Source organism: Triturus cristatus, chromosome 2_2 (assembly GCF_964204655.1).
Source record: "Triturus cristatus chromosome 2_2, aTriCri1.1, whole genome shotgun sequence".
NCBI lineage: Eukaryota > Metazoa > Chordata > Amphibia > Caudata > Salamandridae > Triturus > Triturus cristatus.
Window position 1 is genome coordinate 328,581,401 of NC_140582.1, and position 144,179 is coordinate 328,725,579.

Genomic DNA, 144,179 nt, shown 5'->3' on the forward strand with positions numbered 1-144,179 from the left:
GCTGCTTATTCCTGGTTGTTTCTACCGCCATATTTGGATAAAGAACTTTAATGTCAAAAGTATCAGTGGCAAGCACACTTATTGTATCTACAGCTTCTCTTTTGTGAATCGGAAGTTGCACTTTTGCACCTTTTAAATCTCCGGTTGTGATGACACCCACCAACATATAAGGGACAGTTAGTAGTAGCATGCAAGCATAGTGGCCAACTATGTATGGTTGGGTTGATTCACTCGAGTTACTGAGGGAGGAAGTATTACCTTTCATGCTTCAAACATATTGCAAAGTTTGTGAGGAACAATCCATGTAAGATGATATGTTACTTAGGTCTGACAAATTGGTTCCACCACTTAAGTTGAGATGCGGCATTATCAACAATGCCCATTAGGGACACATTGGTTTAACCCTACCCAAACTGCACATTTAGCGATTCTTTCTGGTGACCCAGGATAGACATGTACATCGAAGAGGTGGTGGGAGGTTGTGGTGTATGTTCTTCAGCAGACAAAAATTTGAGAGTGGTAACCCCTCCTTTGACGTCCATTGCGGTTCCGTCGAGACCTTGGGTAAAATTAGGGATTGACATTATGGGTATCTTTGATTCTTTACCTGGAGGTACCAAATTCATTCTGGTACTGATTATTTATTGTTCCAAGTGACCAGAGTTTAAATTTGTTAAAGAGCCCCGTGCAAACTTTTCTTGTTGAGTTTCTCAGAGAGATTTTTTTGAGGGAGCGTTTTCCAGAAATTCTAATTTCTGACAATGGTACCTAATTTGTTAGCAGGGAATTTCATAACTCCTTGAATCATGTGGTATTAAACATCTCAGGAGCTCCTTATGTCATCCCCAGAGCAACTGTCTCATTGAGAGAATGAATAGGGTGGGCAAAAAGTCAAAACATGAGATTATCATATCTGTGAAAAGCATATTGTGGCTCTATAGGACTATGCCTCATTCATCAACCACAATTTCACCATTTGAGCTGTTAAGGAGTGGAAAGGCAAATACCACTTTTCATCCAGCTTGGATGTGCAAATGGTTGAACAGTGAATCTGACCTTGAAAATCTGATGCTGCTAGTCAGTCCCACTCAGAACAAGCAGAAATACTGGTACGATCAGAAGATAGTGGTGAAAAATGTGGTTGTACAGGTTGGAGGTTTTGGTGATAATTAAAGAGGCTATTCATGTACACAAAGGGAGAAACAAGTTTGATGATCCTGCAAAAGTTGAGAAAATGTGTGGTAATGTTGTCAGAGTTGCTGGAGGTCATTGGTGAAATCTCTCCAAGGTGGTGAAAGTGGGTGATAAGGTCTGTGACCAAGCTATTAGAGAATGTGGCTCCCTAAGTTCATTTGAGTGCAACTCCACTGCCAGCTACCATAGAGATGAGAAGGCAGTTCCTCCTCTGAGTAGGAATTCCCGTAAAGCCACGAAACCTCTTAGGTTCCTAACCTGATTTTTATTCTTGTGCACTTGTGTAGGTGTGTGTTGTGTTGGTGGTATGTTATTGTATGTTTTTTGGGACGTCCAGGGGGTTTAATGTATTGTTGCATGTTTTGGGTTGAGCAGACATGGTGAGTTGTTTCTTTGAGAAAGGAAGATGTTTTGAAGCCTGTCTTAGAGTTGTATTCTGTTAAGAGCCTTAGCCCAATGCCTGCAAAGGAATGTTGCTCTTACCAGATTCTAAATAGGAATGTGTTGATTTGAAGTGGGTACAGTTGTACGTTGGACATAGAGGAGCCAATAATACCTGTATGGACTACTGAGGCAGCTCCTTACATTGTATGGAATAAAGTATTTTAATAGTAAAATACCTTACCGTATCTGTAGTCGTTACTACAAAGGATCTACCATCAAGTTACAAAATGTCCTGTAAAACAAACTGTGGAATCCATTGGGAAATAGGGATTTATTCAGATGGTGGTCTGCAAGGCTTCTTCTGCAATAGGGACTTCTATTGCCTCTGTAAAGGAGAAATCTAATTCTCTCAGATTAGTTTTCTACTTGGACTTATTGGAATTCTGGCCTTAGTATAATAACTGCTAACAATCTAAAAGCATTTCTCTTTTCGAAATAACTGTAAGTCCTCGGGGTCCTTTAACTCTCAGACACATAATTGGTTAATCTAAGCCTTAAGGTTGTGAGTGAAGGTTCTATCCACTGCCTAGTTTCTCAGTGATGGTTTTTTAACCTTAATAAGATCAGGTTTCTTACTAATTATTTCCATTGTGTTTAACTGCCCTTTTATAGTGATGAGTTGCCTCAAACTTTTAAGAGAGCTTGTTTATCAACTGTTGTCTAGTATCCTGTGTTCATCAGTAAGCTGGTATTTATTGAGATTGCATAGCCTCTTGATTATCCAAAATGGATAGTAGCTTTACCCTAAAGACTGTTTGACTGCATCCCATGGCATCCCATGGCACCTCCATTATACTTAATGTTAAATTATCTCTCGATTAGCTCTTATAATTCCATTTCATGTACTGGGTTCCTCAGATTGGAGGAGTTTGTCCTAAATTGCTGGGTTTTACAACTTTAATGTAAAGATGTATGTGTGTTTGTAACAAATATAGATCATAATGCCTGAATAAGTGTGATGTACATGTGAGAAAATAAATAATTCACTTTTCTCCATTAATCCTTTAGACTCAAATTTCCAATTGCAGACTTCACTGTCCCAGAGGTAGCTCTGATAGAAGTTTACCTGCCTGATGATATGTACATGATGTCATCAATTCATATTTTTAAATTGACTATAGTTGCCTCTGGAACCTGATGTGCAAGTTGAAGAAAAATGGGGGCTGTACAGACTTGTAGTTGTTACATGAGAAGCAAATGTCTTTGTGGGTTCTCGAATTGTAATGGCTCAGTAAGTCCCAAGATGTTCCAGAGGTTTAACCAGACAGGAACATTGAAGCCTGGACGTCATGTAGGGGTCGCCAGGGGCTGTCTATAAGGGGTCATATAACCAAGCTGAATAAGGAAATACCAGTGGCGGCCGGCACGGATCGAGGGTGACGGGCGGGGGGATGTAAAAAATGAATGAAAAAAATGTACCTTATCGCCACGTTTCTCTCCGCTTTGGACTCGGGCCGGAATAGGAAGCACCCAGGTTCCCCTGAGCCAATCACACCGCTGCAATGCAGCATTGTGATTGGCCTGAGCTCCGTGGTTAGGCGCTCAGCCAGGGAATGGGGGCCTGGGTATGTTCTCCACCCAAGCTGTAATGCAACCTGGGTGGAGAGCATGCTAAGTGTGCATGACTGTTTGGCTGGCCCGAGAGGGCCGGCCAAATAGTCATGCGCACTTGGACTGGGCAAACCACTCCTCCCCCTGCTCCTGTGTGAGCAGTCCAGCCCCTCCCCGCCCACAAAGCAGTAGAAACAAATGAAATGATAAAAACATTGAGTGATTATCATTTTATTTTTCCTTTAGTTACACTGCTTAAAAGCAGTGGGGTGACGTTCCTCCGCCTTAGCGGAGGAGCCGCCACTGGGAGATACCAACCAAAAGTAATGTCTCCAGCAGCCACCTTCCAGCCAGCCCAGGAGAAGAGTGCTACAGGAAATATGCTTTACTTGGAAGATGTGTTTTACAGGAGAGGGTTGCGGTGCAGTTGAGGCGTATTTTAGGTGCTGTTTTACAGGACAGATGTACTTTGCAGCACATATGTTTTCATTGACTCTGGTCCATTACAGGAGGTGGGTGCTCTACAACAGAGCTTTGTTTTCGGAAGATTAGTGTAGAAAACATGTGCATTACCCATGACAGTGTGTGTGATTTACTGTAGGTGTACTTTACAGGTATATTACGCCTTATAGGAGTGCGGTGCAGTTGAGGAGAGGGAAGCTTCTGAAGGAATACTTTAGAGGATAGATAAACTTTAATGAGAGGGGTGCTGTAAAGAAGAGGGCTGCTTCAAGGGGACAGAGGAGTTTCAGATGAGAGGGGTACTTTAAAGAAATGGTGAACTTTATATGACAGATGTGGTTTAGAGCCTAAGGGCAGAAGTGCTCTACAGGAGCTTTGCAGCAGAATAGTGCAGAATACAGAGACCCTTTACCAGAAAAAGGTGCTTCAGCAGAGAGGGGGCTGTACAGCATAGATATGCTATGAAGAGATGGTGTACATTGAAGAAGGCCATTCTGTAAAGGGAAAGTGCTGTAAAAAACGGGTGTTTTTAAGGGAAAGGTTTGTTTTGAAAGAGGCAGGTGCTTTTAAGGGTAGGGGAGCACTGTACGAGGATGCTGTTGTGAATGAAAATTTTTATTTAAGTCCTTCACTTTAAAGGGAAGATGTGCTTTAAAGAGGAGACATACTTTAAATGACTGGCAGAGTTGCTTTAAATTAAATTACTGATGTAAAACCTAGGTACGCATATTTCACGTACCTGCAAAAGAAAGCTTAACCTCAAGATAGTAGTAACCTAACAGATAGTTGACATGTCACATTCTTCCTTTTTCCTTCCCATCATCCTTACCTTGTAGAGATCACATATATGAACACGCAAAGAATTGTATACAGGAAATGCATTAACGTTCAGGGCAGACCCGTGCTTGATCTTTCTCTACTGCTGCATTAATGCATGATGCAAATCAGGATTTAATTGCTTTCTATAGTTTACTACTGTGATTGTAGGGTGCATTGCAAATCAGATTACAAGTGCACTGTGAGAGCTCTAACGGTAATGAGTTACTTGTTATAAATGTATACTTAATCCCTTCCCATGAGGGCCACAGTAGAGGTGTCTAAAATCATCAAAAGTGAGTATTTGGGGCCATATGTACGAACACATTTTCCCATAGACACAGAATGGGTAAAACCCTTTGATACATCTGGCCCCAAGACACCAGGGGGCAATGCAAACCTGGATGAGTGCATTGCGATGCTTCTGTAGTTGTCTTGGCACCTGTGAACTGTGTCACATGTGTCAGGATTAGTGTGCATTATGAGAACTTGCTTGATTTCTCAATGGTACGGCAGGTTAAAATAGTGTTTGCATTATTGCGACTCTATGAATGTCTGGAAACTGTGAATGCAAAGCATGATGGAAGCCCAACTGGTTTTGTCTGGGCATATGACAGCTGTACCTGGGCATTTGAGGCGCTTCTGGACAATTTATGCTTTGTCTCTGCATTTGGCAATTGTAATTGGGCAACCCTGTGCGTCTCATAACATAACTGTGAATATAATAGTTAAACAAAGAGATTTGAGTTTTGCCTTGTGTATTCCGGATTCTAATTGGGAATTTAAGTTTCTGCTTGGAAATATGGTCACTTTCTATAATATTACATCTGTGGCTGGCCAGGTTATTAGTGCATTTCTACTATATCTTTGTTCCTTCCTATGTAATTTTCAAGTTGGAGCTAAATTACTGTTTTGACTGTTGTAGTGTTTCCTAATTTTCTTAATTGATCTTGCACTTATTTTAGGCTGTTGCCAGGAATGTCACTTCTGTGATGCAATCAGGGACAGCCACCATCAGATGATGAAGTAATGCTTGTGAAAGCAAGAGGTTGAAGGATGTGTGCTGTCACATCCTGTGATGTCATTGAAGTCAAAGAGCATGCGATGTCACATCTGCTACCGATGGATTTAACCCAGATCTCTTAAGTGGGGATGAATGTTTGATTTGTTCAGCATTCCGTCCACCATTTGTTTGAGCAGCATTTTTCACCCTAACTGGGATGGGTATGCCCAGATATAGGATCCTTGTTAGAGGTGCCACTGGATTCAAGCTGGCTTGGCTGGTGAGGAGGGTGATACCCTGAATCTGGTCCCAGGATGCTTTTTTCCAGTTAAGGGAGGACCTGACTTGGCAGTTCGGTCTGGACTGTTCCTATGAGGAACAGTGTCAAGACTGATTTTCATATGGCTGTGTCCACACTGGGGTGGCATGGTGAGCAAAAGAACAATGGATTTAACTCAGATCTCTTGACTGGGGTGAATGTTTCATTTGTTCTGCTTTCTGACCATCATTTGTTTGCACAGCACACTTTTGCCACTCCTGGCATTTTGCTGAATTGACTTCTATGCATTCAAGGATGGAATTCCCGTTGTCAGATCATTAAGCATCTCTTTGCTGTCACATTGTCCTTAGACAATGCACAGCTTAACGCTCTTACTGCTGAACCTCAAGCATAAAAACTTAACAAAGAAACATGGGAATTCAAATGTTGTTAATAGACTGCCCTCCACAGAAACTACTGGATTGTGAGAGTGCAGCTTAAGATGTGTCCTATTTGTCCATTGGATTGGTCTTCTATGAGCTAATGTAGTGCTCAAATGCAGTTTTCCATCAATAGACAAGTCAAATTAGCAACCTTAGAAGGCCTTGGGCTGTATTTTACCTGGAGGCAAATCTGTAAATCCAGTGCTTTGATGGTTGTAGTCTGTTCAACTGTAATCCAACACTTGTGGGCCACGTGGGAGAGTCAGGAGAAGTACAGCTTTCAGAAATTTGCACGTACATACCACCAGTGGTGGCTGCTACTTAGCAGGCGTGGCGCGAGGAGGGGTGAAATTAAGATTTTTCTTTAAATCACTTACCTGCACGCTGGCCGTTGACTCTAGGTGATCTTCGGGTCTTCGGTCGACTCCAGGGCTAAAAGGAGCAGGAAGCACACAGGCTGCCAGACTCCTCTAGCCAATCACAATGCTGCATGACAGCAGCGTTGGGACTGGTCGAGGCACCATGGTTCGGCACTCAGACAGGGACTGTGAGCCTGAGCATGTTCTCAACCCAGGCTGTACAATACAGCTGGGTGGAAAACATGCTAAGTACGCATGACTGTTTGGCCAGTCCTAGATGGCCAGCCAAACTGTCATGCGCACTTAAGAGTGTGCCCAGCCCGCCCCTAACCAGCTGAGCCAGGTAGGAAAAATAAAATGATAATAACATTGCATTATCATTTTATTTTTCCTTTTTGAACTGCTCACAGAGCTGTGGGTCAGCGCTCCTCCGCCTTAGGAGCCGCCGCTGCATACAACAGAAAGCCTGGCACTTACTAGCTCCTTTCCAGTGACTGTGCTCCCAGTGATGAATGTAGCAAGTCCTATGTATGTGTTTAAAATGTTACATTTAAAAATAATGCCTGGCTGGCTTCATGCTTACATAGTCACGATGTGTGCAAAGCGAATGAAGTGTGTGGTGTAGTGCACGGCCTAGAAAACAGGCTAGCTTGTGTTTTGGTCTGCAGCTAATAACATGTGCTATTAGATTTCCTTGTTCCTTTTTAACATTTAAACAACCAAACCTGAGAAGAAAAATGTCCATTCTCTGTAGTATGTTTGTGAATGTGGCAGCTGATATATGGCTGCTAGGGAAGATGTCCTGGTGTTTCTTCTCGTGTAAAGAAGGAATAAAAGTAGCATAGAGCATCTGCTTTCATATTGAACAAGAAGCATTGCTCAAGTAGCCTACATAATGATAGAGGAGCTGAGCATGAACCAGGCCCTCTTCTCTCTATAACACACTAGACATATGTAATGTGTATAAGGTACCAGTGTTATTGCAGTGTGGGACACTCTGACTAGTTGCTCGAGGGAATGCTGAAACATGGGGTGAAAGGATGTGGCGTAATGGTCAGACCTCCCGACTTTGGAGCTGGGGAAGCAGGTTCCAGTCTCAGCGTCTCTCAACATCCTGTGATTCTGGGCAAATCACTTAATCTTCCCATGCCTACCAAAAATGAACTGTAATGTAACTGGTGTTCATGCAAAGCACTCCAATACCTTTGGGTCATGTTTGCGCTATATAAAAGTGCCAAAAAAATGCACAAAAAAGGAGTCTCAAATTCTGGCTTAAGAGCACAATAAGGTACTGAAGTAGACTTTACATCAGGAGCGGCCTGTGCAGGTAAGAGCGATGTGGCGGTGTGTCTCGGTGAGGGGGGATTTCAATAGATGACGACGAGGGAAAATGTATTATTTCATTATTTTCCCTCATGGTTGTCTGTCGAAATCCCCCCTCACCTGGCCCCACCGCTCTTACCTGCAAGGGCTGCTCCTGCTTTACATTACTTTGCATATTTTACAGAACTAAAATAGCCATGCTTTGTAAAGATGATTGTGGTTGTTTGGTTTAAAGTAATAGGGTAGAGTTGAGTGAGGGAATATAATTGGGGCCTAGTTAACCTTTGCCCTAATTTATATAGGATCTGCTGTGTTGTGTATAATGCTTACAAACATTTTAATGTACATGGTTTACAGATGACTAGTGTATAATAAATAATAATACAGTATAAAATATCAATTACTGAGTGTGAACTAAATTTGGGATATGGGGTGGGGCTCAATACAAAAACCTACAGATGAGACAACATCCGACACGATTGTCTAACATCTAACACTCCTTATTACCAGTGGACCTCTGGGTCCTGCATCTACTTGCCTTCAAGCCGCAGACACACAATTCTAACATTTTTAAATACTGATCTATCTTCTTCAGCTCAAAAGGCTCAAGAAAGTGAATGAGAAAGTTCAGCTAAACTCATAACTACCTCACCCATCTCGTCACTTCATGGTATTATTCCATGATATTCAATGAGCAACGTGGCACAGCCAACAACGTGCATCAAGCTCTTCTACCAATTATTGGTACTGAAGATATTTCATATCCATTACTACAAGAATATTCAGTTGGAAAAAAAAACAGTGACCTCACCAACATCAACTTGGATAATCAGTGACTTTCAATTTGCAGATCTGGCAGTGGAAAAAATAAATGCATACTCTCACCAATGCCAAATATATAATTGACAATTGTTGAGAATTCTTCCAGGGATGCACTTAAGGACAGTTCCAGCTGTCATCACTCCCCTTGGAACCTAAAATTCAGCCAGTACACATTCCTTGTGACATAATATTTTGCAGTTTGCCTACTTTATTTTAATAAAAAATGACCATGTAGAAAAAAAACTGAATTGTGCGTTAAAGTCGCCTCCTGCAGTAGCTATATTTTCGCATTCAATAATTTTGTGAAGTTTTACCACGTGTGGTTTTATTATAAGGAGTTTTACAACATGCAGTGTTAACCCAGTGGTGGCTCCTCCGCAAAGGCGGAGGATCATCACCCCCCTTGCTTTTTAGCAGTGAAATAAAGGGGAAAAAAATGATAATAACTCGACGTTATGATCATTTTATTTGTTCCTGCTGCGGCAGCTTTGCAGGGCACCCTCCCAAGGTGGCCTCACCATGAGCTGCCAGGTCAACGCCATCTCTTCATCCTGCTTCCACAAGCAACACCTGCTCCAAAAGACCTTCAAATGGATCCCCACTGAGTCCAGAAAGACGGTCACCCACACACTTGCCAGCAGCAGAATCGACAACAGCTACGCACTCTACACCCGCATCACCTAGAAACTCTTCAAGAAATTGCAGAACATCCAGAATGCCTCTGCCACACTCATCCTCAACATTCCCCGCCGCAACAACATCACCAGCCACCTAAGAGTCCTCCACCGTCTCCCTGTCAACAAAAGAATCACATTCAAGCTCCTTACACACGCCTACATAGCCCTACATGGCACGGGACTTGCGTACTTCAACCACCGCCTCACATTCCACGTACCCACCAGAGACCTCAACCCCACTCAACTGCCCCTGGCTACTGTGCCACGTGTCAGCAAGACCACAGCTGCAGAAACATAATTTGCCTACCTCACAGCGAAGACCTGGAACCTGTCTCTCCACCTCTGGCAATTACCGCCACTACCTCAATGCTGGAAGGACCTCAAGACCTGGCTCTTCGACTGAAACTCAGCGCCTCGACGTACCTGCAGCTCTCCCCACCCTGAAGCGACTTGAGACCCTTACGGGTGAGTAGTCATGCATTACAAGCCTTTGATTGATTGATCCACAATCTGACAATTGATGGTTTTGTTTGATGTCATCAGCCAGAGAGACAATAACAAGAGTAGCAGATGTTGAAGGAGAGAACATCTATAACTAGGGCTCCCCACCCTCCACCATTGCTTGGTGCAGGACCAGCAAAATGGGGCATGTATCCTTCTCTCAGAAAATGGAGAGGTTGTCTCTCAGCTGCATCTGTGTGAGGATCTCTTGACTAACATCCGTGGCCACAACCTGAATTATGGTAACTATGGTGATGGTGGGTGTAGTAGGGACACTAGGCTGATTGGGAGCTCATGTGGATGTTTTTGGCATCATCCCTCTGAACTACAGATGAAATGAGAAGTGGGTCCCAGTTGCTGGAGAGCCTCAAGGGAACTCCAAAGCAGGGAATGACACCTTGCAATAACTTCATGACAACTGTAATGGCATCCACTCAGGTGCAGGGATAAGCCTCCAGCCAACTGGCTATCATGCAGACAATAACTGAGACATACAAGTAAGGCCTTCATCTGGGCATTTGGATAAAGTCCATCTGCAGGTAGATGAATGAGCCCAAAGAGGAGGGTGGGCAGAGGATGTGGTTTTAACCCCTTTTCCAACATTGTTGGCAAGATATGTAGCATATTCAGGGCAGACTTTCTATGCAAAGTAGGGGGAAGAAAGGTTCAAACCAAATGGGTAGCAGCAGCCTGTCTCATACAATCCGGGCAAAGCCATGATGTAGCCTGACGAGGACTGGGAGCATATATTTCACAGCTACCACTCGTCACTCCTTCTGGGTCCCATTTACAATTCAATTTATTCCAATTCTGTTTCTTAGCATCTGGAGCTTGTTCTTCTAACATAACTAAGTCTTTGAGATGGAGCACAGGGAAACATAAGACCTTAAAAGATACCCTCCCAATCAGGAAAAAGAGCAGCATCTTCTGTTGATTTAGTCATGATTCCTCATTGCATCCACAGCATCCAATATGATTGGCCCCTCCAAAGGTATACTTGGAGTCTGTGAATATGGGAGCAATCTTTTTCTCATTGAGAATGCATGGATAGTCTGATCCGGGCTACAAGTTCAGCTACCTGTGAGGAATAAACGTGTGGCATCACCAGCAGTTGGATTTCCAGCATTATCTCTAACACATGAACCATAAACATAGTAACCAATCTTGCTGTTCGGTATTTGTGTATCAGTGAGATCACTGCGGGCTTAGTGACAAGCTCAATGGCCACAAGAAAATTATGGATTCTCTACCTTGGGAGTTGGTCATCAAGAGACTAGGTTACTGGTGGGGCAATATACTAGAGTGATGTATGAGGAAGACAAATGGAGACTCTCATATCAGTATACTCTGGCAGCATACAAATGTTGTATTTTGGTGGTAAGGATTAGAGTTACAACTGGAGTAGGGAGAGCTACAGAAACTAGTGTAATGTTGAGAGAGGCGTCAACAATGTCGGTAGCCCCTGCAACAGATCGTGAAAATTATGTGATCCCTGCTGCTACTGGGTCGAGGATGGGCAAATAATATGCACAGATGCCTGTTTCTGATTGCTATGATCTTTCACCAGACCTCAAGAGCAATCTCACTTCTTTCATAGCAATACAACGTTGCTTGGTTTAATGTTGTTTGGGAGCCCTATTGCAGGTGCAGCAGCTAATCCCTGCTTCACCTTTGCAAAGGAGCTCTCTGACTCCTCTAACCAATGCAGGGTGTCTTTCTTTGCAGACAAATGCAATGGCAACAGCATGGCAGCAAGTTCGAAGATCCATTGTTGACAGTATCCAGCTATCACCAAGAAAGTACGTACCTAAAAGATGGTAACTTGACTGGGTAGCTTATAGATGGCTAGTATTCATTCAGACAACAGGTGGCACTAGCCAGCAGACATTTCATGACCTAGGTATCACAAAAGGGAGAGACAAAATTGTAATTTCTCTTTAGAAGTTTTATGTCCTTTGTTTGCTAATCACTTAACAAATATAAGGAATTTACCCAGCATTGATTCAGATTGACATATGCGACCAATAAATCATCAACATACTGAGCTAGATTGGAGTTTTTGGGGAAGACCAAGGTGCCCAACTATTTCTTTGAAAGCTTAGGAAAAGATAGAATGAGGCCCTGAAAATGCTTGAGGAAGTATCCGTAATGTTAATTGAAATCTGTTGAATTAGAGGCAGAAGTATCGACTCTCTCTTTGTGTACGGGGAAAACAAAGAAAGTGGAAAAAGATCCCCCCAAAAAAACCACTGGGTTGTTGCTGGGATGTAGGAAAGGTTAGTGGGGAGTTTGGGGACTAGGATAAGATGTCGCCACACTATATTGATAGTACATAGGTCTTGCACAAAACAGTACACATTGGTTTTAACTGCCCTGTTTTGGGGAGAATTGGAATGTTACAGTGGCTAACAATGTCATTAGAAATCTCTGTTTAAGGATATCAGAAATTATGGTACAAATTCCTTTTTCAGTTTCAGGACGGAAAGGGTACTGAGGGATGCGAGGTTGCTTTTTTCAAAGAGTTCACTCTACTCTTGACGGTGTCAACTGTTGAAATGTAACCAACATCATTTGCACCTGTTGATCACAACATAGAATATACCTGATCAGCAATGTATTCAGTTCATAAGAGCTACGGGAACTGCATTCAAAAGGAGACAAATTTGATTTAAAAATAATGGCCAAAACCTCCTCTTCATGATGCAACAGAGTATTCAAGAAAACACCATAACCAGTGCACAAAATAGTAGAGTTCACTTACTAGGTAAGTCTCTTCCTAAAAGGTTTGTGTGAGATATAGGGCCTAATAGGAAAATATGCCTATCTGTAATGGGACCTAGGGTAACAGGAACAGAATTTGAAATGTGGTGAGGAGCTTTCTGATTGGCAATGCCAAAGGCATCAATGGACAAGCCCAAGAGAGATAAAGAAGGAATTTCAGAGGATTTGAGGGCAGACCGACTGGCACCGGTATCAATGAGGCTTGAAGATAACTTTCCATTAAAGGTGCACTTCATGTATCGGCCATTCTGATCAACAGGGATATGAGTATTTATGTCGCAGTCACCATATTTTGGGTTGTCGTAGAAAGCTGGATACTGATTTTGGATAATCTGGACAAATTCGAGAGGGTTGGACTTCACAGGGGGGCGGGACCAGGATGTAAAAAATTCCTTACCACTGTCCCAAATGTCCACCATCAAAACGTGATCCACCTGGGGCCTTTGATCATCTCTCGAACGTCCACCACCCAAGTTAATCTGTTTCCCTCCATTTCTGGCCCTGTAACCTCCTCAATCTTATTCCTAATTGCCCTGGTGTCTTCCTCTTCCTTTAACTGTTTGCTGCATTTGTTCTAATTCTTATACTATTGTGCTGACGTTCAAAGGTTCGCTAAGGTAACCAATTCACCTAAGCTCTTGGTTTGCCATCTAATACTAATCATTTTCAACTGATCCTGCACATGCAGTGACAATACCTATACAAAAGCAGCACCTTTAGCCTCCTGGGCTTGTTCTGTGGGGAAGTACTACCAGAATAATACTCAAAGACAGCCTGGTTTTGCTTACAATTTGAAACCTTAGTCTAATCTATTTTAAATGGACACACTACCATTACTGAATTCACCAACAATTCTTTCAAATCGCTCAAAGTATCATCTTGCTGCCTGTTTCAGCCAGTTACCTTTCTCTATAAATCAAGCTTTCACTTCACTTGGAACTACCAATCACAATAGCTGATTCACATCTGCTCAGTTCAGTCAGAACACTTCAAATACAGTGTGCAATTCTGCATGGAACTTAGCAGGATTTTCACATACTTTGGTGAATTGTTTCTTAATGTTTAATAATTCCGATGGGACCATGGTACATGCATGATTATTTTTCCTTCATGCTCTGAATATTCTTTGAGGAGAAACAGATTTGGGAGGCTCTTCATCCTCAGCATTGCTAAAAGGTGAGGAGACTTAATCCATTAATTACTCTGTTTCTCTTACAATGCACACCCCTGGGCAATTCAGGCTGTATTGTGTCTCCAAGGGCTTTCGTTGCCACTCGGGTGGGAGTGTTATAGATAAGGAATGCCTGTGAGGGGAGAATTGAACTCTGGAGCAGTGGTGCGGTTGTTGGGGGCATCAGAGGCAGGCGGATCTGGAGAATATATGAGTGCATAAAGTGGGACCCTTCCACACTGCCCCGCACCGGAGACTTGCAGTGCTGAGCCCCCCCTGGGTATGAGATGGTGTTGAGGCTTTGGAGACCTCTGTGAGGGTCCTGTTTTGAGGGGAGCAGCAGCATTGGATGCCCCTCCTGGCTGGCGACTGTGTTCAAGAGACCTGGTACGGTTGGAGAGCCCCAAAGGAATGCAATGGACTGCTTGCCCGATACAGGTCTGGCAAGGAGTGTGGCCCAGTGACATTTTTGCTGACATGCGCGCTGGTAGTTGTTTGAGATTTAAGGAGGCCCCACTGCAGTGCTCTGCAGCTCACTGTGAAGGGGTGGATTGTGCTGTATTAGAGTGATCTGCTGGCTGGAGGCAATGCTCAGAGGGTGGTAAGGACAAAGAGCAGTACCGTGACGATAAGTTCAGTGGCACAGAGTGCCCAATACTGGGCGCTGAGGGGGGTCTTTGCCTTCTTGCCGCTATCTCTGCCCCCCTTTGACCCACAACCCCTTGGCCCTTTGCAGCAGGTGAACCGGGGGGGGGGGCAGTATATGTACATGGCATAACACTGGTTGCCTGAGACAATAGAGAAGACTTCCAGGAGAAAAGAAACTGATGCTGGTTGATCAACTACTAGGGACACTACTGATGTTCCACAAAAAAGAGGAGGCCCCTGCTTAGCAGCTGGGTCCCTCCAAAGACCCCACTCTGAATGATATCTTGCAGGCCTATTGAGAGGTGCTGGAATTGAAGATAGACACTTTTGACAGCGGATCTAGGGATCCTGAAAGACGATTACAGACACCTTGCGGAACAAGCAGCAACAGCGGAGGGAGGGTAAGCTGAGGTACCACCGGAAATGGTGATGCTGAAGGAGCACCTAACATCTATGGAGTCCAAACTTAAGACATTGGAGTTCAAGGTAGAGGGTGCGGAGGGCGCTGAGAACAGGTCACACCAAAACAATATCAGAGTGATTGGCCTGCCTGAACGTGTGGAAGGGGACCACATGCTGGACTACCTCAAACGTTGGCTGAGAGAGTAGATGTCAACGGAAGGAGTTCTCCCTTCCTTGCATTGAAGAGAGCGCATAGGGTCCCATCATGACCTCAGCCCCCTTGGGCACATTCTTTTTCCTGTGGTGCCCAGACATTTGCATTAAATGGACTGGGACCACATCCTGCACCAGGCCAGGTAGAGCTGAAAGTGGAGAACAGTAAAGTTTTTTTTTTTTTTTTTTTTTTTTTTTGAAACCGTTTATTGCAATCTCAAGTATATACAAGTATGGGCCTACAACCTTCCGGCCGGCCGCTAGAGTGACAGGAGCACCTGACAAACGTACAAAAAGGCACTTGGCGTTGCAGAGAAGTAAATCAGGAGGTATCAATGACGTGGGCCACATGACTCTAAGCCCACAATACGGTTTCATTTTATATAAACACAACAACACAGAAAAACCACACCCGCAAGGCAACCCGCAATCGAAAGTAACCGCACGTGCTCCTCAAATGAGGGACCCCGACCATCCACAGGGATCTAAAGAGGGGGAAGGGAAACAAATCCAGGACTGGGGGAACTCTGTGCCCGGGGCTGGGGGAGGGGGTCAACTAGGGGGACGGAGCCGGTGAGGCAGCAGGCAGCAGTGGTGGCTCGCAGATACCCCCGCAGTAGGCGTTCCAGGGGCCCCATACTTTCACCCACGCCCCAGGCTTACCCCTCGCCACATACACCACCTTTTCTCGGAACATGCACCAATCCATGTGTTCTTTCCAGGCCGACACCGCCGGGGGCCGCTGGGATCCCCACAGTTGAGCGATATCACGCTTAGCTATCATATATCCCAGAGTCACCCATCGCGTCTGCGGAACCGAGTAATCAGTTGGTTCCCACACATTCAGCAAGCATCTCCTCGCTTCAGGCAACAGCGCGACATGCGTAACCAGTCGCAGGACCTCATGCACACCACGCCAGAATCGCTCCACCTTCGGGCATTCCCACAAAATATGCAAAAAAGTCGCCAAAGCACCACACCCACGCTTACACAACCCATCCTCAGCATAACCCATACGCAGAAGCCTTGGCCCCGTCATGTAAACCCGGTGGAGTATCTTAAGCTGGACGAAGCGAAGGCGAGCCGGTATGGCCACCTCCTTCGGAGAGGCCACCGCGGAACTCCAGTCCTCGTCGTCCAACTCCAACCCGTCGGCAACCCAAGCCTCACGGAGGCCGGTCAGCAGGCCCGAGCGGTCATTAATCAATTTTTTGTAAATAAGGGAGATCGTGCTGTCCGGAACGTGGCCATCCAGCACTCTATCCTCCAGGGGGGAAGACTCCGGGATGGAGGCGACGTCTGGGAAGACGGAGCCCAGCGCGTGACGGACCTGCAAGTACCGAAAGTATTCACTGCCCTGCAGCTGAAACTCCGTCTGCAGCGTCTCGAATGTTTTAAATCCCCCTCTCGTCCAGAGGTCCCCCACTTTACTGATGCCGATCGTGTCCCACTTCTCGAAGCCCTTCGAGGTCCACAGGGAGCCCAACCGCTGAGGCGCATACAACGGCGACGCCCGGGTCAAACGGTCCTTCCACCCCATAGCTGCATTGGCCGCGTGCCACACCCGCACCATGACACGCGTGGGCCCCGTCAAGCGGGGATCCGGCGCGCCAGAGTAGAGCGCTCGATTGTAGTCGCCACCGGGCAGGAGCATCTTGTCCATTTCAAACGCCGGGTTCAAGGCGGGCCCATAGAGGCCGTGATTAATTGCAGCTAGCTGGGAGGCCCAGTAGTACCGCTTAATGTCCGGGAGGGCGATCCCCCCGTCATACCACGGGAGCGTCAACTTCGCCAGGGCTATACGCGGCCTCCCGTCCCAGAACAGGCGGCGCTGTAGACTCTCCACCTCACGGAAGTAGCGCGCCGGGACTAGGTCCATAGTGTTCTGGAGAGCGTACAGGAAGCGCGGCAACGACATCATCTTAAACAATGCCGCCCGGCCGAGCGGCGAAAGCGGCAGGCGCCGCCAGCGCGCGACGTCCTCCTTCAAGCGCTGGAGGGGGGGAAGCAAATTCCGCTCATAGCGGGCCTCCGGGTCCAGCGTGATATAGACACCCAGGTACCGAAACCCCTGCGAGGCAATCTGGATCGGACAGCCCCGCGGGAGGACGGGAGCCTCCCCGGAAAGCACATAGACACATGATTTAGCCCAGTTGATGACGAGGCCTGAGTTACGGCCAAAGGAGCGCAGGACATCAACAAGGACAATCAGTGATTTGCGCGGGGAGGCTAGGTACAAAAGGATATCGTCAGCGTAGAGGGACACGCGGTCCTCATACTCGGGGGTCCAACGGAGACCACGGATGGAAGGGTGCCACCGCAGCCACTCCGCCAGGGGTTCCAAGGCCAATGCAAACAGGAGCGGCGACAAGGGGCAACCCTGTCGCGTGCCCCGTCCCAGCGCGAATGGGGCCGAGACTCGTCCATTCACTACCACCTGCGCTAATGGGCACGAGTACAACAATTTGACCCAGCTGATGAATCCCGGTCCAAATCCAAATTTCGCCAGCATCGCCCAAATGTATGGCCATTCGAGCGTGTCAAACGCCATGGTGGAGTCTAAGGACGCCAAGATGGCCGGCTCCCGCACAAACGGAACACGCGCGAGCACCCCGTGCAAGCGCCGCAGATTGAGGGCCGTGTTGCGATGGGGAATAAAGCCGGACTGGTCCTGGTGGACCAAATCGCCCACCACGCCGACCAGCCGGTTGGCGAGCACCTTGGCAAGGATTTTGGGCTCCGCATTCAAGAGCGAGATAGGCCGATAGGAGGTAACCCGGTCTCGGGGTCTCCCCTCCTTGTGGATCACCACGATTGTAGCCAGACGTTGGTCCGGCGGGAGGGAGCCCCGCGAGTGGGCCGCCAGGAACATCGCGCGGAGGTGGGGTGCCAGTACATCCGGTCGCAGCTTATACAACTCGATAGGGATGCCGTTCGGGCCCATGGCCTTGCCAGATGCGACCGAGCGTATGGCGAGGGCAATTTCGTCCGAGGTAGGAGCAGCATCCAACGACTCCCTGTCCTCCACCGAAAGGGAGGGCAGCGCGATATCTCGAAGCAGGGCATGGGAATCCGCCTCCGAGCAGGGAGAGACCGGGGAATACACCTCGCGGAAATAATCCGCGAAGCAAGAGACAATGTCTTCTGGCTCGGTGACACGTACACCATCCATCCTCTCAATCAGCGGGACCACACGACTCGCTCTCTCCTTTTTATCCAACCACGCAATCAATTTACCAGCCTTATCACCCACATCATACAGTCGCCCCTGTTGCTCTCTACTGAGGCCCCTGGCTGCCTCCGTGACGAGGGCCCTATAGGCCGCTTGCTTAAGGTGTAGAACATGCAGTGCAGCATCCGTCACCCCACTCCCCAGATCACCCTCTAATTCAGTAATTTCGGCCTCCACCCGGGTCACCTCCTCCTGCTCGCGCCTCCGGGCATGGGATATGAAGGAGAGGGCCTCCCCCCTAAGAACTGTCTTGAAGGCCTCCCACAGGGAGATAGCCGAAGGGACAGACCCCACATTCTCCTCAAAATACCGCTGCAAGGATTTAATCAAGTCAGCACGAATGGTGGGGTCGCGCAGGTACCAGGCATTGATTGGAGCTACCCTGCCCTCCCCCCTCGGGAGGACACCAAAGTGCAACAGGAGCGGGGAGTGATCTGAAATACCCCGCGCCAGATGGCGCACCTCTCCCACCCTCCCAGCATAGGCCGCAGGGACAAGGGTAGGATCAAGCCGCGAGAGGCTACCATGGGCACCCGAATGGAAGGTATATTGCAGCTGCGTGGGATGTTTTAAGCGCCAGCAGTCCACCAATCCCAATGTGTCTAAGAGGCCGGACAGCCACGCCTGCGCCCGGGGGAGGTCCCTAGGGGGGTGACGATCCATAGTCCCAGAAACCACCGCATTGAAATCCCCCCCAACCACCAGAAGCCCCCCCGGAAGGTCAAGGAGGAGGCTCCCCAGGTCCGCAAAAGTGGTAGACTGTAGCCCCGGTGGGACGTACACTGAAACAAAGACAACCACTTTGCCCTCCATTCTCCCCACCAAGGCAGTGTAGCGTCCCCTCTCATCATGGCGCACCTCGTCTATTTCCAGCGGGAGCGAGTTCTTAACCATGATGCCCACCCCCCGCGAGCCAGACGTGAAGCCCGAGTGGGCCACCAAACGATAGCCACGCAGATTCATGGCACAAAAGGAATTACCAATAAGGTGTGTCTCCTGCAAGAAGACCACATCTGGCGAAATTCGTTTCAGATACTGCAGGACCACACCTCGCTTAATCCTATCCCCCAGTCCATTAACGTTCCAAGACAACAAAGTCAAGTCCCTACCCCCCATCACATACCGAAGCCATCATTCGTCCCCCCGAGAGCACCTCAAAAACACCAATACAGTAAAGGGTTTGCCTTGCGGTAAAAACGAACAACACCCCACCCCACCCCAACCCACCCGTCCCAACAGAACTCCCCCCTCCCTGCACCCCTGCATGAGCCCAAACAGCCCCCCCAAAGTGCAGTGTGCCTGTCGCCCCATAGATGAGAAAACTAACTAGTCCCCCAGAGGAGGGGGGAAAGCCCCCAAGGGACCCCGTACGACCTCCACGGGAGGGGAACTTACACAATCAGTCAATGATGACAATAATGTTGTCCAGAGCAAGGCCTACTATTAGTCCCTCAGTCCTGATCCGGCAAGCCCTCCCCACCAACCGCGCCCCCCCCACCCCCCCGGCCCCGATCCCCGGGCAAAGTGTCCAACCAGTCCCCGGCCGCCTCGGGACGATCAAAAAAGTGCGTGCGGCCATCCACCTCTACCCTCAACTTCGCTGGAAAAAGCATCGCATACTTGAGGTTCAGGTCCCGTAGGCGACGTTTGACTCCGAGAAAACTCAGTCTCTGCTTCTGGACCGCCGGAGTAAAATCAGGATAGAAATTTACGTCCACATTGTCGAGTCTGACCGGTCCTTGTTGCCTAGAGGTCTGCAGGATAGCGTCTCTGTCCCGAAAGTTGAAGATCTGGGCAATGAGAGGCCTCGGAGGGGCTCCGGCCTTAGGTCTTCCTCCGGGGACCCTGTGGGCACGTTCCACCGCAAAGAGTTTACTCAGCCCCCGGGGCTGGAGACGGGTGAGGATCAGGTCCTCCACAAACAGATCCGCCGCCTCCTCCTCACGTCCCTCCGGCACCCCGACAATGCGGACATTGTTCCTCCGGGCCCGACCCTCGGAATCCTCCAGTCGACGATCCATCAGGGCGCTCGCCTGGCCAAGTCGGCGCACCTCCTTTTGGAGGGCCGCCACATCCGCTGTGAGGCCCGAGGTGGTGTGGGCCAAAGAGTCGACCCGGTCATTCGTCTTGGACAGATCGGCCCTCACCAGGCCCACATCCACGAGGACCGAGTCAATCTTCTGCGCCAGAGTGTCAAAGCGCTGGTCCACCGAGGCCTTCATCTCGGCGATGGCGCCCATGACGTCTCGGAGGGTCAGATCCGCGGGCAGAGCAGGAGCATCAGTCGGGCCCACAGGGGACCTACGCGGCGCCTCTGGAGATCCCTTCTGGAGGGTGTAGCGGTCCATGCTGTTGGATTGATGGGCTGCGCCACGGCGGGTCGATTTCACCTTTGCCCGGTCGCCATCTTGCTTCGTGGACATGGCTCCAGTCCCCAAATCGTGCCAATCTCCTTGAAAGGGGCTGACAAACCAGTTCACGGGCTCCGGGGGGGGGCGACCACAGCTCCGGAGGGCGGATCACAGCTGGCAGGCCGGCAGGGCACCCCGACGAAGCCACACCACCGCACGCCGCCCCGCGACCCTACCTCGCTTGGCAGCAAGGGGGGCGCGAAAGCGAAAGTGAAAGTGCGGGGTACGCGAGTCGCCCAGCCTCGCCCGCCGCTGTTGTTCACTTTATCTCCGGATCGCCCCACAACTCCAATCCGGGGGGCCGGCGTGGAGAAGGCCGCAAACCTCAATCGATGCTCCCGCCGGTGTCCGAGGTCCGATTTGGAAACGGAAAACGGGTGGCACCTCAGCTCGGTCTCACGAACACAGTCCCCTCGTCTAGGACAGGATATGGTCAGGATTTATGCAGGAGGTCGCGGAGGTCCTCGGGAGCCTCGCACCTACGCGGCCATCTTGGTTGCGCGCTAGGCTCCTCCGAGAACAGTAAAGTTATGGTGTTCCCATATTTCACCAAGGTGGTCCAAAAGCAGCAGTCTATTTTTCTAGCAGCGAAGCGATGTCTCCAGCAACTGCCATGCTGCCATGCTGTTCCTTGCCAGGCTATGAGTGATGACGATGACTGGGAAGCGTTTTTTCTGGATCCTGCAGGTGGTATCGGAGTGGTTATGGCCAACACCCACTGCCGGAGTCTAGTTAGGGGTCTCCAAAGAGGCAGCCCCTGCAGGCTAATTCAAAGTGCAGGCCTAAGAGCTGCAGCACAGCGGCCCCCTGTAGAGTGGAAGTCAAGCAGGAGCAGTTACAGGCGGTGGAAGTGGTGGCAATGATGAGCGACAGTGTGCAAGTCCCACGTTGATGGTAGAGACGATGGAACTCAAGATCCAGACTCTGACCGTGGATCCGTCTCATCCGGAGACCTTGGTCTGGTGCTTCCCAAAGTGACACCATGAACTGCTGATGAACTCCTTTTTTTTTTGTCCTCATGTCACCACCGATTAGCACCAGTCGATGCGCCCTTCGTGATTACCCAGAATCGGCTACGGACCAATCAGCTTTACTGGGTTGTTTCGAAATTTGCACTGCCCTCTCAGTTGCTGAATTGAGAGGGTGTAATCATAGGACAGAGAGAAATTCAATATTTTAGCAAGTTCCAAAACCTGAGACTACTTTTATCCATTTCCTTGAAAAAACTCACAGAGTTCTTCCAACCCTGCCAAGAAGGGGCCTCCGATTGAGTCCAAAGTTTACAGATTTCTTTTCTTGCTAGTAGTATTAAGTAAAAAATAAAATAATGACAGTTTACTTGCAGATCGTACTTATCTTTACCCTACTGGGATATCCCGAACATAATTAACTCTGGGCTTACCTCTATCTTGACACCCACAGGGCGCGAAATGGTCTTACCCACTGCTGACCAGAATTCTCCCAATTTTGAGCAGTTGGCAAACATGTGCACATTGTCAGCATCTCTGCTGCCACATCGCTTGCACTTTGAATCTGTGCCTCCTTTTATCTTTCCCCGCTTTTGTGGGGTCCAATAGATTCTATGCAAGGCAAAAAAGTGATTTTTCTTTAAAGCAGCAGGTTTAACCACCAGGTAAAGTGTAGCGCAAGATACTTGGCATAAATATGCCAGCTCCACTTCCGGCAAGCATCCATCCCATGCACTGTGTGGTGATTTAAATTCCGCCAGTTCTGCATCCAGGAGGAATTGATACCAAAGTGCCACCTCTTTTTTCCTTGCCATTGTGATCTGAAGTTCCAGCTTGATTTGTTTGGAATCTCTGTCTAGCCTATTTTGACTCTTGAGCCTGGCATTGATTTAGTAGATTTTAAATCTAGTTATTGCCCCTTTTGTCTTGTCATGCCAATTGCTCCAAGTTAACTTGTGTCCATCATTTAGCAGGTTGACCCCACTGCCTAACATCTGGCTGTTTCAGTGGTTTTGCTAGGCTATCTGATAGACATTCCGGGGTACCTGGAGAATCCCATATGGGAGACAGTCTGCTGTAATAAGGTACACCTAGGATCGATCTTATCTCGTACCAAGTTCTTGCCACTGACTGGAGGCCTTTTATTCTGACTTTTAAAAAAGAAATTGGAGCCCCATACTTATAGGAGAAGCCCTCCTCAGGTAAGCCCACCAGCATGGTTTTTAACATAATCCCTATTAGAGATTCATCAGGTCATTTTAGAAGCATTCTATTGTTTTTAAGTTGGAACGCCCAACAATATATCTGAAGGTCAAGGAGATCCATGCCTCCCAATTCCGCTTTCCGTCTCAGCTTTTTCCATGAGAGGCGTATTCCTCTACTAGCCCATAAAAAAAAAGAAACCTTCCCCTGCAGCTTCAGGAGTGGGTTTTTTTCAAAGTGCAACAGAATATTATCAAAGAGAAAGGTGAGTTTTGTCAAGATGGACATTTTCACCAAATTAATCCAGCCGTAGATCATAAGTGGAAGGTTCTGCCATTTTTTTAATAATACTCCTATCTCCTTTCCTACTCTTTTCAAATTAACAGCTGCTATCGTCCCAAGGTCTTTAATTATTTGAATACCCAAATATCTGAATTCCTCCATGCATTTTATTTCTCCACTATCTTGGTTCCAAATCATTACCTCTGTTTTTCTTCATTTGCTGCATATCCCGCCAGTTTACCAAATCCATTCACCTCGGCCATAAGGTGTGGTAGGGTAGATACTATGTTCGAGGTATAAACCATCCTGGTGTATGCCACAATTTTAAAAGATTTAATCTCTTCATTTAACCTCAAACTATGAGCAAATGGATCTATGTAGAAATCAAATAATACAGGGTACAAAGGACAACCCTGTCTTGTACCTCTCTCAATTCGCACAGGGGGAGACAAACTATCATTAACTAGTATATTTGCTGTTGTAGCTTTATACATTTTAAAAATAGTGTCTATCATATTTTCCTTCAAACCAAAATGTTCTAATGTAGTCTTTAAATACCTCCAATTGATGCTAACAAATGCTTTTTCAGCATCTAACGTGATAATTGCGAGGGGGGCGTTCTGCGTTATGGCTAAATCTATGGAACCTATCAAGGAATAGTTAAGCTCATTCATATATCTCTCAGGGAGGAAACCTTTATGATCTTGATGGATCAGCAGCCCCATTACGTTATTCAAATGTGCAGCAAGAACCCCAGAGAAGATCTTATAATCATTGTTAAGTAATGATATTGGGTGAAATGATTGGCAGTGTGTCGGGTCCTTGCCTGGCTTCGTAATTAGGTAGAATACTGCTTTGTTCCAGGACATCGGGATTGTGCCCCCATCTATCAGGATAGAATTGAATAGTTTAACCCACACCGGGATAATCTCTTCCCATAGTACAGAATACAATTCGATGGGAATCCCGTCTGGGCCTGCAGCTTTCCCATTTTTTTGCTTTTTCAAAATGGCCAGGATTTCACTACCATCGATTTCTCATCCTAGATAGAGGGCTTGAGCTTCTGTAAGTTTAGGAAGCTTCTTACTTAAAAGCCATCCTTGTATTTCTTGCTCGGTTACCTGTAGGTCTTCTGAATATATCTCCTGAAAGAAGTTAGTAAATGCAGCGCAGATTTTTTTTACACACCTCCACTTTGACTCCTCGCCACTTCTAGAATCTTCCCTATAAAATGTTGATTCGTATCCAACCTTGATTTCCAAGCCAGAAGCTTTCCACAGCATTCCCCTTGTATAGATATCTCTGTATCTGCTTACCTCCCACTGTTGAGTTACTTTCTCCTCCAATTTAGTTCTAAACTTCAAGCGTAAACTTTCCAGCTTATCTACCCACTCCTTTCTTTCTCTTTCCAAGCCTTTTTTATCTTTTAATAGGTTCTCCACTTTGCCTATTTCCTCCTCTATTTCATTAAGGTATTTTTTTCTCTCCCCTGTCCCAGTGTACTGTTAGATTTTTTAACAATACCTCTTAACCATGCCTTATCCCATACCATGTGCACGGGGGCTGACCCCAGTCCAGGCGAAAAAATCCTCAGTATTGCAACGCACCTCCTCTATTATCTCAGGCTGTAACATAATCCTTCTATTCATTGTCTGCCTACCGATTGTATGGGTGTAACTTCTCTCAATTTTTAATAACAATGCTGCATGATCCGAAAGATGTATAAGCAAATGGTCTATCTGGACTACCAACTCCACTTCTTACTTGTCCATGAACAGGTAGTCTATTCTTGAGAAATGCCCGTTCTTCTTACCATGGAAGGAATAACCCTTGTGTTTTCCCTGCCATCATCTTAGGGGAGGTAATTTAAGTCCTAGTTGATGACCTATAGAGATCATTATTTAATAGGATATTAAAATCTCCACCAGGAATAATGGGAGATTGAAAATCAACCAAGTTAGAGAAGAGCTTGGTCAGAGGTGTTACATCGTCTATGTTTGGGCCGTAATAGCTCTCTAGTGTATGTCACCGGGGTTATTTTGATCTCGGCAATTATCCAACGCCCACCCTCATCTGCTCTGTACCTAAGTAGCTCGATCCCTGAGTTCACCTTCAGTACTATTGCTATCCCTTTAGTACAATGAGCTTGGTCAGTAGATACCTACTTTCCTATCCATCTTTGTTTAGAGAAAAATTCCTTACATTCTTGTCTCAGAAGATGCATCTCCTGAAGCATAATTATTTAGGCGTTCGGGTCTTTTAAATATTGTGTTATTATTCTCTGCCTTCTTTTAACCCACAACCCATTCACGTTCCAACAAAGAATCATCAGATCTTTCTTGTTCAACTTCCTCTTTTGATATCCCTGCAAGCCTTGTTTTTGATGATTTATAACAGGCACTCCTTCACTGACTTGAGGACAAAACAATTTGTTAAATGTTTTCCTTATGCTTCCCACCACTAGCGCACCCTCCCTTGGAAACCCTCCCAATAAAAAAATATTTTATAGGCATCCCTGCTGCCTACTGAGCTAACGCTGGAGGGAAGCCATATTACCTATATTACCATGACCTCCTCCCGCCACCTGCCTTCTATCTATTACTTGTATTCCCTAATTTCACTTCCTGAATAAATGTATCCACCTCAGCCGGGTCTGAAAAATTGTGCATTTGATTTTGCCACAGCACTTTTGGAAAAACCAGGAACCTCAATTGTACAGATGCCCCTAGTTTTTTTAACCCATCCATTCTGTTACCCAGTTCCCACTATCTGTCGGCTGTCTCCCTTGAGATATCCGACCTAACTCTGTAGGAAGCACCCATTGCACCATAGCGCTAACCCCTAGATTTTTTCTTTTACCGAGTACGAAAGAAAGTTTACCAGGATCTTTCATGTTTATATTCGACCTGGATATAGTTTGAAAGGATCTCTATGTACTCGCTGAATTTCTGCTTCTAAATTTAACGGAGGGACCTCCTGCGGGAACAAACTTTACAGCAAGTTTATCACAAATCATTTTATATCTGATCCTTCCAGCCCCTCAGCCATACCCAGGATTCTAATATTATTTCTTATGGCGTTCCTTACCAGCCTTTCAAGTCTTTCCGATAGGACTCTCTTTCTTTGTTTTAACCGCTCCACCTCTTGTATGTTAGTTTGGGCTTTAGCCTGTAGGTCTTGAACACCAAGCTCCAGCTCTTGTGTTTGTATGGCAAGACCTTCTATATTTCCTTCCAGGTTCAAGCAGGTTCCCTTGATTTCTTTCTCATTAGCCTCTGAAATATCGAAGCGTTCTTTCATTTCGAGAGAGAGGCTGCACAGCATCTCCTGCAATGCGTTCTTACTGTCTAAGCTACTGGTACTCTCACCTTCTCTCTCCGGGATAGTTAGCCCATCGGCCCTTAGATATTTTGCTGGAGAATCATCTCCTTCACCACCAACCTCAGGGGTAATCCCTCCACATTCAAAGGCGAGAATTTCTTTTCCGGTGTGACTGTTGGTTGAACTGGGGGAGTATCAAACTCACTGGTAGGAGTAGTCTTCATGTTGGACTCCTTTGCTCTATTCTCCAGTCCTTCCTGCTTGGGGGTATTTTTTTTACCATCCATACTCTCTATACCTCCCTCCGCACTTCTTTCGTCAATCCTAAGCTTGAAGTAAGATCTAATTGAGGGAGTAATTTTCTGAGGATTTGGGCCACAGCTGCTTGTTTCCCCTTCAACAGGCCTGTATTTGTAAATTTAGTAGTGGTCTTTTTAGGGAGGGCGTGCAGGTCGCTGTTGGGACCAGTGTTTGTTCTAACTTCCTACAACTGACCTGCAATTTTACTGTGGGTTGAGAGGGAGTTTTAACAGCCCCTCCACCCTCTTCTAGTACCCAAGGGGAGCAAATGTGTGATCTTAGTGTGTAGAGTATATCTGGCAGGGCCTGTAATCTAACTGTATTCTTGGGGCTGGTTTGCTTGTGTCCTACTTGCTTCTCCTGTTGTGGCTCTAACCTTAGGCCAATATGTCCATTGATGCCCACCTGCCCAGCACTATTGCTTTTCTCATCATAGTTCAGCCCTTTACCCACAGTGAATTTCAGTTCACCTACCGCCTTTTCCTTGTTTGGCTTTTCAGCCAGTGTTGCAGAATCTTTTTCTGAACACAGCCCGCTTGTGCTGACTCTGTTCTCCACCTTTCCACCTAGCTGCCGAGAAAAGCAAAGTGCCCGCAGCGCTCCTGCCGCCGCGACCCAGGGAGGAAATCCGGCACCGTATTGAGTCGGGGATTGCAGCAGTAGAACAAAAGGGAGTCAGACAAGCGGTGGTGAGTATAAATTACTCCGTGGAGCGGCTCCCCCTCGCTAAGCTCCCGACCGGCGTCTCAGCAGGCCGCAATGTTTCCCCCTGCTGATGAACTCCTATTATGCAGTTACTTTGTTGCTTTTGTTAAGATTAATATTTGCGATGTGGTTTAATAAGGGAGCTCTGAGTACTGGTGGAGGTGCATCCGGACCCCCTCGGCACCAGGTTGCTGAACATCGTACACTGCTGTGTGTTAGATTGCCTGGCGTGGGGGACTTGAACAGTCGCACCACTTGTTGAATGATTCGTGAGGGCTTGGCCGTGAGTGTTTGTGGATCGAATGCAAGTTTGGATGGGGTTGTTGCCTACTTGTCCTGGGGAGTGGGAGTTAGGCTAAATGTTGTTTGTTTGGGAGTTGGTGTTATATGAGTATCGTCCTGCTAGATTTGCCATTAAGGTGTCAGTCCGGTAACAGAGTGTTGTGCAGTAGGGGCAGAGCCAGATGGTGGCTGCCAATGGTTGCCCGCAGATACATCCAAAAGAGATCCCCATTAACAGAAAATTCATATCCTGTAACATTAGGGGGATGAGCAACATGACCAAGTGGTATAAAGTGTTTTCTTACCCCAAGAGAAAGAGGGTTCATATGGCATCATTGCAAGGAACACACCTAATGGCTAAGAAGGATTTAGCGCTGCAGAGGAGGTGGAAGGGACACCTCCTCTGTGGTGAGTAGGGAAGCCTACTACACCACATACTCTATTTATGCGCAGGGGGTACTTATGAGGGTGCGCTCAGAGGTCCCCTTCCTAAAAACTAAGGAACTTTTTGGCCTGGCAGGCAGGTTTGTGGTGGTGACAGAGCGCCTGGCTGGTTGTGACATAGCAGTGATTAATATTTATGCCCCGGATGTGGACCAGGGAGTGTTTCTAGAGGACTTGTCCAGAGTACTGGTGCCCTACTTGGTGCAATTGGTCATTATGGGGAAGACTATAACTGTGTGTCTGACCCTGCGCTTGATCGGTCCCACCCTCTGTTGAGGGACTCTCCAGTCAGAAGATTGGCTCAGTTATATGTAAATGGTAGGCTAGGAGGAAATTGGTGAATTCATGATGCCTCGAGCACCCGGGGATCAGGGATTTTTCCTTCTTTTGGCCTCCATAAGCTCCATGTGTGCTTGGAATCATTCCTCTGCCTGCACCCCCTGATATACATGGGTTGGTGCACGAGGTTGATTATCTAGCTAGAACTATATCAACTCATAACCCGGTATTCCTACATCTGTGCAGGAAGCAAATGTGGCCCTGCGTACCTACGTGGAGGTTGAAGCTGGAATCTTTGGAAGAGCCTGTCTTCCAGGTCATGATTAGGGATAATATTATACCGTATTTTGAGGACAATACTGGTACATCATCTGACTCACAGCTAAAATGGGATGCTTTTAAACAGTGATCAGGGGGAAGTGTATAGCAGAAAACGGTGGGCGTCACGTGCACCTTGCTGGGTAGTGGCCTTGAAGGCAGAACTGAGGGAGGCAGAACAACATAGGCCAGGTCACCCGGAATTGCAACAGGCTCTGCAACAGGCTCTGATGGACTCCAAGGAGCAGTTGGCGGGGCAGGTTGAGAAAGTTAGGTGCTACAATTATAGGGAGTACTTGATGAATGCATGCGGAGCGCGATAGGGCTGGCTCGCACCTGGCCTAGCCTACTTACTCATGCGGCTAAAAGAGATTCGATCATTGTAGAACTTGAAACAGACCACGGGTTCAAGCTACATAGGCAGGCTGATATTACTAATCAACATTTTAAGGGGTACTATTTTCACCTCTATGTGAGCGCTTCCGCCTACACAAGGGCACCATTACTGACTTCCTCAACCCAATACCAGCTCTCACACGAGAGGAGGCGGAGGATCTGGGGGGATACTTCAGGAAATAAGGGCAGCACTGAAGGGCATGGCGAGGAGGAGAACACCTGAAACGGATGGGTTCACCATTGAATTTTACGTCAAATATGCTGATTTATTAGCCCCCAAGTTGGTAGACTTGTACAGGGTGGCAATGGACATGGGGCATTTCTTGCAAAGCTCTAATAGTGCTGTTTGACTGCAAGGCATATAGACCAAAATCTTTAACCAGGTTTTAGCAACCAGGCTGCTACCCTATATGATAAAATTGATACACCCAGATCAGGCAGGGTTTATTCCAGGCTGTAACACAGCGCCTAATATCAGGAGGTTGTTAACATTGCTTGTAGCAGACAACTATGACCGTGAAGAAGCAGCGTTATAGAGAAAGCTTTTCACAGCTTAGAGTGGGACTTTCTCTCTAAGGTAATGGAGTGACTGTGGTTGGGGAGTAGTTTCATAAGCTCGACTAGACTCCTGTATACAGACCCTCCAGCCCAAGTAAGAATTGGGCGTGTTATGTCTGAGGGCTATGAGGTGGGCCAAGTGACCAGGCAGGGTTGCCCCTTGTCAGCGCTCCTCTTTGCACTGGCAGTGGAGCCACTGGCCAGCTGGCCAGCAGCGCTAGGTCAGGGGCCAATTACAGGGTAATAGAGGTCGGGGTCAACTGCATAACATTGTCTTATATACGGACGATTTGTTACTCTTCCTCAAAGAAAATGAAACTGACCTGGAGGGAACAATGCAGATGCTAGATAAATTCAGCTTGATATCTGGATTGGGGTAAATTAGCAGAAATCACGGTTGTTGCCAGTGGTTATGAACCTTAGGCCTCTGGAGGTGCTGAGGTTGCTGCAGTGGGAACCCTGATGTCTGCAGTATTTAGTGGTACAAATATATCATGGCCAGGCTGACTTATTGGAAGGAAATGTTGGGACAACGGTTAGATCCCTTCGAGCAAACACTGGCTTCTGAAAGACATTTCCTTTATCTGTAGCTGTCCAATTGCTCTTCTTAAAAATGCTGGCGCTCCCAGGCCCCTTAAGGCTTTGCTGGGTGCACCCCAAATCATTCTCCTCCATCTTCTGAGTTGCAGCCTACCTGTGCCCCAGATTGCAGTGAGCAGAGTCCAGGAAGTGGTAAGGAGGCAGACTAGTGCTGTCTCTTTCCTAAAAAAGTTGCATCATCTTTCATTTTTTTTATTTCTTTAACTGTCTTTGCCTGTGGTTGTTACAGCTTAAAATTTTCGTTTTAACCTGCCCGTGATTGCATAATTTATCGCCTGTTATTGTGTTTAAACTTGTGGTTTTTCCTGCCCGTGACTGCTTCCATTTAACCTGTTGAATTGTGGGATTTGCAGTCCAAACTCTGTAGTTGTTTCCTCTCATTCCCCGTGACTACCAGTTTTTCCCTCCAAATTTCTCCTTTGCTCTGTGCTAAGACCTGTATGTTAAGCAGTGCACCCCCAGCCACCATTTTGTGTTAACAAGTCAGTGGAACCAGCCCCCTCTTCCCCCACCCCCCAGCAACAGGGATATTCTACATCAGAGGGTGCTCTGAGACAGCAGTAATCTGCTGTGTGATGTTTAAACTGTATTTAATAGGGACTTTGCACTTCGTTTTTTGGCCAGGAGAGGGAGTAAAGTTTTATACAAACAGTATTGTTAGAGGACAAGTTTGTTAGGCCCTTACCTGCAGAAGTCCAAAGTGTGGATTGAGCCTGTTTGTCTCCTAGGAGATTTCTGAATAGAGCAGCTCCCCAGTCCAAGCCCCGACCCTAGGCCGGCAGACCAAGCACTGCTGATTGGTTTCCCCAGCTCCAAGCAAATCTGAGTCCTTCTCTCACACCTGCCCAGGCCCCTCAAGGCTTTGCTGGGTGCACCCCAAATGCTTCTCCTCTATCTTGTGAGTTGCAGCCTACCTGTGCCCCAGATTGTAGTGAACAGAGTCAGGGAAGTGGTAAGGAGGCAAACTAGTGCTGTCTCTTTCCTAAAAAAAGTTAAAAAATGATTTTCCCTACCTGTGATTGCATCATCTTTTCTTTTTTTTAAAAATGTCTTTAACTGTCTTTGCCTGTGGTTGTCACAGTTTAAAATTGTAGTTTTAACCTGCCCGTGATTGCATAATTTATCACCTGTTATTGTGTTTAAACTTGTGGTTTTTCCTGCCCGTGACTGCTTCCATTTAACCTGTTGAATTGTGGGATTTGCAGTCCAAACTCTGTAGTTGTTTCCTCTCATTCCCCGTGACTACCAGTTTTTCCCTCCAAATTTCTCCTTTGCTCTGTGCTAAGACCTGTATGTTAAGCAGTGCACCCCCAGCCACCATTTTGTGTTAACAAGTCAGTGAAACCAGCCCGCTCTTCCCCCACCCCCCAGCAACAGGGATATTCTACATCAGAGGGTGCTCTGAGACAGCAGTAATCTGCTGTGTGATGTTTAAACTGTATTTAATAGGGACTGTGCACTTCGTTTTTTGGCCAGGAGAGGGAGTAAAGTTTTATACAAACAGTACTGTTAGAGGACAAGTTTGTTAGGCCCTTACCTGCAGAAGTCCAAAGTGTGGATTGAGCCTGTTTGTCTCCTAGGAGATTTCTGAATAGAGCAGCTCCCCAGTCCAAGTCCCGACCCTAGGCCGGCAGACCAAGCACTGCTGATTGGTTTCCCCAGCTCCAAGCAAATCTGAGTCCTTCTCTCACACCTGCCCAGGCCCCTCAAGGCTTTGCTGGGTGCACCCCAAATGCTTCTCCTCTATCTTGTGAGTTGCAGCCTACCTGTGCCCCAGATTGTAGTGAACAGAGTCAGGGAAGTGGTAAGGAGGCAAACTAGTGCTGTCTCTTTCCTAAAAAAAGTTAAAAAATGATTTTCCCTACCTGTGATTGCATCATCTTTTCTTTTTTTTAAAAATGTCTTTAACTGTCTTTGCCTGTGGTTGTCACAGTTTAAAATTGTAGTTTTAACCTGCCCGTGATTGCATAATTTATCACCTGTTTTCGTGTTTAAACTTGTGGTTTTTCCTGCCCGTGACTGGTTCCATTTAACCTGTTGAATTGTGTGATTTGCAGTCCAAACTCTGTAGTTTTTCCCTCTCATTCCCTGTTTCCCTCCAGATTTCTCCTTTGCTCTGTGCTAAGACCTGTATGTTAAGCCGTGCACCCCCAGCCACCATTTTGTGTTAACAAGTCAGTGAAACCAAACCCACCCCTCCCCCCCAACAACAGGGATAATCTACATCAGAAGGTGCTCTGAGACAGCAGTAATCTGCTGTGTGCTGTTTAAACTGTATTTAATAGGGACTGTGCACTTTGTTTTTTGGCCAGGAGAGGGAGTAACATTTTATACAAACAGTATTGTTAGAGGACAAGTTTGTTAGGCCCTTACCTGCAGAAGTCCAAAGTGTGGATTGAGCCTGTCTGTCCCCTAGGAGATTTCTGAATAGAGGAGCCGCTTCCAACTCCCTGGCCAGCAAACCTTGTCTGAGGTAGCTGGGACCTTACATAGTCTGCTATTGTTTGGTACCTGTGTACACTGATTGGCGGTTGTATCGGGTGTTTCTATTGGATTAGGGTTAGTGTCCTCATTAGTTGGGTATTTGAGGGTTCTGATTGGTTTCTGGGTCTATGATTCAATCAATGTAGGGTTGGGACTAGGGCTAGGGTTAGGATTTCTATTGGAAGTAGGGACTAGGGCTTCCTGTATTATTTGTTGTTGGGACTAGGGTGGGACTAGGGCTAGGGTTCGGCCTTTGATTGGAAGTAGTGATTAGGGCTTCAGGTGTGATTGGTTGCTAGACTAGGCGTGGGACTAAGAATAGGGTTAGGCTTTCTATTGGAATTAGGGAATAGGGTATTCTGTGCCATTAGTTGCTTGGGTTGGGACTACTGGTAGGGCTAGGGCCTCTATTGGACGTAGAGATCAGGGTTTTTGAAACTGATTGGGTGCTTGGACTAGGGCTAAGATTGGCTGTAAGGCCCTGGTCTCCTACTGGTTCAAGATTTTAGGGGTAGTGTTGTGATTGGATAGTGTTAGGGCTAGAGTTCCCATTGGCTGAAGGGGTCACCTGATTACTAGGGCTATAAAAGGCCAAGGCTTAGGGCGTCTCTATCCGAGCGTCTCAGCTAAGGGCGGAGAGGACAAGGGCAGTTGCCTGTTTGAGCCTGGTCGGGACTAGGGCCAGAAATGCTGCCCATGTTCCCATTCAGCAATACCCACCCCACACCATCCACATCCACAAACATAGGAACACACTCACACCAAATGTACCCCACATACAACCCAATGCACAAATCAATGTACCAGCATACACTACAAAACCAACCAAACCACATCTATACACCCTTCTATCCCAACTACCACACATATCCACCATCACCTACAAACAGTACGCAACTCTATCCTATACCACTAATCAATCCACTCATCACTAACACAACACCATTCAACACCATACATAACTACATCCCATCCAGACACACGCTCCCTGCTCTAATTACTCCTAACAGACCACCTTTTATCACAAACAAACATATATTCAGCCTTCCATCATTTGTTCAACCAACACCCTCCTCTTCCTTCTACCATAATAACACTAACACACAACACATACACTGCACACCACCACACTTTTTAACTCTTGCAACAAACCAGTCTGACAAACACTCTTACCTCCACTCCATCCCCTCCTACACACAACATATACTCTACTCATAAACACATCACCACTCCCTCTACCTTGCAACCTCCTTTCACAAACAATACTATACAACCAAATCCATTGCATGAAACAAATACACCAGCACCCCTTTTCACTACTCCTCAAAAACAAAACATATCACACACCAGCACAACAAGATCCTCAAAGCGCAACGCCTCATAATACTTACCATCACAAAATACAAACATACACACACCTTTCAAACCACACAAAGGAACAAACTCCAATTCCAAGCTTTCTCTCTTCCACCACACCTAACACAGATACAGCAACACAGCAACTCTCTTCTAACTGCCTTTCATCCATTGGACAATTTAGAGCCTTACTACATGACCCGCATGCTGCACCACCACCCTTGACTCATACACCTTCTGTCCTAAACACACGCAAATAATATAAGCAACGTGCCACACCTCACAGCTTCGCTTCCCCATCTCTACTGCACACTAATGTTACACCACAAAAACAACACAGCACCCCAATTCACTCTCAAACACCATCTCCACCACTTACACACACAGACCCATCAAAATGCCTTCTTAGCATGCTGGATGAGGAACATGATACAGAACAGTTACACAATTGCTATCCTAATACAGCTAATGCCAGCACTAAAAACACACCTGCTACAAACCCACACAATACTGAGCATTCTTCTACAAAACAAAGTCTCACTACCACCAAAGGCCATTCTCTAAACTGTCTACTAATAAACGCTCAATCCCCCTCTAAAAACAAACATCACATCTACGACTTTCTCACAGATGCAAAACCAGACATACTATTCATAACTGAATCATGGTTGGGAGATGATATGGCTCCAGTCCTGCATGAAGCCATTCTTTAAGACTATCAAACGATCACCCAAAATCGTATAGGCAAAAAAGGAGGTGATCTAGGTGTTGTGTTCAGGCAAACATTACATATCACTAAAGTTCACGACATCTCTATAAAGAATTGTGAGGCTCTTCTAACAAGATGCAATTCTACACCCTCTTGCTCCTTTAACTTCCTGCTCCTTTACAGACCTCCACCTAGCAAGGCGACATTCCCAGACATACTTCTAGACACAGTTTCAAACCTGAAAACGATACACTCCAACCTATGCGTTCTGGTTGACCTCAACATTTGGTTTGACAAACCCAATATGAGCCATCCAAAAACAATAATCACTGGCCTAGACGTACTGAACCTGCATCAGATTGTCCACAAACCCACACACATCGCTGGACACATCCTAGATGTCATTTTTGCTATTACTGAACTGGTTACCTTTCAAACTATAACTCCAGTCACATGGTCAGACCACCACTTGCTTGCTTTCCAACATAAAACAACACTAAGTGACTCACCTAAAACTACCTTACATCCATCCATCTTTCGGCCGTGGAACAAACTCAATTTGGAACACTTAGAAACACAACTAACATCCAGTACAAATCTGGAAACAATAAATTCCGTTCAAAATCTATCTAAGTGGCTACAGGAAGCTTTTGACATCCTGATACCACTCAAAACCACACAACAGAACAAAAGGAAAAAAGCGCCTTGTAGAAACGTAGAAATAAAAGACATAAAACAACAAATTAGAAAGCTGCAATGTACCTGGCTCAAAACAAACATCAAACAAGACAAACTTCACCTGCAGAAAATTAACAGATTAAACAAATCAGCTATCAAATAAGGTAAGAAAAGGTACTATTCAGACAGAATTCAAAATGCTAAATGTGCAAATAAATATACATGAAGTCATTACCGGAACTGATCAATCATTTTCACCTCACGTGCTATAACTATGCAGATGACACACAAATACTCCTACAACTGGAATGCCCCAAACACATTGGAAAATCCCCAATTTTCAGTGGTCTCAGAGCCGTGGATCAGTGGATGACTTGGAGCGATCTTAAATTAAATGCTTCCAATACGGAAATACTCACGTGTGGCAATTGGAAACATTATGACCCCCTTGCCGCCTGGCATGATGAACTGGGATCACTGCCTAAAGTATCGAAGGAAGTAAAAAACCTCAGAATTACCATGGACACCAAGCTGTTGATGAATGCCCAAGTGGACAAACTAGCAAGATCAAGCTTTGTCACTATAAAAACGCTGCAACAAATTTTCCCTCATTTGGGATTTCCACACAAAGTCCAAGCTAAAATCTCCCTTGTTCTGTCCAAACTCGATTACGCCAATAGCCTCTACCACGGATCACCTTTAAAGATCATGAAAAGACTACAACGGATTCAGAACCAGGCTGCCAGACTACTCTTGCATATCAAACCGCGAGACCACATCTCACCTGCCTTGAATGCCCTACATTGGTTACCCATTGCCAGAAGATCCACGTTCAAGCTACTTTGTATCACCCACAAAGCAATACCTTGAAAGGGACCGCTCTTTATCAGGAATAAAAACCCCAAACACATTCAACAAAGGAACCTCCACTCTAAAGGGGCATCTCGCCTCAAAATCCCAAGATACAAGAAAAAAACCTTAGGTGGCACATCCTTCTCTGTTTAAGAAGCCAAACTATGGAACTTTTTACCCCCCAACATAATATCCACCGACAACCACCTTATCTTCAGAAAACTACTCAAGAATTGGCTCTTCCCCACATAAGCACCATACACAAACAGAAATGTACAGCATATCCCTCTGTATATAAGCATTTATTTTCACTATATGTGTATTGCTTTGTGTAAACATGTAGAATATTTATGTTGTATGATCTGTGTGTCTGTTACTTTTCTCCTGAAAAAGCATATCCAATGCACTACCCTATTTCTCATCCTGTACCTCTATCAATATCTTTAATCCACATATACTTACCTCCTTTATGCATCTATATACTTTAAATGTGCTTATGGATCTATATATGTATCACTTTCTTCTAATTTGGCATCTCCAATGCACTACTCTATTTCACAGCCTATACTTCTCTCAATATATCTTCTAGCCCAACTTTCTGACTCATCTCAAACTTCTTTCTACTACTCTTTCCAATACACTACCCTATCTCTCATCCTATACATCTATCAATATATCCTCTAGATCCACTCTTTCATTTGTCCCAAACCCCATACCACTACTATGATCCCCAAAATAACCCTTTCTAGACTCTCTCCTACTCTACCCCTCCTTGCATCATCTGACACCTCTTGTACTATACCGATCCCCCAAAATAAACCTCTCTCCTCTTGATGCAACACCCCACTCTCATACTCTGCCCATCTCTCAAGTTCCCTTTCCCAAGCTGTCACCTGGGGACCCCTAGTAGCCTCCCAATTCTGTATAATTTCTCACTTTGCCAAAACAAAGGTCACCAGCATGTTCCAAGATGTGCCCTTTATTTTGGCAAAGAGAGACCTTTTTGGCTCCAAATCTGGCAAACTCTTTCAGTTTCAAAATAAAAAAAGATTTTCCCCATGATCGAGTCGTCTTTGGGCCCCTTTCCTTCTGGAATCTAGGACTCTAGACTCAACCCTCTGCAGTGAGGAGGAAAGCTCAATAATGGGGAGCGTGGCTGAACCGTCTGCAAGCAGGGCTGGCTTTAGGACAGTGCGACAGGTGCGGCCGCACTGAGTGCTGACCTGTGGAGGGGGGCGCTGACCTCAGGGGGTGCGCTGTGTTGAGCAATAACTTATGATTGGAGAGATGAGGGGCACTTTTGCCCAGTGGTTGTAAGAGAATCCGAGGAGGAGGTCATGGAGTTGGGGGCGCCAAAAATGATTGTCGCACCGGGTGCCACCAGCACTAAAGCCAGCCCTGTCTGTAAGTTGGCAGCGGACTTCTAAGTCTCCTCATTGCTTCAGAGAAAATATCTTGAAACGTGACCGTAGTCGTGACCGCATGGAAAACAGGTTTTCCCGCTTTTTGGCCCTTTTTTGGCTCAGGCTCAATGTTTTTTCCCCTGCTTCACTTCTCTTACGTTTGGCAGTCGGGCCATCATTTTGTTAAAAAATACTTCAGCGACGTTCTAACATTCTCCGCACTGCCTCAACTTGCCTGTAATTGAGCCAATCACCTCAATGTACTGCTGTTTTTGCTGAAAGGTTGCTACAACTACCCGTTTTGCCTCAATTTGCCATTTATGCCTCCTAATGTCATGTGGGTGGTTTCTTAGACAGGCTAACATGAAATAAGGCTTATATACATGCCTTTTTCCAATTAACTCTCTTTTCTGCAATAATTCTTGCTCCTTCAAGTAACAACTGAGACCAAAGGTTAAAGGGTCCCACAGCAGCACTTTTCTTAGACCATTTCATTGAGAACTGTCCCGGTGGCGCTCTGATAGTCTCCGTGCTGCCTCATCCTGCTGGCAACTGTGCCTATTACCACAGAGCTCTGCGGTTCCTGTTGGAGGCTTGCCTCAAGTGCCTTCCTTGCCTTCAATTTGTTATTTACGCCTCCAAATATCGTCTGGGTGGCTGTTTAGACCAGCTTATGGACATGCCATTTCTCAATTAACACCTTCCTTTGCGCAAACTCCTGTTTGCTCAAGTAACCTCGGAATTCTAGGGTTAAAGGGCACCCTCTGTGGCGTTTCTTGTCACCTTGTGTTGTTTACAAGTGAATTTTGCCTTCCTTTGTGACTTGTACACCCTACTTTACTTGCATAAATATGGAGTCTACCCCTTCAGCCAGCCACAAGATTGTGACTTCATCGTCATCATTCCTGAAGGGGCGGAGGGTCCAGACATGCATGCCTTTCTTAAACTACGTATTACAAAGATAGTTGGGCTCAAGGAGGGAAAAAAATCTCAATATACAACGTGCTCACTAGGTAGGCCCTAAATGTTTGGCAACTTCATCATCAGGCCGTCCAAGATAATCGTTCTATTTTTGGAATATATCAAATGACTTATGGTTTTATCAGAGCCGAAGCACAGGAAACAAATTGTATGGTCCGGTCAGAAAGTCATTTTCTCTCAAAGTGTGCCTCGTGCAACAGCAGCTCGTCATAAGGAATTTCTGTCTTTCCGTCCAGCCCTACACTCCATGAACGCCCGATATGGCCTTGTACACCCATGTTTTTTCAAAGTGACTCTTAGGGATAGGACCTTCTCTTTTCACTCCCCAGATGTTTTAAGAAAATTCATATTTCAACAAAAGGGAGAAGAAATGGAACTTGTGAAACTTGAATTATTTTCTTTTCTCATGGTTATCAATATGTCTCATTTAGCATTCAATATATTCTCGTTTCTCAATGACAATATTGTTATTGTTATTGTTTTTACTCTATGAAATTTTTTACAATTACTAATATGCTTTATTCCTTTTGCAGATGTCTCATGTCTAGCCAGGTTCCTCTCCCAGATGTTTAATTCAGAGGTGTCTCCCTCCTCAGACCTATGTGTATATGTATTCTTCATTTTTAGGCAAGTGCTCTTAATCAGTTGATTTTGTTATTTTTTTTATTATGTAACTCCCCTATTTTGTAATCCTAACCTATGTTTTTAACTTCTGTCCTATTCATATGTTATTAACTAATTGTCTCTGCGGTTTTTATCACCTACCCCTGGCTCATCTACTCTGGTGTCCATCTTTATTTTCACGTTTCTCCACCACACCTCGATATTGCTGTTGTACTGGATCTATCTATGTTCAATTATGGTTGAAGTCTTTTCGCGTTGCCATCTTCTTTTTCTATCAAATTCTATTTCTCCCTCTACCTCTTCTTCTCTGTTTTCTTTTTCTTTTTCTACTATCCAAACATTATCCTACAAACACATGCTGTATTTGCATTTTGATGGAATGGTTATCTCTCATATTTAGTATTGTTTATCTGATTCAGTTGAAGATGTATATATATATTATAATATTTTTTTCACTTATTGTATGTGGTAAGTAATCTGTGTGTCATGTCCTGGAAAGTCAAAGGTCTATGCAACCCTATTAAGAAGCAGAGAGCACTTATATATTTATCTAGATTACAATGCTACACTACAAAAACTCACCTTACAGTAAAAAAAACATTGTTTTACTAAGGAGGTATTGGGTAAACCAAGTATTCTGCTCTTCTGCAAGACAGAATATAAACGGGGTGGTCATATTATTCCCAAGTTACTTTCCCTGACAACTGAGAAGGAGGAGAAAGACGAGGATGGTAGATGGCTTCTCCTTCATCTCACTATAAATAGTTATCAAATTTCCCTCCTCAACATTTACAGCCCTACCAGTTTAGACGTACAATTTTTGGGACAAAATGTCAATCATTTTACGATCATGTTCAAATATGAATTTTCTTATGGAAGGGGACTGTAACCAAATTAGGGATCACTTTAAGAACAGAAAATCTCTTGCCTGGTACGTCCCCAATAAAATGCAAAACACATTTAAAAACACTAGGCAATCCAGGGGACTGATAAATGCCTGAAGAATGTATAACCTATAGAATCTAGAATTTACTTTCAATTCCCCTACACATAAATCCAAATCTAGAATCGATTAGTTCTCTTACACCTCACTTACGCTCCACTTTAATCCATGCTGAAATTGGACCTATACTTATATAAATGAAGCACCCGTTCTCATTGAAATAAAAAGAATACCCCAAACTTCTATAACAAATAGATGGCACTTTAATAATTGCCTATTGAAAGATCCAACTTTTGTGGAAAAATGTGAAGTGTTTTTGAAGGATTATTTTGACTCTAACAGTACTCCAGACCTTCAATTCCATGTTATTTCGGACACCTTCAAGGCATCGGCTAGAGGTCATATTATTGACTATCTTGCTCCCAAAAAGAAACACATCTCTTAAGGGATCCTCGTTCTTGCTCTCATCTATCAAACAACTTGAACATGAATATTAAGAGACCTGTTGGTGAACGTGCGCTCAAAAAAATCCCCAATAACATAACATAACATAACATATTACACTTCCAACACTGAAGCCACCCTTAAACATCTTGTTCAAGCTAAGCTGGCTTTCAACAAAATGTTGTTATTGAAGACTAATTCTAAGTTCTATGGTAGGCGCAATAGAGCACAAAAGTTGCATGTGAACTACCTCAAAGTCAAATCTCAAAAGTCCAAAATAGTAAACATTACAGACGACAAAGGTATTAAACGTTTTAGGGATGGAGATATCTCACAATGCTTTACAGATTTATATCAAGATTTACACACACCAGAACACTCTCCATCAGATGCAGCCCTAGACTCTTTCTTTGATTTTGTTCCACCTCGTTCTCATCAGTCGCAGGACTTTTCCCAACTCGACAAAGACATATCCATATTGGACCTAAGGACAGCGTGCGCTAAATTACCTAAAGATAAAGCCCCAGGACCAGACAGTTTTGCAGCCAAATTTTATTGATGCTTTTCACACATTCTACTTCCCCATTTGCTCTACATATATCAACACTTCCTTCTTAACAATGAGGCTTACAGTACTATTTTGCAAGCAATGCTTTGTCTAAATAAAAAAAAAGACAAAGATCTCTCCTCATGTGCCAACTACCGACCTATTTCACTCATTAATATGGACTGCACGATCTTTGCAAAAATATTAGCCCTTCGGCTTAATCAGGTCATTCCAGATCAGACTGGTATAGAGAAAACTGGGTTCGTAAAGTGTAAGGGTACAATTGCTAACTCTAGAGTTTTCTTGATTATTCTGCATCTTGCCTCAATCAGGGTTTTTATGCCTCTAAAACTCTACTCCTGTGACCGCTATCACTCTAGATGCAGAAAAAGCATTCGACTGGGTACACTGGCACTTCATGATCTGTGCGCTCAAATGGTATGGTTTTGGACCTGGAATTTTACAATACATTGGTCCACTTTATTCTTCCCCAACCACATCAATGTTTGTCAATGGCATCCAGTCCTCCTGTTCTCTCCTCCAACATGGTACTCGACAAGGATGTCCACTATCACAGTTACTTTTTAAATTGTCTTTGAAACCTTTCCTTCACACTATGCATCATTCACCCTCCTTCCATAGCTTTACCTACAAAAATACTACAATTAAATTCACAGCCTATGCGGTTGAAATTGTCCTATATGCCTCAGATCCACAGCTTTACCTACAAAAATACTACAATTAAATTCACAGCCTATGCGGTTGAAATTGTCCTATTTGCCTCAGATCCACATTCCTGCCTTTACAGATATTTTAACCACCTATTCCAACTTATCTGGATACATATTAAACTTTACTAAATCTGAAGTCCTTTCACTGAATAAATGTTGTCTTTGAACAATGGTTTTATATTGAATTCTAATTATATTAATGTCTAGACAGCAAATACTCCTCTTCAATCAGAAAAACCTTCCAGATACACTTGAATGATGCTCTTCAAAAAATTCTTCAAATGTCAGAGAAGTGGTCACCTTTGAAGTTATCCTGGTGGGGCACGTTAGATATGATCAAGATAATGATGCTTCCTGTTATCAATTTTTATTTATTCATGCTGCCAGTGACAATTCGTTTGAAGTTCTTAAAATCTCTTAATAGCTCCTCGGAAAATTTCTATGGAACGGACGGAAAGCACGCATATCCTAATTTTTTTATGCAAACCCAAAGATATGGGCAGAGTCAATCTCCCTAATTTCCAATAATATCTTTCCTCATGGGTAATAAAGCAAGTTTTACCCCACATGGATTCAGCCACTGAGACACACTTAACGGTCTGGCGCAAACTTGAAGACTCTTTGATTTCTCCTTTCTCTTTTCAGTCTCGGGCTCATTTTTGATATCCTCAATGATCTTTTGTATCCCCCACCATTCACATTCTATGGGTGATATTCTCAAGAACGTCTGATATTCATCGCAAAACACAACTCTTCACATCGCTGTCTATCATGGGAAATTAACACCGTGGTTACGTGGTATTCAGAAGCCGGCAGTACCATGCAATAGGTTCACGATAACATGTCAAATGTCCGTGATAAAGTCAATGCGACGCCACGAAAATGCGAAACACTAACGCAAAAAAAAACTGCGATGAGGCCAATCGCGATACAAAAATCAGCGAAAACCAGCAAAAGGCCTGCAATTCCCACACGTCATGCGGGAAAATGCACTATAAAAATAGAGAAAAAAAGGGAGCAAAAAAGAAACAGTGAACCTCGTGGTCGCGGAAGGCCAAGGAGAAGAGGAAGAGGCAGACGGGGTGCAGTCCGCAGGAAAACCAGATCAGCGTCACGGAGGTGACAGAACACTACCTCCCACTGAACGTCAAAATGACAAACGGGAATGCAGTCGGAGTGTCGAGGAGGGCTATGGAGGAGGACAAGAGGTGCTGGCATGATGTGAAAAGCCAAACCAAGCACAAAACCGCTGCCAACAGGAAAGCAGCAACAGCGACAGTAGGTGGGAGGCCACAGTCATCAGGGTGGAGACGGTGCAAGGAGTGGGGAGTTCGGACACAGCTCGATAGGACCTGACACAACATCAACAGGGTGAGTAATGACCAGGGCCTGGGGGGACGGGGGGAGATGGTCACAATGTCACACATGCACAAAGATGTGTAGCACACTGCACACCCACAATGACCCTGGATCATATCCCTGATCCCCGTGGCACACTGCAGCACACACACATAGCAATAACAGCACATCCGACGACAATGTGGCACAAAGTGCAACACCGACACGGCAGAACAGAGGACACAACTGGGTCCGCTCATGCGCAGAAACAGACCAATCACATCTAACATAGCAGGAAACTGTGAGGTGAAAATGCACGTGTACAACCACACATCCGTCATGTAGTCCAAATGTCCACTGTCTCGCATCAAATATACAGCACCTCCCAAACAGTCACAATTCACATAGTCATACAGTCTGCATGTAAACTAGAACAATGCACCAACATACATGTCAACACAATGTCAACATGCATCTCCCCTTCACATTGCAGAGAGACAAACAACACCTCCAGCAGAGCAGACCAGACTACTCATCAGTGATGCTGGAGAGGACCACCGCACCTTCGACACTGACGCCCTACAACAGCCCATGGACATCTTAGGCAACCCACTCCCAGGAGCAGGGCCGCCAAGCCACACAGAGGAGACCCCAGCCCCTGCACAGACCACACAGCAGGAAGATCCCGCCACCACGGCTGGCTCCCAACACTTCACCTAGGCACACATTGCATTCCAATGACAGGTGTCTGAATGCCAAAGGAGGTGGTCGAACAGGTGCTGGTGGGTTCAGAGCTCATGGAACCTGAACTAGATCACATATATGGGTGTTCAAGTCCCATCAGGGAACACCTACACCCCACAAAGTAGACCCACACCGCCACAGATACACATGCATGTGCACATTTCCTGCAATGAACCATGCCCAGAGCCCCGGAATCATCATTCACACCCCCCACACTGGACCTCCGTATGACGGCCCAGTCCACTCCTCTTATAAATTAAGTGGGTGACGAGAAAGCTACATGTCTAAGGTCTTACCCGCTACCAGCGGCGACATGGTTGCATCTGCTGTACACAGCACAATGTAATGTTGGAAGCCCCGGGGCCCTCATGCATACATCATGACCACACGGACACACACAGATAGTTTGTGGAACTGGCTACGGGCACGTACGCCCGGCCCCTTTATTGGCAGGGTCACATGTACAGTGACGCCTGTGCTGGATGGGTGTGGGGTGAGTGTAAGCCAGCCCACACGGAGTGGTTGGTGCTGGCAACAACTTGAACAGTGAACACCATTAAAACGGAAACAGAAAACACCAGTATTACAGAGACAACTGCGGAGCACCATGGTGGTAGCCGGAGCAAGTACAGAAGTCACCCAATATGCAAACAGTGGGTCCGTGAGTAGCAGTGCACTGAGGTTGGGGCACTAGAGATGAGCGTGCTCATGTGAAAAAAAATTAGAGGATTGTGTCCCTTCGGGTTATTCCTGATGTAGCTGCAGTGGGGTGTGTTACACATGCATCATCTTCCTCATCATCGTCCCAGGTCTCCCACACTGTCTGAGGTGACATTGCTGCATGAGGTCACCACAGCACACAAGTCATTCAGAAATGGTCCATGAGTCGTGGTGCACTGAGTTAGTGGTACCTGGAGTGCTGACCAGGGTATCAGGCAGATGATAGAATCCACGACAGGTGTGACAGTCTGCCAATACGGCTGTTTCTACTCTGGCAGTTGGCGTTTGGAGGTGGTACTGGCAGTGGTGCCTCCTGCAGTGATGCGACGTCCGGGCCGGTCAGAACTTGATTTGATGTGTGAGCCCTGGTGGACCGCATTTGAGTCAGAGGCAGCGGACAGCGCAGGGCCACAGACACATGGCGTTGATGACCACAAGGCCATTGTCTCAGAGGCCATCCAATATCTCACCGGACAGGGTCCCTGACTTGAGCTGCACAGAGTTAGTGGCCCTGGATGTACTGCGGCCGGCACAGGCACACCACCACGGGACGGTGACTTGCGGTGCAGTGAGATGGGCCACGTGAACTGAGCGGGTCCTCATCGATGTCCGAGGTGAATGTGGTGGAGGGTTGCGGGGGACAGTGGAAGGTGTCCTCCAGGGCATGATGCAGAGGGTAGAAGCAATCCGGAAGTGGCAAATTGAGGAGTGGAATGCTACAGACTCGTTTTTGCCAAAAAATCAGTATCACCGACATGATGATGAAGACAACCCCCAGTCCATAGACTCAGTCGCCACCAAGGTTCAACCAGAAAGTCTCCATGGCTGTCGGGGAACAGACTTAGTGGCGCCGGAGCTGAAGGGGTATGCAGTCTGCGATGAGGCCAGTATAATGATATCAAAACTGCCATAAATAAATCAAGTTCCCAATGTGTGACCTACTCGACCGCAGTGTAGGACGGAGGCAGCGGTCAGCAGGGGCCCACAGCCATGTGTCGTTGGCTCGCGATGCACAGAGTTAGTGACACCAGAGCAGTTGTTGGCAGTGTTCGATCACCTCCGTAACAAGGATCGTTTTTTCCTCCGACTGCACCACGTCTTCCTCTGTCTCCTCTCCATGCGTTCAATGATATGAACTCTGCCATACACAAATCAAGACTCAGTTCCAACTGTGTGACCTACTCGATCGCAGTGTAGCCCGAAGGCAGTAGTCAGAAAGGGACCACAGACAGGTGTTGTGCGGATGCTATGCACAGAGTTGGTGGCACCACATCGAAGGGAGTATAGTGACATAAACTCAGCCATAAAGTGTGTACTCTGCCATTATGTAATCAAGACTCAGTTCCAAATGTGTGACCGACCTGGCAGCTGTGTAGGCCGTTGGAGTATGTCAATTAGAAAGGAGTACTGCTGGCCTGTGTCGCGGAGGCCATGATGGTCTGAGGAGGCTGCTAAGCTCGCGGGCCTCGGGGCTTGCGCCGTCACGTGGTGGGCCCTCCTTGACACACGCCAGTGTCGGCAGGTGAGCAGTGAGGCCTGGCTGTGCAGGGGCGGGCATGACGGGTCAGGGACCAGCAGCCCGGGGTGCAGCAGGCGTCGGCCACTTGGCAGGCTGGGAGGTGCTGCCGTGGCAGACACTTTGGGCATTCCAGAAAAGAACCACCCCCAGAGCTACGTGCTTTTTATTCACACCCCTACGCTGGCCTGGCATAAGCCGGGTCAGCCCACTCCGCACAAGCTCACAGGGGGGGACGTCACAAGCTACATTTCCGGGATCTTCCCCACTGGCTGGGGTGACATGGTTGTGTCCACTGTCCGCTACACTCCATACACTAGCGGTGTACGTCGACATGGATATGTCTGTGGTCTGCATACTGCAGTCTGTCCAGCATATCTCCACCACACTTGGCATTGTGTACCATCATATTCATGGGTCACTTGCCTCCGCCGTACATGCCTGGTTACCACCTCTCCCCACATTCCGCCATTGTGTGGCTGAGGTGCCATGCCATTGATGGCTCATATACATGGCTAGCCCAGGTTGCCGCAGTAAGTTATGCTGTTGTGTCTGGTGGGTGGGCATGTTGTTTGGCATGTTGAATATGAGTCTGTGACGTCTGCATTCCCAGAGTTGTGATTTGCATGATTGTGGAGTTGGGGGGTGTGGTATGTTTATTTGGTACTTGCCAACGAGCAGTGCATTTTCATGGGTGCCATCCTGTTAGCGCTGGTTGATGATGGACTGTCGGTAGAAGTAGGAATCATTCACACTGCCTGGGTAGTTGCCGACGACATTGGTGGTGATCCCCGGGTGGTCCACTGTTGCCTGCACATTGATGGAATGCGTGTGCTTTCTGTTGAGGTAATTGTGTGCAGTGTCACCAGGGAGCACAAGTAGGACATGTGTGCAGTCAATTGCCCCTGACACGTGCGGGAAGCCAGTTATGGCGTAGACGCCTTGCTTGGTCTCCAGCTGTTCATGTGCAGTGTGGGGGGAGTATGGGTACTAGAGTACCAAGCTAATGATGTCATCCAAGACAGTTGTGATGAACTTTGGTTGGGCTGGCTGTGTGACTCCTCCTACTCTGGCGGTTGTTGGTTGGAAGGTCCCAGAGGCCAACATGTGTAGCTCAGCCAGCAGTTTTGTCTGCGGAGGGATGTTGGTTGTCCGCTGTGTTGGTACCGTCGGCCTGTGGGCAATGGTGGTCAGGATGCGTAGGATGGTTGTCCTTTTGAGCCTGTAGTGGGCAATGACATTCTCTGGTGTTGGGTCTGTGAGGTTGGTCCGTTTTCTGGAGGTCCACTGTCTTGTTCTGCACTGCCTCTGTGGTGGTCCGGGGGGGGGGGGTACGGAGGGGTGGCGGTCCTGGGGGTGGTGGCAGGGGGTGTTGTGGCCCTGTTGGGGCTCCATGCTGCATGATCAGTGGCTCCATGGCATCTGTTGGTCTAAAGGTGTGGCTGTGGTATGGGCTCCCTTGTCTGGTGCCGGTTGACGTCCGTATTTGGACCAGGTCAGAGCAGGTGTTAATTTCCTGCTGCTAACGCGCCTTTAACGCATGTTTTGTGTTCTTATCGCAGATCTGACTGGTCATTGAGAATGTTGAGGTGTGGTGTTTTTTGCTCGGGAACACCGACTCTGCATCTCATTAGCAATAGTTGCCGAGGTCATCCGTGGCGATGTTTCTTGAGGATGCTATCACCGGAAAACTGGTGATATGGGCTGTTAGCACCAGCTTGTGAATGGGGCGATAAATTTATCGTGACTTTGGCTGCGATAAAGTGCCGATAACTCAGGCGATAGCTCCTTGAGAATATGCCCCTATATCTATAATGTTTCCGGTCCTTACCAGGCCTCAGTTGTCATTGCACATTTTCCTGGACTCTTCTATATGGCACAATAAACTTACTAAAATATCAAATCGCACAATTTATTGGAAAGATTGGGTTGCTAAGGAAATAATTCAGGTTAAACAGCTACTTTGAGATATGCCTTTCTGCTTCTCATCCGAAGTTCAAACCAACTATGGCCATTCCCCTGCTTACACTCTTAAATACGAATCTTTAAAAAATATTCTCACACAACACATATCCACCCTTTCACAGGCACCTTCTCTTACTACCGCTTTACTTCCGGCGCAATTAATTCTCTCCTCACCTATTAAAGCCTCCTACATATAGAAATATCTTCACTATTCACTTCCTAATCTTCCCAAATGCAAAATAGAACTTTTATGGGAATCTGATTTACAACACTCTTTTTCCTTACGAACATGGAAGTTGGAACTCGATTTGGCTAAAACTCCACCACACCTCCTGTAATGCTGGAACTACACAAACTTCATATTATTTTTATCTTAGGTTGTTTTGAACTCCAGCCTCTCTCTGTAAATAAAATCCAAGCTTACAGAACTCATGTTGGACCTGTCCAAACAAACCGAGCACATGCTGGTATTTGTTTTTTCATTGCCCACGTATTCACTCTTTCTGGAAGAGGCTATGTAAAACATTTTCATCAATATGTTCTATTAACTTTCCTTTTGAGATCAAATACATTTTTGGGAAGTTCCTCATCTATGTGGGTTGATGCCCATAAACTGGGTACGTTTGTGGACTTACTTATTGTTATTGCTTTTCAATTCATGACATCTAGATGGAAAGATGCTACCAAATTCACTTTAATGGATGGTGGAACTTGCTTTGTCATCACCATAGACTGGACAGAGTATATGCCACTTTCACACAACAACTCCTTCAGAAAGATACTTTTTGGTCACCTCTTACCATATACCTATCCAATCACTCCACTTGGATCTAGGACAGTAATTTATCTTTCATTATTTGCAGTATTAAAATGCTATTTACTTGTATTATTATTCACCTGTATTATTCTTTGACAATTACAATAATAACAGATACCTGTAAGGTTGTATAATTTTATTACTCCTTTTACTGTCTTTTTCTCCATCTTCCTTTCTCTTTCTCTTTCTTTTACCTGTTTTTTTCCCCTTCCTATAAAACACAAAATACAAATTGTGGTATCACTAAGGTACCTCTTTGCTTAGTTTTTCTTTAATGCATCATGGCTTTATAATGCAATATCTTACTGTTTGTTAATACTTCAACTGTATTTCATATTCTTGCATTAATATTTGTGTATTATCCTTTGATTTGATTACTAGACATATTTTATTAAGATGTACCTTTTTGTTGAAATCATTTCAATAAAGCTTTCTTAAACTAAAAGAAAAAAGCGTAATCATCCCACAGTAATGCAATGTTTAAAATATATATAACCATTAAATGCCAACGACATAGATTTGAGATGTGAAAAAATACTCTTTATCTCACTAAAATCCCACGCTGCACTCCTTACCTCAGTGCTCTGACTGCTAGCTGCAATGCATTCTTATCTTTACGTTCAGAGCTGGGGAGACGGCCAGGTTGCGCCAATACTGTGCTGAAACAGTAGAAGGGAGGTGCCGTCAAGTACAGAATAATGGGCGACAAGTATCAGGGACTGGGCAACTGCATAAGTAATGACCCCCAGTTGACCAAACCGTTTTGTGGTCCACTGCGTTTGTTTACTGGTGAAACCCCAAAACACTATAATGCTCATGCAATGACTGGACTACCCTTACCTCTCTCAGGACAGGACAAGTACTAGGGACATTCTTATTTATTCAGAGGACTGGTATCCAGTAGTAAGTGTTGTGGGGCCACTGGCACCCACCAGCTCAAATTCATTTCTGGATGTAGCTATTTCACAGGATCTTGATGTCTGAGTAGAGCCAGGGAATGTGGCAGAGCAATGGGCAAAGCACAGTTGAGTTCACAGATCATCTGCATACTGACAATGTGTTGAATTTTTCAGTTTTTGTAGAGTTGGTCAACTTATGAGCTCTAGAGTATATTGAAAACCTGATATGGCATACTATATTGCACTTACTTTATTGACTTTCTGTGAGCCAATGGGAAGTGTCCATGGCCTGGGTCATTAGCTTGAGAAAGGTCAGCTGTGCTAACTCGTGTTCTATATGGCATTCTCCTCCTTCTGGGGACTGATATTGTCCTTGCCACTTTGTACTCCAGATCTCACCCTCCAGCAGCACACTATGCTGTATCTGAAGTAGAATCTGAAGGTGTGCAAATAATTTTTTTCTCCCTCTTGTCATCTGCATATTGTGATGGTTCTACCTCTAGTGGTACAATTTGGGCAGTGATTATAAATAACTTATCTCTGAAAAAGGTATTTTAGGGTATTCAATCCAATTAAGGCCCTGTATCTCCAACTTGACTCTGATTGTTTTACCACAGGTATTTTTCAAAAACATATCATAGCCTCTGGCCAAAGGATGATTAATCATCGATGCAGTTTTTTTATACCAACAATGAAAAACGTGAATTGTCAACAAACCTGCTGTGGTGTGAATGCGTCAATTTTCTGGGTTTGTTTTGTCAGTGGTGACGTGGTTTCCATTGTTTCTCACTGTACACGTGCAGCAGGCTCCCTTTCTCTGCCTATCACCATGAAAAAAAAATTAACTTCGTTTCCTGTCAGAAATATATCTGAACCGTAGTCCCAGTTTTTTTTTCTACCAGAATGATGGATGAATTTTGTAATTTCAACGTCCACATTTAAGAAACCACTCACTGCTTTAAAAACATTACCTCATTTCAACTTTTTGAAGACATGTCAGTCAATGAACGGTTGAGCAATTTTACTGGAGCTGGTTTAAAGGCAGAGGTCGGTGCCAGCACTACAGACGCAGCAAATGAATCCACTGACAGTGTTAACTGGCTGTCCACAGGGTGCTTTTTCCATCTAAGCTTGACGCTGTTCTGGTAAAACTACTGACCAACTCAGCCAGCAGAACACGTTCATCAACTGTTGAAAGAAAATATATTAAATTTAATTCGCATTCGCTAACACTCGCACCTATGACTTCGTCGAATTTCGGCTTTTCGACCGCACATACCTCATTCGTTCACGAAAATCATACAATTGTGAAAAGTCTATACACGCAAATCAAAAGCAAAGCAATTGATATACATTGCTCTGCTAATGAGCAAAATAACCATCTCACAGGAAAGCCAAGTGCAACTGTCTGTGTACTAACCCTCAATTTGTTAGTAAAACATCCAGAGACCTGTTGATGCAAAACCGCCTTTCTGCATCTAGAGGAAACGAAGAAGCCAAGAAGCAGTGAACGATCTCGCAGAGGGCAAAGGCTGCCAGTCAGCATGGGATAAAGGACGGTAGTCAGCAAAATAAATGACTTGGGGAGCAAGATGTATCAACGGGTTTTGCTCATTCTGTGTCTATGAGGAAATGTGTTGATACATATGGCCCCCGGTCACTTACAGGTAATCTTCGTTATTCAGTGTCCAGGTCTCCCTCGCCACAGTCTTTATTTACATCATGAGTCTGATCTCACAAACTTTCTTTACCTAGTCCAACTAAAAATAACAGCCTGAACATGGCAGCTGTTTCCCATGACCCCCCTAAAAGAGAAAATCACTCTGTCCTCTCTAATAGCCAAGCTTAAAAAAAAGGACGGGTAGATAACGCAATCCTTTACTACTGGGGCAAATCAAAGAAGGATGGGAGGGGTTTAGGACTGTGACAAGGAAGACCTGGACTCGATGGGCCAGATTCACAGAACTAACTTAAGACAAAATCCTAAACTTACTACCATTTTGGTATTCACAGAAGGCACTTACTCATTTTGGTATTCACAGAAGGCACTTACTCATTTCGGTATTCACAGAAGTTAGGAGTCCTAAACTGAGAAAAATCCTAACTTTAAGATTTTTGGTATTCACAGAAGGCATTTAGGAGTCCTAAAGTTAGGAGTCCTAACTTTACTACTCCTAAACTGAAAAAAATCCTAACTTTAAGACTTTCGGTATTCACAGAAGGCATTTAGGAGTCCTAAAGTTAGGAGTCCTAACTTTACTACTCCTAAACTAAGAAAAATCCTAACTTTAAGACTGTCAGTATTCACAGAAGCATTTAGGAGTCCTAAAGTTAGGAGTCCTAACTTTACTGCTCCTAAACTGAGAAAAATCCTAACTTTAAGACTTTCGGCATTCACAGAAGGCATTTAGGAGTCCTAAAGTTAGGACTCCTAACTTCTGTGAATACCGAAATGAGTAAGTGCCTTCTGTGAATACCAAAATGGTAGTAAGTTTAGGATTTTATCTTAAGTTAGTTCTGTGAATCGGGACCGATGTAAATGAGATTACTGCTAAGTAACCGGGTCATTACCTCCTCGTCTGTCTTCCTTGCACAGTCCTGACACTGTGACGCACTTCTCAAGCAGAAATTCTGATTGATTTATTGGTCTATTTCCGAAAAAGAAAATAGCAACAGAAAACAATGATATACCTGTGGAATTACTATCAAAACAATAACAGAATTCATTTACATATTCATTTGATCTGGAATAATACACAATTGACAAAATATGCAGAAAAATAACCACCCAACTAAAGACAACAATGAACCATGTATGTGTGCGGAGATGAGCAGGTAGCAAAGCAACACATGTCTTTAAGAGAAGCCCACATGAAGGTTGCTCAAGAAGTAGCCATTAGCCTAGTAGATCTTCCCTGAATAGGACCTGGAAGATCTGAGCCTGACACTTTGGAGACTGCCGCTTTAAGACGACTAGAAAAGTTGGAAGTGATTCACCCTTCCGAAGGATGTTGTCATATTTAGGTAAATATAAATGGTTCCACGAACATCTAGGATGTACCAATTGACTTGATCCTCTGTTATTTGGTTCAGGGGAAAGTGGTAAAATGTTATTTTCTGAAATGAAATTTAAAAGAGACCTTGGGCAAGAAAAGGGAATTTAGTCTAAGAATTTCCTTCTCTAGAAAAAATCTTAGAAAAGGTTCTGAAAATAACAGAGCTCCAGTCTTCCCTATCCTTCTCTCAGAACAAATATCAACTAGAAAATGAAAAAAAGAAACTTCAAATCAGCAGACTCCTGTCGCTCGTTAGGAGCCATCTATAGAGTCTTTAGGACTAGAGGGATGGATGTATGTCGTTACAACGCACACTTTTACAACGCATGCACTTACAACGCATTTTTTACAACGCATAATCCATTACAACGCATGACATTACAACGCATGACACTACAACGCATTTTTAAAAACTACCTTTACAACGCATTTCCATTACAACGCATACTACCTTTGCAACGCATACCATTACAACGCATAATATTAAATTACATTTAAGGTAAGTATTAGATAGTATAGGGGTAAAAGTTACTTTTCTAACTCCAGGGGGTGCAACAGTAGGGTAAGTGTTGGATAGTATAGGGGTAAAAATTACTATTCTAACTCCAGGGGGTGCAACAGTAGGGTAAGTGTTGGATAGTATAGGGGTAAAAATTACTATTCTAACTCCAGGGGGTGCAACAGTAGGGTAAGTGTTGGATAGTATAGGGGTAAAAATTACTATTCTAACTCCAGGGGGTGCAACAGTAGGGTAAGTGTTGGATAGTATAGGGGTTAAAATTACTATTCTAACTCCGGGGGTGCAACAGTAGGATAAGTGTTGGATAGCATAGGGGTAAAAATTACTATTCTAACTCCAGGGGGTGCAACAGTAGGGTAAGTGTTGGATAGTATAGGGGTAAACATTACTATTCTAACTCCAGGGGGTGCAACAGTAGGGTAAGTTTTGGATAGTATAGGGGTAAAAATTACTATTCTAACTCCAGGGGGTGCAACAGTAGGGGAAGTGTTGGATAGTATAGGGGTAAAAATTACTATTCTAACTCCAGGGGGTGCAACAGTAGGGTAAGTGTTGGATAGTATAGGGGTAAAAATTACTATTCTAACTCCAGGGGGTGCAACAGTAGGGTAAGTGTTGGATAGTATAGGGGTAAAAATTACTATTCTAACTCCAGGGGGTGCAACAGTAGGGTAAGTGTTGGATAGTATAGGGGTAAAAATTACTATTCTAACTCCAGGGGGTGCAACAGTAGGGTAAGTGTTGGATAGTATAGGGGTAAAAATTACTATTCTAACTCCAGGGGGTGCAACAGTAGGGTAAGTGTTGGATAGAATAGGGGTAAAAATTACTATTCTAACTCCAGGGGGTGCAACAGTAGGGTAAGTGTTGGATAGTATAGGGGTAAAAATTACTATTCTAACTCCAGGGGGTGCAACAGTAGGGTAAGTGTTGGATAGTGTAGTGTAATATTATGCGTTGTAATGGTATGCGTTGTAATGGTAGTATGCGTTGTAATGGAATGCGTTGTAAAGGCAGTTTTTAAAAATGCGTTGTAGTGTCATGCGTTGTAATGTCATGCGTTGTAATGGATTATGCGTTGTAAAAAATGCGTTGTAAAGGTAGTGCGTTGTAAAAGTTGCGTTGTAAAGGTTGTTCCCCAGAGGGATACCCCATGAAGAAACTGGACAATGAATGACGGGCCTGCACAAAAAAGCCTTTTTTAGGCAGGGGCTAAGGAAAATATGGGGTGTATTTCTACCTTCTGGAAGGCCTGAATAACAACCCATTGACTCAGAATAGTCTAAACTGCTTATGCAACTAGGAACCCCGTACTCTACAAATCCAAAAACCTATTAGGCTCACAATGACCTGGAGAGATACCCCTGGTCTCACACCAAGATTCAAAGTCAGGTCAATGGCAACTGTATGGCTTCACAGTAGAGGGTGTTCTATAATGTTGGATACTTTTGGCTACTTCCAGGGAATACCCTTAAGTGCTAATATTTATCCTTTCAAGAACCATACCCCCAAATTTAAACATTTGAGGCAGGCGGGAGACAAAAAAGGAAGTCTAAAAGGAGGAAGATGGATTAGAAACTGCCAATAAAGCAAAACAGACATCTGGAGAAAAGGATACCAAGGTCTCCTGGACCAACCTGGTACCATCAAGAAAACCTCCACTTGACCTTCTTGTTTCTTTTTCACCAACATGGAGATTAACCAGAAGGGAAGGAATGCATAAATAAGATCCTAGGGCCATGGAATGGACAGAGCATCCCCCCTGCTCAAGTCCTCTGAAATGAAATCAGGCTGCAAAAGTGAGAAATAAGGGAGTATTCTGCTGTGGCAAATAGATCCAACCATTGCTGAGTGAATCACGTTGTGATCTTCCTTAAATAAGTGGACATAGGCAAGGCATCCAAGCAGGTCTGCAGGTCCATTCTCTTTCCCTGGAAAATATATGCCGAAAGAGCAAAGCAATTCTTCTCCTCCCAGGAAAGGACCTTGTTTTCCCCTATGATTGATGTACCTTCTCACAACTTGATTTTCTGTTTGGACATACACAGCTTGATGTGTTAAAAGTGAAGAGAAATGAAGGAAAACTTTCTGGACCACTGCAATCTCTTTCCAATTGAAAGAAGCCTTCCTCTTTTGTCTGCTTCAACCCTAGGCTATGTTGTCTTTCAGGATTGCCCCATCCAACCTTACTTTCGTCTTTTGTTAGAACTACACGAGGAGGAGATGCTAGCTGGAATTCCTTACTCACATTTGCTTGATTCAACCACCATTGAATATTCCAGTTGGATCTGTGAAGTAATGAGAACCAGAATGTCATTATCCTGGGCTATGGGGTGAAAATGGACAAGACCCCAGGGAAGAATGGATAGAGTGTGTGATATCTATCCTTGACTTCTCAGTCATTCCTTTGATGTCACCACAACTTTTATTACAAGATTGGACAAATAGAACATTAGCTTCCCTTTTCTCTCCTCTGGAAGAAATACTTGTCCAATCTAAATAGGTCATCTATAAGACTGTGATGGATTGAGGTGGGATTTCTTCAAGTTCAAGAAGGACCTATGGTCTTGTAAAGCCTTGCAGACTTGTTGTATTTCTTCCTTTGAGAGTGGGGAAGATGCAATTAGCCAATCAGACAAGCATGGGAAAACTTGAATTCCCTGTAGATTTTGACTCCTCACCAGTGGAGCCAGCAGTGTTGTAAAAAAACTCTTGGAGCAGAAGCTACACCAAAGAGTAAGACCCAGAACTCATAATTGTCCTTCATCTTTGACTTGATGCATGAAGATATGTGTCTAGCTTACCTATTGATGTAAAGAAGTCTCTTGCCTTGCTCAAGAAACGGTGTTTTGCAAAGATATCACCCTAAATATCTGAGGGGATTTAAACAATTTAGATGTTTGAGGTCTAAGATGGATGAAAGTTCTTAGAGGTCTTTTGAACAAGGTAGGATCCCTGGAACTTCTTTGCTAGCGATACCAGGATAATCATTTCTTTTTGTTAGCAAATCCTAAACATCCTTCAGAAGAGATTGGCATCCAGTTGCACTCAAGGAAGAGGTGCTTGGAAAAAATATTGGTGATGTGTCTCTTCAAAATGAAATTGACAGCCCCCATCTATAATTTCCAGAGCCCAGGTGTTCCAGGTTTTGGAAAAAAGCATCCCCCACTTGAACCTCTCTAACATAGTCGTGCTTTAGGTTGCACTGGAGAAGCTGTGGACAATGCTGTAGACTGGTACTAGGATTTGTCAGTAGTGGGGTCCTTTGGCCACGACCCTTCCCCCGAAATGACTGGTCTCCAGATTTAGATGTTAGTGGTATAAAAGCTCTTCTGTCACCAAATCTATGGTCTCTATGAAAACGTGTTCTTAAAACGTATCTTCTTTTAACCTTCATCAGGACTGTCTCTGAAAGGCACCGGTTTTCCATCTTTGCATCCAAATGTGTCTGCAGGCTGCTAAGGATACCCTGGAGGCTGCTGATTCTGATGCACAAAGATTGTAGAAGGAAACATCTGAAAGAAAAAGGTCCTGCTGACCTGTCATTTAGAAGGTGGAAAACAAATAGCCTCCCTCCAGCATCTGATCTGCTTTCTGCTAGTACCTGAAAGTCTTTTGAGAGGGATTGGATTGTATAGGGAGTATGAGTTGTGCTCTGGAAAGACAGCCATCCATTACATTTTCAACTATCACAGAAGCCCAGAGCTCCTTGGCAAAGTTCTCTAAAGAGTATCGTCTGGACAAAAATCTTGGAACGTATTGCTTGACTGCCTCCTTCCATTCGAGAGTTAAAATCTTCCAAACAGCCCCATGTGAGGGTAGGACATCTTTTTCTATTAGGTGATACTTTATGAAAAAATACTCATAATATCCTGCTGGAGTACAAAACCAAATTTCCCCTTGAACACAACTCTGCATCTCTATTGTGAGTTCTGCACCTCAGAATGGGGAATAAAGTGGTAATACTGTTACTTTTTGACGGTTCTAAGCTGCAAAACATGGACAGTTGTAGTGCTTCTTGGCACAAATTCTGCCCGGTCTTACCTGATAAATTTCTTACAGAGGGAAAAAGTGCTGTGCCTATTGGGGCACAAGGTCCAGCTTGCACCTGGATGGGACCGTTTTTTTTTACACTTGCCAAAAAGCAATAAAAAAATGTGAGCATAAATAATTTCTGCTAAACGATATCTTCATGCTGGGTTTGGTGTACTTCTGTCCAGCGGTTATGTCTGCAGTGGAGAGCAAACACAAAATTACCTCGAAACTTCATGACGGATTCTAGAACTTCGTCAACACCTCCAAAACTTGAATAAATCTACATGCAATGTTAACGTCTTATTCGGAGGTAGGTGTGTACACTTTTGGAATGTTTTATGCTAATTTATCAAACGTGTTCAAGTGAGCCGCATGCGGTGTGTTAGGGTTGCATAGTTCTTCGTAATTCATGAATTACCATGCATTTTAGTTTTTGAATTACAGCCAAAACGACCTTACCTACAGCTGATTAAAAAATAAACTTCTAGATTTTTGTATTATGTTGAGTTGCTACTGAACGTAGATACTCCTATTGTCTGTTAATAGAGTGTGTGTATTTCATGTAGGTGTGTATTAAAAAGCAATTGTTTCAGATAGAAATACAATAAAAATCAAGGAAATTCCAAGATTTAAATATCGTTTCCTGTCTGCTAGGATAGGTGTGCCTGTTTTTGCTCAACTAAGCAAATGATCACTGAAAACAAAAATGTGTTACGTTATGGTAAGCTCGTCACCGGTTTCTTGGCAATTTTGATGACACATAAGTACTGTCCTAAATTAGGTCAGAGACTGCACAGTTCAGTAGGCTTCTTTAAAAAGCGATGTCTTTAAGAATTTACTAAATAAACTAAATTCAGTTTCATGGCGAATATTAGCAAATAATTCCAGATTGCAAGGGCCAACGCTGCAAAGCTACATCCACCTGATCTGCATTTGTGGAACTTTGGGGCTGTGTCATCTTAAGTTGGGAGTGGGAATACACTTCTCTCCTTTTTTGGTCACAAATTTGCACGGTAGCCCATTCATGTTTTTGAAAACTGTGTAGCAAACTTTGAACTGCACAGTTCCATCATTGGAAGCAATTGGAGATTTTTTTAACAGTGGAGTAACATGGGTGTTTCTAGGAATTTGAAATACCAATCTTGCCGCCTTATTTTGATTTATGTGCAAGCCTACATAGGCAGAATTGGCATCGTCGAATCTTGGAGTGATGATGCTTGCCATCGCTATCAGTTTCCGGGACTTGAAAGATATAAGTGGTGCAATTTCCTTCAACATTTTCAGCTAAAAGGTGCACTTAGACTTGATCCTACTTGTGGTTGCGGTGTAAATTTACTATCAATAATGACACCTAAGCTCTTTGCTGAGGTTGCTGGAGTGGGCACTCGGCCAAGTTCACTGGTCAATATAGCTAGTTCCATAAGTTGGTTTTGTTATTAAGTATAACTATCTCCATCAAATTCGCATTCAGTTGTAGTTGGTTGGCACTCATCCAACCACCAAGAAATCTCATTGCATTTCTTCAAATTTTGCATAATCAAGGCGGAATAGCAGCTGTGAATCATCTGAGTAGTTTTATATTCTGCAGCCTCTAGAAACAAGTTCCACTATCAAAGGTTTAATATACAGATTCAATAAATGCAGAGATAGAGATGAGCCCTCTGGGACCCCACACTCTAACATAATTGATTTTGCTGGGAATTTCCCACGTTTTACCCCCTGAGTTCGCTCTGCTAGGAAGGACTTGATCCAACCCAGAAAAATTCCCTAAACACCTGCTTCTTTCACTCAGTCGATCAGGATCTTGTGATCGACCGTGTTGAATGCTGCTGACAGATCCAACCACACCGGGACAGACACCTGCCCGTCATCATATTCCCATCTCAGATCGTCAAAAAAAACATATAACAGATTCCGTGCTGATCAAGGGTCGAAAGCCTGGTTGGGTCAGATGGAGAAAGGGGGTGTCCTGTAGATACCTACACAAATCTTGGGGAACATGGGCCTCTAAAAATAATTCCGGGAACGGATGCAGGGATATAGTTCTATCTTTTTTCAGAACGGCGGGGTCCTCGCCTTGCTTTTTCATTAAAGGGATTACTTTCACATGTTTCAAAGCTTGCGGCACAATGCCTTGACCTAATGACTTATTAAGTAAGCTTCTCAATGGATTATCTAATACTGAGGCTGAGACCTTTTAAGACGGCAGAAGGCCAGGTGGTCCCTCGATGATCCAGATCTCACTTTAGATGTTAAATTAGAGTTAAATTCCATCTGTGTCTCCAACTTAGTGCATATTTCTACACTTCATGCGGAATATGTATACTAGGTAACAATACCACAACCCCCTCGGATTTATCTCCCAATGCTAGAAGGAATAAGCAGGAGCCCTTCAAATAACTGCTAGGTTTTGAGAAATGTACAGTGAAAGATATTCATCATGAAGTAACCATTTGTGTCTTACAGTTTCTGTTCATGACCCAGTTACTTATCAGTAATCTTCATTATTACGAGCCCCAGTCGTCCTCATCCCAGTCCTGCCCTGACCATAGACATAATTTTACCCATCCCAGTAAATCTTTAAACAAAGTAAGAAATTGTAACTTGCTCATGATGCCTAACCTCATCTCAACTACTTAAGCCAGGAGTAAAAGCTCCATCATCACCCATCTCTTCCTGTTTTTACATATAATGTAGATCCTGTGTAATTTTAACATGTAGGAGTGTGGTGAGGAAGACAAGGAACTTGGATTAATGAAGATTACTGGCAAGTATCCATGTCATTAAATCCTCGTCCATCTTTTTTGTCACAGTTCTTATATATTGAAGCTATACCCAAGGCCATTAACTCATTTTCATAGCACTTCACCAACAAAAAATGCGAAAAAGAAGTTCTCCCCACAAACAATCTTTAGTTAAGAATAGCAATGCAAATGTATTATGGGTTAACAACACTAAATAGTTCACACAAAATCTGCTGAGAAATCTCCCACCATACATGATAATGCATCATGAATATAAGGGGAGAGGACAATGTAGCTGCACTGCAGATCTTTGAGGGCTGACCCTCTGAAAGATGCAAAAAAACAGATATACTCCTTGCTAAGTACCCCTGCACCGACTAATCAGGGGGGACCTCTCGTGCCATAATTTCAGGCTCTGGCAAAAGAATCCATTTGTTTAAGTAGAAGTAGAAAGACATTTGACTTTGCCGGATAAACCACAAGTGCCAAACAAAAAAACTGTCTTCTGGAAAGAGAAAGTTCTATTTATGTAAATACACAAAGCACTGCGTAGATCAAGAAGATGTAATGGTTTCTTGTCCTCAGAATCTGGAATCGTAAAAAAGATGGCAGAACAATATCCTGTGAACAATGGAATGCTGAAGTGGTTTTCAAAAAAATACTGGAGAGGGCAGAAGAACCAACTTTTCAGAAAATAAATTAGGAATGGTTCCTCACACAATACATTTCTCAGCTCATGAACACTTTGCCTTGAATACATAGCTACTAAACAGGACTTGGGCTGATAGAAGTTTTAATTCTACAAAATCCAGTTGCTCCAATTGAGCATTTTGCAGAGCCTGAATGACGAAATACCAAATCTCATGAGGGAAAAGGGGAATAGAAAAATTATCTTGTCAAGAATAACTCTTAAGCAAATGAGACACTAGAACCAAGATAGGGGAAACATCTTTCCCTCCGAATGCCCTAATTGTTACACCATTGACTTCTTAAGGTAGAGACAGCTAATCCTAACAAAACACCTCATGTAGAAAATCTGAATTTCTCATAGGATCACGAAAGGAAGCTTGAAGATTCTTGGATGAACACCACGAAACAACATTTTTCCATTATCAACCATAGACCATCAAACTCCCAAACAGCAAACTTGGGTTTCCATTGCTTGTCCCTCAAGTTCCAGACCACCAACTACAGCCAGCTGAGAGGTTGAACAAAAAGCAGTAGGGCTTGAAGAGGAGATGGATGCAAGGAGAAAATTCAAGGTTCCAAATTTGCTAGACAGACCAAGCAGATACCAAGGGTGCCTGTCCCAATATGGTACCTCTAGTAAGACATGGCATTGTTCATCCTGAATCCTTCTCAGCACGCTCTGTATTAATGGAAAGAGAGAAAAGGTTTAGAGTAGTCCCTGAAGCCAGGTCAGGAAAAGGGCAATCCTTCCCCACACTTTCTAAAATGAAATGAGAAAACAGAATCTTGGCGAAGAGCATTTTATTCTACGGCAAAGAGGTTCAGCCACAAAAGACGAAGTGGCTCAGAAGTTTCCAAAATAGAACCGGGCATATATTCAGTCATTTTCTACATAAGCAAAGGCAGCAGGGTTAGCGGCAACTGCACTACCTCGGCTAGTCACAAACGTTTTTCACACTAGTATTGCCCACCTCAAATGGCCAGATGCCACATTACCACAGATAAATACAAGAGAAACAAGCTGATGAGAGGCAACACAAAGGAGCAACAATGGTACAATGGTTCAAGACACAGAGAGGAGAGTTCGTTTAGCAGGTGTTGTTGGTTTCCTATGCAAGTCTTTTTTTTCTAAAATCCTTTATGCATTTGTGGAAACAGCCAGCGTGTTTCACTCTTCACGATGGCTTCTTCAGGGCAAGATTAAAACGAATAGTATGCTGATGCCAGCGTAAAACATCTGAAAAGAGTGTCTTGAACCATTGTTGCTCTTCTGTGTTGCTTCTCATCAGCTTGTTTCTCATATATTCAATCATACTGATCTTGGAAACACCAGACTCAAATGGCCAGCAGGCCCATTCTCCTTCCCGGATATATATACTTGATCTCACCCTGAAAGGGCTGGTACTGGAGCCTGGAGGATGAAGTTCCAAATGTTCTCCTGGAACAACGGTCCCACCTGAAGAAACATTTGCTAGGTGTCATCAGCTTCCAATCTTCTGATGATCGTTTTGCCATCTCCTCCAACTGTGGTCCAATAAGCTTTGTCCCAGAAAAGGGTATAAGCATACACAGATTCTTTTTGTTATCTGCTCAACCACAAGTACCTGTGAGCCACCACCAATGACCCTCATGTAGCATAAAGAGGCTCAAAAGATATATCTGATAGGGGCCTTACCAGTTCTTTTATAAAGCACATCGGGGTGAAGTCCGGCCTGATAGCTGACTATTTTTTGCACAATGTAAGTGATGCTAGTGCTCGAGGAAACTGAGTAGTTTGAAGCATTATATGTCCCTTTTTGCTGTCGCTTCAACTCTATTATCCACAATAGCTGATGACGACGTTTCTTCTGAAATTATTGCTCCTTGTCAACCTCTATCACATTGGAGAACTTGTCACTAAACCCCTGCAAGGACTGTCTCTTAGGAAGAAATCTTGTAAAGACCAGATTTTACACCTCCTCCCTCGCTCTCCAAAACAATGAGTGAACCTGGTTATGAATGGGAAGCAGTTGAGGCTCTCTGTATTGGTATTGTTGTAAAAAAACATATACCATCCAGGAGCATACCCAGAAAGGCCTGATTAGTCTTATGTGAGACAAAGCGTTGTCCATATCAGTACTCTAGACATAGCATCATCTTTCATTCTTCTACTCATCTGATTCATCGTTATAATTCGTGTGCTGCCCTCAGGCTATTTAGAAGCAGTAGGTCCATATCTGGACTGCAGCACTGCAGAAACTGCACTGTTCATCAGGCCTTGTAATGGAACTATACAAGAGAACATCTCAACATAACTTCCCTCTCCTTCTTGTGCAGAAGAACTTCCATCAGAGGATCAGAGTGCCTACGAATAGTGTTACACTTCCAGGATTCCTTAATCTCAGCTGAACACCACTCTCACCATAAAACAAAGCACTTCCAGTTAGAGCGTTGCTTCAAGCAACCAAGGCAACCCGCCCCCAAAATCCTGTGCGACCGCCACCATAGAAAGGTCTTAAAGTGGTTGGTAATCTCAGGAGCCTTGGACTTTGATAACCCTTGAGCACCTATTTAGAAAGATAGAACTCAAGAGATGAGTCACGGATAAGGGTAGGAAACAGGTCGCCGCACACAGGCAGCGCTGAAAGCTGGATTAAGAGCCAGCTATAGCATGGCTGTCCTGGCGGTAAAAGAACTTTAATGAAAATACCACTAAAGCATTTCTAGCATCCACACATACCAAAAAACAATACTTAAAGAAATGCCCGTCTATGATAAGAGAAACAGAAAAAAACCAGGAAGAGGTTAGTAGTAGCAGAGCTTTGATTTTCGGTTTAAGGGGTTTAACTAAGGTTAGGCATTGTGAGCAAGTTAAAACTTCCTGTTTTAGTTAAAAGTGTATTAAGATTACTACTAATTACGAACCACCAGAAATGTTATAAAACTTTAGTAGGTTAATCATTTTCTTAGATAATGTTGCTGTTGTTTATTATATGCTTTCCCTATTGTTCTCTCCCCTTCCCTTTTTCTCTTTCTCCCACTTATCTTCTTCTTCTTCTGGCAAAAATTTAAAATGCATTTGGTATGGTAAATATTTAAATTTTTCAATTCAGGCGCTATGATAATTAAATATATTAGTGTATTTAATGTTAACTTTTTCTGGTTTCACGTTTTTTTTATTGGCTCATTTCTGTTAATGGAATTAATGACTGTTCTTTTTTAATCTTTCATTCATTTTGCCTGGATTGAACGTGCTTATTTATTTTATTTTATTGTTGTAATTTAATAATCTTAATAAAGCATTCTAAACGTAAAACTGTACTAAGATAGGTAAAACGCCATCTCGGGCCGGTGGTGGTTACCCAATACTGGAACGAGGAAGATGGACCAGAAGGCTGTGCCTGGCCTCTGATTCTGGCTGCATTCTGCTTTACGCTTTTCGCCCTAAGTGGGATGGGTATTCCCAGACGTGGGACCCGTGCTCACTACGCCACTGGAGTCAAGCTATCCTGGCTGATGACGGCTGATAGCCAGAAACCGGTCCTAGGATGCTTGATTCCGGTCCAGGGAAGACATGGCTTGGCAGTTCGGGCTGGACTGTTCCCATGAGGCACAGGGTCAAGACTGATTTGCATATGGCCATGTCTAAACTGGGGTGGTGTAGTGGGCAAAAGAATGATGGATTTAACCCAGATCTCTTGACTGGGGGAGAATGTCTGCATTGTCAGCATTCCGTCCATCAATTGTTTGTTGTAATGCATTCTGCTTTATGCCTTAACAAGGAGCCCTTGCTGAGACTCTGGGTTCAAAGCCACGCTCAGATGTACATGCTGCACCCTGTGGATGCAGGTGTCTGCTTAGTGCAAGATCCATTGCGCTTTCAATTTTATTATATCTACGTGACATCTGGTAAATTTCCTGGTGTATTAGCTTTGGTATTAAAGGCTTGAGCGCATATTATTGAAGAAGAAAAATGACTTTATATTTTTTACTGTTACGAAGACACAGATGGGACATCTGGATCTCTTTTTTTTCTTTTCATTTTTAGAGGCTAAACTCAAAGAAATGCAAGAATGAAATACATGTTTTATTAGTCATTGTTATGTTTATTTAAGGAACAAATGTAGCAATAAAGAATGCCAAGATCGTATATCAGATTCTCATACTTTAATTGAAATATAATTGTTCTGAAGAAAATTGGTGTACTTGTATCTCCTCCTGGGGGAATATGGCCTTGTTTACTGACCAGCAAGGAAATTCAAATGTATTTACTTCATGATAATCCACTTTCTTCTGTGAAGGATGCAAAAGCCATAATGCAAAGAAATAATGCTGGTTTGTTTTTCCATAAACTAAAAAAAACGCATTTTCAAAGCATAGGAAACAGCTCTAAGCAGAATATGGCGAGCACATATACCACTGTAAATAGTGCGGTCTCCGCAGTTTCATCAGGGCAAATGGAGCTTGGTCACTTTCCCCACTGTCAAATTTAGCGACTGAGTGATTACGTAAACTAATTACATGAACTGAGTTGTGTTATTGTAAAAGCCAAAGAGTCGGACCAAGAATCTGCATTCTAAATGGGCCGCCTTTGTCTCGTCCCTATTGTAGTGAGCCATCCGGCCCCTACTCGAAGACCTCTGACCCAAGCATGACAACAGATGCAACCTTTGGAGCCAGGCGCGGCCCGAGAGTATAAATAAAGAGGTGCGCAGAGACCGCTTGAGGTCAGTGACCTGTAATCCCAAGTGAAGTGTGCGTGTCCCTTCTTTCATTACTCCTTGTGGCCTGCTCCACAAGGCCTGTACACCACTGACGATGAGGATGGCGGCTCACTGTGCGACCGTCACTCACAACAACCCAGAGACCATACCGCATCAGCACACCGCTCCCTGCTCGGGAATTCACCGCCTTTGGGGCCCTTGGCAGTGGCCCGCTCAGCTAACATGCCTGGCATGAGAGCGTCTGTATCCTCACACACCCGCCTTCTACAAGTTGCTCCAGCTTTCCCTTCCAGGCTCCACCTGATGACGCTCTCCAGACCTGACCCAACAGCACGATCTCAGATCCACGGGCTCCACATTTTGGGCAAGCCTCTCTCCAGGGCCTGCTGCACCTTCAGCCTTTCACATAAGGTGGGAGTGAGCCCCCCCATCAAACTTTCCATTACCTGAGGTGCTCCAGCTTATCCCACTCTGCACCCCAGGGCCCAGGCGTGCCTTTTGCCTCTCCTCAGGGCAGTGGACTCAGTACCCATCCAGGGCTCTCTTTGAGTACCTCTTGGATCCAACACCATGCTGATGATGTCTCTCCTGCATCAAAAACCCAGCCAATGGCCCAAACATCAGGGGTCTTTCCTCATTCCCCAGTCACAGCTCTGCTACTTTTTATTGAGCTTGCTGACCCAGCGACTGCCACACCTCAATGCAAAACATGGGTGGGCCAGCAGAACAACTATTTCAGGGCTATTCACGAGACAGACAGGGTTGTGAAAAGATCCCTGCTGATCCACTATACGGGGAGCCCATTTACAAACTGTTTGAGCACCTACTGGTGACTGGTGCAGACGGCGACTGCAACGCAGCCCATTTTGACCCCCAGCTCAACCCCAAGTTTGAACGTTTCAAGCTGTGGCAGGTGCACCAACGGGAAGGAGAGGCCATCGATACATTCTCTGTATGCCTCCGCTAGCTAGCCAGCACCTGCACTGCTGATGACCAACCAAAGGAAGTTCATGCACAGCTCATCCAGGGGTGTAGATCAAAGATGCTCATAGGTCTGATTCTACGACAACCAGGTATCAGTCTGGAGCACATTCTCATCCTCGCCCGGTCCCACAACCTCTCTCCGGCATGGACAGCCTAAATGGACTAGGCGCTCTCCCATACCCCTAGCGGCGCTCAACTCCATCTGCCTGGTGTCATAAAAACAGAGACTGTAGATGCCATCAAAACACAAACAAAAGGTGGGAGAGCTCAATCAGCTGACCAGACATCCAACACTTGCTCCTGAAACTACAGAAGGGAGAAACACCCAATCAACACCTGCCCTGCAAAGGGCAAATCGTGAGGCACTTGTGGAAAACTCAACCTCTTCGCCAAGGTCTGCAGGAGTGGGCAGCGAAGCCACGTGCCCGGAGGAACAACAACTGCCAAAAGAACTGATGATGGACGGAATGTTGAATTAATTAAACATTTACCTCCAATCACAGATCTGGGCTAAATCCATTGTTTTCTTGCACGCCACGCCATTCCATTTTAGACCCAGCAATATGCAAATCAGTCTTGACCCTGTTCCTAATGGGAATAGTCCAGCCCGAACTGCTAGGCCAGGCCGTCCCTGGACCAGAAACAAGCATCCGGGGACCGGTTTTGGGGAACAACGCTCATCAGCCAGGCTAGCTTGAATCTGATGGCGTAGCAAGCATGGGACCCACGTCTAGGCATACCCTTCCCAATTAGGGTGACAAATGCAAAAAGAACAGATGATGGACGGAATGCTAAATTAATCAAACATTTACTCTCAATCTCAGATCTGGGTTAAATCCATTGTTTATTTGCATGCCACGCCATTCCAGTTTAGACCCATTCCATATGCAAATCAGTCTTGACCCTGTTACTCATGGGAACAGTTCAGCCTAAACTGCCAGGCCAAGTCCTCCCTGGCCCAGAAACAAGCACCCTGGGAGCTGTTTCAGGGTAGCGCTACTCATCAGCCAGGCTAATTTGAATCTGCTCAAGCACGGGACTCACGTCTCGGCATACCCTTCCCACTTAAGGCAACAAATGCAAAAAGAACAGATGATGAACAGATGCTGAACTAATCAAACATTCACCTCCAGTCACAGATCTGGGTTAAATCTATTGTTTTTTTTGCATGCCACGCCATTCCAGTTTAGACCCAGCTATATGCAAATCAGCCTTCACCCTGTTCCTCATGGGAACAGTCCAACCCGAACTGCCAGGCCAGGTCCTCCCTGGACCAAAAACAAGCATCCTGGGACTTGTTTCGGGGTAACACCCCTCATCACCCAGGCTTGGTTGAATCTGGTGATGTAGAGAGCACGGGACCAACGTCTGGGCATACCCTTTCCACTTTGGGCGACAAATGCAAAAAGAGCAGATGATGGATGGAATGCTGAATAAATCAAACATTCACCCCCAGTCACAGATCTGGGTTAAATCCTTTGTTCTTTGCGTGCAACGCTATTCCAGTTTAGACTCATTCATATGCAAATCAGTCTTGGCCCCATTCCTCATGGGAACAGTCTGGTCCGAACTGCCAGGCCAGAGCCTCCCTGGACCAGAAACAAGCATCCTGGGACCGGTTTCAAGGTACCACCCCTAATGAGCCAGGCTAGCTTGAATCTGCTGGCTTAGCGAGCACGGGACCCACATCTGGGCATACCCTTCCCACTTAGGACAACAAATGCAAAAAGAACCAATGATGGACAGAAAGCTGAATTAATTAAACATTCACCCCCATCATTTTTTGCACACCACGCCATTCCAGTTTAGACCCAGCCACATGCAAATCAATCTTGACCCTGATCCCAATGGGAACAGTCAAGCCTGAACTGCCAGGCCAGGTCCTCCCTGGACCAGAAAAAAGCATCCTGGGACCGGTTTCGGCATAACACACCTCATCAGCCAGGGTAGCTTGAATCTGATGGCGTAGCGAGCATGGGACCCACCTCTGAGCATTCCCTTCCCACTTAGTGCAGCAAATGCAAAAGAACAGATGATGGACTGGGGTGGGGAAGTGAGCTAAACAATGATGGATTAAACCCAGATCTGGGAGAGAGTGTCTGAAAAGTTTCAGCACTCCGCCCAGCATCTCCTTCTGTTTGCTTTGTTCGCCCTACGTTGGCAGGGTTTGCCCAGACATGGGTCCCTTGCTCTCTTTGCCACTGGATACAAGCTAGCCTGGCTGATGAGGGGTGTTACCCCGAACCCGGTCCAAGGATGCTTGTTTCTGGTCCAGGGAAAAGCTGGCTTGGCAGTTCGGCATGGACTGTTCCCATGAGGGACAGAGTCAAGACTGATTTGCATACGGCTGGGTCTGTACTGGGGTGGCAAAGTGATCTAAAGAATGATGATGGATTTAACCCAGATCTGTGACTGGGGGTGAGTGTCTGAAATGTTCCAGCCATCTGTCCATCATCTGCTTGTGTTTGCTTTGTTCGCCGTAAGTTGGCAGAATATGCCTAGACATGGGTCCCTTGCTCTCTTTGCCACTGGATTCAAGCTAGCCTGGCTGATGAGGAATGCTACCACGAAATTGTTCACAGGAGGCTTGTTTCTGGTCCAGGGAAGACCTGGCTTGGCAGTTCGGCTGGACTGTTCCCATGAGGGACAGGGTCAAGGCTGATTTGCATATGGCTGGGTCTGCACTGGGGTGGCAAAGTTAGCTAAAGAACGATAATGGATTTAACCCAGATCTGTGACTGGGAGTGAGTGTCTGAAACGTTTCAGCATTCCATCCCTCATCCCCTTGTGTTTGCTTTGTTCGCCCTAAGTTGACAGGGTATGCCCAGACGTGGGTCCTTTGCTCACTTTGCCACTGGATTCAAGCTATCCTGGCTGATGGAGGGTGTTACCCCAAAACCGGTCCCAGGATGCTTGTTTCTGGTCCGGGAAGACCTGGCTTGGCAGTTCGGGCTGGACTGTTCCCATAAGGCACAGGTTCAACACTGAATTGCATAGAGCTAGGTCTGAACTGAGGTGGCAAAGTGAGCTAAAGAACGATGATGGATTCAACCCAGATCTGTGACTGGGGGTCAGTGTCGGAAAAGTTTCAGCGCTCCATTCCTCATCTCCTTGTGTTTGCTCCATTCTACTCCACACCACTGCCCTCTACACCACTTTACTGTAAATCACTGCTCGCTCCACCAATCCACTCTATACCACTTTACTCAAAACCAATGCACTCTATGCCACTGTACTCCACGCCAACATCTATGCACCACTGCACTCTATGCCACTATACTCTACTCTACAACCCTCTACTCTACGCCACTGCACGCTATGCCACTCTACATCATTGCACTCTACGTCACTGCACTTCATGCCACTCTATTTTTCTCTGCACCACTGTACTCTACTCCACTGCTCTCTACACCACTGCACTCTACGACACTCTATTCTGCAAGACTACACTCTAAGCCACTGACCTCTCCACCACTCTACTCTGCACCACTCAACTCTATGCCACTCTGCTGTGGGACTAATCAAAAAGCCAGGTATTCAATTTCCTTTATAATTAAAAAAGTGAGGAGGAGGCTCATATGTGTAGTGGCAGGTTGTTCAATGCTTTAGGATCAATGCAGAAGGCTCAACTGCCGGATCTGATTATCCATATGAGTGAAATTTGTGCAAGTAGGAACTCGGACGAGTGGGGTTGCCTGGAAGGTTTGTTAAAGCAAATGTGATTGATGAGGTATATTGGGCCATTATAATGCAGTGCCTTGAAAGTGTGGGTGAGGAATTTGAACTGTGCTCGTTTGTGAATGGGGAGCAAGTGGAGCTCCTTCAGATGTGGTGTGATGTGAGGTGTGGAGTGGAGTGGGAGGTTGAGAGTGATTCTTTACTCCTAGTTCTGAATGGTCTGCAGCCTCTGGTGAGTTTTTTGTTGATCACAGCATAGAGTGTGCTCCAATAGTCCAGCTGGCTGGCGACTGGGGCGTGCCTTTCCAGATGCTAATTAGGAGTCATTTGAAAATCTTCCTCAGAATCCTAATGGGATCGAAGCATTATGCGAGGACTGCACTGACATGGGTGGTCATTTTGAGTTTGCTGTTGATGATGGTCCCGAGGTTCTTGGCATGGGTGGTGGTGTGGGTGTCGGTCCTAGCTCTGTTGACCACCAGGTTCAGTCCCACAGTGATGTGCTCTTCCTGAAGATCATGATATCGTTCTTGTCGATGTTCATCTTTAGACAGTTAGGGCCAGACTTATCAAGCCCATGCGTCACGCAGGGCGATGCAAGGACAACACAATCTTTAAGTCAGATTTACCAAGCAATGCAAGGCCATCTTACGTGGCCATGAGTGGCTTGGTTAATTCACAGTGACGCTAGGCAGTGCAAGTCGCTGCCTTGCATTACTCTGCATCAGGAAGGTGTTACATGAGTGGAACATGGGTGTTCCTACGCATTCACCTGTGCTTTTTTTCGCATTCCCAGACTTACCAAGAGTAATAACCTTGGGAATGCGTTTAAACTGTACTCCCTCCCAATAGAGGCACAACAAGGAGAAGTATATTATTTCTCCTCATTGTTTCCTCTTTATAACTGTGTAACACACTTAGAAAGAGTGAAGTGCCTCTAAGGATTGTTTTATGGCAGAGTGGTGTCCCTTTCAGCACGAAAACAATCTGGTCTGCAACACAGGCACCCATGTACCAATGGTGCAAGGGTGCCTGGTTGGCACAAGGCAGCACATAGTGCACCAGTGCAGGGAGAGAGTAGGGATGCGCCACATCTTGGTAGATATGGCACATTACTGTCCTCTCCATTTGACACAATGCATCAAGTTGTCTTGCTGCGTTTCACTGCGTCAACCAATGATAAATCTGCCCCAGTGGTCATCATCCAGTGTGCGATTTCAGTCAGGCATGCACTGAATTTGATCTGGGTACTGGTGTCTTTTCTGTAAGGAAGAGAATAAGTTGCTTGTCATCGGCATAGGAAAGAACATTGACATTGTGAGAGTGTATGATGCTGGCTATAGGAAACATTTATGCATTGAAGAGGGTCGACCTCTGCAGATGAGGTTGTTGGGTGTCTGAGGTGTACGTAGCCAGGCTGATTGACTGAGTCCTTCCAGTCAAGAAGGAAAAGATTAATTGGAGTGCATGTCCTTGGATTCCAATGTTATGTAGGTGTTGGATGAGGATGGGGTGGGAAACTGTTGTAAATGCTTTCTAGAGGTCCCTGAGAATGAGGGCTACTGTATCTCCTCTGGCCAGAGTCATGCGGATGTCATCCGTGGTGGCGATGAAGGCAGTTTCAGTGCTGTGGTTGGCTCTGAAACCACACTGAGTGATATCGAGGAGCTGGTAGTTGTTGAGGTATTTGGTGAGGTGTCTGTTAATGATTTTCTCTAAGACCTTAGTCAAGAATGTTAGCAGGGATATTTGTCTGTTGTTGGAAAGCATTGAAGGAACCGCAGCGGTTTTCTTTGGCACTAGGAGAACAATTGTGTGTTTCCAAGCATCTGGGAAGGTCGCGAAAGAGGTGGAGGCATTCAGTATGGTTGTGAGTTTGGTACAGTCCTCTGGAGTAGACGTGGTTGGGCAGAGGTTCTTCTGGTGGTGATGATGGGCCATGTGGTTATCATTGGTTCTTTGGATAAAATCAGGAGGTGTTTGGCGAGGTCTTTAAGGTCGAGTTGTGGGCTGAAGATGCTGTAAATTCCGGTGATTTTGTTGCTAAAGAATTGAGGGAGATTTTTACAGATGTCCTGTGAGGGTGTGATCGAATTGGAGGCGGCCGATGGTGAGGAAACATTTCATTGCTTCTGTTGGTGCTGGAATTGATGCGGTGCACCAGAGAGGCACATTTGGTGGTCTGGTTCATTTGGTGGTAGCATATTCAGGCTGATTTGAACTTGCTCCTGTCTGCAATGTCCTGGCTCATTCTCCATTTGTGCTCCAGTTGTTTGCAGTGGCATTTCATCAGTCTGACTTTCTCCGTGTGCCAACTGTCCTGGGGTCTGGATCTTGTTGTATTGCTGTGTTTGATGGGGTTCATGGAGTCAGTGTAGGAGGTTATTTAAATGCTGAAATTCTTGATGACTTTGGGGATGATGTTGCTGTGTAGGGGTCGGTAAGGGGAAACAGCCTATACCATGCACGTTTTTACCACACATATGCCTTTATAATGCATGCCTTTACCACCCAATAAGAGTTTAAGGGTGGGTAAGGTTATAGGGCGGTAAGGGTATTTTTAGGGTTTAGGGACAGGTAGGGGTGTATGGTGGTAAGGGTATTTTTAGGAGTGGGTAAGGGTATATTAATGGTTTAGGGTGGTAAGAGGGCTTTAGGGGCATGGGGTGGGTTGGAGTATAGGGCGGTAAGATTAATAAAGAGGAGGTTTCCTCCAATAAAGAAAAATGTAAATTTAAAATAATTATTGAAAAGGGGAGGTTTGGGGGCATCTCCCCCATAAAGAAAAACATTACATTCATGATAATGTAAAAAAAAGAGGGGCTTGGGGGTGTCCAATGGTTCATACTATGTCAGTAAAACTGTGTGATTAGACAACATTAGCATCAAAACTGAGCAAGATTGACTCCACACACACCATCGGGAAATGTTTACCTTAGTCCTGGCTAGCTCACAGTGAACCAGCTGTACCCCTAACCTGGCTAGGTGAGAGGTGGTATGTGCAACCTCAGAACATGACAACCGTGACTCTCCAAGGAAATTATGGAAACAGATCCGTCCCTTTTGTTGGTAACTCATGCCTGCCCAAAGGGAGACAAAAGAAATACTCGAATTGGCCTTTCAATTATTTATTGAAGCATTGGGATTCTTGTGTAAAATACGTGCACTGAAATGATTAATAGAAGGAAATAAAACAGAGTAATCAGCATCATAAGAATGGTTAAAAACAATTAACAGTTCAACCATTGTGCTGTTACACGGATTATATGCTTGCATGTAAGTATAGTTAAGCTCCTACCTAGCGCTACATATCCTAGTGTGCCTAGGGTGGGTGAATCAGCCAGAACCCCCTAGGGTGATCTAACTCCCCAGTTACCTGAGGGTATATTTCATCAGGGGACCCGTCGTGTAGAGGTGGCTACCATCTTTCTCAGGAGGTAAACAGGATTCAAGTGAGCTGGAATTGGGGCGACCTCAACAGTGTCAGCAAAATGCTCCTCTGTCTAAACAAAGGAGTGATGTTGTTTATATAATAAAGTTCACCAATGTTGCCATGCCGAAGCCCCAGTCAAGCTGCCGTTATTGATTATATCTTAAAAGAGCTGTTGCTGAGCGGACAGTAACAAACATCAACATTTTGCATAGTAAACTTAGCCCTCAAACAGAATGTTCAAGGCTCTGATAATATGCCTACGAAGAAATGCAAATGTAAGCAAAGTCATTTTAGAGAATATTATCCTATACAGGCACGCAAGTAAATGTGTGTCAAGTGTCAACATTCAAGAAAGATGTCAACTTTAAATGTGATCATGTAAAATGGTGTTGTTCTTGCCCAGGCCTACCTAAGTGACCACATACCAGGGGCTACTGCACCCCAAAAATGAAATTAAAATAAAATGTACATTTATATATATATTTGATGGCAATGTTATGTGTGCTATTTTATATCATGGCACAGTGACAGCGGGGACCTCAATTATGCAAACCTCCTGATGATGTATATCCTTGTGTATTTTACACATGTAAGTCAGGTTAAGTATTCCCTTTCCCATATGTTGGAGTAACATAGTCACATCCTGCCCACTAGTTAGAGGTGTATTATTCACTCAGTGTGGTGTTAAAAACGATTCCTACATACGCATTGGTGACTGATGAGTTAAGTCAAATGATTTTCCCGCCTGCTAATTCCGATGTTATGTTTCAAAATCAGTTACGTAATAATTTACTACATTATTAGCCTAGTTTTTTACATCACAAACTACTAGCTGCAACTTTGTGGTACATAATTGAATCAATACACATTATGTACGTCTGATCAGTTCACAGATGACCACAAAGTTCCTCATCCCCATTCAGTCCATGCGGGCCCACGTTTTCAATCTTATAATGAGACGTGACTCCAATCATCTCAATGTGAGAACTCTCACCCCTCCTCTCTCACTTTTGGGGACACTATGCCAAAGTAACGCATACTTTGCCAGTCCTTTTCAGGGTGTGTGATAAGATGCTTTGCCATGACATAATTCCGATATTTGTTTTGGACTGCTCTAATATGCTCCATTTTGCATTTCTTTAAAGGATAGATTGTACTCCCTGCATACCTCAGTCCACAGAAGACCTCTATCACATATATTACAAAGGTAGTGTCACAGGTGATCCTCTCATTGATTGTGAATCATGCTATTCCCAATCCTGCATGCTTTATACTTGTCACAGGGAGTGAAGCCCATTTGCTGCTTGTTTAGCCAGTTGCTGGTTTTTTCATTGTGAAGTGACTCCTCAACAATTTAGCCTTTAGTGAGGGTATCTTGCTATAGGTCACAGTGGGTCTCTGTCCTAATCTATTTCCAATGTAAAGGATCTTTATCCAGTACATTCCAGAATTTGTTTAGGATATTGTCAATCTGCTGATTCTCCTTGCTGTATGTCAATACCATTCTGATTATGTTGCCTTCATTAGTCTTGTTTTTACTTTTGCTGGTATTATTGACCAATGTTGGGCCCTTGTGAGAGGCCTTGCTCGTTCCTTTCCTTGTTTGATATGTCTATACTTGTATCCTCTAGTGAAAAATCTCTGGTCCATGTCCCTAAATTTAGCTTCCATTTCCTCATTGTTTGAGCAATTGCATCTCATTTTTATGAATTCACTATATGGAATGTTCTTTTTTAGTGAATTCGGATGAAAGCTTGATCCTTGAAGGATACTGTTAGTTGATGTTGGTTTCTGGTATAGAGTAGTTTGTATTTGAATATCCTCAATATAGACCGTTAATCCAGAAATTGTATATCAGTGGTGCTTGTATTGCAAGTGAATTGTAGGCCCACTCCATTGTTGTTCAGGATCTCAAAGTATCTTAAAACTTCTTCTGCTGTTCCATTCCAGTTAAGGAATACATTGTCTATGAATCTAAGCCATAGTGCTATCTTTTCAGTGTTTCTCATTTTCCTCTGTCCAAGTTATAGTCTTCTCCCACTAACCCATGGTAAGGTTGGCATAGCTTGGAGACAAGGAAACTCCCATGGGTGTCCCCCAGATTTGGGAGTATATCTTGTGATTGAAAATAAATATATTGTTTCTGAGTCATAGATAGATAATTTCCAGCAACATATGAGAGAGTTGTAAATTTTGGATGTTCCAATGTTGTGAAAAATATTTGACAGCTTTTAGGCCTAGTTCATGACTTTTGGACTATAAAAGGAAACTATGTCAATTGTTACAAGTAAGTATCCTTCCTGCCATCCTGTGCCTGCCAATATCCTGAGAAAATCTCCTGTGTCTCTTATATAGGAGCTAAGGGTGACCACAATTGATGCTAGAAAGTGGCCCACATATGTTGACACATTTTCATATAAGGAGCCAGATCTGTGTATAATCAGTCTCCCAGGGGCAATAAAAATACTTCATTGAAGATCATAGTGTTGTAAATTATATGGCACTAGAGCTTGCGTCTCACTGTGAAGAGGCGGGAAGGCCTTCACATTGTTCGGGTTCCTCACCCATCGCACACTGGTATCAATAGAGTCCCACCCTGCGGACTCATGAGCGTTAACATGTATATGGATTAAATTACCTTTAAAAAAAAATTATTGTGTGGTATAGGTATATCCGTAGTAAAGGCATTGCGTGGTAAATGCATGCTTTGTATTTTCTTAAGAACTGTCGGTGGGTGTTGAGAGTGGTGTTCCAGTCCTTGTCAGTGATGCTGTTCCAGTTTTGGCGGGCTGGTCTAATGGAGGTGCGTGTTCTTCACTGTGACCTCGTCCACCAGCTATCCAACAAAAGCATGGAGCCCTCTTCAGGCGCAGTCTGCTGCCTTGTCTTTCCGGAAGATATTTCACTTCTATTCCAGAGACTAAATCTGAAAATCAAACTTCCAAATGGGGTGAACCTGGTCACTGTATCCGACCTGCGCTCCATTGCAGTCGGCCTTACCTTTTGACTTATCTCAGTCAAGCTCAACCAGATGACCATGGTTGGTGCTTAACACTTTTTTTGCTCTATTTTGAAACTTAAACTATAAAAATTCATAACTCAGGTTCTACTTATTGGATTTTTGTTGTTTGGTGGCTTACTGCTTTTGTATTAAGCTACTGGAGGCTAATGCCAAGGTTTATTCAGTAACTTTTGCAGCTGAATATTAATTGAGGTTGGTTCTCACCCCCTTAATTAATTCTCCAGTTTCTTATATTGTTCAACTGCCTCCAGTTTCAATCTGATTTTTAAAACTACTGCGTAAGTAAGAACAAGTAACCCAAATTATAATTGTTGGGGACCTTAATGCCAAACTATCTTTTCATGCCCTCAAACCTTTCAGCAAAATAGAGCTTGAGGAGGTTTGAAACATACCACCAGCTTAGTTTGCGCAAAATGACAAGGAAGATAAACGTGTTGCTCAAAAATATTGGTACATAAACTTAAATTCTAGGAATTGAACTGTGAAGCCACGGTTCAAGAGCATCCATTGCTACCGGATCACTCCATATGAAATGGTCCGCCTCTTTTCTGACTTATTTATGAAAATATGCTAAGCAATCATTCAATACTCTATATCAACCTCATAATTTCCCCTGATAAGGACCTCAGAGTGGACCTTAGATGCAGGGATTTGGAGATCCAAAAATCCCAAGCAAATATTCATTGGTAAGAAAAGTTACTTCCCGGTATAGAATACTATATCACATTCATTGTTAGCAAGTAGATTGGTACATAAGTACAACAACACATTTTGAAATGTGTATGAACAATTTGTCTAGATAATTATACCAGATACTACATATTTTATGCAAAAAATAATCCCTCCTAAATAAAGAGATATAAATAATAAATACAAAAAAATATGGCCGACAACGATGGAGCGCAGTTCGGATACAAGAAGTGGCTTTGGCCTGGCCTGCACTTACTTTCAGGCTGAGAAGAAATAGTGAGAAAAAGTGTGTTGGAAGGTAAAGTTCAGTGGGGTAAGGCTGCAGGAGGTGTCTGAGGAGGAAGCGTCATTGTTGGATAGCCTTGGGTTGAAGCCTCAGTGAAGATTTGTACGTTCGAAATGGAAGTCGAAAATCTCCAGCGAATTGAGGCAGAGGTCTGTAGATGAAGACAGTTCCATGGGGCCGGATACCCCTTTGGCGAAGAATCACTGAAATGGATTTGCTGCAGTGAAGGGGAACGTAGCAGAAGAAACCGAGAAATAAATCTGACTGGAGATGCACCTTGGACGGCTAGGCAATCTGGTTGGTCCCTGTCGTCTCCTGGTTCTCAGAACACTTTTGAGCCAAAATTTGTCTATGTCCTCAGTTTGGTATTTTGGCTATCTGGGCACTTTTAGCACCACTTCCAAGGTCCAGGACTAGAGGGGCGCCACTCGGAAGGTTAGGACTCACTCACTCACACTGGGTCCAGGTGCAGGTTCAAGCTGGAGGAAGCCTTGAGTACCTGTGGCCAGCAAACTAATCCTTGCGAGTCAATGTGGAGGTCCTGGAAAAGATGAAGATCCAGCCCTTGTACTCAGGCAGAAGGTGGCAGAGCATCAGGACAACAGGGAAGCAGTCCTTCAGAACAGCAGTCCAGCAGAGTGGCAGTCCTCCCATCAGCACAGCAGAGTACCCACAGGTCCAGAAGAGTATTGAAGAATTGGTGGCTGAGGTTCCCTTTGTTCCCTTTATTCCCTGATGCCCAGGATCTGGAAAGTGGGAGAGGTTTCTAGACAGTGGCTTTGAAGTGCATGGAATTTCCTGCCTCCCCTGCCTTAGCTCCAAGCTGGCTGCAGTGACAATGGATAGGTGTTAGGCCCTTTGTGAGAGAGCAGAGAACTCCCTATTCAGTCGCAAGTGGGGCTGTGCTCAGCCTTTGACTGAAGGTTGAACAGGATGGTCTTCCTTCCTGTGGGAGACTATCCATGTAATGATAGCCGATCACGGCAGTCCCCGTACACATCTCATTCCAGACGTGGACATTTAACGGCCTCCCGCATCGTAGAATTAACTAGGAAGTCCTCTTCACAGGGTGCAGCAGCTGACTCTGGTTGCACCCAGACGCATGGGCACACTTTTCCACCATAACACCAGACCAGGTACTTACTCCATTGCTCAGTATACATTATGTTCCTCATCTCGAATACGCTTCAACATTTTGGATTACACCCCCCCCCCCTTTCATCTTCACTGGGTAACCCAACTGGGCCCATGGAAGTAATATCCTCTTTGTCTCACTGGGTTTTATGAGCACTCCACCTAACAAGTCTTCAGGTGCCCTCATTCTTTAGGTCCTTATGAGACCACCCGCCCCATCAACAGTGGGGTTGAAACGTTGTTGACTAACAAAATAACGAACCATGTCCAGTATGTATATATATATATAACAGAGTTGTGTAATTAATTACGTTTTCTTGCATTGAAAAACCACAACTGAATGTTGCGTATTATTTTCACATAAACCGTGTGGGTTCCACTTTTCACCTGGGGGACACTTTTGCATCTTTTTCAAAATATATGTTTTCAAAATACAAACATGTTTCTGTGCAAATTGTATTTGGTCTCCTGATTGAACTTTGTATGAGCACTTCTGTTTTGAACATACCTGACCAGAATCATCAATGACTATGTGTAATTAATATTAAGCATAATTGTTTCTTTTTCCATAATAACCATTGTTTTTCTTGTAATTGCAGGCCCAATAGTAGCATTTAATTTAAAGGCCCGGGGTATATGGTATAACACTCTAAAAGGGACTTACAGCTAAATTAAATATGCAAATTGGGTGAAAGTCAATTTGACCATGTTTTAGGGAGAGAGCACAAGCAGTTTAGCACTGGTTAGCAGTGATAAAGTACACAGTCCTAAGGCCAACAAAAACAAATTCAGCACAAAGAGGAGAGAAAAAGTCAAAACATTTGAGAGTGACCCTGCAAAGAGGGCCAGGTCCAACAAGTGAGTTCCAGTCAACTACAGTTGGTAAATATAGGAATTATGCTTTCTGCTGCCTGAGGCAGGTTTAATTATTTTTCATTGCGATAGAGTATAATTACAGCAGTTTTACCCTCACTATGGGGCATGTTTATCAAAGTATTGCGTCGCATGTGCGCCACGTAAGGTGGGGCACAAGGGCGATGCAACACTAACATAAGATTTATCAATCCCACGCAAGGCCACCTTGCGTGGCCCTGCGTGGCTTGATAAATCTAGAGTAGCGCAATGGAGCAAAATGCCCTAGGGAGAAGTTCCATGGGTGGAGCGTGGGTGTTCCCACGCATCCACCCATGGCTTTTGGCGCATTCCTAGAGATGCCATTGGTTGTAGACCTGCTAATGTGTCAAAATGCTGCACCTCCCCTGGGGAGAAATATCTTTATTTCTCATTGTTTCTTCCTCTTTCTATGTGTGCTGCATTCTGCAGCACACATAGAAATTCTGCAGCACACATAGAAAGAGGAAAATTCCTCAGAGGAAGGTGTTCCTTCCTGCACAAAAACAATCCCGCCTACAACGCAGGCACCCTTGCACCACGGCGCAAGGGTGCCTGCGTTGGCACTAGGCAGCCAAATGGGCACCAGTACAAGGAAAGGACAGAAATGCGCCGTATTATGTTAGATAAGGTGCATTCCTGCGCTCGTGCAGTACCGTGCGCTGCTTCAAAATGTAATAACTCTACTATTTAGTTTAGAACTAAACTGCGGGTTTCTGCTTGCCAACAGCCACAGAGGGTGGACCTAATCTCAGTTATGGAGAGCAACATTTTTATATGTTACTGTTTACATTATGATGGTCACTCTTTTTTGACTAATTAATATGGATGACAGTGTGAATCAATATTATGACGTTACAGCACCTGAGACTGGATAAACTTCCTTTCTTGTGCTTACAGGTGGGTGGGTCTGAAGTTTCACCGAAAGTCGCCACTGTTGGTCCTGTCATTGTTAATTCTTTTCATCATAAACTCATCCACTCGGATCTCAGTATCTGGTTAAGAAACTGAAGTTCCCCGGTGGCTGCCATCAACTCCGCAGCCCAGACTTGCTATTACTCGAAATTCCAGCAAACAGGAAAAGTTGTCACTATAAATAATCCTTCTCTGCCTGTGCTCTCAAGGTATGGAACTATGGGGCGTATTATCAAGGATGGCGTTAAAATTATCGCAGAAAACTGCCGCTAAAGCGGCGATAATGGGCTTGATAATATGCCTTAGAGAATTTCAATAGAAGCCCGTGTTGACACCAGAACATGGGCTTCTATGGGAATTCTTAAGGGCATATTATCAAGCCCATTATCGCCGCTTTAGCTGCAGTTTTCTGCTGCTAAAGCGGCAATAATCTTAACGCCGTTTCTTGATAATATGCCCCAAAGACCTTCTCCTCTGCCAATACTTCTCGTTATCTTACCCCTATATAGCTGGCTTGCAATGGGAGCTTTTGGCTGCATTTCACTATGCTTGAACTCCATCTTGCTTGAGGGCCTGTGCATTGACTGTTCTATAGGACCATACCCATTGCAGATGTAAAGTCACCCTGGCCCCTGAAGGAGAGTTATCGAATGGATGTCCTCGCCTCTGCTGACTATTTCTCTGCAGTGGAGTATTTACTTCATTGACTCTAGGAAAGCTTCCTGCAGGCCAGGAGTTCCTGCTGCTGGGGATCCTGAGTTTAGAGGTGTATTCACAATTACATTATTAATGCGACTCAGTGATTGGATACTAGAAGGCAGGGCACATTAGTTAGTGCTGATTATTTGAATGTGTTGATGTTTGTTTGAACTTCTTGCCACACATTTGGAAAATGTTGTAAATCTACACAGTCGCATATGCTCTAGGGCCCTGAACACACTAGAAAAATAACATTATTAGTAGTAGTAGTACTAGCATGTTATTTATTATTTGTATTTATAATGTAGAAGGACATTATGGAACATAAAAAGAAAATAACAGATTGTGTGCGAGTTACTGAGCAGCTACAAACCAATACAGCGGCCGCAATTGATAAATATTTTAATTTTTCGTGTGCTAAGTTTCATTTTGTTTAACTGTTGATTTTGACGTATGTTTTGTGATGGAGATGGTTTATAAGCTCATGTGGCCAATATCAATTTAGAACAAACTTTTAATAAATTAAATTTACTTGTGACTACCTGCCTGTTGGGATTCATGTGTGGTAGCCCCGCGTGCACGATGCTCGTGTTGTGACCATTCTCAATTCTATACGAAAGGCAATAGTCAGATTTGTTTATAGTTCTAGCATTCTAACTTAGATCTCAGATTTCTACCTAAACGTTCATCAAATTTACAGATAATGAACAAAAACAAAATTTGCGATGTAAATAATAATAACATTCTGAGGCGCGTCTGAAACATCATCAGTGTCTGCCAAAGTGCCTCCCGCTAGAGGCCTCTAAACTCTTGAGAGGAGGCCAGGAATGCGGTCTTCTCTGTGGTACAATTCGCCGCGCAGCGGGGATCGGCGAGGTGCGCGCGCTCTCGGAGCTCGAGGTAACAGAGAGCCTTTTATTCTGTGACGTAGCACTGGTTGGGGAGACGGCCATAAACAAAACTCGGGCCCAGGATGTATGCTGGTCAAGCACTCCCACGTCTCCTGTGGCCTGTCAGCCCTGCACCTTGCTGGGTCCCCACCCAGAGAGCGGCCCTTCGCTGCCATACGATCGGACATCTGGAGCAAGGATGCCAGATGAGGTCATTATTGCAGCGCTCACTCTTCTGACCAGGGGGCAAGGAATGACTTCACCAACGACCCAAAGGAAGCCAACTGATATAACCACTGAACAGAGAACATCGTTTTTGACTTACAACAGTTATGTGGAAACCGTTTTGACCCGTGGACAGTTATTTTAAACACCATGCCCGGCGCCATATTGGTTCTAAACTCTTAAATGCATCAGAAGGTACCGGGAGTAGTCATGTAATTGCTCAGGTTTGCAGCTGATTGTGAGACCATGCATTTTACAGTAGTTATTTTTGTTCTTTTTGTTTAGTTAAATCACCCTTGCAAGTAACAGACCTGAGAACTCACACGGTGCAACAGTGACACACCATGTCGGCTCCCTTCACACGGTCACCGGGTGAGCAGCCGATATCACACGGTGGCAGGGGAAACGAGCTGTAAACAGTGGATTTCCATCTCATTTTCTGAATCTTTGAACTGCTTACATGTTAGAACTGTCATTATTAGGGTGGTCTTCCCCCAAACATTTTGCCTGCTTACCTTCTCTTTTTGCTGTATCTTTTTGTTGGCCTTAGGACTCTGAACACCTTACCACTTTTGACCAGTGCTAAAGTGCATGTGTGTCTCCCCTAAACATGGTGACAGTGGTGTATACTTGATTGGCATATTTAGGTTGCTTGTTAGTCCCTTGTAAATTAGTATACCAGATACCCAGGAACTGTAATCTAAATGATACAAGAGGCCCTGCAGCACTGTTTGTGCCACCCACACAAGTAGCCTTTCAAACCTTTCTCAGGTCTGCCATTGCAAGGCCTGTGTGTAGAGTTTACTGCCACTTCGACTTGGCATTTAAAGCCACTTGCCAACCCTTAAACTCCCCTTTAATTGCACATGTCACCCCTAAGGTATGCCCAAGGTAGCCGTAAGGGCAGGGTGCTGTGTAAGTAAAAGGTAGGACATGTACTGTTAAGTTTAACATGCCCTGGTAGTGACAAACAGCTAAATTAATTTTTTACCACTGTGAGGCCTACTACTTTCACAGGCTAGCATTGGGAATTCCTTAAAACCCCTTTAAGCTGTAATTTCTGATTAGAAAGGAGTTTCTTCATCGTGTTTCATATCTTTAGAATGATAATGATAAATCCTCTTTACTGGTAAATTTGGATTTAACATTATTGTTTTAGAAATGACACTTTTGGAAACTGGGCATTTCTCTTCTCTTACTGCTCTGTGTGCCTTGAAGCCTGTTTCCATTATACTTCTGGGGTGGGTGACAACTACAGTTTGTGCATACCCTCTAGACAGCCACAAACACAGCAAGGGTGGGTATGACAGAGAACTCATCTGCATTCATCTACATTCTGATAGCTCTTCCTAGACAGGAAGAGGGAGAGGTAACTGATACTTAAACCTGAATAGGCTGTGTCCTGTTTCCCACTCAAGGGGCTGATTACCCCTCACAGATAGCCTGACGGACATGGCTGGGATGAAAGGGCACCTGTGCACTTCAAGGGCCTGCTTTGAAGTCACCCCCACTTCAAAGGCACAACTGGGTATAAGTACTGGAGCTCTGACACTACCAAGGCAGTACACTACTGGACCTGTGAAGAACTCTTATAGGAGTAAAGACTGCTGTGCCACAAGGAGGGCCACTTTGACTGACTGCTGCTCTGAAGGAAGTGATTTCTGCTTTGCTGAGCTGCCCTGCTGATCTCTGCACTGTTGAGGATGAAGACTAAACCCATCTCACTTGAACCCGGAGTGACTCCAATGTCTTGCTCCCTGTTCTGAAGTCTCAGGGCCATCAAAAACATCCTTCAACTCTGCAGCAGGACCTGGACTTTAACATCTGTGATGCTTTGCCCCTTATGTGATCACAGTAGGAAGATGTGAAGAACTGAGTGACAGGATGGTATATGCACTAGCGTTGCATGGTTTGAATGAAAGGGTTCCTTCTAAGAAAACCCAGACTTTGTGGCACCACCAGACTACACAAGGCCCAGCATAGATCTCGGTGATAGACCCACCTGTAGCTGAGATATTGTTCTGTTTTTCCTACATTTATGCCCTCATGTAGATTTAACCTACAGACCAGAAATATGTGTGTATATGTATTAGTTGGCACTGAAAGTAAAAGAGATGTTTATTTGTAAGTTAATTTTAAAAACAGTATAAAATGCCATTTGCCACTACAATAGTGTTGTGCAGTGCTGCCAACAACAACCTCCTAAATTCCTAGTGCACCAACTCCACAAATCGCTGGTGACACGTGATAGATAAAAGAAAGAGGACCTCACTTAGCAGGAGGTATTGAGACGTTGAGAATTTTGGCACCATAAATGACCACAGTGAGGCCTCCACAGCCCTACCAAGGTACCTTCTGCCACTCTTGTCAATGATTTTGAGGGCTTTATGGTCAGGGTTGTATGACGTTCAAACACATTCCGTTGCAACGCATGCCTTTACCACGCATGTGTTACAGTTCAAATGCCATTACTACACATAACTTTTACCACAAATGTGCCTTTACCATGCATACCTTTGCATCGAATTTCATTGTAAAGGTTTTCCCTGACCTCTGCCCCAAGTCCTAAAACTGGTCCCTAGCGCCACTTCCAGCCATCAGTCCATTAAAAAAAAAAAATACCCTTCCCCTACACCCATGCACAACCCCCTACCCGCCCCCAACCCTTCTAAACAAATAAACCTCCCCTGCCCTGCACCCTAGAAACAGACCCTTACATGATGCCCCTTCCCTTCTTAAAACTACCCCTCCCCTAAGCCCTAAAAGCGGACCCCTACACCCATCTGGCCCCAAGCCTTTCTAAAAACTACCCCTGTCCTACTCTGAGCCCTAAAACGAAACCCTTGCACAACTCCTGACTCTTTAAAATAAATTAAAAAACATAATAAATGTATTGATTAAAATGAATAAATAAATACAAATACATTTTAAATCTCCCTTACCTCTCCAAGACGTCACCTCTCCAGCTCTTCTGAGACACGACACTCATCGTACAGAGGGAGAGGAAGGGTCGGTTTCCACTAATGACGCCTATAGCCTCCACCATCCTTACCCCACACATAACGTTACCACACATACCTTCACAACGTAATTCATTGTAAAGGCTTGCAGGGTAAAGGCTATGCGTGGTAACTGAGCACACCCTTACCACACACATACCTTTATCATACATAACTTTACAATGTAATTCATTGTTAAGGCATGTGTAGTAAAGGCTATGCGTGGTAACTGTGCATGCATGGTAATGCATGCATGGTTAAGGATATGCAGGGAAACAGCTGCTTTGTAATGGCTGTTTCCCCATGGTCAGATGTGTGACTGCTGTATGATGAGGCAAGCAGTGTATTACACCACTGCTCCTGAATTTGCATCTACCTGAAAGAGGAAATACTGCAGCAGATTATTCTGGCTCTGATTTCCTTAATGTATATCTATTCTGATGAAATGTTTGGCCAGCCCTGGACAGCGCTCAGATCCTTTCAAAGAGGTTTGCACTGTATAAATACCACCTTCTCTTTACAGTAGTCATGATTTCTCCACCAGCAATGTAATAGGTCTGTCGCAAGATGCAAGCAGGGCTATGCTGCTGGCAGCTCAGGATTGCCCTATATTGCTCAGGAGGGGCACTGAGGTGAGAGAGACTAACTGGTGTCACAATAAAGCCTGTTGGACTCACTGGTATAGGTAGCTACATTGGCAGTGTGATCCGTAGGTGGGTCTCAAACAGGACATTGTAGCCCAGCTTTATAAACCTTTTTCCCTATAAATGTTTTTGGGGGGAATCACTTACAGGTTCTGCACTGGTAAGTTGCCTCAAAGTAATGCAAAGCACTGCTTTCTGTTACTCTGCATCAAGGGGGCCTTCAATGGGTGGCACATGGGGATTCCCAAGCTTTCACCCATGGCTTTTCCGCCAAACCCTATCTACTAACAACAGTAAATGGGGTTTTGCACCACAAAATAATGCCACTTTGAAGCAGGCGTTAAAAAGAAGAAATGCTTTTATTTCTCCTACTTTGTCCTTCTTTGCATGTCTGCTGTACTATACAGCAGACATCTAAAGTGGGAAATGTTTTAACGTTTGTCTAGGCATAGTATCTTGTTCTGGAAGGGTACCCTCCAGTACAAAACCTATACTGGACTTACGCAGACATCTTTGCACTATGGTGCAAAGGTTTGTGTGTGCGCTCAGGAGCCTAATTGTGCGCCAGCAATAGGGAGAGAGGAGGATAGTTCCATATATTAGTAGATATGGTACTTTTCTGCTCCCCCTCTCACACACTGCAAGGCAGCAACTTTATTTGTGAGAATTTTGTAAGTTTGGACCCTGGTATCTAGTTGCTCCAGTTCACTTACTAGCACCATCGGCAGAGGGGGAGCCTCTGCAGATTTGTATACAATCTAATGAAGTGCAGCACTTGGGGAATGGCTCCACTTAATGGCTTTATCCTTTTGGGTATCTGAATGGCAGCATAAGCTAACAGCATATTGCTACTGCTGGATGTAGTGTAGGTGAGGTTTCTCTGCAAGAAATAGTAGTGGCATGGACAATTGATGTCAGTGCCCTAAACCACATCTTAAGTTACTGCCTCCAACATATGAATGTTTGTGAAATAGGATCCTGCGATTTAGCTTGGTGGAGGGCATACACCTCTGTGTGTTCTATAAGGAGAAAGAATTGAAACTATATACTAAAGACAGTACAAATAAAGGATGAGCCTTTATTTTCTGTGAAAAGTTCATAATAGAAAGTGTTTTCCTTTTCAAATAAAAAAGCTCTAATCACAGACCTCTACATAATTAGTTTACCTAACTCCAGCCCATATCTTCAACAGGCAAATTGAGAGATCAATCATGAACTGCAAACCTCCCACTTTTTATTTGACAGGGTTAACTGGAGTAGCTCTGGCATGTAGTTTCCAATTTCTCCAGCTTCATCTACTAATTGCTGCAGGAAGATCTTCAGTAATCCCTTGAGGGAGAAGACAAGCCACCTCCACAGACATATGTTAAAATGAAATCTGGAGCTCTGTTATTTTAAGTGCAGATGATGAAGGGGGAGTAGAAAGAAATCAATCATGGCCAATCCTAATTTTGCTAATATCCTAGAAGGAAATCCAGCTCATAAAATCCAGGCAGTCTGGCAGACATGGGAATCCCACTACTATAGGAGAAGTATTTCTCAATGAGTGATGGCCCTTTTAATATGTTTTGGGCACACTGCCAGGTGGGTTGCCTTTCCCAGAGCTCGCCTTAAGCGGAGGATTTAAATTGCGTTAAAGCCTTAATAGGAGGATATCAGATGTGTTAGAGCTAAACGTGTTGGTAAGAGGAATGCTTTGTTGGCCAGGACATGCAGCAGGACAGCTACTTGTCAGTTAGTCAGTGAATGGTACACACAAGGCGCAGTTTCTCCACTTTCTCCATTGTTGACACAGCCAAACTGTGAAGTTTGAAATGTTGCTGTATAGGCATGGACTGCTGATTTAACAAACAAAAAAAGACTCTGTCTAACGGAAGAAGAAGTCTTATGCCTACCATTCTGTAGACTTATCCACCTTTTTGTAGACTTATCCACCTGGAAATCTGAGGAAAGCGTAGATTTTCCACAATATTTCTATTTCCCCTAACACCGTGCCTTCAGATTGTTCACAGGCAGATAATTGGCAGGGAACACTTTTTTTCTTGTAGAGAACTCATTTGTTTTTGACACCTTCCTACCTTAAATGCATGGTTATTCAAACCTCAACCTTTTGTCGAATTCTTTGCATGTGCCTTTGGTATTAAAACGCATCGGGAATGTTTGTGAATACCAACAAAGATCCGAATTATTGGGTGTTCCAGACCATCCCCAGTGACACCTACCTCCCCTTTCTCTAGGAAGACGCATGCTCCAGACCGATTTTCATAGAGTTCTGCGTAACCCTTGGACACCTAGCTGATAGTTTGCAACTCTAAACTCCATTTACTAGAATGTCTACAGATGTCTCATTTGCACTCACAGACGAGACGTTTTGCGTATACGTGGAAATCAGATGAGCAAAAAGTTATGGCATTAATGCCTGCATAGTGTCCAGTCATTGAAAAAAACGATCTTCAGTTTTGAATTTTAAAAAATTGTTTATTTATATTTATTTATAGTTTATTTAGCTCTACCAAATGGTATACAGTTTTCTGTTGTGGAGCCAATAGTTATTTTCACAGTCGAGAGGCAACGTTTCATTTTTTTAAACTATAAAAAAGTTAACATCACAAATAAATGAATATTTGATCCATCAATTTCATGCTCAATTTGCTTGTCTTTATTACTTACAGAAATAAATAGATAGCTCCCTTTTTTGATTGTTTCCTAAAATCAAACTCACATGTTGTCATGGCTTTTCCTTGTTTGACCAAATTGTTCTTCTCTGTATTTCTCCCTTATGATTCCTGATGGATTGATCAAGTTGAAATTACCTCATTTCATGATTAAAATTGATAAGTAATGGGGTGTTGGGAATGCTGATTACTGCTCGTCAAGGAAAACAGCACAGAAGAATGAAAATGCAGGTTTTGTTTTCACGGTTTAAACTGCTGCTTTAATTATGATCCATGTCTTCTCTTTCCCATTAGCTGCTGCTTCTGGCAGCAGGCACCATGACGTCAGAACTCCCCTGTAATAAGTCATTGCAGTTGAGCAGCTACATTACTTATTACAAGCTTTGCCCTTAATAAATAAGTTAGAGACAAGGCTTTTATACCGGGCCTGCAGAGGATTGATTCTTACACATTTCGAGATACAAATCTCTTCCTCAGAGAATATGTGTTTGCAGAGAATTGGTGTATAACAATACTGGCATGAGTTAATTAACTAAAGAGCCATATCTTTGTAGGCACCTGACTATATATAATGATATCCGTCTTTTTCTTCTAATAATAATTTGGATATAATGCATCTCTCCAAAATTAATAAATATTTAGAAGCTTTTATTCCTTTAAACATCGTATCGGGTATTTTACAATTTCTTTTAATTCTTAAAACGTTTTCTATAAAAAAAAACAACAGATTACTAGCATTGTTGTGTTATCGTTTCAATAGTCTTACAAGCTCCTCGCAAAAGCAAGTGCTTATACGTTCAAAGAGGCTTCTTTGGTAACGGTGATTCAAGCTTCCTCTGGTGTGTCATAGAGGCTACTATTTACAATCAGTATTGGAACATTGAAAATACAATATCTGGATCTATTCATTGCATTACAAACATACGAGTTGAAACCACTGTCTACTGCAAATTGACAGATGAAGACAAACACCAACATGTTACCATATAGTCAACTTCTGCGACTCACAAAAATAACCTGGGACGAAAGAGAAGATTGAGTTAAAGCACAAGAAATGTTGATATGTAAGCAGATCAGTGCATGCACTCATATGTTTTGATACAAAGTCTGATCTGCTGAAATAGTCTAGGCTTTGCGTCAAAAACACCTACTTGGAGCGTCTGAACCTTTTGCTGTTGTCCATGCATAGGAATTCGTACTGGAAGGGTATGCTTTAGTGTAAATTCCAAACTTGACAGCACAGTCTCATGTCTGTGCCATGGTTTGTGGCTATGCATGAAGAAGGGCAAAACCGGTCATTGGGTTCAGGCGCGCAACACCCATTGGGCTCACCGGGCTTCAGCCCCCCCGTCATGTGTGTCAGCCCGGCTGAGACAGCCTAGCGGGCTGGCGTCCATCTAATTGCAGCCGCACCCGAGTACTTCACAGGTCTTTAAAAGACCATTTACTCGTTAATGAGGCTTTTGTTGTGGTTTCACCCCTTCTTACAGCCACTCTGCCTATGGCTCGAAGACTTAGCCCCCCGAAATCTTTTTCAGCCCCCCCCGAAATTTGGCTCTAGTTGCCCGCCTGATTGGGTTAACTGTGTTCGGGTCAGGGAGGACCTGGCCGTTCGAGCTCGACTGCTCCCATGAGGAGCAGGGGCAAGACTGGTTTGCATATGGCTGGGTCCAAACTGAGGTGGCATGGTGAGTAAAAGAACAATGGGTTGGGGTGCTAACCTGAGCAAGTGGCAGTGGGTAGACAAATTGCAAGCCTTCCTCCTATCACATCACTGTTTCATGTACCTCCCTAAGTGGCATCAGTATGTCCAGACCTGGATCTCATGCTTACTGTGCCACTGGAACGCAGCTACGAAGCTGTACCTGGCGGATGAGCCCTTATCAAGGTGAAACCAGTCCTCGGTTGCTTGTGTTTTGCTTCTGTGAGGACCTGGCTTGGCAGTATGGGCTGGACTGTTCCCATGGGGAGCAGGGTCAAGACTGATTTGCATATGCTGGGTCCAAACTGAGGTGGCATGGTGAACAAAAGAACGATGAGCTGGGATGCTACTCCTAGCGATTGGTAGTGGTTAGACAAATTACAAGCATTCCTTCCATCACCTTTTGTGTGTTTCATGTGCATGATTTAAGGCAGCATGTTTGTGTGCTGGCTCAAGAGAAGACAGGAGCAGCATGCCAATCTTAGTAGATATGGCTCTGCACTGCATTTCTTCCTGTGTGCAACACAGCTCAGTTCATTGGGACTCTGCTGTGCGTTGTAGTGAAAGTAAATCTGGGCCTGAATGGGCACCTTAAGAATGAAAGCATGTCATGGTTAAGAGCCAGGTATCTGCTTGATGGAACAGCCAGCAAGAGGTAAATCATCAGGTATGCTAGAGGTCCCATAGGATAACACACAGAGAACTAACAGGTAGATGGACCAGCCCATAACAATAGTAGGGAATCCACCAGTTTATAGTCACTCAACTGGAAGAGACCTTGCAGGTAAAAATGTTGGCTGCTTATCAGAAAGCCAGTATTATCCGTCTCCAGGACCACGAGCTGCAGGCAAGATGCACAATGAGAAACCCCTCTCCAACTGGCTTTCCAGGGCTGTACAGTATACATTCAGTCCTTACCAAAAGCATCCAACCAGCAGTGAGGCACACGTAACTCTCCCACTAACCCTTTGTCTGCAGTCAGGAACAAACACCATAGTGTTGTCACACAGAATCTGCAGATCACCCAACTAGATTGAAAACTGGGCAAAGGGAGAGTCTAGCTCTGGAATAGACAATCAATGGAAGCAAGAAAGTGGGGACTCAAAAGAAGGACAGTCAAGCAGGTAATATTGTGTTGAGGCTCTAGACTGTCATGATGGCAGAAACATGACACAGACACTGCAGTGAAGGGTACAACTGCATTGCACCTTGCATGGCCTTGCCTGGCTTGATAAATATAAAGTAACGCAGCACAGAGCAAAATGCTGGGTTGCATCACTGTGCCCTTGGAAGGAGTTCCATGGATGGAGCATGGGTGATCCCACGCATCCACCTATAGATTTTGGCACAGTCCCAAATTTAATATTGATGGTAAACCTGGGAATGTGTTAAAAACCTACGTCTCCCCAGGTGATGCGTCATGAGGAGAAAGTAAAACCAACCAAAATACCGCATTAGTACTGTGACACAATCACTGAATACAGATAATGCAAACAGTTACGTAAGGAAAAAATCAGGAGGCAGAAAATTAAGGTACCCACAATAATTATTGAAAAAGCATTTTTTATTGCAAAATATTCATTAACAACAAAAATGACACAGAAATACAGAATACAACTGGTGCTCACAGGGTTACACAAAACATACACAATTAAAATACAACTTACAGTGTAAACAAAAAACACAGTGGCAGAGTAAAAAATATAACAAAGAAATAAGTTCATCAAGTGATAGGAACAGATGCAATATATGCTTCTTCTTAGTTTATCAAAGGAAGGCAACCTTGTTATTTCAATAGGTCATCATCAGGAGGTAAACCAAACATTGAGAGCACCCATCAAAATCAATCTGTAATTAGAGACAATTGGAATTGTATAGCACCCCTGAATAGTATTCAGTATTCCTTTATAACGGTTGCTGTTTATGAATATTTTGCAACAACAAATGATTTTTCAAATAATTGCTGTGTGTACCTCATTTTTCTTCCTTATGAATTTTTCCTTACTTAACTGTTTGCATTATCTGTATTCAGTTATTATGTCACAGTACTGATGCTGTGTTTTCTGTGTATTTGCTTGAATTAATTCCCTGAACCATTGCTGTTATTATATTGTTGACTTGCCCCAGGTTCTGGGGAACAGGGCTGCTCCTGTTTGTTGTAATCTACATGTTAGTGTTTTTTTTAAATAGTATAGTAAATAAACTTCATTTTAAAACCAACTGCCTTCAAAAGTTGTGAATATCAGAATAACATAGAATAAAGCAAAATAAAAATGGACACATAAAAACAATTGCAGGACACAAAAGTCACAAAAACTTAAAATCCTTGATTAGAGGAAAAACTCCTCCTGTTACCCCACACGTACCCCAAAAAGTTGCCCACAGCACAAGCATATAAAGTAGACGGGTTCGATCTTAAACTCCTTAGGGCAACGGAATGATTCTGGTGTGCCCAGCAGACTGGAGATAGATTTCAACTACTTTCCCGAGAAATTCTATAAGCTTGGCATACAAACAATACATGGGCAACAGCCTCAGAGACTTCTGTGCAACAAGGACAATATTTGAATGCAGAGGGTTAGACCACCTACTAACAAACACATTGAGAGGAAGGGTACCCATCCTAAACTGTATGTACAATATACTTTCATTTGGGACCAAAATGGTGTCAAGATAGTCCTCAAATGAACAGTTGGATTTAAAATCCAGGAATTTGTTTGTCCTATCATACATCTGTACTCAAGATGACTAGCCCACTCCCAAAACGAGCTTTTACCTGAGATTTTGAAGGAAAGGTATCAGTAGGTGTATCTTCCTAAATCCCAGGCAATCCAATGTGAGCCAGCAAGGATTTTATGTTCCGAAGCCATGACATTTCTTTAGATCTGTCAAGAGTAACTACCTTTTGGAGAGCCAAGACGTAGAAGGATAATTCAGGCGTAGATCTGATTCACCTCCAACATAGCAAAGGACGCAGTCTGACAGTATCCCTAATTGATCTCCTGCTCATATCCAGCTTTAATGGTAGCAATGGTGTACTGGAGGGAAAGTGCACCAGGTTCCTCAGGAACCTATGTTCTATGCTGGATAATTTATCACATCTTTCAAAGCCTTAGAGGTCCGCGAACTCTTAGAGCGAACTCCGTGGTGCACCTCCAAAGCCTTTTAGTTAGGCCTCATAAGGCAGCGGGGTGGGCGATACCTGTAGTCACACACTGGGGAATTGAGAGAAAGATGACCTTTAATCTCCTCATTTATTGTGTGTCCTCGTTACCGCATTGCCAGACAAAAGACCTCCTTCACTTACTTCATCAAGGGACATCATCTGTAATTTTACCAATTCGGCTCCCGCACGCCTTGTATGTTAGCTGTGCTCATGCCATGCAGCGTTTTGAGTAGCATGCTGGGCAGGTCATGTGACACAGAAGTGTCATGTGACATCGAGTGTCAACAATTGCTTACTGGTTGTGAGGTATATTTTTAATTCACTCATAATCTCTTGTTCTTAGTAAAAGAACTCCACTTACAAACTGCGTTTTACCTACCTCTTACACAGAGGTGCAGTATGTGAGGATCTGATGATAAAGTATGCCACAGGTGTTACTTGTGGGAGAGGATCCTACAAAAATATTGAAGAGATGCCAGGACTGCACTAATTTACCTGGGTGCGGATCCCTCATTCTCTAGGGATATACTGAGGACCATGCATTTGATCTCTTGATCTGAAGAGACAAAATGTATCTCAAGAAACGATGAGAGGGTAGAAAGAATAGGTTTATTCTCAAAGAGTGAAGTCAGCACCAAGGACCCTCACAAAGCAACTCCCATCATCAGCCACCAGGAGACAAATGACAGAACCTGGATCTTCCAGGAGACCAAAATTCCAATATGCTTGGCAACCAAGAATGATGGATGATGCAACACGCACCATTACACAGTAAGCATAATAAACATGAGGATATAATATTAACTCTCTCGAGTGTAGTTATTTGTAACATTCTGGGAGGTTGAGGGTGCACCTAATTTGGCTTCTCATTCCCCTTTCTGGTTATATGGATTTTTAAATGCAACCTGTTTTCCTTGAAAAAAATGGATCTACATTAAGGGGAAAAAAATAAAATAATTGTTTATTTAAAAAAAGTACATTTTCCCCTTTGTGAATAGGATACAACCACCTTTGCGTAGCTGGTAATCTATCAATGGTTTGTAACCAAAAATGTGGTTGAAAAACATTGATAAATAGCATACCAAATTGCAAATTGGATGGGACGCCCTAACCACACTACTTTCAAACTGTTATTCACTACTAAATGTTGAACTCCTTTTGGCAATCCTTAAACACCTACCAAATTGCAAAATGGGTCTAGTATGTTTTAAAAAGCCAACAAGGTGCCACAAATCCTGTGATTTAGAGAAACACAGGCTTTGCAACCACTAAATGGCTTCATACTTCTGGCCCTAAGTTTTTTTATCTGTCCTGCTAATATCATTGAAAGTACTTTTCTTTTACTGAGTTTTTCTAATTCCAATCTCACAATCAGTTGAGGCAGACTGGTGCCAGGATACCATCTACCCACTTTTAATGCTATCATCCTAAAAAAACCTGACTTACAGCCTTACTTAGAGCTTTGGCAAAAGGCAAGCCGCATCTTTCAAATCTTTTTAAATGTTTGGTAACCCCGGGAGTAGTGGGCGTAGCGGGGCTAAGAGGAGGGCCACGGAGTTGATAACAAACTCCGTAGAGCTCCGCTACGCCACCCGCCTCCCACCCGCCCTATTAACAATTACTTTTCAAAAACGACTTAAAGTAAATTAAAAACACCTTACCTTAGCTGCGTCGTCCCCGGGCTGCCCTACTCCTCTTCATCACGTTCTATGTGGAAACTGCACATGCACACGCACTCGCGCATGCACATTTCTCATGAGAAGAGCCCATGCATTGGCACGCGCGCATGCGCAGTTTTTACAGAGAACGTGATGAAGAGGAGGGCAGCCCGGGGACGCCGCAGTTAAGGTAAGGTGTTTTTTTATTTACTTTAAGTTGTCTTAAAAGTTAAAAGTAACTGTTAATAGGGCGGGTGGGAGGCGGGGGCTGGTGAACTCTGTTCCGCCGCGGAGAGTGCGGAGATTTGCCTTCGTTGCGTTCTCTGCAGAACGCGGAGTTGGCAAATCTCCGCACACTCCACGGGTGGAGCGGAGCTCTCTGCCCGCAGTTAATATTTGGAAGGCATATGCATAATCAGCACTAAGCTTAATACCGAGCTAACATTCTAATTGTAATTGTATTTATATAGCACTCACTACTCCTCACAAAGCGTTGGAGCTATTTTCAACAAGTAGCACCCTACTCCGAAACCCAAAGTGGATTAGTATCGGGAAATCTAAGTTTTTAATTGAAGCAGTGGGCATGTGAGACTGTTAGTTTGATTGAACAGGACAAAGGAGGGATAGAGGAAGGAAGGGTATAGAAAGTGCTATTTGGGAGATCATAGTAGTAACATTAGGTTTGGGATTAGTGAAAGGATGGATAGAGGAGGGTATAGTCTAGTAATGGAGATCATAGTAGTACAATGAGGTTTTTGAAAAGTCAGAGAGTGGAGGTAAAGAATATATAGAAAAAGGTACAGGATGAGACAGAGTGGTGAACTGGAGAGAGTTGAAGTTTTCTATGTTTTATGGCATTTTATTTCTACAATAGGAGTAAAGTAATAACCATACAGGAACATAACTACATAGAAAGGTGTACATGTATATGGAAAATAATAAAGAGATATAACGTTGTAATATATAAAGTCCCATGTGTATATGTATGGATAAATAGTTAGAAACTCTGACTTTCAAATGATAAAAAGCTAATTCATTTATGTAGTTTGTTTGTGGCAATTTTATGTTTTTTTAAAATGTGTTTATTTATTTATATTTCTACAATATTAGTTTATATTTCCCCAATAATTCAACAGTGAAGACTTATAGATCCAGTTTTTATGATCATATGTGCACATTGTGATAGAAAATATAAACTAAAACAGAGACCCATAAGCACATACTAAAACAACTTATATAATGCATCACATATTGTGATAGATAAAATAAAATAAAATAGAGACCCATAAGCATATAATGAAATATCTTATATGTAAACTATGTATTGACCTTATATGTTAAGCATAAAATAATATATATATATATATATTTCTCCAAACGTTAAAGTGATTAACAAAAACGTGGCACACACATTTCTAAAAAAATTATGTTTTTTATTCCGCTCCAACGGCAGACAAACGCGTTTCGGCCATGCTGGCCTTCGTCAATGTCAATGCGTACAACGTTTACAATGATTATATACACGTCATTCCAACCACGCCATCTTTGATTGAGATAAACAGAGGACTATACAACCTAATCTCTTTCAAATAATACCATTCTTCAAGGCAGTCTTTTTTAGAACTGAACAAGAAAGTAATCATTCTGTATCTCATGTTCAGAAAATATGCAAAGGACATGCCATGCATTATTTTACAGGGTTATTCTTATTTGATTATTTAGAATTCCCTTTCCCCCTTGAATAGAATCTCGTCCTGAATGGGCAATTATAGCCTCAAAATCTCAAAAAATATCACAACAATTTTCTCCTCCTGGTTGGAATTTGACGTTAATTAAAAACAATCAAGAACCATTACAAAATATCAATTTTTCAATTTTTCAATTTTTCAGGAGGGGAGCCTATACAATTCTACGTATTGCGCAGACAAAACTTTCACCCAATGTTTTATCCTCATTGATACTCCTCCAATATTCATCGGATATCATATTACTGTCAAGAAGGCAAGCAGTATTTCAAAACAGTATTTCAACTAATTCATTCATAATTCATTAGACCATCAAAGAACACATAGCTATGATTCTTATTCCATTTCTACATTCATTTCCATAATTGCCATGGTTATATTATTTTCACACTACTTCATTGTGCTCATTTCTTCATTTTACTTCATCCTGTCTCTTTTCTCATATCTTATTCATTCATCTAGTTACACTATAATAGTTCTAAGAGATTTTTGGTTCTTTTTTTCAAAATATTTCTCTTCTTCTCTTATTCATATGGATTTTAGCCAACATGTATCCACATTTCTTCCTCACAGTTTAAACCATTTGGTGCTAAGTACGAAGTTCTATGATGTACTTTGATTCTAACTGCCTTAGAACTCTTATCCGGTCACCCCCTCTCCTTAGTGGTGGAACCCGATCCAGACAGAAGAATTTCAATAGATTGCTGTTGCTTTTATGCCTTTCTGCAAAGTGCCTGGCCACAGGATAATTACTGTCAATTTTATTTATGGCACGCATGTGCTCTAAAATCCTTTTCTTTGTCTGATGTATTGTGCTTCCCACATATCGTAGGTTGCACGGACACATCAGACAGTAGACTGTAAAATCTGAATTACAATTAAGTAACTTGGTGACAGTTTTGGCTTGTTCACTGCCAGGAGTCGTGTAGGTTTTCACTACTGCACTATTTTTACATGCCTTGCACTTTAGGCATGGAAAAAAGCCCTTTATATCATGTAGGCCAGTCTCCTTTTTTGTGTAGTAGCTATGTACTAGCATATCCTTAAGAGAAACATTTTTTCTATAGGTTATGCTTGGTTGTTTTGTCACCTGCTGTCCAATAACCATATCTGCCTGGAGCATGCTCCAGTGCTTCTTTAAAATCTGACGAATTTGTCCTAAGTCTGAGGAGAAAGTTAGAATGAGTCTGGTGGTACTATCATTATTTTCTTTGAAGGGTTTACTTAGAAGATCTTCTCTTCTTCGTATTTCCGCCCTATCTGTTGCTGCTTTTAGAATTCACTGTGGGTACCCTCTCTGTTTAAAGCGCTCCACAGCTTCCACAGTGGCTATTTTATAGTTTTCTTTAGTGGTGTTATTTCTTTTCAGTCGAAGACATTCACCATACGGAATGCTATTCACCAGGCAACGTGGATGTTGACTGGTGAAATGTAAAGTTGCATTACCAGCCGTAGGTTTACAAAATAACTTTGTCTTTAATGTACCACTGTCAGCATACACTAGTACGTCTAAATAGGGTATTTCTTGTTCACTGATATCATTTTTGTTCAAATTCTCGACATATTCTTCTAGCTCTTGTTTATTACCTGTCCAGGTGAAGAATATGTCATCAATGAAGCGGGTCCAGATTCCTATTTTTTGTGACCACACTTCGTTACCTGCCCAGGCCACGTGCTTCTCCCACCAGCCCCCGAATAAATTCACGTAGCTGGGGGCGGAGCACGTGCCCATCGCAGTACCCTGCCTTTGGATGTACAGTTGTTCACCAAAGACAAAAATATTATTATTCAAACAAAATGATAAAAATTGTAAGATCATCTCGTTGTGTTCTGTGTATTTAAGTGGTCTTGTTTTTAGAAAGGACTTTATGGCCAATTCTCCCTGGCCATGTTGAATACACGTGTATAGACTAGTGATGTCAAGTGTGACAAGCAAGAAAGAATCTTCCCAATTGATGTTATCAATTATCTTAATAAAATCAGTACTGTCTTTGATGTAAGAGACTAGATCAAACACAAAGGGACAAAGAACATTATTGACCAGAATTGAAGTATTCTCCAAGAGACTACCCATGGACGAAACTATTGTAAAAGAAAAAAAAAAATATATATATATATATATATATATAGCCTATGGGAAGCAAGACACGCGGCTCAAGGAACAGGAAATAATGGATCCGGACATGGTAAATAAAACCATCATCAATTTAAGCGATAAAGAATTGACATTTTCAGAAAAAAGTACCTTATGTTTGGGTCTTACCTTTTGCCCTACTGAGATTTTTAACTACGCTGATACACGTATTGATTTGTACAGATTCATCAGAAAGGTTAAGTTGAAGAAATGGCACCATCTACACAAACGTGATTATAACAATCAGCTCTCTACAAGAGAGAATGCTAACTGCCGTTTTCAGAATCTTAATATTGCAGATGCAGATGTTTTACGTGACATGCATGTTTTGGCTATGGGCAATGAACCACAGGACAGCTTGTCCAGTGAGCCAGTTATGTTAGATGTTATGTTAGATGTCCCTACAGATTCAGCATCGTCCACTAAATTTAAACCACGTTCGATCTTCTACCCTAATCTTCCACATGACAATATAGACACATTCCAGGAAATGGTCATTCAATCTTTACTCAAACTTAAACATCAGACCAATAACAGAAAGAACATTCAATTTAACCTATCCCTAGAACAAAAAGAATTTTTGCAATTATTGGCCGATGATCCCAACATCGTAGTACGCCCTGCAGATAAGGGAGGTAATATTGTCTTGTGGGCTAGGCACATGTACATGGAGGAAGCGTACAGACAATTAAATGACACACAATTCTACATCAAGGCTAGTGTCGACATGTACAACGCCAGTATTTTTGATACATGGGCAAAACTTAAGCTTTGGGAAGAGAAAGGTTACATAACATGGGAGGAATATGGTTACCTTAAACGCGACTATCCAAAATTGCCTATTTTGTATCTTTTACCTAAGGTTCATAAAAACATCAATGTACCACCTGGCAGACCAATAGTGTCATTTATTGGCAGTACTTTGGAAAATGTATCCAAATATGTCGACCATTTTCTCAGTGAATTTGTTGTTGAACTCCCCTCACATGTTAAGGACAGCAAGGATTTTCTTATTAAACTTAACAACATTAAATGGGATTCTACTGATCTCATGATAACACTAGATGTTAATTCCTTGTACACTATCATAGACCACACACAAGGCATACAAGCGTGTAAACACTATCTTAACCAAAGACCTATTGAATTTCTAGAACATACCAATGTACTGCTGGAGATGATGCAGTTGTGTCTCACAAACAATATTTTCATGTTTGATGGTAACATCTACAAACAAACCCTTGGTACAGCTATGGGGACTTGTTTTGCACCAAGCTTTGCCAACCTTTTTATGGGCAAATGGGAGGAGGAAATCAGACAAGACACTACACTGTTCCCCTTTTTCAGCAAAGTCAAAATCTGGCTGCGTTACATAGACGACCTTTTTGTAATTTGGACAGACACTGAACAAATGGCCATAGAATTCATACACAAGCTCAACAGCAATGATCACAATATTACTCTAACCAGCAACATGAGCAGATTCTCTATTGAATTTCTAGACCTATTGATTGAGCCCCAACAAGATAAACTTCAAACTAGTCTGTTCCGGAAAACCACAGCAGGTAATACGCTTCTTAATGCTCTCAGCAGCCACCCAGAACCCCTTAAATGGAGTATTCCTTTCGGTGAGCTGCTGAGAGCAAGAAGAAACTGTAGTACCGATAGTGCATTTCAACGTGAGAAGGAAGTTATGATTAAAAAATTCAGCGATAGGGCTTATCCCAAGTGGGTCCTCCAAAAAGCCATCACAAAGGTTAATTCCATTGATCATGCCCAAACATTAATAACTAATATTGACACTACTGAGGGCAATCTGGAAGGGAGCAATAGAGTTATATTCACTTACAACGGTAACTCTGGACAAATACAGAAAATATTGACAAAAAATTGGGATATATTGAAAAGTGACCCTTTCATTGGCCACACCTTTGACACAAGACCTAAAATAACTTACAGAAAAGGTCGTAGTCTAAGAGATCTTTTGGTCCATACTGATGTTACATCTAGATCAGCCACAGGTGAACATAATCTGAAAGGTTTCCACCCTTGTGGCCATTGTAAAGCTTGCCGCAATAGCTACATGACCAAAACTGTGGCCATTCCAGGACAAGTTTCACCAAGGACGATCAACCAATTTTTGACTTGTAGTACTTCCTTTTGTGTGTACGTTTTTTAATATGCCCATGTAAACTATGGTACGTGGGCAGTACTACCTGTATGGCAAAGAAAAGAGTGTTAGAGCACATGCGTGCTATTAATAAGAAAGATAGCAATTATCCGATTGCTAGACACTTTGATCTTTTCCATCTATCTAACAGCTCTTTACTGAGTTATTTTGTCCTTGAACAAATCCATACTGGCACAAGGGGCGGTAATAGAACTCTATTACTCCGAAAACGTGAGTCCAAATGGATAATTACACTTGAGACCAAGTTTCCTAAAGGTCATAATTTGGATGAAGAACTTAATGTCCATTTGCATGATGCTTAATCTTGTTTTTTCCCCCTTTAGGGATGTAGTTTCTGCTTAACTAATAGTGTATAGCCAATATATTCTTTGGCTACATTTGTCGTATTGCTGGTGTTTTTATGAATATTATGTTTTAACCATGTATGTATACTATGATGTAATAGCATGACAATACCGTAATTTTAACTTTATATCTGCGGTAACAGTATCTGAAGTATGATTTTCTTTCTCATCTTTTCTTTTCACAGGAAGAAAGGAAGGGTCGCCTCTACAGCGGTGTACATTCCGTACCGGTTACCCTACCCTTTTCTTCCCAGTTCTGTGGGCACAGTTAAGGATATTTTTCCTTTCTTTATCCTTTTCTCTAATATTTCTGTTTAGTAATTTTGGGCACTATCAGATTGTATCTGGAGGAAATAACGTGCTGTGTAATATGTTTCTTGGACTTGGTGGCGCTCGAATTGAACTATACAGTCTCTATACTATGTGCGATAGATTATTGACATTTTGTGGAATTCGAAGGTTGCACCTCTGTACATTAAGGCACTATGCCGAATGTATACTTGCATGTACACTTATACATGTATTATTCCATTTGTACAGCAAATAATGTGTCAGCATCTGCTAATAGTGGCGATAATTATATCTTCTTATTATTGAAAGCACTGTCGTTTTATAATGCCACTAATTTGCTGATTTTTCTAGCAAGAATATGCATAATCAATTTTGTTTTCATAGCTGGATTCACGAGCGACATCACACTATTTGTGTATTAATTTTGACACATGCCTGATTTAATTCTGCCTCGTGTATTTGCAGCCCGTTTTATGTTATTACAATTTTCAATATACGGTTGATTTCGCACATGGACTTTTAGTAATGGCCGCCAAAGTCACAGACACCACTTGGCTAACATTTGTCTGTTGTTGAATTCTACAGCTATGTATACACCTCCAGTTTTTCATGTTACTTTGTGTGAACAAGTCAGTTCGCTGACGAAACACGTAACAAGTAAATAATAAATCCTTGGTTTTCTTCTTCCGAGTGCGAGCTTTTCTGTGAAGAAAAACGCCGTGTGTTATATTATTAACCGGGAGACCTGCCCGGTTTGTGCTCGCCACCTGCCAACGGGACATGGATTTCAGCAACCAGGGTCACTGTTAAGTATATATATAAATATATATATATATATATATATATATATATATATATATATATATATATATATATATATATATATATCACACACGTTATAGTTAGGAATTATCATTTAAAAAACCTTGCAAATTCACTTAAAAAACCATAGGTTTCACACATGTTGTAGTTAGCTGTACATTTCACTCGTAAAAAACCAATGAAATTCCACGTTATAGTTAGATCAGGTAACTATAACTTGCGCGCCCACAATAAACTGCTGATGACGTCACATATTACATCACTCATGACATGGTCAGTGACATCACTCATGACATCAATGATGACATCTGAAATTACACATTGTGGATTGCGGTCGCGCAAGTTATAGTTACCTGATCTAACTATAACGTGGAATTTCATTGTTTTTTTACGAGTGAAATGTACAGCTAACTATAACATGTGTGAAACCTATGGTTTTTTAAGTGAATTTGCAAGGTTTTTTAAATGATAATTCCTAACTATAACGTGTGTGAAACCTATGGTTTTTTCAGTGAATTTGTACGGTTTTTTAAATGCTAAGTTATATATTTATTTATTTATTTTTTTTCTGGTTTTTCACTTTGCGCACACCCTGCGCGCACGGTGCGCACCTCGCCTTTTTTTTCACAGTGACATTATTTTTTTTGCCGTGCGCGTACGGTAAGCTTACCATACGCGCACTCCGCGATTTTATTTAAAAATTATTAAATGTATTTTTTGTACTTTTGGGTCCTTCTTGGACCCCCTGACAAACACTAGGGGGTCTGCAACTCTCTTCGTTGCCCCCTTATCACGTTCCCCACCTTTGTTTCTCAGTGCGAGAGACAGAAAATGGCGGCCGACACTTCCTGATTTCGACCGATTCGAATGTTTACAGTCATGTAACCACCAATCAGAATTGAGCTCGCGGACGGCACCGTACGCGTACGGTAAGCTTACGGTAAGCGCACGGAGCGCGCTTACAGATATCTATATTGATTTAAATGCCATTTTCTCAGGACCTACTGAACAGATTTACACCAGACCTACAAAAGGCACATCCTTGACCTGAGGACTACCTCTCTGCCAAATTTCAAGTAATTCTGTTCAGCGGTTCGGGCTGTAGCTCGGACTAAAGGTCCTATGGGAAAATGCATGGGGAAAATGCGTTTTGGGACCCCCCTTTTTTCTCAGCCCCCGCTTGACGAATCCCCCCGAGACTTTCAGGGTAGGAGCAGAGCGTAGCGCCCCATTAGTTTTGAAAATTTCGCGAGGATTCGTCAACCGGCGCCAAAGTTATTCCAAATAGAATGTTGCGGATTTCCTATGGAAACACGGTCCTAACTATAACTATCTACTGGCGACCGCCAGTAGATAATATATATATATATGTACATGTCTTTTTTAACCATAAGTAATATATACATTTGTTAAGCAGACCTATAAGAATATCTATATTGGCTGTTGGCGTTGTGACAACTTACTGCGGATTTGCAGCACAACTAACGGGCAATCAAACCCGTGGCCGTTTGTATGGGTAATCATTAAAGGAAAGTCTAATTGAAGGCTGATCTTCCCATACATAAAGGAGGGATTTCATGAACGTTCCGTGCACATTTTATTGCGAATATTCCAACAACCCAGTGATACTTTGAAACCCCTGATGAAGTTCAAATTATCCAATTGAACGAAACGCGTTGGCTGGATGTTTTGTATGGAATTGAAAAATAAAAAGGAACACCAATCCCTACGACTATTTTCTTCATTCATTGTTGGATAAGAAGGTTATTGGTGCACCATTCCAAATCAAGTACAACGTTGTTTTTATTTGTCCTAACTGGTCATACTTAAGACATAAGTATGTTCACCCTCTCTTTGTGCCTTTGAATTTTAATCAAGTGAAACCAGCCTTAGTGTACCCACAATTATTAGACCTAAAGTCTGCTTCTTTTTATCACGGTTTCTGGCAGGGGGAATTCTGCTCATTTGTGATGATATTATTAATTCTGTGTTACAATGTAATTTTAATAATATGTTTTCTTAAAACAGTGCTCTTCAAGATTGCATACACAAAATGTATAAAGATATTTATGATGATGATGATTGGATTAATGGTTCTAGGTGGCCCTCTTTGTTTCCTACCAAAATACCAGACCCTAAAATTGAGGTTTTTGTTTGCTAGGTTTTATCAGGATGAGCCTCCTTACAGTTCACTCACAACCACGTGTGTCTTATTACTAGCGGTTTCTCATTTTGTTGATTTTTGATGGTTGTGATGTATGTTGCTATTCATCTACATTTTTACTAGGGGGTTTCATGCTTGTATATGAATTTGTAGCCTCTGGATAGCCCATGTATTTACTGAAGATTTGTAACAGTTTTAATTGTTTATATTGTGCTTTTATGATTGCTATTGCAAATCGAATAAAGAAAATATGACTGACTTCATCTAGATGTTGAAAAGCAGGGGTGAGATGATAGAGCCTTGAGGGGCCCCTGCTTCTGTGAAGTACGGTTTGGATTGGATGAGAAAGCAAGAATATGGATGACATTTGTCCTGTTTAAAGTTAGGATGTGATCCAGTCGAGAGCAGTGGCCCTGCCGACTTTGTAGAGTCTTTGGATTACAGTGTCATAATCAACTGTGTCGAAAGCAGCCTAAAAGGTACAAGAGAAGTACTGCAGCAACCCCTTTCCTCTCTACGGTGTTTTTAAAGTCACCCCAGATGGCGATGATGGTAAGTTCTGTGCCTCTTCCTGGACAGAATCCTGTTTGGAATCTGAAAGTATGGAGATGTCTTCAATGAATTGTGACATCTGGGTGTACAATGTTCTTTCTATAAGTTTGCCCAGAAAAGGTTAATTTGTATTCAGTTTGTAGTTGTTAGAGTCCTGTGAGTCCAAGTTAGTTTTCTTTCATAATGGGCATATATTTGTCATTTTTAATCTTCTGGAAAGACTCCTGTAGTTAAAGAACTATTAATGGTTGTTCTGACTGGTGTGGCAGCAGAGGTATTCAGAAGAATTTTCTTGAAGATTTGTGGTGGATAATAGTCAGAAGGCAGTTGGCTGGCCTGCTTGCTTTGACAAGATCTGCAAATTCCTTATCTGGTAGTTGTTTGAAGGAAAGTAGAGGCTGAGTTAGCCTACCCCTGGAGAGGATTGTTGGGAATGGGTTGGTGCTGGTGATTTACCTTTGTTTTAAAAAGGAGTCGGATGTGTCTGCTTTGGTTGTGTAATGATTTGCCAGTTTGTCAGTAAATTCTTGATAAATGAACTGAGTTTCTTCTGTGCATTTAGGTTTACGAAGTTCAGTGAGAATTTTATAAAATTCTTTATTTGCACATTTAGAATTTTGTATTTTATTTGAATAGTGCCTTTTAGCTTTTTTGATTGTTGATTGTTGATTTGCATATTCTGTTAAGTTTGTGTAGGTGAAATTTGTCTTGATTGTTATCTGTTTTAAGCCAGGTGTGTTTCAGTTTGGCAAGTTGTTGTTATATCTTTTTCAGTGCTGCACTCAGCCAAAGTGCTTGTTTTATTTTGTTTTCTTTTGTCCTGTTTTGTTGTTTTTAATTGTATTAGGATATCCAAATCTTCCTGGAGCCACTGATGACAGTTATTAAATGAATGTATTGTATCTAGATCTGTGTTGGATGTTAGTTCTGTTTCTGAGTATTCAACATTGAGTTTGTTCCACAGTTGATATGAGGTTGCATGTAAGGTGGCCTTAGGTGTAGTTATTTGTGGTGTTTTGTGTTGGAAAGCTACCATACGGTGGTCCAACCATGTGACTGGAGTAATCCTTTGAGAGGTAACTAGTTATGGATTTGCAAAAATTACATCTAGGATGTATCCAGCAATGTGTGTGGGTTTGTGGATGATCTGATGTAGGTTCAGTATGTTTCGGTCAGTGATGATAGTTTGTGCATGGGGCAAATTGGGTTTGTCAAACTAAGGGTCATATTTATCAAGGGATTGCATCTCTTTTGCACCATGCAATGTGGTGCAAAAAAGACACAACACCTAAGATGCAATTTATTTAGCCACGCAAGGCCCCCTTGCATGGCCCTGAGTGGCTTGATAAATTCAGAGTAATGTAACACAGCACAGACTGCTGTGTTTCGTTACTTTGCCCCAAGGAGGTGTTCCATGAGTGGTGTGTGGGTGCTCCCAAAGTCACAAACTTGATGGCCCATCTGTTGTATTGCAAGTGCATAATAGACTATGGCGCTCCAAAGCCCTGTTGGCCTGGATTGCACATGAAGCATTCTGTAACAGCTACATCACAAGAGTGTCAAGAGCATACCAGGGATATTGAAACCCTGTGCAAGCTGGTGATCATGCATTGTCCCGTAACCAAGCCATTCTGTACATGTGCCTTACAGCAAAATAGTGAACCCCAGGGTGTGCAGCGTAATGGCCTATGGATTTGTGGAGTACAAGTATCTCCATTTCCTGAACCCCAAAAGAAATCTATTTTTCCTTCTTTAATTACAAGGGAATCACTCACTACATGGGGCTAGTTGGACTATACTCAGAACTGTTATAATCGTCCTTCTATAACTTGCTTGGAGAGCCCAGCATAAAAGAACAATCCTAACTATTCCAATTATGTATAACAGTGCCCTAGGCCTTTGAGCACCAGTAAACAACAATGTATACTAAGGGTATTATCCAGTAACCACTGACTGCTTCACGGCTGAAATAAAAAGGTCTCATAGCATACTGCAGTGTCGTCCTTATACCCTTACTGTCCACATTTTTTAAAAGCAGATGTTGTGGGTAAGTAAAATTGGTATGTATTTTATTACTGTTTCTTGCTGTTGCAGGAATTATCTGCAGGCTGCCTCTCCATTTTTATGGTTGATGTTAGTATAGGGAGACTTTATACCCATAGTTGCCAGGATAGTTACTTCTAGAAGATGACCAACAGCCTGTTATTTATGTGGCAAGTCTGTGGTATGGGGCATGTAGCTGAGTATGTCCTTTACCAGGGTTTTCTACACAGCCATAGATTTTGTCAGTCAAAGTGTGAAGCCTATAATTATGGTGTGCACTACAAGTAACAAAGCGCCAACCATTCAATCTTTGGCAGAAGGAAAACATGGCGGCCGGCGAGTAGCGGGTCGCGGGAAAGCCCTCAGAGCGGAGGAATGATGTGCAGATTTTGAGTGGGGAGATTTGTCCTTTCAGCCCGTAAAACTTTTGTGAATGCGATTTACACTCTTTGCCAGGATTCTGACTATTCTGTCTCTTTAGAAAATCTCGTGGAGTGCATTTACCATTTCTGCTGCTCAAGTTTGGGTAAAAACAGCAAGACGGCAACGGAACAGTAGTGGAACAGGGCGGCACAGGCGCTCTGTAGAGGCAGAGACGCAGCCGCAAGGATTCCCTTCCGGGGAAAAGGAGGTCGAGGCAGTAACGGTGTAGGCTTCGAGATCGGGAAGTCAGAGGTGACCAAGGCGAAGCCTGAAAGTAGACAGAATCGCGTTTTCTGCCTGGAACAAGAGGAGAAAGGAGGACTCAGTTTAGCGGACCGCTCAAGATCAAAGCCAGTTAAAGGTAGGAGGAAGGTGGCAAGTGGGAGCGCTCAAAGAGAAGGGATTTATAGATATGAATTGAGGAGTTAGGAGAGAGATAAAAATAAACGGCTGGTCTCAGAGTCTTTAACCCCTTGGGAACTTGCTCCAAAGGAAGATAAGGAGGAATATAAGGAGGGAGATAGGAAGTTAAAGTGCCCTGTCAAAATTCCCGATAAGTTACACGGGTCTGTGAGGGACTTTTCAGTTCTTCAGACTAAAGTAAAGCCAAACAAAATAGCGGTAAAGAAACGTACACCTGAGCAGAGGGTAAAAATCACTCCATCTCTTAAGACCTACTTCAAAGTTTTACCCAAAACTTTTATTTTGGCTGGCAGCAAAATCGAAGGGGCAAATAACCATCAGGAGATTGGTAGTATGAAGGTGGCGAAAACTCCTGAAGGTCTGGACACAGCAGGCGAGATAGATTGGGGGAAAGATATGTCATCAAACAGATATCAGTTCCTAGTCTCGCTCTCCCCTGACCCCAGTGGGAGTGAGCAACAACCCTGAGACGAGGGAGGGGCAAGCCTCAGCAGAGTTAAAAAGCTTGGATCCCAATATCAAGGGCCCGAGCAAAATCTAAAGCAGCCCGAGAAGGAAGACCCGTCCAGGGGAGGTCCCTCTCTCCTTTAAGCAAGCAGCCATCGTTCCTATCTTTAAAAAACCCAACACTGACCCCTTAACACTCAGTAATTACAGACCTATTTCCCTTCTTCCTTACTTGGGAAAAATTTTGGAGAAAATGAAAAATATTGCAAGAAAAAGGATCTTGCTACGGAGCAACCTTCCCTGGGTGCTAGATGCAAATTTTTATCAGTTTATCCTTATATACAATGCTTTTTTTTGGGGCTAATAATCATCAAACAACAATTTCGTTTTGCAAACAATATTTACAGCAACATAATAGGTTTTTCAAACCAACATTTAATTATTGTTCGAATCACAATAATCATTTGCTCATTGTAATTTATACATAGGTCAAAATTTTAGTTATGTTCATGCTTGCCCAATGCATTTCGGGCCATGTAGTGGCCCTTCTTCAGGGGCAGATCTGAAATTAAGATAAAAGTACAACAATAAATCCAATCCTATCAATTGCATCAGTGCAGACAGCGGCTACAACATTTCATAAATGACATATAAGTTACAACAATGCATCTCATTTCTTCGTGGTATAATGTTTATACAGATTGTTGAAAATATGTGATTAAAATCAGAACTAGGAAAATCCTTAAACGATACCCTTTTTAAGCCAAGTCACCCAAAGTGATAAAACCATACACACGAACGTGTGTATGTGTGAGAAACCAGAAATAAGCGTACCTGATGACCATGTATTATACGCACTCTATAAAGCGAGGGAGAGAAAAAAACATGCTAATCCAAAAGTTCCAGAAAACAACACTGTACACTAAATACACACCGGTTTATAAATAACCTTAATTGCACTGACCTTGGTGCCTGACAACCTTTCAATAACCTTTTGAAAGCTGAAACGCGATAACTCGAGCTCGGACAGAAATTCCTAAAAAAAGATCCAATCCCCAGATTAACATCAACACGATGCACACCTACGCAACTTTAATTGCTCTGCATAACCAATAGAGCGTCCGCTCACCTTTTCTAGAAGTCTTCAAAGTAGACGTTGCTGATAACCACGATGGAAACTACGCTCATCTATCGGTGTTATACATCTCCTCCGCGTCTACCATATAAGGAACTGTGATCACTGGCAGCGAAAAGGGACAAGACCTTTCAGCTCCAAACATTAACGCGCGCCATTTTGGAATGGTCTTTCTTAACATAAGCACCCATTCGTGTATGGTTTTATCACTTTGGGTGACTTGGCTTAAAAAGGGTATCGTTTAAGGATTTTCCTAGTTCTGATTTTAATCACATATTTTCAACAATCTGTATAAACATTATACCACGAAGAAATGAGATGCATTGTTGTAACTTATATGTCATTTATGAAATGTTGTAGCCGCTGTCTGCACTGATGCAATTGATAGGATTGGATTTATTGTTGTACTTTTATCTTAATTTCAGATCTGCCCCTGAAGAAGGGCCACTACATGGCCCGAAATGCATTGGGCAAGCATGAACATAACTAAAATTTTGACCTATGTATAAATTACAATGAGCAAATGATTATTGTGATTCGAACAATAATTAAATGTTGGTTTGAAAAACCTATTATGTTGCTGTAAATATTGTTTGCAAAACGAAATTGTTGTTTGATGATTATTAGCCCCAAAAAAAAGCATTGTATATAAGGATAAACTGATAAAAATTTGCATCTAGCACCCAGGGAAGGTTGCTCCGTAGCAAGATCCTTTTTCTTGCAATATTTTTCATTCATTCCCAGGGCCTGTTGAGACAGTCAGCCCCTTTACGGAAGCACCCCTTTTAAAATTTGAGCATTTTTCACTTATCATTTGTGTGCCTTTCATACACTTACATAGATTCAAAAATTTTGGAGACCCATGTCACCCGCTGCCTGAGTTCATTCATAGAGGAATCTGCCTTTTTGGACTCTCAGCAGGCGGGTTTCAGACCCCTCCACTCCACCGAGGCGGTCATAGTAGCAGTCATGGACACCCTTAGGAAGGGTGCCGACAATAACACCTCTCAGGCCCTCGTCCTTCTGGATCTCTCGGCGGCTTTCGACACGGTCGATCATACCATCTTGATCGACCGTGTCCGCAATGCCGGAATCCAGGGAGTGGCCCTTGACTGGCTCAGATCCTTCCTTCACCAGCGATCACAGTCCGTCCATCTCTCCTCTTTTTCCGCACCTTACACTTCCCTCCCTTGCGGCGTCCCACAGGGCTCTGCATTATCTCCTCTTCTTTTTAATTTGTACCTCCAACCCCTCCTAGCCTCTCTCCGCAACTCACCAGTCACAATTTTCAACTATGCTGACGACCTTCAGTTAATCTTTTTTATCGATTCTTCCCCTTCCTCCCGTCTTAATTTCCAGTCTACTATGTTGTCCATTGCGGAATGGATGTATCATAGTCACCTGAAGTTGAACCCTACCAAGACTGAGCTCGTCTTGGTAGGTAGCCCCAATCATCCTTGGAACTCCTCATTCTGGCCTTCATCTCTGGGGACCGCACCGGCTCCTGTGCGCTCAGTCAAAAGCCTGGGGGTGATCATCTCTGATGACCTTTCGATGAAGCCACAAATCAACTCGGTCACCTCAGCCTGTTTTTTCCGCCTCAGGCGGGTCCGTAAGATCAGTAGGTTTCTCACCAAAGAAGCCCTGACCTTAGTTGTTATGGCACTCATCACCTCCAGGCTCGACCACGCCAACATACTGTACGCGGGCATCCCTGCCTGTCATCTTCACCGTTTACAGCTGGTGCAGAATCAAGCCGCCCGCCTGATCTTTCACCAGCCTAAATTTCAGCATGTCACTCCCCTCCTTCACAGTCTGCATTGGCTCCCTATTTCCAAACGCTGCATTTTCAAATTGGCATGTTCTACCTTTAAGGCCCTCTCAGACGCAGCCCCGGCCTTTATTTCCTCAAACCTGTCTCGTTACATCCCTCCTAGAACTCTCCGATCTTCATCTCTCAACCTCCTTGAGATCCCTAAGTATAAAAGAAAAAAACATGGTGGCCTATCCTTTTCTGTTTTGGCTCCCTTCACCTGGAACTCTCTGCCATCCGCACTTCGCATCTGCCCTAAGTACGACTGTTTCCGCAGACTTTTAAAAACCCTGCTTTTACAATCCGCATACGACTAATTCTCTCATCCTGGCTCCCTGTCATTTGTCATTCAGCGCCAAGAAACCGATGGTGAAAGTGCGTGGTACAAATATTTTTAACATAACATTTAACATAACATTGGTGCTCTCCTAATAGCCCTGACTGCTGAAATCAAAAATAGATTTGAAACATCAGAGGTAAACCAGAAGGAGACAAGGAATGCTTGTGATGTTTTGGAGAGGAAGATGGACGATCTAAGTAGTAGAACAACAATGTTGGGGGAGGTCAAAAAGCTCAGAGAAATGGTACTGGCTAATTGCTCTGAAATAGATAAATTAAAATCAGTGGAGAGGGAGCAGCAAGACAGGGTGGAAAGATTGGAAAACTTTCGGAGAAGGAACAATTTAAAAATCTTGAAGGTGCCGAAAGGTAGGGAAGGTGAAGACATAAAAACGTTCGTAGTGAGATTGATTAAGAGGAGTTACAGATGGAGGAATCAGAAGAAGAAATTGCGAAAGATCTACAGCGGGTCCATAGAGATCCTTTTAGACTAAACACTAATGGGTCTAAGCCCAGAAAAATGTTACTCAATTTCCTGACGTTTACATTAAAAGAGAAAATTCTGTCCAAAGCCTTGAGTATGAAAACGATAGAAGTTGACAGAATTAAATATGAGTTTAGATCAGACGTCTCTATTGTTACTTCCAACAGGCAATGGGATTTGGGGCAAAGGATGGATTCATTAAAGAGATTGGGCGCCTCGGTCCGGTTGAGGTTTCCAGCTTACCTGAAGGTGATGTTTAATAATAAGATGCACATCTTCCATTCCAATGAAAAGGTCAATGATTTTATCAAGGATTTACAATCAAGGGGTCAGAAACCTTGAACAACCTTGATTAAGATGGAGGGCATTCCATCAAAATTAAAACATTATCACTGTTCTGGCAAGAGTAACCATTTTAATCTTTAGGGTTGCTTCAATCAATTGAGTAAAAACTCTCTTACCTCACTCAGATATAAACCAATAGTAGTCGAGAAACTCGCTCTGAGGGGGACACCCATATGGCTTTAAGCCATGTAAAGCCAGGGAAGGATTTTCCATGGGGGGGTGGGTTGGGGGAGCACAGGGTGGGGAGCAGTGGGAGAAAAAAGAAAAAAAACGTTCCTCTAAAGCCTCTTTAACTAAGCCTGGGTGTTTTTCTTTTAGCCTTTATTGGGGATGGGTGAGAAATAAGAGAATATAATTCAAATTCTCTTGTGGAATGTAAATGGCCTTAGGGTACAGGGTAGAAGTGCAAGAATATTGCAATACTTAAAGGATAGCCCGGCCCAGATTATTATTGTGCAGGAAATGCACTTAACGGAGAAGGAGGGTATGGAGTTTTTTAAGGCCAAACAATGGATTGCTCAAGGGGTATGTACAGCCCAATCAGCTGTAACAAAGGGGGTGGCGATTTTAATTAAAAGAGGGGCACAAATCAGCTTAGAGGGCCATGTCTCAGATAAAGCCGGTAGATGGCTAGTGGCTAAAATAAAGATCTTGGGTCGGTGTTTCACCCTTGCGGGTTACTACGGTCCAAATCAGGATGATGTTACTCCCTTAGGTAAACTGCTGCCTGAACTATTAAACTCATCTGACCCAATTATTTGTGCAGGAGATTTTAATGCTGTTCTAAATCACACCTTACATAGATCCTCACACAGAAGAGCACTGGTAAATCCTAAAATGTCTGGGCTCATAAAACAAATGATGGAACAGCTGGGGCTGTGTGATATATGGCATCAGTGGGCAGGTGCACAAAAAAGCTTTACATTTTACAATAAAAAAAATAGGCACCAATCAAAGATTGACTATTTCCTTGTTGACAGCAGAATAAAAGATGAGGTTCAGCGAATTGACCATGTGGGGGTTCATCTGTCGGACCACTCAGCAGTGATTCTTCTATTGAAGATTTGCGAGGGGGGGTACGCAGTCCAGGTAGACCTTAGACCGTACAATCCTGCAGGATGAGGGAGTTATAGAGGCGTTAAGTAGAGAGACCGAAGAGTTTTTTTAGTTTAATTGGGGCCCAACAGCATCTGGAGTGATCTGGGATGCATACAAGGCCTTTTTAAAGGAAAGATTTGGGACATTGGCTGTGGAAAAAAGGAGGCTTTATCACAAAGAGATGTCAGCACAGGAAGAGCTGATTCGTTCCCTAGAAAAGGATCTAATTGACCCTAGTACAGAGGAGGGGGCCGGGGCAGGGTTGCTACAGAAAATGATGCAAGCAAAATCTAATTTAACAACAATTCCACAAGATAGGGCAAGGAAAAGGTGGAAGGCAAGCCGGTTGGCTCATTTTGAATACTGCGAGGGATGTTGCAAGCTGCTGGCCAGGAAGGCAAAAAAGGAGCAAGTGAGAAATAGGATAGACCAGGTCAAATGTGAACAGACTGGGGTCTTAATTGGAGATAGTAAAGAGATTGAGCGAGCCTTTCATAGATACTACAGCAAAGTCTATCGGGAAGAATTAAAAACTACAGAGGAAGAGGTAAAAGCATGGTTAGGGCAAGGCTGTGCTAATCCCCTTTCATCAGAAAAATCTAGACTGCTGAATGGGGAAATTGATTTGAGAGAAGTAGAGCTTGTAATCAGACAGGGCAAGATGGGGAAGTCTCCTGGACCCGATGGCCTGTTCCATTAGGTTTACAGGGCTTTGGCAGTCATAATAATTCCAATTTTGGTGAGTATTTTTAATGACCTGTTCATTGAAGGGTCTGGAATGCCAGTTTCTTGGAAGGGCGCCACTATCTTGCTAATTTTGAAGCCAGGAAAGTGCCCCAAAAATTGTGATTCCTATCGGCCAATATCACTTTTAAATTGATATTATAAGATCTACTTTAAAATCTTGGCCGTTAGGTTAAATGGGCTTATGGCAGAGCTGGTGCATGAAGATCAAAAAGGTTTTAGACGTGGAAGATCTCTGAAGGAGCTGACTCATGCACTAATTGGCTCAATAGACCTGGCAACCCTCTACGAGCTCCCGCTTGCGGTAGTGGCACTGGATGCCACAAAGGCATTTGACCGGGTATGCTGGGCCTACCTACAAGCCGTGGTAAAAATGTTCAATCTTGGGACAAATTTTTGTAGGACCTTGGTGGGTTTTTATGCGACTCCAGAAACTAGAGTTTTGGTCAACGGCTCCCTGACTGACCCGGTACGCATTACTAGGGGTATGAGTCAAGGCTGCCCCTTATCACCGCTCTTATTTATTCTCTGTATTGAGCTTCTGGCTAGAACAATTAGGGAGGATCCTGACATTGTACCTTTTCAATAAGACGGCTGGAGTCAGAAACTGGGTTTATATGCTGATGAGATCCTCATTTACACTACTAATTTGCAAGATACCTCGATGCGTATCATGATTCTAACGGCAGACTTCGGAAAGATTTCGGGCTAGGACATCAACAGGGGTAAGACGGAGATTATGTCCTGGAATCTGGACATAGGAGGTGATGCCAGCAGAGGGGAAATTAGACATTTGGGAGTCATGATATCACAAGATGTTAATAGAATAACTAAAGTTAACTTTGAGAAAGTCAAGAAAGAGGTTTGTATACTCCTAAAAATTTGGTCTCATTTTCAGCTTTCTCTATTGGGCTGTATCAATCTAGTAAAAATGATAATCCTCCCAAAGCTCACTTTTCTTTTCGATTCTATTCCCCTGCCTTTTGAGAAGGTATGGCTAAAGAAGATGCAAAGTCAGATCAGTACCTTCATTTGGTCAAGTAAAGGCCCAAGGATAGCATGGAAGAAATTGAGAAGGAGGGTGGAAAAAGAAGGTTTAGAATTGGCAGATTTGTTGTTTTACTCATGGGCCTTTTTATTGAAGAATGGGAGAATGTTGTTTAACACACCAAGATCAACTGAGAATTTGGGCTTGTTAGCCATGATGTCGACCCTGGAGGCGGGGATAAACAAGGCTTTTTGTATAAATAAACAAAATATCCACGGGTCTACCAGACCTGATAAAGTTCTGAGAGCATATTGCACAAGTAGAGACCTTTACATGTATTTAAAGGGAATCCTTTAAAAAGGACGTAATCCCATCACTCACCGAGGTGACATGCTTCATCATCTGGGATCTCCTCTTGGTTGCAAAGCCTAGTGCAACCAAGGGCTATAACCCCCTCACTGAGAGTTAGGTGCTCAGGGATGTTTTCAGAGTAAATGATGGTTGGTAGGATCTCCTAAAATCCATCAGGTGTGAAGAGTTTGGAATTAATAAGAGTGATGGGCGCAGTGCATGTGTGTGAACAGAGAAGTGAAAGTTAAGATAGGCTCCCAGGAGACATTTTTTTATTCATCATCTCTTGATGTCCAGATTAAAAACAGTGCAGATGCAGTTGTGAAATAATGACTGCATATATCCAGAAAAAAGGTCTACATGTTTCGGCCATTGTGATTCATACGGAATTGCGGCCTTCTTCAGGACCTAGATGTAGTTATGCTACTGCGTAATGGTGAATGTGTGAAAAAAAGGAATATTAATCACAAAACAAGGGTTGTGCCAAGGCCAAGATGCGGCCCATCAGTGGTGTCATGCTGCGCCATGCCAACCTGCCAGTGCGAGGGCGCAGCCCCAGTGTCATCTCCGCCACGTTCTTTGCCAGCCAGCAGATGTCGTCCCACCTTTTGTGGCAGTGGGTGCGCCATCAGTTTGATACACCCAGAGCCCGCACCTTGGTCGCAATGGCCCTCCACACGGCCTTATGCTGGTGTACTTTGAGCTGCAGGCGTGGGAGACAAGAGTGGGAAAACATCAGTGACACAGTGTTATGTAACAAAATCCCTCAGGACATTAGCATGATAACGACTTATCCCAAATCCACAGATCTGTTTTTCTGAGACAAAAATGCATCTCATATTGTACATCTGCATGGGAAAGCACACATAAATGCATGCAGGTGTGAGGGGGACATAGTACCTGCACATCTCATACACATGCAGGATGCCAGCACAGAAAGCCATGTGTAGTCTGCTTACATCTACTTTCCATTTCTAGGTTGAGCAAGACATACATCACATATCAACATGTGTTTGGGGGTAGACTCACTGTGTCCAACACTGCGCAGCCCTCAATGTCCTTGCCCTGTGAATAGCTCACTGTGTCATGGATGTTACATTGAGGGACATGATCTCACAAACCCATACCCTTCTCATGAGGCCTGTCGTGTGCAATCTACAGGGCTGAGATGGCTCATTACTGGAGTGCAATGAGATGAGACACGTGTAAAACTCTGTAAGTTCAGTGATGTGTCCTTTTCATTTTGGGTGGTGACTGTGCAGGCCAGGTGGGCTCACACTGAGATGGACAACAGGGACCCACACAGCCATTCACACAAGCAATCACTGTCCTGACTCTTGCATTACCAACGTGCTGTGTCACTGTATGGCTGACAAGACAACACATGTCCCTCAAATCTTGATGTGCAGGCAGGGAAACGTGTAGAATAGGGTACACCCCTCTTCCCCCTGGAGAAAGCATGTTAGGTAGTGCATGACACAACCCAACACTCTCAGGCACATACTGCATCAGACCAACTACATGTCTGCCTCCCTGCACTCTCACCCCCATTGTTGAAGACTTACCACAACATTAGGGGCACCTTATAGCCTTGGGTATCGTGTGATCACCTCATCCACCAGGACCGCCAGCTCCTCACTGGTGAAGGGACGGGCACGGATCTCCTCAGTCCTTGACATCACTGTGGATATGAGACAGCAGCAGAGGTAGCAGCAGGTGAGGGGTCTCAGGCAGCAGTCCCTGGAGGCAGCAGCAGATGAGGGGTCTCAGGCAGCAGTCCCTGGAGGCAGCAGCAGGCGAGGGGTCTCAGGCAGCAGCCCCTGGAAGCAGCAGCAGATGAGGGGTCTCAGGCAGCAGTCCCTGGAGGCAGCAGCAGGTGAGGGGTCTCAGGCAGCAGTCCCTGGAAGCAGCAGCAGATGAGGGGTCTCAGGCAGCAGTCCCTGGAGGCAGCTGCAGGTTAGGGGTCTCAGGCAGCAGGCTCTGGGAGCAGTGGAAATGTGAGGCTCTCTCCCACACATATATATCCCCCTGGGGTCGTTTCAGTGGTGCTAAGGTGCTGCAATTGGTGTTCCAGGTCTGCCTTTTTCAAATTCATCCAATGACCGGCTCCGCGGTGGCGGAGCACGCCTACCGCGATTTTCAAAATTGCATCATGCTACCGTGATTGCGCTTCCCATTGGCTGTAAGGACATGGTCCATGATGGTGACACACCGCTGGGGCCAGGAGGTGGCTACCGAGATGTGGGTGACATACATTGGTATGGGTGGCCAGGATTTGGGTGGTGGAGCATGCAAACCACCATTTTGCGATACATATGTACCTATCACTACCGCAAATGTGTCATGGTCCATGGCGGTGACACACCGCTGGTGCCAGGTGGTGGCTACTGGGATTTGGGTGCCATAAATTGATATGGGTGGCCGGGATTTGGGTGGCGGAGCATGCCAACCGCCATTTTGCGGTACATATGTACCTATCACTACCGCGATTGTGTCATGGTCCATGGCGGTGACGCACCCCTGGTGCCAGGCGGTGACTACCGGGATTTGGGTGCCATACATTGATATGGGCGGCCGGGATTTGGGTGGCAGAATACTTTGACAGCACCAATGGACACATCATGCTGTGTCAATGGGGGCCATCTGGCAGTCATCAACAGTGCACAGTGGCCACATGGTTAATGGCAGATCATTGTGCACACAATGCCAATGTTCCAATTACCCCACTGCTGACCTCACATGCCATGTTTGTGTATGTGATTTTGTAGATTGGCATGTACTTCCTCACATGTCACTTGTGATATTGATGGGCCTGTACATAGGACAGTGTTGTTATGGACTCTCCAATTTGTACACATGTCAATTTGTTGAAGTGCAGTGAAAATCACAGCGATGTTTGTCTCAATGAAGAATGTTCAGATTTGCCTGTCCTCTTATATTTGATCATGCACACACTCGTCATTTACGCTCAGCCTGTGGTCATTGTGTTGTTGATGTGTGCCAGGTTCAACTGACGCATGAAGGTGTGTCAGGTACAGCAGCTAGGTATGAGACAGTGGTGTTGTATTTTTACACATATGCTGGATGATAAACTCAAAGGCATGCCCATGGTAAATGTGGCCATATCCCCATGTGTATTCTCAGAGATCGAGGTTGTTTTTGAGGTACTTGCTGTGTGTAAGTTGACAAGTGTATGATTAGTGTAGCTGAAGGTGTCCCTACATGTAAGCTGGTCTTTAACTCAATTTTGATGAAATGTCATTGTTGGCGCTGTGTCAGCCAAAACGTAAGATGCTGTGCCCATCTCATGATGTATTGCATTGACATGTGTCCACTTTCATCTCAACTAGGAGGAGACCGAATCTGCATCGTCCCTTCACAGTGCTGGCAGATATGGAGGATGAGAAGATCATCCGGAACTTTTGTCTGGATAGAGCCACCCTACAGACCCTTTGTGCTATATTGGAGCCCCACCTGTAGCCTCGCAGAACATATGCAACAGCTTTCACCCCCATGTCTAAGGTAATGGCCACCCTGCATTTTTTTGCCACTGGATCATTCCAGCACACAATGTCCAGCGCATGTGGGATGTTGCAACCTATGTTCAGCATGGTGCTGCGTGATGTTCTGTCCGCTATGATGATCTACAAGCACAGATATATCCATTTCCCCAGGGGACCTGAATTGGTGGCTGTGAAGGGAGATTTGTATCCCCTTGGACACATCCCCCATGTTGTTGGTGCCATTGATTGCACCCATGTTGGGCTTTTGCCACCACATGCATGTGAGCACATCTGCAGGAATCGTAAACATTACCACTTAATAAATGTGCAAGTGGTGTGCCGGGCAGATATGATCATCTCACACGTGTGTGCCAAATTTCCAGGCTCGGCCCATGACTCATACATCCTGCGTAACAGCATTGTACCACAGCTGATGGCGAATCTGCTTCCCAAGCTTGCATGAATTGTGGGTGAGTATGCCTAGTCAAATAGCGTGCTGTGTGTGTGACCTGCCACAGCAACATTGCAATGTGTATCTGTGTTTGTCACACCTAGGTGACTCTGCATATCCCAACCGTCCTTGGTTGTTGAGCCCACTGCGGAATCTCAGGACACCAGCTGAAGTCCACTACAATGATGCCCATGGGAGGACACGTCGTGTGGCGGAGCGTACTTTTGGTCTGCTGAATTCACGTTTCCGCTGCCTGGACAAGACCAGAGGTGCACTGATGTACTTGCCCAGGAAGGTGTGTCAGATTGTAGTGGCATGCTGCATGCTCCACAACCTATCAGAGATCCCCCTGATCCAGGATGATGATGAGCAGCCAAGGCCCCGCCTGCAAACCAACCCGTGTCCAGTGATGAGGACAGTGGAGAGGAGGAAGGTGTTGGCCTGCGTCAACAGCTCATCAGCCGCTACTTCACTTGAAGGTGAGTGACAATGTACAACGGACCCATTGTCTGGTGATATTGCTGTTCTTGTGAAGCTGTATGTGAGATTTGTGACTGCAGCTGGTTGTTGACTCAGAGGTGGCTGACAATGTTTCTGGGACAGGTTATTTTGGAACATCTACAGGATGTGTATGTTGGCACTTGTTGCCCATTGTGATGTGTGCATGTTGGATTATCTTGATGGTAAGTGTTGTGTGATGTCTGTGATGGCACACCCAGTCTAGTGAATGTTATTCTGTTGTGTTTTCCTAGGTGCCTTCAACCTCTCCTTGCCTACATACATTCCATACTCCTAGTGCATTGTAATCATGGTGAAGACTGCACATCCTGGAATAAAGACGGAGCAGAAACAACGACATGTGTGTAAGGTTTATTTATTTACAATGGTGACATGTGAGGGTGGGTGAACATTTACATTGATGTGATTGGTGACACGGTGAGTTGACAGTTATGGTAAATGAGATAATTAAGTAGTCACCACATTGATGTGGTGGCCCAGTCCAACAGACAGATGCCATTCACAAGGCAGTGTGGGGAAAGACAGCCCAAAAAGTCAATGCAGTGGTGAAGAGGGTTCCCATCAGGGCTGGCTCCGTGTCTAACGTTTGGCAGGTGCTTTGCCATGGGTTACTCCCAGGGATTTCTTGGGACGGCCCCTACGTCACTTGGCAGCGGGGGCCTCTGCTGTAGGGCCAGTGGGGTCTGAGGACTCACCCCTCTCTGTGGCCGCAGGGGAGGATGGTGAACTGTCATCCTGCAGACCAGCAGGGGAGGTGCAGGTGTCTGTGGCGCAGGCCTGTCCCTAAGTACCTCCACTTGCTGGTCCAAGAGGTCCACAATTTGGCCCATGCGGGTGTCGATGGACCTCATCAGCAGGAGGAGCTCGCGGAACACTTCTTCAGACCGGCCCGTTCGTCCCTGGGCCTGTTCATAGGCCCCAATTACTCTGTTTATGTGGTCCAGGGATTAGGTTCCAGCCTCTGGTTGTCTGTGAGTGATCCTGCCCCTCCCACCTGCCCTGCTGCCATGGACCTGTTGCCTCACCACTGTAGGCACCCGCATTCTCTCCCTGCCCTCCTCAGTTGTTGGGGTGGGGTGGTCATCCTCTGGGACAGGGGGAGTTTTGCAGGCAGCACTGGTGGTGGTGATGTTAGTGGTAGTGATGGTGGTGGTGGAGTACGCACAGGCCGCAACAGCAGGGGTCTGCAGAGACGTTGGTATTGCAGCAGATGTGGTGAGGGCACGATGGGGTCCTGGGACCTGTTGCGCCCTTGCACACCAGATGGGCCGGTTTCAAGCTCCTCGTCCAATGAATCCTGGGAGTCAACATCCGAGAGTCCATGTTCCGGGGGGGGGGGGCACACTGGCTCTGCAGGTTGCTGATGTTGTACTCTGCAGTCAGTTCTTGGTCACCTGTGGGTCAGATGGGAAATGGTCATTGTAGTGCACCCCACAAGCTTTGTGTTGGCTGTGTATCATTCACTGTTTGTACACCACACAGTTGATTAATCATCACATCGTTTTCTATGTGCACTACTGTGCCTCCTGACATGATGCTGTGGTACATCTTATCCATAGTGTGAGGTGTCAATACATACCATGTGCCAAGTGCATAATTTATGATTACAGGGACATGTTGCCATCTAGGGACTAGCGCAACAAAGATTTCCTGGGAGGAATCTTTGTTGATTACTCTGCCCTGGCAGACCTTACATCTGGGCATGAACTAGCCATTGTCAGCTCATGCATACCTTTGTCTTGTCATGTGCACATCGTGATTTGTACCACCAACCATGCTTTCTTTGTTTTCATATGGTCCTTATTGCTCTGGCCCCATGGCACTTTCACGTGTCATTCAGTGCTGTGCATGATTGTGCACAGACTTTCTTCTACATGTGCATTGGTCTGTCACACTTTGGTTGCTGTGCCAGTTTCATTTGCTTAGCTGTCTGCATACTGCGAGTGGCAATAGGATCTGTGTGTATGTTTGTGCAATGAGGGGGCTGGTGTTGTCATATGGTGCCATGCTTTTTGAGAAGACTGGCTGGGTGCACATATTGGCTACTTACCTGTTATGTTTTCCCATTTGGCTTTGTTTTGTGACACATCTGTGTGTGTGTGTGTGTGTGTGTGTGTGTGTGTGTGTGTGTGTGTGTGTGTGTGTGTGTGTGTGTGTGTGTGTGTGTGTGTGTGTGGTGGAGGCTTACATCCTGCTCAGGGGTGGGACAAGAAAGCATAATATGTCTACCTACCTGTTAGTTTATTTGTAGTGATAGTATGGCTGCCACATGCATCTGGGTGGGAGGAAGTGCTCCATCTTGATTAGCTAGGGGACAATAGGGCATGGTGGGAGTAGTAGTGCAGGCCTCCCACCCCAAACACCCTCCCTGTGAAGATGGCTGCCTACCTGTCAGTTTGAAGAGAGCACTGCTATGGCTGCCACTTGCTTCTGGGTGGGGAGAGTGCTCCATCCTGCTGAGCTGTGGTACAATGGGAGTTGTAGTGCAGGCCTCCCACTCCCAAACACCCTTCATGGCAAGATGGCTACCTCCCTGTTAGATGAAGGTGAACAATGCAATGGCTGCCACATGCTTCTGGGTGGGGGTGGTGCTCCGTCCTGCTCAGGGGTGGGACAGGGCTACCTGGTGGGAATTGTAGTGCAGTCTTCCCCCCCACAAACACCCTCCCTGTGAAGATGGCTACCTACCTGTCAGTTTGAAGAGAGCAATGCTATGGCTGACACATGCTTCTGGGTGGGGTGGGGGAGTGCTCCATTTTGCTGAGCTGGGGGACAAGGGGGCATGGTGGGAGTTATAGTGCAGGCCTCCCACCCCCAAACACCCTCCCTGTAACGATGGCTGCCTACCTGTTAGTTTGAAGAGAGCAATGCTATGGCTGATACATGCTTCTGGGTGGGGTGGGGGAGTGCTCCATTTTGCTGAGCTGTGGGACAAGGGGGCCTGGTGGGAGTTGTAGTGCTGGCTGCCTGTGCACATGGCCCCATGGTATTGTTGCTAGCTACGTTTGGGGTGAATGTGAGGGAGTGAATGTTGGATCTGTGAGACATCTGTTGGGGAGTGTGTAATGCAGATGAATGTACTCGGGTCTAGGAGGTGTAGCTTTGTAGTTGTGCAAGACAGTACATAGCAGTGTGGTGGTAGTCATTTGTTTGTACTTACCAGCCTCCACTCCCCCGGCTACTCCTGTGAGACTCTCTGGATGCAGTATGGCAAGCACCTTCTCCTCTCATGCATTGAATGTTTTTGGTGGGATGGGAGGGCCACCGCCAGTAATCTCTGAGCCAGCTCACAGTTCTTGCTCCTCTTCTCTTTCACAACCCTCTTGAGGTCATGCCACGGCTTCATGATTTCCTTTTTTGATCGCGGGGAGGTCCCTACTGCATTGACCTTATTGACTATCCTTGCCCACATTTGTGCTCTTGTGGCTAATGGTGTCTGTTGGAGCAGGATACCAAACAGTTGTGGTTCCACTCTGACTATCTCATCTACCATGACCTTCAACTCACTCTCTGTGAATTTGGGCATTTTCTGTGTTGCCATGGTGTGTGATGTGCAAAGGGGTTATGAGTGCAGGGGTGTGAGCGGTGGCGGTGGTGGTGATGTGTATGGTGTGTGATGTGCAGGGGGTTAGAGGTGCAGAAGTGGAGGTGGTGGTGGTGCTGTGTGTGGTGTGAGTAGTGATGGTGTGCTGATTTGCCTCTCCTTTGTGCTCTGGTGTTGAGCCCTTCAGTTGTGGAATATTGCAAAGGATTGTGGTCAGGGAAGGGGCTGGTTTAAAACTCAGCTATGTGGGTGTGTCCAAATGGGGTACTGCTGTCAGGTGTGTTGTGTGGGTTGTCCTGGGATTTGTATTTTTGTATTTGCCATGTGGTTGTGTCATTGGGGTATGTTCTGTGTTTTTGGGTGGCATGGCTAGTTTGCTTTGTGCACTTTGTGGCCTTGTTCTGAGTTTTTTCTGTCAACCGTCATATTTGTCACGGAGCGTCCGCAGCGGTGGCTATGCTGCTGCTCTTCCACCGGCTCTCCCATTCTTCACTGTTTGCAAATGCGGTGGTCAGAAACAGCGGAACGTACCGTGGGACCATCGGGGATATCCTAATTTTCCTTGTGGTGTCTCCGCTGTCCTGACGTCAGTTTGATTGTTTTCCGCCGACGACGGGTTTTGGCAATCTCCGCCCGCTACGGGCGTTTTTTCTTTGCCTCGTTCTGCCGCGGTTGGTGTTTTTTGGCAGTTGTTCCTAATTTAGCCGTCGGTTTTTCCCCGGTACCGGCGGGCGGTTGATTTCCGCTTCCATGGCGGTTGGGGTGGTTTTCCGACCGCCATGCTAATAGACCCCCAAGTATTTAAAAAAAGTTAGACTAAAGATCTTGAGGAGGCTGGCAGAGACCTGATACAAGATTAGAAAAGTTTTAAAAATTCCATATCATAGCCGATTGGCTCCAATCTGGGACTCACCCGGCTCTCCAGAATGGACAAAAGATGCACTTGCAGCACCATTATTAAAGGCAGGTTTTACACGTTGGGAGCATATCATTCAAGATGGTCATTTGATTACTTGGGAAATGTGCAAACAACAAACAGACCATAAAATATCCAGATTCAAATACCTTCAGATGCGGAGCTGGTACCAAGCCCTGGAAACAATAATAGGGGATCTAAACGAGGTTGAAGATCAATAAATGCAAGAGACAGTAGCTAAGAAGGAGCTGGCCGTCATCTACTGGCTGATGGTTGAACTGGAGGATGGAGCTTTTATTCTGCCAACGGAACCATGGGGAAGATGCTTGCCGGAGGCATGGCTGGAAAGTAGTCAAACCTGCATACCTGAGAAGAAATCATCTTTTCTCCATTCACAGAGCCCATTGGTCCCACCAGAGATTATCAAAGTTTGGGAGAGGAGGTGAAGTAGCCTGCCCTAAGTGTAGCAGTATGAGAGAGGATGATGTACATATGTGTGTGGATTGTCCAGAGATCCAGACATTCTGGAAAGATGTGAGTAGGGCCTTGTCTGGAGATTAACATCAAGGTAAGCGTCATGCTTGTTATTTTCGGATGTGTGGATCCCATGGTGGAAACTACTAGGAACCAGGCATGGTTGATCTTTTACTGTGTGCTATTGGCTCGCAGGGAAATATGTAAACAATGGGTGGCCGTGGCTCCTCCTAGCTTTGATGATTGGATCCGCTCTGTAAAGCATATTGCTAGCCTGGATATGCTGTGATTTAGGAACCATGATTTTTGGCTTCCCATGCTTAGTTGGTGTGAGCAACAAGACTGAGTAAACAAAAACTAGAGGTTCGATGATTAAGCCTTCTCTGCCTCCACTGGCACTTTTGTCTTTTTTTCCACTCTTCTCCAGATAAATGGGAACAGGTGGAAAGAGAAAAAGTGAACTGTAGAAGAGGGTGGTTAAATCTGAGGGACGCAAAGTTTGTAACCCCCCAAAAAATCTTCTTTATCTTCCTTCCAGCACATAAGGGCAGGACACTCCATCCAAATGTGCAATTGGAATGGTGTTTTTTAGAGGCAAATGAGGACAGAAAAAAAACATTCAATCCTCTAATGCTCAGCAAATTAGGTTCTATTCAAGGTGTTCTTTGTTTCAGACTTGACTGTGGCTCACCCATCCTCTCTGTGATCTCTGTGAGAGAAAGCAGCATTCTATTCCTTAAAAATCCCTAAGGGCTCACTGAAATTTGTATTTGCAGTGTAGTTCACATAGATGGGTCCAAGTTAGATGCAAGATCCTAGGAAGCCCAAAACGTCTGGCCAATATAAGTGCAGGCCATCTAACAATTTCTTACCCTTGTGGATTAGTAGCCCTACCGTGGTCACTCACCATTTAACACCCACTTCCTGTAGTGCTTGAATTCCTAATAGTCTTGGGGGCATAGTTATGAGAATTGACTCAACACTGTTCTGCAGCAGCATTGCATCAGAAAAACTTGTGTTGCATTGCGTAACTTTCTTGCGACATGGATGCGCTGTATTTATGGTACGGTGCACCATGTCAAACGTTCTGACACATCGGTGAGAATAATGACCCAAGGTGTCATAACGCAATTGCTCACTTCGTGAAGCAAAGCTGATTTACTTGATGTAAGGCACCTTTCTTTACGTGCCGCAAATCAGCTTTGTGTCATACAGGAGTGTGTAGCGTAGTGGGAAGCTTAAAAAAATGACACATTTGAATCAAAAGCACTTCTAAACACCAAAATAACTGGGGAAATTGTGGGGGGGGGGGCAACAGCACCAACCCCAGCCAACATGACCAGACAGAAGCCTAGGGGAAGAGGAAGACCAATTTCAGTGAGGAGGATAACCAAATAGTAATAGCTGAAGGGGCCAAGAAAGAAAATCTTCTCTTTGTAACCTTCAAATTGCCATTAGGGAAGAAGGAAGTAAAGTAATGTGGTTTGTCAGGGGTTTAACTTCTCACCCAAGAGGGTATCCAGTTGCTGAGTATGGGCAGGCTCTCCAAGTCACAAAAGAGTACTGCTCAAGATCTTGCTAATCACTTTTAGAGTCTTTACAGTATCAGGGCCAAAATACCTAGGGCCTCATTTATGAAAACTGACGCATCACTGCGTGAAAACAGTGATGCGTCACTTTTCACTGCGCCCTCCCTGCGACTTCAATGATGCATCATATTTACAGTATGACGCATCATGTCGCAAGGAGTCACAGATACGTCAGTATTTCTGACGTATCTGTAGGCGCAAAAGTGACGCATTGCTGGAGTGTGTCACAAAAGTGACGCAACTCCAGCAATGTGTCCTTTCACATGGGGCAAGCCCCATGTGAAAGGGCCTGCGTCAGTCTTACGCCTGCTGTGAGGCAGGCGTAAGATATTGACGCATTTGCACCCTAGAAGTGGCGTAGTGAAATCTCGTAGATTTCACTGCGTCACTTCTACGATGCTTACTTACGTGGGAACGCCCACCCTGCATACATTATACCTGACGCAGGTATAATGTAGCGCAGGGGTTTACAAAGTGACGCATCTAGGTAGATGCGTCACTTTGTAAATATGGCGCATGTTTTACGGCACTGGTGCGTCACAAAAGTGACGCACCGGTGGTGCAAAAGTGACGCAGGGGCTCATAAATGAGCCCCCTAGTTGCCAAATTTACGCCTTATGTTACCACTCGCAGGCTCAGATCTTAATCAGCAAATCTGCTTAAACCTCCTACTTTTAGGTACAAGAAAAAAGGTGGTAAAGCGTTCGCTTGACTAAATCTTGGAATCTCCCTCCATATCTTCTCAGATCTACTGAATCAGAAATTATTTTTAGGAAACTTCTGAAAACCTGGATCTTTGCAGCCCCGGACTCTCTGAACTTTTCCCTCATCTAAGAAACCGGACTTGATTTATGTATTCTATGAACTCTATTCTATCCCCGCATAGCGCCAGGATGCTCCTTTCGGAGTGACAGTTGCACTCTACAAATGTATTATTCAATTCGATTCAAGTGAAGGACAGGTGTACAGTCAATAGTACTAAACCATATTGCATGCAGCTGTCCTGATGTGCTGGGTGACTTTTTTACAGGTATTGGCAGTCATGTAAGAGACCACTCTACCTCCTGTTTTGCTCTAACGGATAATTTGGGCGGGTGTGAATGCAAGTAATGCACAGCAAAGGTCCATGATTGTTGGAAGCATAGATAGTGTGGGAGCTCGGTGGGCCCCTGGTAGCGTAGTATCTTGTAGGTTTGACTGAGCATATTGAACTGGCAGTGTGCCTGAATGGGGAGCCATTGTATCTTAAGGAGGTGAGGTGAGGTGTGATGTGTGTGCCACAAGGTTGGCTGAGCAATAGTCTGGCACTGCTGTGTTTGAAAGTTGCCACTTCTGCAGCCACTGTGCAGAGATGTTGTGGCAGAGGACAATGGTGTACTATAGTCTACATGTGATGTGGGCCTGGGTGATGGTCTCACAGGTGTCAGGAGGGAGCCATAGCAGGTGGAGGTGAAACAGGGAATTGTGAAGTCACAGGGTGGGGTAGATGTCCAGGATGAAGGGCAGGTTTCTGGGATGGTTGGAGGCTGAGGTGTTTGGTCCTATCCAGGTAGGCAACCAATGTAGGTACATGTTGCTGAATATCCTCACTACTATCTTCAGTATGAGGCATTATTCTCACATACAGGTAGGCATGTTGGTCAATGGCATAATGTAACAAATGTTGGTCGTGTTGGTGTCTCATGAGAGTTGGTGTATGATCTGGGTGTAATCAGTGTGTGAGATGAAGTAGAGTCCCTGGGTCTGAATGATGATTGCCAGAGGGGTCATGTAAAAGCACAAGTGAGTGGAGCTGAGTAAAGACTTTTGCGGGGCTCTGCAGATTAATATCTTGGGTTCTGAAGAAATGGAGTGAGCTTGAGCTGTTACATATTTCCAAGTGTGATGGTGGCTATCCCCTTCAGAGATGCTTCTCAGTGTCTACTGGTGTGGACTCTGGAGTTACTGTGTGTGTGCTAGGAAAGTACTGGATTCCCCATAAATGAGCAAAGTATGGTATATGCATGCCCTTACCCATTCCAGTAGTGTAGCAAGGTTGCTTGCTGTGGAGAACTGCGTGGATGTGTGTCAAATATGACCCCAATGCCCCAATGCTGCACAACTTGCATGCAGCAGTACAGCAAGCCAGATTGGTGTGTTGTACTGTGTGAAAGCCACAGTGCAGGATTATATGTAATACAGAACATTATAATTTTACTTAGTCAGTGCTGGGGTGCTAACTGATGGCTAGAGGGAATGCAGCCATCCTGGTGACATAGCGCAATGGTCTCAGCAGTGATGTAAAAAAGCTAATGTCACATCAGTGTAGACACAAACCAGAAAAGCTACAATTTATTTTCAAATGGGGTCCTTACCTGCACTCACTCTTTCAGGAAGGGCAGGCCAGCAAGCTGCCTAGCTGCATTACATTGTGCGTCATTACACAAATAGCCCCCTTGTTTATACAAAGGTTGTGTGAATGTAAATGTATTGCCATGTGAAAGGCAACAAGAGTATAAAATGGGCTCATTTACTTGTAGTAACATATGTTCCACATATCCCTGTGTACTTGAAAGTGAATATAAAATCAGTCTTAATGTCACCAAAATCATCTATGTATACATCTATTATGGATCATTAGAGACATATTTCTATTTCTTTCCCGAGGGACAAGCAACACCTTCTGTAGAGTAGCCTGTCCTTGATGTTCAATCTGTTGGTGGTGCCATCCTGCCCCCCATGGATGATGATAACACCTTCACACAACTCCTGGACTCTGGAATTTTCTACTCCAAGTGAAGACGACATTGCATTGTATCCAGAAGAACCGTTACCTACAGGACATGCCCCATCTAGTTGTACAATTCCATCTGAGGACTCCGAGGACCCATTAGTTGAATTTCAATGGCGAGTGGTAGGAGTCCAGCAGCAAATAGTTTATGAGGTGCAGGCGGGGATGGAGACCATAGCGGGCACCCTAGAAGGAGTCAGTAGGTGTCTGAGACCTGATAAGGGTATCACAAAGGCTATTACAGACACCTACTCTTGACTCCATGGGATTGATGACTCCCTAGCTGACGTTGTTGGTGCAGAAGGACCAACAACAGCCATCTACATCTGACACCAGTGAAGTTGCCACGCATCTAGGGGCCATCCACAACATCATGGAACCACATGAATTCAAGACTCCTACATGGCAACAATGGGTGCCCTCAATAGCAATGTTGTTGCTGTGCTGGCAAGTCACCAGACCCTTGCCAAGGATTTTTTCCAGGCTGCTTTACTGGCACAGACTAATGCTGGTGGTTACAGGGGAGCCACATCGTCTGCCTCTGATGAGTGTATGCCGCAGATGCCTACCATACAAACACCCCCAACTGCAGGGGAGGCACAACATCCATTAGAGGAGGAAGATATAGACTTCACCAGTTTCTGTCTGCGAACTGCAGATCCATTTTGTCAGTGCCTTCTGGCCAGTTTCCAATTTTAATAACATGCCACCTCCTTTGCCATCCAGTACTGCACTTTTTGTCTGTTAATCTTATCCACTTGTGGATTTTTCAACCTGCCTACCTGCCCTAACAGCAATTTGTACCGCCACACTGAACTACTACTCACCTCCACATTTCCACAACATATCTCCCAAATGGACTCTGTCTGGTCATCATTAGCTTCCAAAAAGTATTGTTGTTGCCCAAAAATCCACAATTAGACTCACAACAAACATTATGAGGGACCTTCAATCTTACTATAATTTACACATAAATTCCATTTTTTATTATCCATAATTTGTATTGTATTTTCTAGGCTGAAAGGACTACATATACCATGATGTAATTGTAAAATCCTAACCCCCTTGTTTGCATCTCAACAAGAGTGAGTTAAAGTCAATTACACATGCTGTCTTTGGATATGCACCTATAACAAGTATAACCACTGCAATAGTATAATGAGACACGTGTTGTCTCCCACTGGAATGTCAGCTTGTAACAACAAGCTGCAGTCACTTGACTGAGACACAGTGAGAATCTGCTTCTAATCATACAAATACTTACCACCTATAAATGGGATGTGTGAGGCATGTGAGTCCATAACAGTGGTCCACTTGTCCACATAAATGTTGCTCAGTGAACATAACAACTTTATCATCCTAATATGATACCTCACGGATCACACTGAAGAGATTCAGGAATATTATGGGCTCATGCCCATATTCCTCACTAATTATCATCATACCTGTGCCACACAAGGATGCATGAGGCCAAATGCTATTCTGGGATAAGTATGGAGAATGTTCCCCCTGCCACTGAGAGACCTAATATGTGTTGTGTGTGAGTGCAACCACACATTACATCTATTGTATCTAATTTGTTTCTGTAAGTACCAGACCACGGAACTAGAAATAACGCAACACCTCCCCAGGAGAAGAGAAAATGGGAGATATATGGGCATGAAACCTTGAAAGTCGATGACCAAATTGAGCTGCAACTATTCCTACTTGAAATAAAAACGGGAAAATCAATGGGAAGAGGGAGAGAGTCTCGGATCTGCCCTGCAATCTTCTCCACGGCCTCCTGTATTGTCAGTAAGATTTCTATTATGCGGCCTTCTCTCTCTCAGTGCCGGCCATCCTATTGTTGAGCCTCCTCCTCTGTCGCATCGTTCGATATTTGAATGAATATGTTGCTGTTCCTGCACGGCTGGACAACCTTCTCTGAGACTGCACAGTAGACTGCCTGCTGTGGCCTGAGTTGTGGTATGTGGCGCAGTAGACACCCATGAGGGTCCTGCTGTGGCCTGGGTACTCGTATGTGCCTGCTGTCTAGCACCCTGTGATCCTGCTGGGGCTGCTGGTGGCATGGTTTGTGATCTGCTGTCATTCCTCTAGGCCCTACTGGCCTTTTCTTGCTGGTATTTGGCAGCCATCCTCCTGTAAGCCTTTGTAATCTTTCGGATGTGCCTGTAGCGTTCGTGTCTGGTCTCATAGGTTCTGGCCATGTCCGGTGTCATGTTATCTAGAGTGTAGAAGCAAACACAGATTACATCAACTTACACATGTACATGTTGTTTGCAAAAGTCGGCTGACATTGTCGTGCTAACATAAGTGCAAGTTCAGACCAACACCATATATGGAGATAGAGATATGGACAATACACCATAATTCCAAAGAAATTTCCTAATCCAACATGTGAAGCTGACTCAAATGAGGACAGTGTAGGTGTATAATATGTGACGTTTGTCACAATATGGTAGCAAGCATATCACTTATAACAGTGAATCTCGATCCTTACAATGTGTCAGTAGGTAACTATAGCGATGGTCCAGATATGTACACTTTTGGTGTTGGTCTAGCATCATGCATGGGTGGCAATGTTGGTCGTAAACAAACGTGAGCGATGACAAGGTAAGCAAGTACCTCTAGTGCGCCACTGCTTTGCATTACTCATCTGGAGTTTCACGATGCAGCACACATTGCTGACTTGACTTGCTCTGCATCAGGTAACCACTCATATATGGAGGGAGGGTGGCTCCCTCCTGGAAGCCTGATGTGGAACACTTCATCGATTTTGCCTCAGGTAAATACATTGTAATCTGACATTAAACATCTGGTAAACAGTTGTAACAATATCATGATCAGGTTAATATATTAACTGTTATGTACGCTGGTTCCCCCTGGGCTGCATTCATCTGTGCACATATAACATATGCAAATGGAGCTCAGGAGTGTGTTTATGCGTGCAGGAGTACACATTTCTACAAGAACTTTATTGGGTATAAAACAGGGCCCCTTACACCATGATGCAAGGGTGCATGCATTGGTGCTAGCTAGTCTAACTTACCCCACCAGTAGGTGAGCAGTGTAATGCCCTGTATGCTGTTAAGTACATACGGAGAATGGTCCCAGTGTACTAACTACTGTGTTTTAAAGAACCAAGAAAATCAAACACAGTTATACACAGAATTGTAGTATGCTTAATGAACAGTGTTATTTAATCACACTGAGCATCCTGTATTTTATAACATTTGTTAACACAATATTTAAAACAGTGCCTCAGGAGGGAAGGGTGAGGGTGTAGTGGATGAAGTGAGGATAAGGTAGTGAATGGAACAGTGTACCATTCACAAACTTAGTTATTTCTCAGGAAGGGGCTCACATACAAGAGCCACCTTGTGGCGACCCGGAGGAGGAGCTAGCAGAGTGCGGTCCATTGCGGTTGTTTATAAAAATGGCTCCCTCGAGCTTTGAGCTGACGAGCTCCTGGACGACGCACCTGCGTGCCTGTGCGGGCACTGAGGCCCTTGACGGTTGCTTGGCGGCCCTCTCTTCCACCCCTAACTATTTTCTCTACTGAGGAGGGAAGTTATCCCGAAACCCGAGCCATGTCTCGGGCGATATTTTAAAACCCGGGACATGTATCGGGTCTAGAGATCATCAGTTCAACAGGTACTTACTTGCACCCACTGGGGTGAACCACTCAAGAACTCCATCAGAGATCATCAGTTCAACAAGTACTTACTTGCATCCACTGGGGTGAACCACTCAAGAACTTCATGTACCAGCTTCCCTTGGGGCGACCCGGAGGAGGAGCTAGCGGAGTACGGTCCATTGCGGTTGTTTATAAAAATGGCTCCCTCGAGCTTTGAGCTGACGAGCTCCTGGACGACGCACCTGCTTGCCTGTGCGGGCACTGAGGCCCTTGACGGTTGCTTGGCGGCCCTCTCTTCCACCCCTAACTATTTTCTCTACTGAGGAGGGAAGTTATCCCGAAACCCGAGCCATGTCTCGGGCGATATTTTAAAACCCGGGACATGTATCGGGTCTAGAGATCATCAGTTCAACAAGTACTTACTTGTACCCACTGGGGTGAACCACTCAAGAACTCCATCAGAGATCATCAGTTCAACAAGTACTTACTTGCACCCACTGGGGTGAACCACTCAAGAACTTCATGTACCATCTTCCCTTGGGGCGACCCGGAGGAGGAGCTAGCGGAGTGCGGTCCATTGCGGTTGTTTATAAAAATGGCTCCCTCGAGCTTTGAGCTGACGAGCTCCTGGACAACGCACCTGCGTGCCTGTGCGGGCACTGTGGCCCTTGACGGTTGCTTGGCGGCCCTCTCTTCCACCCCTAACTATTTTCTCTACTGAGGAGGGAAGTTATCCCGAAACCCGAGCCATGTCTCGGGCGATATTTTAAAACCCGGGACATGTATCGGGTCTAGAGATCATCAGTTCAACAAGTACTTACTTGCACCCACTGGGGTGAACCACTCAAGAACTCCATCAGAGATCATCAGTTCAACGAGTACTTACTTGCACCCACTGGGGTGAACCACTCAAGAACTTCATGTACCAGCTTCCCTTGGGGCGACCCGGAGGAGGAGCTAGCGGAGTGCGGTCCATTGCGGTTGTTTATAAAAATGGCTCCCTCGAGCTTTGAGCTGACGAGCTCCTGGACGACGCACCTGCGTGCCTGTGCGGGCACTGAGGCCCTTGACGGTTGCTTGGCGGCCCTCTCTTCCACCCCTAACTATTTTCTCTACTGAGGAGGGAAGTTATCCCGAAACCCGAGCCATGTCTCGGGCGATATTTTAAAACCCGGGACATGTATCGGGTCTAGAGATCATCAGTTCAACAAGTACTTACTTGCACCCACTGGGGTGAACCACTCAAGAACTCCATCAGAGATCATCAGTTCAACAAGTACTTACTTGCACCCACTGGGGTGAACCACTCAAGAACTTCATGTACCAGCTTCCCTTGGGGCGACCCGGAGGAGGCGCTAGCGGAGTGCGGTCCATTGCGGTTGTTTATAAAAATGGCTCCCTCGAGCTTTGAGCTGACGAGCTCCTGGACGACGCACCTGCGTGCCTGTGCGGGCACTGAGGCCCTTGACGGTTGCTTGGCGGCCCTCTCTTCCACCCCTAACTATTTTCTCTACTGAGGAGGGAAGTTATCCCGAAACCCGAGCCATGTCTCGGGCGATATTTTAAAACCCGGGACATGTATCGGGTCTAGAGATCATCAGTTCAACAAGTACTTACTTGCACCCACTGGGGTGAACCACTCAAGAACTCCATCAGAGATCATCAGTTCAACAAGTACTTACTTGCACCCACTGGGGTGAACCACTCAAGAACTTCATGTACCAGCTTCCCTTGGGGCGACCCGGAGGAGGAGCTAGCGGAGTGCGGTCCATTGCGGTTGTTTATAAAAATGGCTCCCTCGAGCTTTGAGCTGACGAGCTCCTGGACGACGCACCTGCATGCCTGTGCGGGCACTGAGGCCCTTGACGGTTGCTTGGCGGCCCTCTCTTCCACCCCTAACTATTATCTCTACTGAGGAGGGAAGTTATCCCAAAACCCGAGCCATGTCTCGGGCAATATTTTAAAACCCGGGACATGTATCGGGTCTAGAGATCATCAGTTCAACAAGTACTTACTTGCACCCACTGGGGTGAACCACTCAAGAACTCCATCAGAGATCATCAGTTCAACAAGTACTTACTTGCACCCACTGGGGTGAACCACTCAAGAACTTCATGTACCAGCTTCCCTTGGGGCGACCCGGAGGAGGAGCTAGCGGAGTGCGGTCCATTGCGGTTGTTTATAAAAATGGCTCCCTCGAGCTTTGAGCTGACGAGCTCCTGGACGACGCACCTGCGTGCCTGTGCGGGCACTGAGGCCCTTGACGGTTGCTTGGCGGCCCTCTCTTCCACCCCTAACTATTTTCTCTACTGAGGAGGGAAGTTATCCCGAAACCCGAGCCATGTCTCAGGCGATATTTTAAAACCCGGGACATGTATCGGGTCTAGAGATCATCAGTTCAACAAGTACTTACTTGCACCCACTGGGGTGAACCACTCAAGATCTCCATCAGAGATTATCAGTTCAACAAGTATTTACTTGCACCAACTGGGGTGACCCACTCAAGAACTTCATGTACCAGCTTCCCTTGGGGCGACCCGGAGGAGGAGCTAGCGGAGTGCGGTCCATTGCGGTTGTTTATAAAAATGGCTCCCTCGAGCTTTAAGCTGACGAGCTCCTGGACGACGCACCTGCGTGCCTGTGCGGGCACTGAGGCCCTTGACGGTTGCTTGGCGGCCCTCTCTTCCACCCCTAACTATTTTCTCTACTGAGGAGGGAAGTTATCCCGAAACCCGAGCCATGTCTCGGGCGATATTTTAAAACCCGGGACATGTATCGGGTCTAGAGATCATCAGTTCAACAAGTACTTACTTGCACCCACTGGGGTGAACCACTCAAGAACTCCATCAGAGATCATCAGTTCAACAAGTACTTACTTGCACCCACTGGGGTGAACCACTCAAGAACTTCATGTACCAGCTTCCCTTGGGGCGGCCCGGAGGAGGAGCTAGCGGAGTGCGGTCCATTGCGGTTGTTTATAAAAATGGCTCCCTCGAGCTTTGAGCTGACGAGCTCCTGGATGACGCACCTGCGTGCCTGTGCGGGCACTGAGGTCCTTGACGGTTGCTTGGCGGCCCTCTCTTCCACCCCTAACTATTTTCTCTACTGAGGAGGGAAGTTATCCCGAAACCCGAGCCATGTCTCGGTCGATATTTTAAAACCCGGGACATGTATCGGGTCTAGAGATCATCAGTTCAACAAGTACTTACTTGCACCCACTGGGGTGAACCACTCAAGAACTCCATCAGAGATCATCAGTTCAACAAGTACTTACTTGCACCCACTGGGGTGAACCACTCAAGAACTTCATGTACCAGCTTCCCTTGGGGCGACCCGGAGGAGGAGCTAGCGGAGTGCGGTCCATTGCGGTTGTTTATAAAAATGGCTCCCTCGAGCTTTGAGCTGACGAGCTCCTGGACGACGCACCTGCGTGCCTGTGCGGGCACTGAGGCCCTTGACGGTTGCTTGGCGGCCCTCTCTTCCACCCCTAACTATTATCTCTACTGAGGAGGGAAGTTATCCCAAAACCCGAGCCATGTCTCGGGCGATATTTTAAAACCCGGGACATGTATCGGGTCTAGAGATCATCAGTTCAACAAGTACTTACTTGCACCCACTGGGGTGGACCACTCAAGAACTCCATCAGAGATCATCAGTTCAACAAGTACTTACTTGCACCCACTGGGGTGAACCACTCAAGAACTTCATGTACCAGCTTCCCTTGGGGCGACCCGGAGGAGGAGCTAGCGGAGTGCGGTCCATTGCGGTTGTTTATAAAAATGGCTCCCTCGAGCTTTGAGCTGACGAGCTCCTGGACGACGCACCTGCGTGCCTGTGCGGGCACTGAGGCCCTTGACGGTTGCTTGGCGGCCCTCTCTTCCACCCCTAACTATTTTCTCTACTGAGGAGGGAAGTTATCCCGAAACCCGAGCCATGTCTCAGGCGATATTTTAAAACCCGGGACATGTATCGGGTCTAGAGATCATCAGTTCAACAAGTACTTACTTGCACCCACTGGGGTGAGCCACTCAAGATCTCCATCAGAGATCATCAGTTCAACAAGTACTTACTTGCACCCACTGGGGTGAACCACTCAAGAACTTCATGTACCAGCTTCCCTTGGGGCGACCCGGAGGAGGAGCTAGCGGAGTGCGGTCCATTGCGGTTGTTTATAAAAATGGCTCCCTCGAGCTTTGAGCTGACGAGCTCCTGGACGACGCACCTGCGTGCCTGTGCGGGCACTGAGGCCCTTGACGGTTGCTTGGCGGCCCTCTCTTCCACCCCTAACTATTTTCTCTACTGAGGAGGGAAGTTATCCCGAAACCCGAACCATGTCTCGGGCGATATTTTAAAACCCGGGACATGTATCGGGTCTAGAGATCATCAGTTCAACAAGTACTTACTTGCACCCACTGGGGTGAACCACTCAAGAACTCCATCAGAGATCATCAGTTCAACAAGTACTTACTTGCACCCACTGGGGTGAACCACTCAAGAACTTCATGTACCAGCTTCCCTTGGGGCGGCCCGGAGGAGGAGCTAGCGGAGTGCGGTCCATTGCGGTTGTTTATAAAAATGGCTCCCTCGAGCTTTGAGCTGACGAGCTCCTGGACGACGCACCTGCGTGCCTGTGCGGGCACTGAGGCCCTTGACGGTTGCTTGGCGGCCCTCTCTTCCACCCCTAACTATTTTCTCTACTGAGGAGGGAAGTTATCCCGAAACCCGAGCCATGTCTCGGGCGATATTTTAAAACCCGGGACATGTATCGGGTCTAGAGATCATCAGTTCAACAAGTACTTACTTGCACCCACTGGGGTGAACCACTCAAGAACTCCATCAGAGATCATCAGTTCAACAAGTACTTACTTGCACCCACTGGGGTGAACCACTCAAGAACTCCATCAGAGATCATCAGTTCAACAAGTACTTACTTGCATCCACTGGGGTGAACCACTCAAGAACTTCATGTACCAGCTTCCCTTGGGGCGACCCGGAGGAGGAGCTAGCGGAGTACGGTCCATTGCGGTTGTTTATAAAAATGGCTCCCTCGAGCTTTGAGCTGACGAGCTCCTGGACGACGCACCTGCTTGCCTGTGCGGGCACTGTGGCCCTTGACGGTTGCTTGGCGGCCCTCTCTTCCACCCCTAACTATTTTCTCTACTGAGGAGGGAAGTTATCCCGAAACCCGAGCCATGTCTCGGGCGATATTTTAAAACCCGGGACATGTATCGGGTCTAGAGATCATCAGTTCAACAAGTACTTACTTGCACCCACTGGGGTGAACCACTCAAGAACTCCATCAGAGATCATCAGTTCAACAAGTACTTACTTGCACCCACTGGGGTGAACCACTCAAGAACTTCATGTACCAGCTTCCCTTGGGGCGACCCGGAGGAGGAGCTAGCGGAGTGCGGTCCATTGCGGTTGTTTATAAAAATGGCTCCCTCGAGCTTTGAGCTGACGAGCTCCTGGACGACGCACCTGAGTGCCTGTGCGGGCACTGAGGCCCTTGACGGTTGCTTGGCGGCCCTCTCTTCCACCCCTAACTATTTTCTCTACTGAGGAGGGAAGTTATCCCGAAACCCGAGCCATGTCTCGGGCGATATTTTAAAACCCGGGACATGTATCGGGTCTAGAGATCATCAGTTCAACAAGTACTTACTTGCACCCACTGGGGTGAACCACTCAAGAACTCCATCAGAGATCATCAGTTCAACAAGTACTTACTTGCACCCACTGGGGTGAACCACTCAAGAACTTCATGTACCAGCTTCCCTTGGGGCGACCCGGAGGAGGAGCTAGCGGAGTGCGGTCCATTGCGGTTGTTTATAAAAATGGCTCCCTCGAGCTTTGAGCTGACGAGCTCCTGGACGACGCACCTGCGTGCCTGTGCGGGCACTGAGGCCCTTGACGGTTGCTTGGCGGCCCTCTCTTCCACCCCTAACTATTTTCTCTACTGAGGAGGGAAGTTATCCCGAAACCCGAGCCATGTCTCGGGCGATATTTTAAAACCCGGGACATGTATCGGGTCTAGAGATCATCAGTTCAACAAGTACTTACTTGCACCCACTGGGGTGAACCACTCAAGAACTCCATCAGAGATCATCAGTTCAACAAGTACTTACTTGCACCCACTGGGGTGAACCACTCAAGAACTTCATGTACCAGCTTCCCTTGGGGCGGCCCGGAGGAGGAGCTAGCGGAGTGCGGTCCATTGCGGTTGTTTATAAAAATGGCTCCCTCGAGCTTTGAGCTGACGAGCTCCTGGACGACGCACCTGCGTGCCTGTGCGGGCACTGAGGCCCTTGACGGTTGCTTGGCGGCCCTCTCTTCCACCCCTAACTATTTTCTCTACTGAGGAGGGAAGTTATCCCGAAACCCGAGCCATGTCTCGGGCGATATTTTAAAACCCGGGACATGTATCGGGTCTAGAGATCATCAGTTCAACAAGTACTTACTTGCACCCACTGGGGTGAACCACTCAAGAACTCCATCAGAGATCATCAGTTCAACAAGTACTTACTTGCACCCACTGGGGTGAACCACTCAAGAACTTCATGTACCAGCTTCCCTTGGGGCGGCCCGGAGGAGGAGCTAGCGGAGTGCGGTCCATTGCGGTTGTTTATAAAAATGGCTCCCTCGAGCTTTGAGCTGACGAGCTCCTGGACGACGCACCTGCGTGCCTGTGCGGGCACTGAGGCCCTTGACGGTTGCTTGGCGGCCCTCTCTTCCACCCCTAACTATTTTCTCTACTGAGGAGGGAAGTTATCCCGAAACCCGAGCCATGTCTCGGGCGATATTTTAAAACCCGGGACATGTATCGGGTCTAGAGATCATCAGTTCAACAAGTACTTACTTGCACCCACTGGGGTGAACCACTCAAGAACTCCATCAGAGATCATCAGTTCAACAAGTACTTACTTGCACCCACTGGGGTGAACCACTCAAGAACTTCATGTACCAGCTTCCCTTGGGGCGACCCGGAGGAGGAGCTAGCGGAGTGCGGTCCATTGCGGTTGTTTATAAAAATGGCTCCCTCGAGCTTTGAGCTGACGAGCTCCTGGACGACGCACCTGCGTGCCTGTGCGGGCACTGAGGCCCTTGACGGTTGCTTGGCGGCCCTCTCTTCCACCCCTAACTATTTTCTCTACTGAGGAGGGAAGTTATCCCGAAACCCGAGCCATGTCTCGGGCGATATTTTAAAACCCGGGACATGTATCGGGTCTAGAGATCATCAGTTCAACAAGTACTTACTTGCACCCACTGGGGTGAACCACTCAAGAACTCCATCAGAGATCATCAGTTCAACAAGTACTTACTTGCACCCACTGGGGTGAACCACTCAAGAACTTCATGTACCAGCTTCGCTTGGGGCGACCCGGAGGAGGAGCTAGCGGAGTGCGGTCCATTGCGGTTGTTTATAAAAATGGCTCCCTCGAGCTTTGAGCTGACGAGCTCCTGGACGACGCACCTGCGTGCCTGTGCGGGCACTGAGGCCCTTGACGGTTGCTTGGCAGCCCTCTCTTCCACCCCTAACTATTTTCTCTACTGAGGAGGGAAGTTATCCCGAAACCCGAGCCATGTCTCGGGCGATATTTTAAAACCCGGGACATGTATCGGGTCTAGAGATCATCAGTTCAACAAGTACTTACTTGCACCCACTGGGGTGAACCACTCAAGAACTCCATCAGAGATCATCAGTTCAACAAGTACTTACTTGCACCCACTGGGGTGAACCACTCAAGAACTTCATGTACCAGCTTCCCTTGGGGCGACCCGGAGGAGGAGCTAGCGGAGTGCGGTCCATTGCGGTTGTTTATAAAAATGGCTCCCTCGAGCTTTGAGCTGACGAGCTCCTGGACGACGCACCTGCGTGCCTGTGCGGGCACTGAGGCCCTTGACGGTTGCTTGGCGGCCCTCTCTTCCACCCCTAACTATTATCTCTACTGAGGAGGGAAGTTATCCCAAAACCCGAGCCATGTCTCGGGCGATATTTTAAAACCCGGGACATGTATCGGGTCTAGAGATCATCAGTTCAACAAGTACTTACTTGCACCCACTGGGGTGAACCACTCAAGAACTCCATCAGAGATCATCAGTTCAACAAGTACTTACTTGCACCCACTGGGGTGAACCACTCAAGAACTTCATGTACCAGCTTCCCTTGGGGCGACCCGGAGGAGGAGCTAGCGGAGTGCGGTCCATTGCGGTTGTTTATACATATGTAAAAATGCATGAATTATGTGGGTCTGCTTACATTGCCCCTACATTCACAATAACATGCCTCTTTGTCAATTCTATATGAATCTGTGGCCAAGGTCTGTTGTGTTGGCACACTGACTGTAATTTGGTTGCAGGTGACTGATACCTCTCTGTGCACATCACAGTGTTACAATACACATGGATCGCACACAGTTATTACAGAACTACATCCATGCTCCCGTTACACTTACTGGTTGCATTGAGGTCCCGGAAGGTGTTGACCTCACCCTGGTTGAATGGGACATGTTCACATACAAGACAAAGACTTGAGCATTGCAGTGCAGCTACACACAGTCCGAAATTCATTTCAAATACTATGTCCTCCCAATATTTATAAAATATTCAACACTCTTGACACACATATGTATACATTGTATTAATATTGGATGCTCCTAGTCATCATGCAGGGCTGAGCTGCCTGGATGTTGAAGGTCAGAGGAATGTATTATCACATGCCTAAAGCATGCCTCAGGCATGTGATGTTTTCAGTACTGCTGGTCAGCATCATTTCAGGCCCCCTTGTGCCATGACACAAGGGTGAAACTGTTAACCCTAGGCAGACCAAAGTAGTGCTGCGATGGGATTGGACAGGTAAACACTATATCTGACATTGTAAGGGGCCAGGTCAGACTTTTCATGGCACTGGTGCACAGAGTGCTGACTAGCGGCAATGCATGCTACCTCACAACATGGTGGAAGGGTGCATGCCTTTTAAGCAGATTTGTATTGTTTTGCCCTATAAGGGCCACCTTCCTGCACAATAACATTTGCTTGAGGCATATTAATCTGTCTATGTGTGCTGCACAATATAAAAGTTTCACATAAATGGAGATTGATCATATATTTCCTCCTTACCCATCACCTGTGGAGATTATGAATTTTTGGAGCATTGAAAATACAACAAGATGATGGACGGAATGCTGAAACTTTTCAACTACTCTTCCACAGTCAAGAGATCTGGATTTAATCCATCATTCTTTTGCTCACTATGCCACCCCAGTTTGGACTCAGCCATATTCTAATAAATCTTGAACCTGCTCCTCATGGGAACGGTCCAGCCCAAACTGCCAGGCCCGGTCCTCCCTGGACCGGAAACAAGCATCCTGAGACCAGTTTTGAGACATTACCCCTCATCAGCCAGGCTAGCTGGAATCCAGTGGCACAGTAAGCAAGGGACCCACGTCTGGTCAAACCTTTGACCACTTAGAGTGAACATAGCAAACACAACAAGATGATGGATAAAGTGATGAAACCTTTCAATCACACACCCCAGTGGGTTCAATCTGGGTTCAATCCATCGTTCTTTTGCTCACTATTCCATTCCAGTTTTCGGAGCATTACCTGGTCAATTGCGTATGTTAAATCCAGGAACACTTTTAATTCCATGTGTGTTCAATGTGGACAAGCACCCACAACCCATAAAAAAGCCCCCTGTGGCAGGGTATTGCAACACAGCTATTGGTCCTGAGTTGGTTCATACTGGTGTTATGTAGCCACTCTGAGGCACACAAATTGGTCTTGTGTTGCTTGAATAATTTCACTTTATTAAGTGCAATACACATGAATGTAGTTGCATGGTGCAATTTCAAACTACCACATTTAGAAATATGCCCTTCAATGTTTAGGTTTTGCATGACTGCTATAGCAACAGTTCTACATGCAGAGGGTACCTATATATATACCCACGGGCCTCTGATCTCCAGTCCCAACAGATCCACTTGATCAACTCCATGTGCCACTACTTCAGACCGCTGATGTTTTAGCTGGGAGACTATGTGATTCCCTCTGAAGATTTGGTACATGTGCCAACGCAAGTGATCCCATCTGTCCTTCCTCTCAGCCCCGGCTGGCCCTACGCCCAGAGGCCATCATGTGGGGCATGTAGTGCATAATGAGCAATAGGAGGCCCTCGACTTCTCCCACATCAAAATTGCTATCCCTACCCTTTCCCAACATGTCCCTATCCCTCCCTGACCTACTACACTCCACACAAACACTCCTTAACCCAATGCCTACTCCAATATATGAAACCCCAAATAGAAGAACACCCTACAGTACAATGACAAATACTAATACAATA